At 52.1% G+C, this 141,933-nt stretch overlaps 2 protein-coding genes and 3 long non-coding RNA genes across 5 annotated transcripts; 1 reads left to right on the top strand and 4 right to left on the bottom strand.

Annotated features, from left to right (window-relative positions):
* Positions 1-49,881: 49,881 nt before the first annotated feature.
* On the bottom strand, positions 49,882-63,622 carry LOC144577147 (uncharacterized). Its single transcript, XR_013520455.1, has 3 exons — positions 63,514-63,622; positions 52,154-52,272; positions 49,882-50,015 (listed from the first exon to the last, which is right to left on the bottom strand). It is a non-coding gene; the product is annotated as an uncharacterized LOC144577147 (long non-coding RNA).
* Positions 63,623-64,665: 1,043 nt separating this feature from the next.
* On the bottom strand, positions 64,666-77,003 carry MATN1 (matrilin 1). The gene is made up of 9 exons (XM_035308458.3): positions 76,972-77,003; positions 76,508-76,578; positions 74,452-74,798; positions 71,673-71,895; positions 70,162-70,287; positions 69,266-69,682; positions 68,508-68,660; positions 67,600-67,680; positions 64,666-66,968 (listed from the first exon to the last, which is right to left on the bottom strand). Exons 1-9 carry the CDS (start codon positions 77,001-77,003, stop codon positions 66,919-66,921), a joined length of 1,500 nt encoding a protein of 499 aa, XP_035164349.2. The 3' UTR covers positions 64,666-66,918.
* A 2,052-nt stretch (positions 77,004-79,055) lies between these two features.
* On the top strand, positions 79,056-85,311 carry LOC118155385 (uncharacterized). Its single transcript, XR_004745855.3, has 3 exons — positions 79,056-79,141; positions 80,289-80,393; positions 85,198-85,311. It is a non-coding gene; the product is annotated as an uncharacterized LOC118155385 (long non-coding RNA).
* On the bottom strand, positions 80,162-84,292 carry LOC103794333 (uncharacterized). The gene is made up of 3 exons (XR_621663.5): positions 84,157-84,292; positions 81,550-81,671; positions 80,162-80,451 (listed from the first exon to the last, which is right to left on the bottom strand). It is a non-coding gene; the product is annotated as an uncharacterized LOC103794333 (long non-coding RNA).
* Positions 85,312-87,632: 2,321 nt separating the features above from the next.
* LAPTM5 (lysosomal protein transmembrane 5) lies at positions 87,633-113,025 on the bottom strand. The gene is made up of 8 exons (XM_009000779.5): positions 112,910-113,025; positions 97,550-97,643; positions 96,770-96,846; positions 94,984-95,112; positions 94,140-94,262; positions 92,851-92,946; positions 90,384-90,476; positions 87,633-89,100 (listed from the first exon to the last, which is right to left on the bottom strand). The coding sequence occupies exons 1-8, from the start codon at positions 112,994-112,996 to the stop codon at positions 89,011-89,013; spliced, it is 789 nt and encodes a 262-aa protein (XP_008999027.1). The 5' UTR covers positions 112,997-113,025; the 3' UTR covers positions 87,633-89,010.
* Between the last annotated feature and the right edge of the window lie 28,908 nt (positions 113,026-141,933).

The following is a 141,933-nucleotide window of genomic DNA, read 5'->3' on the forward strand; positions in this document are numbered from 1 at the left end:
TGCCTCCTATCCTCCTCCCTGCCTGCTCACCTACTCCCTGCCTACTGTCCTCCTCCCTGCCTGCTCACCTCCTCCCTGCCTACCTTCTTCCTCCCTGCCTGCTCAACTCCTCCCTGCCTGCCCACTTCCTCCCTGCCTGCCCACCTCCTCCCTACCTACTATCCTCCTCCCTGCCTGCCCCCCTCCTCCAGGCCTACCCACCTCCTCCCTGCCTGACCACCTCTCCTCTGCCTGCTCACCTCCTCCCTGCCTGCTCACCTCTGACTAGTCTACAGAGTGATTGTGCCTTCTTTTACTTTTAGCAGTTATTATGGGACATAGAAGAATTAAGAAAATAAATATTCAGGGAGGCAACAGGATCATGCAATCCATTTTTTCTCTCCAACTCCCGGCCCCCTTCTGGCCTCATCACCTCCATGTGGACCCTTTTGCAGCTTCTTTTCAGCCTCCTGCTCCAGCTCCTGCCCACAGTCCCTTCCTGACCAGAAGCCAGACAGAGCAGTTCACTACAGAAATCTGCTCATGCCTCCCTTGCTTAGACCCTTTAGGAGCTCCCCATTGCTCCCAGAATGGAAGTGAAACTGCTCCCCACAGCTGACAGGAACCTGCAGGTTGCCATGAACCTGCTCCATGAACCTCGCCACAATCCTTCTCCACCTGATGGGGTTCTCATGCTTCTCACATCGCCCCTGAGGCTGTGGACCCAGCTCCATCTGATGCCTCTCACTCTTCCTTTGTCCTGAGTCTGCACTGCAGTCATGTGAAGGCAGCCCAGGGTGTCCCTGCTGATCCTGCACTCATTAGGGACCCACAATGGTTGCACCAAGGGCGTGTCTTCCTAAGAGGGTCCCAGTCCTCCTGATAGACCCCCACTGCTCCCCATCATCAGCAGAGACTCTTCTTCTCTCCCTACCTGGGATTGGCGTTCCCCACCCACCCGCCTCCTGGCAGTTTCTTCTCCTCTGCCCCAGGAGTATCACTTATCGATCACAGATATAGGACTACAGAGTCAGGACTGTGTGTCTATGTGCAGTGACCAGGTGCCAGGGAGCCATTCAAATCCCAGAGATGCTGAGAAGAGAAGGAAACACTCCAACAAATCATGGAGGGGGCAAAGAGGAAACAGAGATGTGTCAGAGAGATTAATCCATTGCTCAGACATGAAAGAAATATGTTCAATTAGATTTTATTGCATTTCATTGAAATGTACATGTCGTACTTAGCTGCCTGAAAGCCTAGGATTACCCAGAGAGAAAGCACAATGAGAAACAAGGGAGAATGGAAATATAGATTAAAATGTTCCTGAAATCCAAATGATTTAGAGAGAAACAAAAACCAGGCCAGAGACAAAGAGGCCACTTGGCACCCATGCCCGAGGCACTGACATTGGCCCCGCAGCCAGATCAGCAGAGTCAGGAAGCCCAAGCTATAGGCTTGGACCTGCCACCAACATGCCCTGCAACTTTGGGCAGATCACTGTCCCCTCTGACTCCCATTCTCCATATGTCCTATGGTGCTTCTCCACAACAGCATTATGGACTTTTGGGGGCTGGATAATTCTTTCTTGTGGAGGACCTCCCAGTGTACTATAGGATGCTCAGCAGAAGCTCTGGCTTCTATCCCAGAGGAGGACCCACCACCACCCCTCCAGCTGTGACAACTGAAAATGTCTCGCCAGATGTCCCCTGAGCAGCAAAATCTCCCTGAATTGACAAACCTGAGCCAGATACCCTCTGAGTTCATGTGGGAGATGGAAGAACAAGAAGAGGTTCACAGTGATCCCCAGCACAGGATAAAGTGAGACCCCAGAGACATATGCTGGGGGCGATGAGCCCATTGATGAATGGAGACCAAAGGGCACCTAATGAGTCATGGCAGCTGTGTTGAGGCAGCTGCAGGTGGGCATAGGTAGATCTTAGCCACTCCTCCCTCCCTTCCAGAACCTTCCATTTGCCCTGGAAGCCCAGCCTTGGGCTCTCTGACCATCTCCACCAAAATCCCTCTCAGGAAAGGCCCTGGAAATCCCCTCTCACTGCAACCTAATTGGCTGAGGTGGGGGAGGGGCAGGCACCTGGTGTCTCAGGGCAGCTTTGTGCATTTGCAGACAGAGGTTCTTGGATCTTGGTGGGAGGGCTTTTAGGGATCCTTCAGGTTCCTGGCCACTAATTACGCCTGCCCTCAAGGCAGGACAACCATGCAGGGTACACCAAGCAGAGAAGCTGGGAAGGGACCACTGCCTAACACCCAGCTACTGTGTGTGCGTGTGTGTCTGTGTGTGTGTGTGTGTGTGTGTGTGTGTGTGTGTGTGTGAGAGAGAGAGAGAGAGACCAGTGGCTCAGTGACAGTCCACAGCAGGTGGCAGCTCAGACACTCTTTAAGCCTTGGCGCCACACCAGTGGTGAAGCTTTCTCAACTGCCAAGAGCAGACAGGATGCTCCAAGCAGAGTCTGAAGAAACAGAGTGAGCCAGGGGCAGCCCTGGGCAGAATCCTGGCCCAAGCCTGGCTGAGCACTCACCGTGCCAGGCCTCAGTGAAACACACCAACATTTTTCCATGCATTCATTCAGCAAATGTACACTGAGCATCTGCTATGTGCCAGGCTCCCATCTAGGCACTCACAACAGCAATGGACAAAACACAAAAGCCTCTTGCAGAGCTTATATTGAAAGTCCTCCATAAATGGTCAATAGTAGCCAACACTGATTGAGCACTCACTGTGTGCGAGGTGGGGGCTGAATACTTTTCCTGGCTCATCTCTGCGTTAGAGATGATGCCCTCGTTTTCAAGGGCAGAAACTGAGGTTTTGGGAGGTTAGTAACTTGCCCCATGTCCCACCCAGTTAGTAAGTTCTGGGGTCAGAATTCAAACCCAGACAGTTCTGACCAGGTCTGTTTTCTGAACACAACACTATCAGTAGTGATAATAGCACCACTACTACTCCGAGTATCACTTTTAAGCTACCCCATCACCAGATCCTACAGCAGCCAAGACACCAGTTGAGTGTCAGGCCAGGTCAGACCTTCCAAGGCTGTGGCAATCATCACTGATGCTCATTGAGCCAGGTCCCCCAACTCCCCCCAATGGGCCCCACATTTTACATACATCAAGCCAGTAAATCTTCACAGAGATCAGAAGGTAGGGACATCATTACCCCCACAGCACAGATGAGAAAGTGAGACGTTAACCCCCACCTGCAGATGTCTGTCCTGCAGACCCTGACTCAGTGACGGATAAATGAAATACACTCTCAAACACAGAACACAGTGTAAGAGTCAGGCTAGGTGGTCAGCAACTGCTTTCAGAAGGCACTTGCAGCTAACTGACCATGACTCCCTGTTCCTCCTCACCTTTATTCAGTATAGATTTAATAAGAGGTCCTAAGTCAACATGCTTGTGGACAATTAACATGGTTAAAAGACTGGTTTTTACAAATGATAAATGGTCTTGGTTCTGGGGCCCAGAACCAACACCATTAATGGGTAATTCCCCTTCAACCTCCCCTGAGAGGACCATCCAGCACAAAGTTTACACGAGCAAACAATTAGAGACACAGGGATGCAAGGTAAACAGACTTAACTGGGGAAGCTTTCATCATCCTAATCTTCACTCTGTGACTTAATGCTCTAATGAAAGAACTGGCTGCCTTCAGCCTGTCTCATTAAAACCTTTCAGCCTTCCAAAAGGTTTGAGACTATAATCTATAATTTCCCAAATATTTCCCTTAATATCCTGCCAGCCACCCCAAGTGAATCCCAACCAGAAAGCTGAGGCCCAGGGAGGCTAAGGACCTAACCCAGGGTCTGCAGCTGGCCAGTATGAGACCCACACTCTTGAGAGCTCAGTGCAGCCTCTCTGGTCTCACCTAAGCCAGACATTCACTGAGACAGAATAGAGCAGGGACTAAGCCCCACACTCCTGGAGGGATCCCATCTGGACTCGGAGTGCCCCATGGGTTCCCCATGCCTGTCTCACCCCAAGTCACTCTCTGCCTCCACCCCAATGGGGGTGTGAGAACTCTGCCCACCCCTGTCCCCTATCTGACCTCAGAGCTCTAACCACAGTGGCTCAACTGTTAGAGCCCCAAGCCCTGCATCTGACAGTCATGGGGAAGAAGGCGAAGGACAAAGATGACTGGGCCTTGAGCATGGATGGACTTTTCATGAAAACTCATCATGCATAGGAGACAGCCTCCCCTCCCCAGCCTGTATGCTCAGGCCTGTAGGCAAAGAGGAGCAACTTCTGAGGATTGTGGGGTCATGAGGTCATGTGGCCCAGGCAGTAGCTCCAATCTCCTCTTCCAGACCACCCAGGAGGGGAAAGGCCCCCCAGAGATGGCATTCCAACTGAATTCCAAAGCCCCAGGCCCAACTCCAGCCTCACCACTGCCAGCTGCACTTACCTGGGCAAGTCATTTTCTGACTCAGAGCCTCAGTGTTCTCTTCTGTAGAATGGGGACCATATCAGATCCTGCCTTGTAGGGTGGATGGGATCAAACAGGTGGGCAAGGAGCTCAGTGCCATGCCCAGCACCCCCAGCAAGTGTTTCCTCTCAGATGTCACTAGAGGCTGGAGATCATGGACCCTCACCTCACCTCCCTGGGCATATGGGGTTTCCAGGAAGACAAGGCATGTGGAGACAGGAGTTGACTCACCCGAGGTCACAGGTGGGTTCAGAGTCAAGCCAGGGCTCCTCCTTCCCGCTCATCCCAGACTCTGATCATCAGCAGTTTCAGAGAAGGGCACAAGGCCTCCTCCCTACCCACCATCACAGGGAAGGGGCTAGAACTCGCATCCTCAGCAAAGGAGGGGAACAGAGTCAGGGAGGCTGGGGCAGAGTAGAGTGGCATTGACACCCAGAGAATGCAGAAGCTCAGCACCTACAAGAATTAGCACAGCCCAGCTCATCCCATTTTAGTCAGAGTCTGCACATCCACTGTCTTAGTGGCTCCTGCCAACAATCAGGTGAAATGGGAACAGCAAACATCTGCCTGCTTTCCAGCTGGGGAAACCAAGTCTCAGCAAGGGAAAGCAACCCATTTACAGTCAAAGAGATAGTCACAGACATGGGATGTGGACTCAGTCCTCAACTTGCCCAGCGACGCCCATGTCCCCGCCCCTCCCGGCTTAGCACGGGCTGAGCCCTCCCGGAGACGCAGCCAGGGTGTCTGTCTCAAACATCACTGAGTTCCCTGGCACTGCTGGAAACCTAAGGGTCTATTTCCTAGGCCGTGTCAAAATGTTTCTGGTGTTGCCCAAAATAGCTGTGCCAGACACTCATGCTGTGCCAACCACGGGAGAAGAAATGGCCCAAACGTGTGACAGAAGCTGGTGTGATGAGCTGCAGCCCCACCACACGGAGGGGGAAGTTCCGAGTGCAGGACAGTCCCAGCCTTCTCCAGATGCCCCCAAGGGGCCATGTGGGCAGTGGGGGTGGGCGCCCACTCACCTCAGGCATCTGGTTTCCCACAGTGCTGGCTGGGAGGCAAATCCCTGGAAGTGGGTGTCAGGCTCAGTGAATGGCCTCTGGGGGCAGCTGGAGCCTCCATGTGCCAGGCACTGGGGATGCAGAGATACCAGATGCTGTCCAGGGAGGGGCATCTATGCCGGGCCCTGATGGTGAGACGTTAGTCCGACCTGGAAGGTGGGGGCTGACCATGGCTCATTGCTGTCACCTGCCACAGGCTGGGCTGTGTTCTAAGTGTTTACTTGTATTAAATCCTCACAGTAGTCCCCGTGAGAGTGAGGCAGACACTACCACTACCCCCAGTTTACAGATGAGGAGACTGAGGCACAGAGAGATTAGGAACTGCTCATCATCCAGTCACTGACCGGGTCAGGTTTCAGAGGGAGGGGGCCTGGCTCCCCAGTCCTCCCAGGCCCTGCTGTGCACGGGCAGAAGGAACAGCAGAGGCAAAGGCTCAGAGGCAAGAGTGGGGACAGGGAAGACTTAGGAGAGGGACACCTGGAGCTCAGTCTCACCTGGAGCAACAGCGTGGGCAGCTGAGGGTGAGTGAGGCTCAGGGAGGGGCTGGCCCTGGGGAGCCTCACCCAAGGTCAGGCATGGCCACCCACACTCACTGCCCCGGGCAGGAGGACAAGGACGAAGCTTGGCCCTCAGGGCACTGGCTAGTGACTCCCGCAGGTCTCACTCCCCCACCAGGGCTGTGTTGTCACCCCTGGGTCCCTGGCACAGGGCAGGGGAAGCCCTTGTCCATTTGTCCTGCATGGGGCATTTGCTTTCTCCTATCTGCACTCAGCCCCAGACAGGCACAATGGGGCTGCAAACATGGGGGACACTGACCTCGATGGCTCTCAGCCCAGCTGAGGACAAAGGTGGGCATCCTGAGTGCTGCACCTGACATCACCAGCTCCCTCATTCCTGACACATGGCAGGGTCATCCCTCCCACCCCCTCTGAAGGCAGATGTGGCCATATAACTGGTTCTGGCTGCTGTGCTGTGAGAGGTGGCGGTGTGTGTCACCTCCAGGAGGGGGAATAAAGGACTAGGGCAGGGTTGATGTCTTCTTCCTTTTGCTGTGTAACCACGGATGCCCTATCCAGGTGAGAGGTGAGAGACTGCAGTAAGCAGAGCCCCGAGCCCCGCCCTGAACCTGCCAGGCAGAGGCAGGGAGGCTGCTCCCGTGCTGAGGGCATGGGGCCGTTGGTCACTGCAGCACAGCCCAGGCCCAGCCAATGCCCTGCACGGAGCCGGATCACCCGAGAAGGGGAGCACCACTGTGAGAAGCAAGGGGGCGGGAGGCTGACTGTCCAGCCCCCAGACCTCCATGGAGGCTGGTCCCTGGGGGACAGGTCCCTCAATACCACCAGTCACAGGAGCCTCAGGGGAGCTCCCAGGCCCCACTTCAGCCTCTGACTCACCCAGACCTGGGGCCAGACAGGTACATTCCATGACAACATGCAGCTGCCCCAGAGAGCCACTGGGCACCTTATCCCTCTGGGTTTCCTCAGCCACTCAACAAGGAACAGAGCTGGGCACTGACCATGTACCAGGGCGTGCTGGGCCCTGGAAACACCAGGGAACAGGACCATAGGCCCCTGCCCGCCTGGAGCTCACGGACTAGCGAGAGCAGCAGTCGATTCCAGTAAACCCCCAAGGAAAGAATTCCAGAAGGTGCCGAGAGAAACCAGAGGAACGCCAAGAAGTTGGGGTGAGGGGAGGCAAGTCTGCGGGGTGGTGGGGGAGAGGTCACATCTAAGCTGATAAGGATCAGAGACCAGCCACGTGGAGGAGAGCAGGAAAAGGCATTGCAGGTGGAGGGAACTGCATGGGCAAAGGCCCTGTGGCAGGAAAGGGCTCGGGTGTCCATGGGAGAGACAGCAGGGAGAGGAGGGAGGGCAAGGGCTGGCCCACACAGGCCTGGGGGTGGCAGTGGGGGGTCTACACTTGATCCTGGAGGGAAGGAGAAGCCACTGAAGGGTCAGGAGGAAAGGAACGTGACCAATCCTCATTCAGAAGAACCTTCTGGGAGCCCAGGGCTAAGCACAGGGCGTGGCATACAGTTGGTGCTCAATGAATGCTTACTGACAATGACACTGCAGGAGGGAAGTGGGGAGACTCCATGTAGAGCAATACTGACTGGTCCTGTGTGATGCACCTGCACTAACTCCCAGCCAGGTAGGGCAGGGGTCCCCTCAAGGACAGTGTAGAGCTGGTGTTTACAGAGCAGCTGCCACCTGCCTGGCCCTGGGCGCAAGCTCCTTACATGACAGCTGAAATGTCCTCAGTGATGACCCCAGGAGGAGGGGGCACAGATGTCCCCAGTGAGGACCAGGAGGAAAGGACACAGATGTCCCCAGTATGAACCAGGGGACACAGATGTCCCCAGTGAGGATGAGGAGGAAAGGCAAAGGTGTCCCCAGTGTGGACCGGGGGAGGGGGTATAGCCATCCCCAGGGAGGACCAGAAGAAATGAGGACCCCAGGAGAAGGGGCATAGATGTCCCCAGGGAGGAGCAGGAGGAAGGAACCCAGAAATCCCTAGAGAGGAATTGATGCTGTTTTCAGAATGAAAATGCCCCAAAGTGAAATGCTCTAACCAGACACTAGTTCATTTGAAACAGATTCTCATTATAAAGTGCATCAAGAAACATTTCAATCTGGAAATCGATGCGAGCTCATGGAAAGAATTACTTGCTGAATAATGAGGAAGGACAAGTCAATAGAACTGAGTAAATGGCAGAGGAGAAACGCCCTCATGCCTTCGCCTGCTCGTAGGCATAGGCTGTAAGAACACCCCACAGACTGGGAGGCTTAAGCAACAGAGATTTATTTCTCCAAGTCCTGGAGGCTCGAAGTCCAAGATTAGGGTGTCAGCCTGGCGGGGGGCTGGTGAAAGCTCCCCTCAGGGTACAGATGGAGGCTTCTCACTGTGTCCTCGCAGGGCGGGGGGCGGAGAGAGAGAGAAAGAGAGAGAGAGAGAGAGCTCCAGTATCTCTTCTTATAGGAGCATGATGGGATCATCAAGGAGGCTCCACCGTCCTGACTTCATCTAACCCTAATCACCTCCCAAAGCTCCCCCACCCCCCCACCGCCCAAATATCATCATGTAAGGGGTTAGGGCTTAAGCATGTGAATGTGGAGGGTGAGGGGACACAAACAGTTAAGTCATCACGACCCACGTACAGGCTCTAAGCCATCCAGTTGACGAAACTATGACATTGAAATATGAGGAAACATGCAGCTTCCCAACGAGAGAGATAGAAGCCAGTTCATGTGATAATGAATGCTACCTAGGAAGCATCAGAACCTGTGGCCTGTCTGGCCATATTTTCTACTCATATACATGACTCCCGAGGGCCCCATCAGTCTCCCCAGGAGAGAACCCTGTGCCTGGACTCGTGGTCTGGCCCTGCTCGGCCTCTAATCAGAAACACAGAACTCAGCATCCCTAACGCACTGTCCCTGAACCTGAGGTGGCCATTCCCTCTTCATCCACAACTTGTGCCCCTAATAATACACAGTCTCATCAGCCCCAAATATATTGCATACCTGAAGGCATCCCCCAGACCACCCAGCCCTCAACCCTGGCTCTGACCTCAGCCTATTTTTCCCAAACCAGACCTTCAGGGCAGCTAGTCCTTGTGCCAATGTTTAATACCAGTGTGGGGCAATGCATTGACATAATCACAGCCTGGATTCTGGAGTCAGGGACCTGGGTTCACCTCCTGGCTTATCTGTGACCCTTGCCAAACTCCTTTACCTGTCTGAGGCTCAGTTTCCTCATCTGTAAAGCAGCGGTCATGATTCCCACCGATGGGACAACAGGGAAGGGAGATGATGTGCAAGAAGGGCGTGTAGGGTGTCTAGCACCCAGGGAATGCTGGGGAAGCATAGCTTACAGTTGCAGTAGCACTAAACAGTCATGGCAACAGCAGGCACCATTGTCAGGTTCACATCCTCAGTCCCATGGAAATGACCACATCTGACACTGGCACTGAGCTTGAAACCTTGCAAAGCCCTCTCATGCCCTTCTTCCTGGGGGATCCTCAGAGTGGCCCAAAGAGGCAGGCAAGAATGTGAGCTCTGGAGCCAGACTCCCTGGGCTCAAAGCCTGTCTCTGCTATTGCTGAGATGCATCAGTTTAGCAAGGTATTTCCCTCTTTGACCCTCTGTTTCCTCAGTTATAAAATATGGGGGGATGATAATAACGCCGACACCATGGGCTTCCTGCAAGGGTTAAGTGATTTGGTATGTATCAAGCACCTACAATATCCCTGCCATATAGTAGTAATGTTTATATCTTTATCATTCCTCCCATTTTACAGATGAGGAAACCAAGGCTCAGAGAAGGAAAGGGTCCTCCTTGAGTCCTTGCAGCTATTGATGTTCCTGGGAGAGGATTCAGAAGCTGGCGCTTTCACCTGCTTTCCATGGTACAGTCCCAGGAGTTGCTTTATCTCCTTCACTTTGGAAGGGGACAGATGGGAGTGGGAACCTGGAGTCCCTCACTCTTGTCCCCACGGGCTCAGGGCAAGGCCAGCATCTGCTGCCCAGGCAGTGCCCAGGAGAAGGGGGTAGCAAAAGCGTCCAAAGACAACTGACCACACGCCCATCATGACACTGAGCACCTGGACTTCCTTTTCTCTGTTGTCACGACAACCACTCTATTCCCACTTCCCAGAGGGGCAAACTGAGGCTCAGGAGGCTGAGGCACGTGTCCGGGATCACACAGATAGCAGCTGTCAGAGTCGGCTCTAACTCGGATCTGTCTTTGTCCAGGCCCACGTCCCACCCGCCAGAGCCAAGTGCTGTGTGGCTTCCGCAACACGCTCATCTCATTGAATCCCGCTGCATCCTTGGAGGGAAATCTCCTCACCGCACCCATTGCACAGGCTAGGAGACTAAGACCAGGCTGGGCTTGGAACTCCCCAAGGCCCCACAGCCAGTGAGTGGAAGAATCCCACAAAATTCAAACCCAGAGCCGTCTGTTCCCGAACCCAGAGCAAAGGTGGTTCCCTCCTCCCTGCCTTGTTCCCAAAGCCCACAGCGGGTTGGATGACCCCACTGTGGGTAGGGAATGACCGCAGGGGACTGGATGACCCCACTGCAGGGACACAGGGGCCAGCTGGGGCCTGCAGGAGGGCAGGTGGAACAGTTCTGATTTCTGGGGTCTCCAGGAACTTCAACAGACTTCAGTCCTCCAAGAGGCCAGGAGGGAAGACATGAGGAGAATCTCATTCTCTGGGTCCTTGTCCCGTGGCCTTTGCAGAGCTGTGTAACTACATCAAAAGTATAAGTTACCTCTTCAAGAGCCTCAGGATAAAACCTCACAAAGAAGGATTCTTCTTAACCTCATTATCTCTCTCTCTCCAGGGCCAGGGTCAAGTCAATAACTTCCTGCCCACTGCCTGATGCAGATCCCAGCAAGGCGTCAAACCCGTGTCAGCTGTAAATCCGTCTTCCTCCCCATGGAAATCAATTGGAAACCCAGTTGCTAAATCCACCTTAAATCCAGCGGTTCACAAATCAAAGGCTTCTTCTGGGCTCGCGCTGGGCTGGACCAGGTGCCCTGGGGATGCCGTCCTTGAGTCTGCATCTCCACAGATTCAGATTCCAACAAGGGTCGGGGAGCAATGGGAACCTGCCAGGACCAGGCCCAGCCTGAACTGCAGGGTGAACCCCAAACCAGGTGAGTGGTTGCTGTCCAGTCTGCCTCGCCCTCACCAGTGAGCTATAGTAAATACTCCCATCACACAGGAAAATTCCAAGAAAATTCCAGGCATGCCTGCAGAAAGAGGAAGGCCTCAGAAGCACAGAGAAACCACCCTGGGCCCAGAACTGAGCTCAGACAGGTCTTGCTCAGACAGAAGCACTTGTTAAACACATGCTCCAGAGAACACCTTGATTCTGAAGCTGCCCAGGAATTTACCTCCAAGCTCATTGCTTTGCAAAGTCAGAGAGCTTAGGCAGAGACTCCTGCAGGTGGGGAGGAAGCAGGAAGTAAAGCTCATTCCCAGGGTCCTCTCCCTGCAGCTTCTGGAGGGTGGCACCAGTGCCAAGCAAGGAAGGCAGAGATCAAGGGCCCTGACTCTGTGTGAAACCCACTCACACGCCTGTCACCTGGGCCTCTATACCAGCAGTGGAATTCTTCCCTGATCCACTAGACTCCCCATCCCTCCCAGTTCCACTCCATCCCCTACAGAGCTCCCTGGTACAATCCACTCCAGCCTCCATGCACAGCACCACCCACTGTTCCCTCTGTCAGAATTCTCTTCCTGCCCATCACTGAGCTCAGGAACAGTGGGAGCCTGTGGCCAGATTTGCCCAAAGTTGGCACCACGACCCCCTGGCAGCAGCTCCATGCATATTGTGAACAAATGAGTAAGTGAATGAACAAGTGAGCAAGTGAGTAATCAAATGGATGCAAAGGTCACTGGCCCTGGGGCGCCCCCAGCCTCTCCTGGGAATAAACTTGGCCCCAAACCACTGTCCTCATAAAGCCAACAACAGACCCTCAAGTGTGCCCAGCACTAGCCTTAACAAGTCAATTTCGCCACCTCTCCTCCTTTGATCCACACAACAATTGTGGTAGGCGCCGCTATTATTCCATCTGGGAGACAGGAACACAAAGGCAGAGGGGTAGTGAGTTGCTTGCTCAATATGCCATGTCAAGATCAGATCTCAACCCAGATCTGCGGACCCACCTCCATGCCCCATCCAAGGTTCCTACTCCCACAGGCCCCTCTACAGGGTAGTACATTGCCCTGTCAACACCATGGGGTTAGCCCCTCCCTCTTCCCCAAACTGAGGCCTTTCCCTCTGAGCCTTAGTCTCTGCTGGGCTTTATCAGTAAAGATTTAGTGTCCAGATTGAGGGAGGTGAAAGTCTTGATCAGATCCAGAGGATGGTGTTTGCTCTGGACTTAAGTGGCACCCAGACTAATGGGACCTTGTACTAAGGATTGATTGTGTGGTAACGGGAGCCACCCCCAAGCCCAGCATAGGACCCACACAGCCTGTGGGGAAACACAGCTGTCAGGCTGGATTTGAAGAGGCAGAAACCCAGCTGCCCTGGCTGATAGCAAAGGGGGTGTTCCCAGCGGGAAGCAGCAGGGCCTCCAGGAAGCAGGAGGCAGAATCAGAGGCCCCAGGGCTGGGCTTCTCACCTCTGCATCGGCTCCCATCGAAGGCTGAAAACCACAGTTGTTGCAAGTCACATCCTCAGCCACCAGAGAGGTACCGACTTTCTCATTGTGGCGTCAGTGACAGGTCAGATGTCCATTGCTGTGGCCAGAGGCACAGGGGCCCTGCCTGGCCTGGCTCTGGGGAGATGCCCATCCTTATGCACTAGGAAATGTGTGGTCATGGAGGCAGCAGGGCCAGGTAAGACCATGGGAGGCTCCACCATCCCTGTGGAAAGGAAGTTGGGGAGGGTGCAGGAAGAGGGAGGGCAACTAGGCAGACAGACATCCCCATTTCACAGGTGAGAAAACTGAGACTCCCAGCTGAAGGAACTTGCAGAGGTACACAGTGAGTAAGCAGCACAACTGGGACCCAGGCCCAGCTCCACCAGGCTCCAGAGTCTATACTCTAAAAACCAGGAGACTCTGCCCATTCTGCAGTCTGAAACCCCAGAGAGGTCAGAGGGGGCTTCCAGGAGACAGGGCCAAACCCGAGAGCCCCCAGGCCCAGGACACCAGGGAAGATGGCACTCTGCCATCGGCTCCCCTCACCGCACTCAGAGGGTCCAGCTGAGTGAGCACGTTCATGCCTTGAAGCCCAAGCCAGTGCCAGTAAATTACTCCCAGTAATGGGGATGTTTGCTGAGGGAATTAAAGAGGCAGTAAACAGTTGCCAGAGTAATTAGACACGAATGGCGGACGTGCCAGGATTCTCAATGCCAGGAAGCCACTTTCACAGTAGCCTCCCCTCCGCAGGATGAGATGAGACCACTGGGTCGTGACTGTCAAGTAGAGCAGCTGAGAGCCAGAGAATCAAAAAGATCGCAAGACACTGCTGGGGAGACAGGATAACCTTGGAAATTACGGCATATAATCCCCTCAGTGTGCAAACAGGGAAACTGAGGCCCAGGAAGGGAGAACAGATCTGCCTGGGGACACCCAGCAGATTAGAGGGAGAGGTGGATCTGGAGCCTTGGAAAGCCAGTTCCTGGCACATTTAGTTCCGCACAGGTCAAGGTCACCTTGGGGAGAAGGGTCACAGCTCTGATAGTAAATGGAGGCACGGGTAACAATGATGACAGCTGAAACTTTTGGCAGATATTGATTCATTCAATGACAATTTAAGTTCCTACTATATTCCAGGTTATGTTCTAGGCTCTGGGAGCAAAGCAAGCAAAAGTCCCTGTCCTCAGGGAGTGAACACTCCAGAAACACAGAACCCAAAGGCAAGTTGGAAACTCAGGAGGCTCACAGGGCCTAAGGCAAAGGGAGGTGCAGGGACAGCAAGGAGGTGGAATTCAGGGGGAAATGCCTTCGTGAGCGCCCTCTCCTGCTTCCACAGGACCTGGGAAAGGGATTGGGATTCCAGGAGGCATCTGGCCCCGCCTGGCTCAGGACCTGCCTCAGGACCTGCCTCCAGGCCTTCCCAGATCAGGTTAGTGGACAAACAGCAGGTGTGGGAAGTACAGGCACAGAGCTGGGTCTAGCAGCCACCCACATCTGCAGTTCCACCCACAAGGACAGGGCCACAGGAAGCCACAACCCACAGATGGAGCAAAGTGAATCACAGCAGATGGTCCTGAGGCAGGGCAGCAGCCTCTACGGGCTTGCAGACAGGTAGTGGTGCAGAATGGACCCCTGGAATCTCATGGACCTGCATTCAAATCCACTTGCTGTGCTACCCTAGGCTAGTTACTGATCTCTCCAAGCCTTGGGTTTCTCATTGGCAAAGAGGTTAGAACGGAAGGTCTTTAAGCTCTGATCATCCATGATCAGAGGTTCAAGCAGCAGACAGTGAGCAAGATTAAAGCTGAGAAGCACAGCAGGTACTGCGTGTTGCACATCAAGCAGGCCAGTGTAAGGAGCACTTCCTGTAAATCCTGTCATTCAACTGTCTGAAAGGCCCCTTGAGCTTGGACCATCCTCTCTGCCTACAGTACCGACTCCTTTTCCCTTCTGTCCCCAGTAAATCCCATCCTTCTGCTTAGAATAAGCAACTGGCCATGGGTCAGAGGGCCCAAATCTAGGCCAGCCTCTGCCACTTTCTCATTGTGTGATCCAAGGCCACCTGCCTCAGTTTCCCCATGTGTATTGAGTGCTCATCTTGGAGATCTGGAAGGACCTTTCCAGCACTCCTTTTCTGCAAGTGGGCTTGAATTGTCAATACCTCCTGTGTGACTTTGGAGGAGTCACATAAAGTCTGTGAGCTGGGCTAACCTGCTCACCCAGAAGCCCTGCACTTGTAGCCAGGGCACCTTTCCCTGCCCACCTGGACTTCCATTCATTGTCTAAGCTTGAACAGAAACTCCAGCTCCACCCCCAAGCTCCTCAAGATGCCAGGGAGATGCAGAAAGCCTCCCTAGCCCGTCCCTAGGGGCAAGAGACAGGGGAACACCTGCACTCCGGAAGTGATGATGAAGTGGAAATTTGCCCAGAATTTTGTCAGCAGGTTGCCAGCAACTATCCCTACTTTAAAAGTGCCCCTGTTTTTGCTAGTAACTCTCTGCTCTGTACATCAGCTTATTGCTTACTAACTGAAAAGACTTAAGGAAAACTGCCTCGTTGTCTAAAACCTGCTGCGTTGTCTAGAGTCCTGAGTTACTTCCTCTGCCCCTTTACCTATAAGAACTACTTTTCTTAGCCGGGATCCAGACTTTTGGGTGCGAACCCTTCTGGGCCCGCTGGCGTAACAAAGTGTGTTCTTCCAATCCCCTGAATGCCTCTAGGGTCTCTTGTCAGGTAAGATTTTCCAGAACATTTGGTTCCCTGACCGGGAAACCCAACCACGCTGGCCCCTTGAGCCACCGGTTTGGGGTCGGAAAGGATGGACAGCTCGCCTGTTTCCCGCTGGGGAACGAGACCAGGGCCCCCCTGTACGCTCCTACAGGGCCTCTCTCCTTGGAAGGGGAACTGCTGCTGCTCAGCGTTGCCGCTTGTGGGGGAGACAGACTGAACTAAAGGGAACTTCAGATAAGGTAAGGTCGAGTTCCGGTCCAGCGAGAACGCGGAAACGCAGAGCGCCGCGAGCTCCCCCTGCGCCCTCCAGGCCCTCCAGCCCCGGGCTGGCAGGTGAGCTGGGGGGCCCCAGGACAGGCCGTGCCCTCTGCCCTTCAGACACCAGAGGCCTCCGCCGTGGCTGCCCTTGGCCTGGCCAGGCTCAGGCCTTGAAGCCGTGGTGAACCTCTCTACCCCACCCCACTTCGGTGACTGATGGCGGCGGCGGCTTCTCCCAGCCAGTACCCCAGCCTGGACCCTGCTGGCCACTGGGTCTCCCGGCCCAAGTGTGCCGGGCCTCAACAGAGCCCCAGCTGAGCTGCCCGGATGCAACGCCTTTGGGTGGCGGCGGGAGGGGCGGACCAGGAAACATGGCGGCCGCTCGAATGCTGCGCAGCAGAGGCCGTTAGGTCATTGAGGGCCTGGGAAGGCGGCCTAAGGACGCAGGCAGGCTCGGCTCCCTCTTTAGGCCACGGAGCCGTGCAGATCCGGCTCCCCAGTGACCACTCTGTCCCCACTGGGCGAGACCTACCTAGTCCTGACGACAACAGGCCTGGGAGGTGAGCGAAGTTCCCAATGGCGACCGGTGGAACGATTAGCGGCCATCTGGCAGACCTTGTTGTCCGAAGAGAGAAACGGTAGAATGACAGGCCACGTTTGGCCTGTTGGAAATGCCCACCACCCTCTGGGAAGATTTACTGGCCATTTATGGAAGGCCTGTGTATATAATATGAAAAAGCTGCTCTCAACTCCACCCCAACCTTTTAATAGAAAACGTTTGTCACCTCTGGCCCTTCTAGATGTAAAGAGGTTGCCGACATATGATAAAGTAGAGTTAGAAAACCTTGCATCTTGTAAGTTCTCATTTGTTTAAAAGAAATCATAGAAAATACATGTCTTCTGGAGATGACTCTTGGAAATGGAGCTGTTAGATGGCTCTGGAAGCGATACGTCCATGTTTGTTCAGTGGGTTAGATGACGCGGAGCTGGCAGACCTGAGAAGGAGGAGAAGAAGCTTCTATGCTAGACTAGTCATATTTAGAAGACATTTTCACATTCTAGCCATTGTTCTGTGTGCATTTTATTCTTCACTACTGTATATATAGTTGACAATGCTAAACTTTTATGAAACGTCTGTTTTTAGATGTTCTGAAGTGCCTGATGTTAAAATTAGAGGGAGTAAAATCACATTTTGTAAATATCTTTTTGTTACAATTTGTAGGAAATTTTTTTTGGCCAAATTACCTGTTGAGTAATACTCACTGCGTGTGCAGTGGTTCAGGGGAGGAGGGAGGAATGGGAGGTGCAGAGAGTTCTATGCCACCCTGCTTACAGCAAAGCAAGATGAATTATTATCTCTGTGCATTTTGTTTTACTTACCTGTGCATATAGTGTACGTAAAGGACAAACGAGCCCTAACTTTAACAACATCTAGTCTTTCTAGATGTTAAAGAGGTTGCCAGTGTATGACAGAAGTAGAGTTAGTAACCTAATGTTTTGTACATTTTGTTTTACAAGTCTAGGAAAGATTATCTTCTGAAAATTTGAGCATTCTTGCCCACTAGGTTGATGGAGATGGGAAGGGTTCTAGGCCAAAATGTTCACATTTGGAAGGCTCTTTCAATTTATAACTGTTGTTACATGTTTGCAGTTTATTCAAGACTGCTGTGTACATAGTGGACAAATTAACTCCTTACTTGAAACATCTAGTCTATCTAGGTGTTTAGAAGTGCCCGATGTATGTTAAATGTAGAGGTAGTAAAATACCACTTTGTAAATATCTTTTTACTAAAATTCATAGGAAATACTTTCGGAAACTGAATTGTGAAGCCACCTTTGTGAGCAGTACAGTACTGTCTATACTCATTCAATGATTTATAGGAGGTGGGAGGGAAGAAATTGCAAACGGTAAGATTCTAGGGTATTTACGCTTGGACATTTCAGACACTGTTTTTCTGTAGGTTTGTGCATTTTCTTTTGCTCTGTATATAGTGTATATAATGGACAATGAGTCCTAATTTTTCAGCATCTAGTCTCTAGATGTGAAAGAGGTTGCCAGCGTATGACAAAGTATTTAGTAAAATCAGTATATTTTGTACCTTTTGTGATAAAATTCATAGGAAAACTTGTCTTTGGTAAACGACTTTTGCATTGAAATTTGTTCAGTCATCTCTAAGCATGACACGTGCCTGTACTTGTCCAATGGATTGAAGGCAGAGAAGAAAGAGAGGAGGGAATGATTCAAGGCCAAAATGGTCACATTTAGAAGATACCTCAAATGATAACCATTGTTATATGTGTGCAATTTTAGTTAACAGTGCTGTGTACATGGTGGACAAGTTATATGAAATATCTAGTCTTTCTGGATATTTGGAAGTGCTTGGTGTATTTAAAAGTACTAGCAGAATAACACTTTTTGTAAATAGCTTTTAAAAAGTGATGGGAAATGCTGTTGGGAAGCGGAATTGTAGAACCACCTGGCAGGTGGGAGGGAAGAAGTTGCAAAAGGTGTTTTGCCATTGTTTATTAGAAAATTTCAGCTTAAAAAAAAGAAAAAGATGGTAAGGTCCTGGGACCCGACCCTAGGCAGCCCCATCTATAGATGGAAGGGGAGCTTGATCACCTCCCAGGGTCTCCATTTAGAGACAGCAGGCAGATCTCCCAGGTTAGGGCAGAAATGTGATAACCTCTGAGAAAGTGTGTGAGTGAATGTGGAATTCAAGGGCTTGCACTTGAATCTCCAGTCTGTGGCTCCACAGTGAAAACTATGGAGTCCGAGTGGGCCCTAACCTGTGGTTCCGTGGCGACCTCATAAGGCTTATGGCAGCATTGAGCCCAGCTCGATCTGAGTCAGGGGCTTATACCGACCTGCCAACACTAAGAGGCACCTGAAGTTCCCACCAGGGACACGGCCAGGTGAGCACCTGAGTGGCCCTTCACAGGACACCCCCCTCTTTGTCTTGCGCCACCGGTCAGAAGGGGACACACATCATGGGGAAAAGTCAGTCTAAGCCCACGGTCCTGGAGTGTATGGTCAAAAACTTCAGGAAGGGCTTTTCTGGAGATTATGGGGTCAGAATGACTCCAGGAAAGTTAAAGACCCTCTGCAGATCAGAGTGGCCGGCGCTTAGCATCGGCTGGCCACCAGAGGGCACCCTGAATCTCTCCGCGGTGCAGGCTGTTTGGAAGTCTGTGACAGGCAACCCCAGCCACCCAGACCGGTTCCCATATATTGCCTCCTGGTTGGAGATAGATAGCCCAGACCCTTCCCCCTTGGGTCAATTCTGTGCTGGCAAGAAGAGACAATGTAAGGTCCTCGTGGCCCAAGCAACTAAGAGACCCAAGCAACCCATTCATCAGGACGACCCTGAGTAGGAGCCACCACTGCCTTACGTCCTTCCAGCACCATCAGCACCCAGCCCACCAGCCTTGCCTGACACACCCCCCGTGTCTGAAGAACCTGTGGAGCCTGAAGCAGTCGGCCTGGAGCCCGAGAGGCCCCAAACTCCTTTGGCTAGACACCTATGGTCATCACACCCAGCCCTGCAGATGCCTTTGCGGGAAGCCAGGGGGCCCCCAACCATTATGGATGATGGATGGGACAGTGGAGCTGGGGAGATCCATCCTTTATTACCTGCCCTTCAGCACTACTGACCTCCTGAATTGGAAGCATACACCCCAGCATACTCGTGGAAGCCCCAGGCCCTAATTGACCTTTTAGAGTCCATCTTCCAAACGTACCAGCCACCTGGGATGATTGTCACCAACTCCTCCTAACACTGTTCAATACAGAGTTGCGCAGATGCATCCTGACTGAAGCCTGAAAGTGGCTTGCAGGATGGGCCCCAGCGGGGACTCTGGACCCAGCCCATTGGACCAAGGAGGCTGTACCTGACATGAAGCCGAACTGGGACTTTAAGACTGAGGTGGGGAGGCCGTCCTCATAGGAATCTGGGAGGAATGAAAGAAGCTGACCAACATGTCAAAACTGCGGAGGTCACTCAAAACCCAGAAGAGACTCCTGGTGACTTTTATGAGAGACTGTGAAGCCTTCAGGATCTACACTCCATTCGACCCTGAGGCACCAGAGAACATGCGGATGTCAATGCCGCCTTTGTCACCCAGTCAGCCCCAGACATCCACCAAAAGCTGCAGAAGTTGGAGGGCTTTGCAGGAATGAACGCTACCCAGCTTCTGGAAATCACCAGCAAAGTCTATACAAACCGAGACCTGCAGGCACAGAGGGAGGTGGACAAATGAATGAAGCAGAAGGCCACACTCCTGGCAGCAGCTCTCAGCCATCCTGATCCAACTCAGCATCCAAGTCCCCCTCACAAAGTGGGGAGATCTGAGCGCCCCTCTGTCTCAGGCCAGATCAATGCACATACTGCAAAGAGGCAGGACACTGAAAAAACGAGTGCCCCAAGTGAACGGTCCCAGGTGGGGCACCCCACTGAGGAAGGGTAGAATACCAGTCAGAACCTAGCCAGGCCCATCTGATCGGCTTGGCCAGGATGGACTCAGACTAGGATGGGACAGGCTCTATGAACCTTGGCCCCCAAGAGCCCATGGTCAGGATGAAGGACAGGGACCACCCAGTGACTTTTATGGTAGACACCAGAGCGGAGTCCTCGGTGGTCACTATTCTAGTTGCCCCGTTTAGCAACCAGAAAGCAACTATTGTGGGAGCAATGGGCAACCAGGTAAAGCCACGGCCATTCTGCCAGGATTGAATATGCCAATTAGGGGTGCACCATGAGTTCCTCTACCTACCAGAATGTCCTGTCCCCCTTTTGGGAAGAGACTTGTTAAGCAAACAGTTTGCTTAACAAGTCTCTTCCCAAACAAGGAGGGTCAGCCAGTCGACTTTGAGTGAGCCAAAGTGGGGCCTGGTCCTTGCAGTCATATTTCCACATGAGGAAGAATGGAAACCGCACACTGCCGAGAGGTCAGAGGAAAACCCACCAGAATTTCTGGATGCCTTCGCTGCAGTCTGAGCAGAGACAAACCCCCCAGGGATGGCTAAGGCCCACGTGCCACTGATAATTGACCTCAAGCCTGGAGCCTTCCCTGTCAGGCAGAGACAGTATCCAATACCCTGAGAGGTCCAGCTGGGAATTCAGGAACACATCTCTCAGCTTAGGAAAGAGGGAATCTTGGTCGAGTGCCAGTCTCCTTGGAACATCCCCCTGTTGCCAGTAAGGAAGCCCGGTGGGGAATATTCCCCAGTCCAGGTCCTGAGAGCAGTTAACGGGGCCACAGTCACCCTCCACCCAGTGGTTCCTAACCCATATACTCTCCTGGGTCAGCTCCCCACCAAGGCTGAGTGGTTTACATGCCTGGACTTAAAGGATGCCTTTTTCTGTCTATGATTGGCACTGAAGAGCCAGCCACTTTTCACCTTTGAATGGGAAGACCCCCAAACATGAAGGAAGACACAACTGACACTCTCTTGCCTCAAGGATTTAAAAACTCTCCCACACTGTTAGGCGAGGCACTTGCCACTGACCTAGCTGCCTTCCCATGAGAAGACCTCAACTGCACACTGGTGCAGTACATAGATGACCTTCTTCTTACCAGCAGGAGGCAGGAGGACTGCTGGGAAGGGACCAAGGTGCTGCTGCAGCTCCTCATAGAGGCAGGAGGCAGGATACGAAGTCTCATGAAGGCGCTGCTACAGCTCCTTACAGAGGCAGGATACAAAGTCTCATGGAAAGAGGCCCAAATCTGCAGACAGCAGGTGAGGTACCTAGGGTTCATCATCACCAAGGGACACTGGTCCTTGGGGCCAGAGAGAAAAAGGGTGCTCTGCTGGATGCCCACTCCCAACACCAAGTGGAAGCTTTAGGAGTTTCTTAAAGTGGCAGGCTTCTGCTGCATATGGATTTCCGGCTTCTTGGACATAGCAAGGCCCCTTTATGGGGCACTAATTGGGCCAGAAAATAGACCCCTCGAGTGGAGCGGTAGCCAAGACATGACTTTCTGGGAAATCAGGGCACTGCTCCAAAGTGTCCCAGCACTAGGACCTCCAGATGTCACCCAGGAATTCAATCTATTTATCCAAGAGAGAAAGAAAACAGCACTTGGGATCCTCACCCAGACCACTGGGCCTTGGCAGAGACCAGTAGCATATCTGTCTAAACAGGTGGATGCAGTGGCGTCGGGATGGCCCCCTTGTCTCCAAGCCTTAGCCACCACAGTCATTCTGATGAAGGAGGTTGACAAGCTAACCTTGGGCCAGACTCTCCATATTAAAGTGCCCAACTTGGTGTCCACCCTTATGAGCAGTGAGGGGCACTGGTGGCTCTCAGATGCCCATTTAACCCACTACCAAGGGCTGCTCTGTGAAAACCCACAGCTCACCATTGAGACCGTGCATGGCCTCAACCTGGCCACATTCCTACCCACGGAGGAGGGGGCCCCAGACCATGACTGTGAGAAGGTGGTAGATGAGGTCTCTGCTAGTCGACCTGACCTCAAGGACTGTCCCCTCCCAAAAGCAAACTTAAACCTGTTCACTGATGGAAGAAGCTATGTCTAAAATGGGGAGAGGTATACAGGGTATGCAGTCACCATCGCCGCTGACGTGGTCGAGGCAGCCCCCTTGCCTAGAGGCTGGTCAGCATGATGGGCGGAATTACATGCCCTCATTCAGGCCCTGTGCCATGCGGAAGGTAAAGTGGCCAATATTTACACCGACTCCAAGTACACCTTTGCAACTGACCACATACGTGGGGCGATATACAAGGAAAGAGGGCTGCTAACAGCAGGAGGAAAAGAAATCAAAAATAAGGAAGAAATTCTCAGACTGCTAGAAGCAGTTTGGAAGCCCAAAGAGGTAGCTGTCATACATTGCAAGGGCCACCAAAGAGAAATTGATCTTATCTCTACAGGAAACCAGCTGGCTAACCGAGAAGCTAAGGCAGCTGCTCTGAAAAAGAGCCTGTGCAGGCCCCCACCCACTTGTTCACAGTCGCCCCTTGGCTCTAAGAGGATGTGGGAAAGCCGGAATACTCCAAGGAAGAAAACCAGTGGGCACAGCAGGAGGGGGCAAAACAGAGTGCTGAGGGATGGTGGCTACTTCCTGACAGCAGACCTGTGGTGCCTAAGAACTTGGCTCACACCGTTATTGCACAGTGTCATGGTCTCACCCACCTAGGTAAAACTGCTCTGGAGACCTTTCTCAACAGGTATTACTCTATTGCAACCCTCCCTAAACTTTATGCTGCAGTAAGCAGTCAGTGCCTTACCTGTGCTAAAAACAACCCCCACAGCAGCTGAGACCTGCCCCAGGAGTGCAAAGGGTGGAGGTCTACCCCTTTGAGGACATAGAGGTGGACTTCACTGAAGTCAAGCCCAGTAAAGGGTACAAATACCTACTAGTCCTTGTATGTACATACTCAGGCTGGGCTGAGGCACTCCCAACCAAGATGGAAAGAGCCCGAGAAGTAGTGAGAGTCCTACTTTGTGAAATTGTTCCCTGATACGGGATTCCACTCACCATATACAGTGACAATGGGCCAGCATTTGTGGCAGAGATCATCCAAACCCTCACCAGCATGCTCAAGATTAAATGGAAACTTCATACAGCCTACAAGCCACAAAGTCCAGGAAAAGTGGAACACACGAATCGAATCCTGAAGGTTACACTGGCAAAGCTCTGTCAGGAGACCCAGGCTTCCTGGGTAGATATGCTTCCCATAGCCCTGTTGTCACGGTGTACACTGGGACCCGCCGGTTACTCACCCTTTGAAATCCTATTCCGGAGGCCCCCCCCACCCCCCGGTTAACAAAGTGAGGGGAGACCTCAGACAGCTGGGGGAAACAAACATGATATCTCAGCTACAGGCACTGGGGAAGGCGCTGTCCCAGGTCAGTCAGTTTGTAATAGAAAGAGCCCCTATCTTCCTAGCCAATCCAGTGAATCCCTTCCAACCTGGTGACTAGGTCTGGGTGAAAGATTGGAGAAACGAACCCCTCCAGCTGGTCTGGACAGGGCCCCATGCTGTAATCCTTGTCACGCCAACTGCTCTCAAAGTTGCAGGAGTTGTTCCCGTGGGTTCACCATTCCAGAGCCAAGAGAGCCCACCCAAATGCATCGCCGGACCTGTGGACAGCGCATCCAGACCCTCCGCAACCTGTGAAAGTCATGCTCCGGCGAGCTGAATCCTGAGAACTTGTCAAGCCCTGCTCTAGTCACACTACCGGAGGCTGACTAGTCAAGCACGGCCGAAGCTTGAGGAATCTTCATCAAATAAGTTAATGTGGACTGAAATCTTAATACTCGGTGCTATTCTGGCAATACTTGCTGTTTTGTTAATGTGCTGTCGCTGCTGCCATCCCCTAGAGAACACTCCTTGTCCCTGCTTAGTGTAGGATGCCACTTTCCACCTTGTCCATAATGACTTGGATACTGTGCTGCCCTTCCAGCAGCCCGGTACCATCGCACCCCCCCACTACCAACCATCCCAGGCTACCTCAACCGAACCATCAGCTTAACCCATACGTTGCTAAACCGAACTAATCTGACCCTAGCCAAAGATTGTTGGTCATGTATCTCTCTCTCTGATGCAGCATTTGCTGCAGTCCCAGTCCCAACAAAAGCCTGGGTCGCCACCAGCATGTCTCATCACCCTAAATATGAAAGCCAGGCTATTTCGGGGCCTCTGACCCCAAAGTAGCCCAGTTTCCAATCTCTGGAACAACAAAAACCACGTTAACAGGACATGTACTCAACCTCCTGCGGTCCTACATGAATAATTTCACAGGCCCATCAAACGGCCAGCCTGTGCATGGGCCCATAACCAGCACAGAGTTGACCTTCCAGGCCCCCATCTGTATCCAGCGCAACCTGCCATCAGGCACACCCTTAGGGCCCCTGCAGCCTCACCAGTGTAACTACACTTTACAACTCCAAATTCCTTATGACTGTGCAAGCTTCCAGGTTGCTCAGGAAGCCCCGTTCAAGAACCATGTTTGCTTTTCTTCATTCCCTAGCATAAGGGCCCTACTAAGCCCAGAGAAACTACTCAACAAAAATTCACACTTTGCAATGGCAGACACAGCCCCTGTGTAGCCATGAACCCATGGACTCTGTACCTCACCTCCCACTCCAACCAAATGTTTCCTTGTGCAAACTTCCATCATTCATCCGAAAGGATTCTGGCTGACACCAGAAGATTCTTCCTCCAGTGGGAGAATAGGACTAAGGGGGCCTCTCAAATCTTCCCAGGTGGCCCCTTTGGCCCCGTTACTGGAGCTGCCCTGGCCAATACCCTAAACGTGTAGGAAAATGAGAATAACAAACTAGTGTCTCTCTTCCGTATGCACCACCAGTTTTGCCTAAATAACCAAGACATGTTTTTCATACGTGGAATCTCAGCCTACTTACGTCTCCCCACTAACTGGACTGGTACCTGTACTCTGGTCTTCCTGTCCCCCAAAATTGACATTGCCCCAGGAGAACAAAGTCTTCCAGTCCCCATAAAGGCTCAAGTCAAACCACAATGGGCCATTCAACTAATACCCTTACTTGTGGGATTGGGAATAACTGTAGCAACGGGGACAGGAATAGCAGGTCTGTCCACCTCCTTGTCTTACTTCCATGCCCTGTCTAAAGACCTCTCAGAGAGTCTGGAGGACATAGCAAGGTCTATCCTTACCCTCCAGTCTCAAATAGACTCTCTTGTGGCAGACACACTCCAGAATCAGCGAGGCTTGGACCTCATTACTGCCGAGAAAGGAGGACTATGCACCTTTCTTGGAGAGGAATGGTTGCTTCTACACCAACCTGTCAGGACTGGTACAAGATACAGCTCGACAGCTAACTGAAAGGGCCTCTGAAAATAGACAACACCTCTCAGACTCATGGACCACGTGGTCCCACCTCTGGAATTGGGCACCATGGCTCCTCCCACTGATGGGACCCCATATTGCTCCTTTTAGCCTTTGGCCCTTGCCTAATTAACATGCTCTGACGCGTCATTGAAGCTACGGTAATTAGGAAAACAAATGCCCAGTTACTAGCCCTCAGTGAGTATGAGCTGCTAAGTGTAAATTGGTGTCTACCAGGGTGTAAAAGGTGATGCTCCCTAATATCCAGAAGAGAGCATCAAAAGGGGGAATGAAGTGGAAATTTTGCCCAGAATTTTGTCATCACGTAGTCAGCAACCATCCCTATTTTAAAACTGCCCCTATTTTTGTTAGTAACTCTTTCTGCTTCTGTACATCAGCTTATTGCTTACTAACTGCAAAGACTTAAGGAAAACTGCCACATCATCTAAAACCTGCTGCGTTGTCTAGAGTCCTGAGTTACTTCCCCTGCCCCTTTACCTATAAAAACTGTACTTTTCTTAGCCAGGGTCCAGACTTTTGGGTGCGAACCCTTCTGGGCCTGCCGGCGTAACAAAGTGTGTTCCTCTCATCCCCTGAGTGCCACTTAGGTTTCTTGTCAGGTAAGATTTTCCAGAATCTAAAAACAGCACTCAGGGCTCACCTGTGGAGGACAAAGAGGAATACATCCAGGACCTGAATTGCCCAGAACTTCAGACCCTGAATACAAACCCCAGGGATGGGGAAGCTGAGCAGCCAGTCCCCCAGCTCAGAGAAGGCAAGGGGAGCAGAGCCCAAGAGAACAGGAGTAGGGAGGCTTAGGGACAATCTTTGAAACATTTAAAAACTAATAGAACATTTATTTTATGATCTTCATCTCCATCTTAAAAACAATGCCCAGGCACCCTCAGACAGCTGGTGGGAGTATAAATTGGTACAATATTTTGGAAAACAATTCTGTAATAGTGATCCAAGTTAAAATGTAAATACCTTTTAACCCAGCAAGCCCATATCCAGAAATTTACGCTACAGAAATATACACTAAATGCCAGGAAATATACATACAAGAATGTTCCTAGGAGCACTATTTGTAAAAACAGGGAGAAACTGAAAACCACCCAATGCCCCTCAGCGGAAGACTTGCTAAGAAACCATGGAGCATCCACACAAAGGAAAGAAATGCAGTTGGTTTTTTTAATGAGGCAGATCTATACATGCTGTCAGAGAGATATTTCCAAGACCAATTAGAAGGGGGAAAAAGAAAATGGAGTAACAATGCATAAAATGTGATCACATTCTTATAAAAAGACGAGACTCCAGGGGTCTGAAAAACAAGCTGCCAGCCCTTGAGTGGTGGGTGTTGGGAGGTCAGAGGACAGGGCGATGTTTATTTTTTTACACTGAGTATTTCTGAAATCTTTGAAAGCTTCTATTAGTCAGAAAAAACGTAACAATAACAGTGTTCATTTTCAAATTAAATTAGCACACTCTGGTAACAAAAAAAAATAGTGTTTTGTATTGTTTTGTTTTTTTAATGTACATTCTCAACACCCAAAGGTGTATTTTTAACATTTGGTTGCATTCCTTTCAGTATTTTAAAATCGGTTTTCGGGCATAGTTATTATTGATCTGTGTGTATAATTTAACATCCTAGGGTTGTTTTTTTTTTAACTTCGTATCATAGTGTTAAGCATTTCCCATCTAGCATTAGTGTAAACAATGTTTTCGTTGCCTGTGGAGTATTCTGGGTGGTCCACAGTTTTAGGTTGTTCCTTTTTTCATTTCTTATTATTATTTTGCTATTTTAAGTAGCCCTGTGATAAACATATTTATGCCTAAATTTGGGGGGAAGATGCAGATGGAATCTTTTAATGAGTTCATGCCTTATTAAAAACATAAAATTTGTATGCAACCAATCTACTGAATGGGTTGAACTTGACCAAGGACAAACTTTATGTCCACCAAAGGATATAAACCCCCCACTACAACCCTGCCTGCCCATGTACCCCACCTAATGCCCACCTTGCCCCTCAAGGACACCCCAGACAGGTCTCGGGGCTTTGCAGATCCTGCAGACACACCAGCAACCCAGAGTTAATCCTGTCCACTTATCGGCATTGACAGGTCCAGTCTGGTCAAGCTACACTGTCCCTGCTCCAGCTACGGCCTGACTGGAGGTAGGAACCCCCATGGGAGGTGGGGCCAAGGTCTGCATCTTCCCTCTTCCTCCCCGCTACCCTCTCTGCTTCTAGAAGGATTCTACAGGACAGGATGTGAAAGCAAGCTGCAAGTTCCAGGATCTGTGTTTGTAGCCACTGTGCTTCATAGAAGGGATGGGGGAGTGGAAGATGAAGGGACCCTTGCTCTCCCACCACTGCTGGACAGAATGACACGGTCCTTCCTTGAACACACCTAACAAGCCCTCCACCTTTTCGAGCAGGCTCCACCCATTCTGCGTGCTTGGCTGCAGACCCAGATGCTTTGGAAGTTCCTCTGGTGAGGTCTAAAAACCTGTCTCAGGCCAGATACTGTGGCTCATGCCTACAATCCAGCACTTTGGGAGGCCGAGGCAGGCAGATCACTTGAGGCCAGGAGTTCAAGAGCAGCCTGCCCAACATGGTGAAACCCCATCTCTACCAAAAATACAAAAATTAGCTGGGCATGGTGGCACACACCTGTAATCCCAGCTACTTGGGAGACTGAGGCGTGAGACTCCCTTGAATCTGGGAGGGGAGGCTGCATTGAGATCACACCACTGAACTCCAGCCTGGGAGACAGGATGAGACCCTGTCTCAAAAAAAAAAAAAAAAAAAGAACCTGTCTCAGATGCTTCTTTCTCTGACCACTGAGATCTTTACCATGAATGCCTTTATTTCTGCAAGGAAAATACCTTTGAAATAGCAACCAATGTTTTCTATTACTTCCCTCAACTATGTTTCAGGCCACGGTTAGGTCACTCGGGCCCTGCTGACTCCAAGCAAGGACTTTCAGCAGAAAGCTGAGTATAAAATGAACTTCCTCTGCCTTTTAAGTAGCAAAAATCTAGGTCCCCAGGGTGTTGACAATAGATGTGAAAGGACACACAAGCATTCCAAGCAGGGCTGTCCACGAGGCAAGAAAAAGATGCCCCTGGTTGGAGGATTGAGGACATGGAGGGCTGGGGAGGCACTCACCAAGAGTTCAGATGCTGCCCCCACTGCGGCCACATGGTCTTCCAAGCCCCGGTCCTCCCTCCCCCAGGTTACTGCTGTGGCCTCCTCTCTGGTCTCCCTGCCTCCATGCTTGTGTCTCTCTAATCTCCTGCTTCCACAGCAGCCAGAACAGCAGACCAAAGTCAGGCCCTCAGGTGATTATTCTCACTCAGTGAAAGCTAAGTGCTTACAGGGGCCTAGGAGGCTTCCCCACACTCTGGTCCCCTTTGCCTCTCATTCTCCCATTCCAGCAGAAACTCTCCACCTTCTCATTGCCCTGCAGTTTCACAATCCTGCACGGGCCTTGAACACACCAGATGTGCTCCTGCTCCAGGCCCTGGGCACCGGCTGTTCCCTCCGCAGGGAATGCCCCTTTCCTAGACTTCTGCATGGCTTCTTGCTTTACCCACTTCCAGCCTTTGTTCAAACATCACCTTCTCAAGGAGGCCTTCCCTGGCCACCATCTTTACAATTACATTTCTATCCCCCTCGAGCCAGCAGTTCTGTCACTGGTAAACAGTTATTTCCCTACTTTGTGTCAGTTGCAAAGAAAGAACACCCAATTGGTTTAAAAGGCAAGCAGGACTGGCTGGGCGTGGTGGCTCATGCCTGTAATCCCAACACTTTGGGAGGCCGAGGTGGGTGGATCACTTGAGGTCAGGAGTTTGAGACCAGCCTGACCAACATGGTAAAACCCTGTTTTTAATCTCTACTGAAAATACAAAATTAGCCAGATGTGGTGGCAGGTACCTGTAATCCCAGCTTCTTGGGAGTCTGAAGCAGAAGAATTGCTTGAACCTGGGAGGTGGAGGTTGCAGTGAACCAAGATCGTACCACCGCACTCCAGCCTGGGCTACAAAAGTGAAACTCCATCTCAAGGGGAAATAAAAAAAGGCAAGCAAGATTCATTCACTGTCCAGAGAAGGAGTGGTAAGCTCTCACTCCCAAGTCACCTTCTCCTCCCCAAGCTGTGGGAAGCTGGGGAACTGTAAGGAATTAGATAATGGGGTAGTGGGGGAGGTTGCAAGTATGTGCAGGTAGTAACTTCAGATTTGCAGGCACAAGTCATAAACACGTCTCTTCCTAGGACACATGTTCAGAAAATGGCGACACTTTTCTTCTGTGGGTGGGGATTTAGTATTATAATGATATGTTGATGATCTAAAGGAGTCACTGGTTCTGGTTTGTTACAGTTTCCAGCAGGCCTTATTGTCCTCTGATAATTGGCGAAGGGTCCTGAAGTTCCCAGGGCATCTGTGGTCCTTGTACGCTAGCATACCTAGGGCTAAAAAGACTAAAAGAAACTGTCAAAGAGATGATATCCAGCTTTCTCAGCCATCAACTGCTCAAGAAAATAATGAGCTCTTCCACGTGTTTGTTCCCTCTGCTCTAACGTTTCTCCAGGATGGCCCTGGTAACAATTCCTGCCTCCTCATCCTGCATCACAATGTTTCGTCACAGTCATCATCTGCCGAGATGCTCTGCAGTTTTACTTTCCATGATATTTATGTTCTGCCAGCTCATCACTAGACTCTACACTGTATAAAAGCAGGGACATTTTGTTTTATTTCCCCCAAGGGAGGCACTCTATCAACACCTGCTGAATACAGAATGGACTCCTAAGCCGGGGGCTTCCTTCCCCACTGCCTCCTGGAGTTGTGCCTGGGAAGAAAACCACATGTTCACCCCAGATGGTGTGTGGGATCTGAGAGCAGAGGGGCCCAGAACAGCGTTCCCTGCTGGAGTCCAGGAAGAAAGGAACGCCGAGGTGTCCAGGGGCTGTGGCTACAGATGGCCGCACAGGGTTTCCTGCACCTGGTGTGGCATAGAAGAGACCCAGTGAGGCTGGCTCGAAGCAGGCCTGCAGGCAGATCAAGCCCAGCTCCCTGCACAACTCCATGACCGAGGGGAGGGCAGGGGATGCTTCTACAAACACCAATGAACAGGCCCTGGAATGAGACACACCCTGGGGAAAGATCCAGATGTGTCAGGATCACAAGAAGAGAAAACAAGCCATATCTCATGGACTTCTAAACTGAGATTTGTACCTGCTACATGGTACCACACACATGAACCACCCCCTCCAGGGCTCAGCCTCAGCCCAGCAGGGCAGGAACAATGCTTTTCACAATGCTTTCTCCAAAAAACAGCAAATAGTGAGGGTTTTAACCAAAGCCGATGCCCTCAAGCACCCTGGTAGTTAATTTTATGTATCAGCTTGGCTGGGCCACAGTGCCAAGATATTTGGTCAAACATTGTTCTGGGTATTTCTGAGGGTACTTTTTAGATGAGATTAACATTTACACAGGTGGACTTCTGGTAAAGCAGATCCCCCTCCATAATATGGGTGGGCCTCATCCCATCAGGTGGAAGTCTGAGTAGAATAATGAATGACTTGCTCCCCTGAGCAAGAAAGAATTCGGCTAGTGGACCGGAATAGCAACTCTTCCCTGAGTGTCCAGCATGGAGGCCTACCCATCAGATTTTGGACTTGCCAAACCTCCACAATTGTGTGAGCCAGTCCTTAAAATAAATCTCTCTCTCTCTCTCTCTCTCTATGTGTATATGTGTGTGTGTGCGTGTGTATATATATACACATACACAGTATCTGTGTACTATGGATACTACAGTATCTCTACTATGTGGATATTTATACAGATATATATACATCGTATCTATATATGTGTGCATGTGTGTGTGTATATACACACGCACACATATATTCCATTTCTCTGGAGAGCCCTGATGAAAACAAGCACTGAGCTCTATTTTATCTCTAATACTATGAACCATTCATGTTTCATTTCATAAGATATTTGTATTTGTCTTAATATAGAAATATGCTCAGTGTCCTCAGCATATCCCTTCCCATTTCCCCAGTTGAGTACAAAGCTGTTAGTAGGAGATGTTCTTGGCAATCACCCCACCAGCCCTGTCACGCTCACCCTCACCAAGGTCTTCCACAGTCTCCTCCTTTGCCTCAGGCCACTCCTCCTCAGTCTTCCTATATTGAGAAACCTAAATCCTAAAGAATAGTCTTCTTTCTCTGCCAAAATTCCTTAGGATTTAGGTTTCTCAATACTTTATCCTTCTGTGTTTAGTCCATTTATGAGGCATTAAGGCCCATCATGATTCAGCCCTGATGTACTTCTCCAGCCTCAATTCTAAGCAATACCTGAGCACATGTCCTTTGCCAAATGTGCTCACACAGTCAATCACAAACCCTTTCTGAGCACCTACTGGAGGAAGGGGTATTTACTTCTAAACAGGAAAAGGAGTATCAGTCATCCTGGTAATGAATGGGGGTGAGGGCAAGGTAGAAAAGTGCAGGAAAGGCTTTTCAGGCTGAAAGAACAGCATGTACAAAGGCTGGGAGGAGGGAATGGGTGTGGAGTAGAAGGAAGTCTTGTGTGGCCACAGCCTAGACTCTGGTCAGTAAGGGATAACAGACAAGGGACAATCCACGCAGGGCCCAGCACAGCAGGCTAAGGAGTTTGGGCTTGATCCTAAGGAAAGTGAGGAACCACTGAAGAGCTTTTAAGAGAGTATCATTTTTAATTTGGGTTTTAGAGGTCAGAGTGAACTGAGTATAGAAAGATACTGAAGTCAGCACTGCATCAGAGGAGACCCTCATATCCAGCCCTCACGACCTCATGAGCCCACTCCCAGTATCTGTCAGGACTCCAGGCTGCAGCAACAGACCCCAGTCCAGCAGCTGAGGCTTTTAGGAGGAGGATGATTGGCCCCAGGGCTGACCAAGAGGCTCTGGCATAAAAAAAAAATCTGCCAGAATCACATCTTAGTGCCCCAGGATTTTCACTCTAACCATCTTTCATCTTTGTGATGCCCCTGGGCATGCCCCATGAGGCCAGGGCAGGTGATCTCAAGGATCTGCTTTGAGCTCCATTACTCCAAAGGCAAAAGGGAGTGTCTCCCATCAACTCCAATGGAAAATCCCGGGGAATGCTTGGATTGGCCCATCCTGAACCAGTTACTGTGGCTTAGGGATGTAGGACTCTAATTGGCCAGGCCTGGGTCACATGCCCAGCCCTGCAATGTAAGTGGGCTAGAGTGGAGCTGAAGAGCTGTTATTGGCATGGAAAGACCATTACCAGATGAAGGAGGAGGCTTGGTAAACAGGGTACAAATTAACAACAGATAATCAGCCAGCAAACACATAAAGAAAAACCAAACAGATGTTCTAGGTATATGCACTCTCTTGTCCTTTTGAACACCATTGTTATCACCTATAATAGGAACTTTCTTGGACCATTCCTCCGAGACACTGTCAGAACCCCCCTTAGGCATCCCCCTGGAATCCTGCACTTACCTTTGTCACAACCCTGGCCAGCTGGTACAAGCGTGTCTCCCTCACTGAACCACAACTCCTGAGGGCAGAGGTCTTTCTGAGCCACCACCCTGGCATAGAGGAGGTGCTGGAAATTGCTGGTAGTTAAACAACTTAATGCACATCCTCCCCCAACTTTTCCTAGGGCTAATTAGTAGAAATGGGCTGAAAAACTACCAAAACTGGAAGTTGGTCTGGATCAGTCAGTCCACCCACCAGTCAGTACAAGAGGGAAGAGGGAGGGAGTCAAATGGAATGTGAGGCCAGCCCAGTAGGTGACCCACAGGGTTGTTCTGACAATTCTTTCCAAAGAGCCACACAGCCAAGAAATCTTACCCAAAGTTGGAGGTGTCACCAAGAGCTGTCCAAGAACATGGACACAGAGAGTAGATCATTAGGCAAAGACCAGATCCTCAGCCATCTTACCTCATGCTGCCTGCAGCAAACAGCCACATGAAACTCACAACCCAGATCTTCCCCAGTATCCTCCTGTCGATGACAGTGACAGCCAATCTGGAGCAGCCACTGCCATTACACTGGCTGCGGCAGTGAGGCACAGCTGGGACTCTACACTCTATGGTACCAGCAGGAGCCAGGGACAAGTAAGAGCCCCACCCCTTCCAAGCTGGTGGGGCAGGAACTCTCCAGATGCAGCCACAGCAGCCCAAGTTGTGGCCACAGGCCCATTGTCTCCTGCTCCATGGAGCAGGCAGGAGCCCCACACCCTCCCCCGCAGATGGCACAGCTGCAACCACCCAAACTGCAGCTGTGGACCCAGGCATCCCTGTACTCTTGGGGGCCCAGGAAGGCAAGCCCCAGGCTTGGAAATGCCTGCTCCCACTGCCTGGCTTCTCCCTACTGTCAGCACCCATTCCAATCTTGGAGCAAAGTCAGCACCGAGCCTGGGCACTGTCACAGCCCAGCTGGCTATGCACATAGTTGGGGCAATGCTGATATGCCAGCCTCTGACACCTTGGCCCCCTCTGGACTTTGGGCACTGACGAGCATAGGAGGGAAGCCAATGTGGCCGGGGGTGGGGGGCAGTGCTGAGGGCAGCTCAGAGCTGGCCTACAGGTGTTCCCTTGGCACCTACAGCCTGGGCACCATGAGCAGCAGCAGGAGGCAGACAGGTTCCTGGACAGAAGGTGACAAGTCCCTGATGAGGCCCCACCTTCAGGTCAGTGAGAGCCTGAAGGCCAGGGACCAGGCTGCCAGCCCCATGGACTGGAGTGGGAACTTGTGCCTTTTCCAGGCCTGCCCAAGGCCACCCATGAACCAATCGGCACATACTTTCCCACCGCTGAGGCCCATAAAAGCCCTGGGCTCAGCCAGAGCTGAGCAGACATTGAGACAACCAGCTGCACAGAGGAGCTACCCACTCCAGGACTTCCTCTCTACTGAGAGCTACAGAGAATGACGAGACAACCTGCCTGCAGAAAGGAGCTGCCCTCTCTAGGGCCTCCTCTGAGCTATTCTGTCAATCAATTTAGCTCCTCTTCACCTTGCTCACCCTCCACTTGTCCATATATCTCATTCCTCTTGGACACAGGACAAGAACTCAGCACCTGCCAAATGGCAGGGCTGAAAGAGCAATAACACAAACAGAGCTGAAATATGGCCCTTGCTCACCATGTTGTGGGTGAAGAGAAGGAGAGAAGAGCTGCAGCCCTTCAGGGAGCACAGACCTGGGAGCTCCCCAAGCCAAGGCTGTGACACTTTGAGGCCCTGCAGTTCCTGGAGTCTCCAAACTTCTGGGCACCACTGGGTTCCCCAGTGGCAGCCATGGAAGCTGATTGCAGTGTACCTGGTCCAGCTGCAGCCTCGCAGAGAGGTACCTGGAGCTCCCTGCCCTGCTGCAGCAGCCAGTGTGCCTGACTGTGCACAGTGGCCAGACCCCACACTCGCTCATTCACACACCCCTCGCTGTTCCATGCCTTGCTCACCCTTGGCAGGCATGGGATCCAGGCTGGTAGCATGAGCCAAGCCCAGCCTGCCAGGCCGAGTAGGCAGAACAAGCCCAGTAGGCCCAAGCAAAACGTGGGTGAAGGAGCACCAGCCACAGAGATTTCCAGCCAGAAAACAACACCTCCAGGATCCTGCAATACTGGACAGGCCAGACAAGACCTGGCCTGGAAAACCCTTCAACTCAGCCATTCCACTTTTGGGAATCAACACTAGAGAAAAACTCCAATGTGCACACAACAAAACATGCCTAGGGATACTTATTGTGGTACTTTTTATAGAGAGGGAAAAAATGAAAGGAAACTAAATATTTAACAATGGGGAAATCATGTTTCAAAAGCTGACATGTCAATGCATGGAACATAATACATGGCCTCATTAAGAAGAATGGGGTAGTTCTTGATCAGGCGCAGTGGCTCATGCCTGTAATCCCAGTACTTCGGGAGACCGAGGCAGGCAGATCCCCTGAGGTCAGGAGTTCGAGACCAGCCTGGCCAACATGGTGAAACCCTGTCTCTACTAAAGTACAAAATTAGCTGGGCATGGTGGCAGGTGCCTGAAATCTCAGCTACTCAGGAGGCTGAGGCAGGAGAATCACTTGAACCCAAGAGGCGGAGGTTGCAGTGAGCCAAGATCACACAACTGCACTCCAGCCTGGGCAACAAGAGCAATGCTCCATCTCGAAAAAAAAAAGAGAGAATAAGAATAAGAATAGGGTAGTTCTATATGTACTGACATGGAAAGATATCTAGGATGTTACAAATGTAAAAAAAAAAAGGCAGATACACAAAAATACATATTGCATTGTATTATGTTTTTAAAACATTCATAATAAAATGCATGCATAAGTATGCATTAAAATGCATAGGAATTGGATCTATAAGAATTATATGCCACCCTGATAACAGTGGTTATTATGGAGAAGGGATTCAAATGTGGAAAAGGGTAGCCCAGGCAACTTTTTCTTTATCTAAATTGTTCAACTATATGACAGAGAGAATATATTCATCTAGCACTTGCATAATCAAAATTAGGATTTGAAAAAAAAGTCAGGGGATTATGTGTATTGCAGCATTGCCAGTAGCAGCAGAAAACTCAAAAACAACCTAAACATCCACTGAGAAGGAACCAGCTAAATAAATGCTGGGGCCTCTGACAAAAGATTATGAGGCAGCCACTGAATAAATGGGACAGATCCAAATAGGAAAATACTCTCAAATGAAAAAGCAAGCTGCAAATGATGCTTAGGGTATGATCTCATGTTTGTGAGGGAAAGACAAGTTATTATATACTTAGGGAAAAACAACAGATGCCAAACCACTGTGGAGGCAGAGGCGCAATGGATGTACCCTTGAAGACAAACACAGCTGGTTCAGTCCCTGCTCTGAAATCAGCTGAGTGGCGTTGGGGGTCACTCTAATATTCTGAGCCTCTTTTACCTGTCCTTTAAAACAAGACAATGGCAGAATCTACCTTGTAGTGTTGACAGGACTGCGGGATCCAGTTAATCCGAAGGGGTCTACCCGTGGGCATGATTCAGCAAGCTCACTGTAATTAATATCTGCAGTATGTCATCTAGGAGGTGGGTTTCAGGCTGGGGGAACAAAACACGTAAAATCCTTACACACTTCTACATTGCTTGAATTTTAACAGTGAGCTTGCATCACTTTTGCATTTTAAAACACTAATAAAAACTAAAAAGAGCACCCGGCCCAGCAGTTGCCTGTGATGAGCCCATTCCCCTGGGTTCTCCACCCCCAGTGCTGTCCTGGCACAAAGCTCCCAGGCCAGCCATCCCCGACTACAACCTGTGAGTGTGTGCACCCGGCCACCGCCATCTCTCACCTCTAGAAAATTGCTTCCAAGACTGTGATTATGGAGAAGTGCAGATAAAATCAGCTGAGCCTTCAGAGTACAATGATACCTCCCTGCTGTGGGCTTGGGACCAGGGGGATAGGCCAGAGGTGGGTGACATGTGTTCTCCTGTCACCTGCCTGCATCCTGAGATTTAACACCATTTTGACATTTCTTCAGCTGAGTGGCAGCTAGGCTCCAGCCACATGAAATCAAGTGGATAAAAGCTGGAGCAAAGGGCATGGAGACCTTGACTCCCTGTCATTCTGCCACTAGCTCTGCCAGAGACAAGCTGGGACACAAAGCTGCTGAAATCAATAAGGAAATGGATCGGTGCTGAAGGGGGAAAGAGAGATTGAGAATCCCATGAAATTGTTCCTTCCTTGAGAGTCTGCTGCTGTCTCTGGTGAAAGGGGAATCAGGCAGGATCCATCCAACTGCACAGAGGAGACCCCAGGCTGCTGGCAGTGGAGTCTGGGGGCTGCAGTCCCATGCACCTACTGAGCACCTACTACGTCCCAGACCAGTGAAGGCCGCAGGGACGCTGCATCAAACAAGATTGGCCCCTGTCCCCATGGCCAATCATCATTATCATCCTAACTAATATCATGCCTTGCTTATCTACTATATGCCCAGCTCTCCAGCTCTGTGATAAGTGGTCCACATGCTTTTCTTTTTCCTAATTCTTAAAATTAACCTCTGAAGTAGCATTTTACAGAAAAGGAAACAGACTCAGAGTTTAGCATGCTGCCCACAATGAAATACTTTCCTTTTCTTTCTTTCTTTCTCTCTCTCTCTTTTTTTTTAGAGACAGGGCCTCTCTTTGTCACCCAGGCTGGAGTGCAGTGGCTCAATCGTAGCTCACTGCAGCCTCGAACTCCTGGGCTCAAGAGATCCTCCCATCTCAGCAACAAAGTAGATGGGGCTACAGGTGCACACTACCACACCCGCTCTCCCCAGGCTCAGCACCGCACCAAGTATACAGTAGATGAACGAACAAGTGCAAGATCCTTTACCTTTTCCCCGACACTCATTTAAGTACGCACCCAGGGCAGGGGCTATTTGGCAAATTGCATAAGATTTAACAATTCTTCTACACAGCACTCACTTGGGACCCTCTCCGTTTCCAGAGCTTCCACCCACTGCACGGCAAGGTGGGGCATCTCTCCTTCTCTGGAACTGCTCTGTGGACCCAGGAATGGATGTTCTAGTCCTAAGTGAATGCTGTGTAGAAGAAATGTTAAACCTTGTACAATTGGCTAAATAGCCCCTGCCCTGAGTACGTACTTGAGTGTTGGGGAAAAGGTAAAGGATCTTGCACTTTTTCATTCATCCACTCCATACTTGGTGCCGTGCTAAGCCTGGGGACCAGCAGGGGACAACCAGACAGGGTCTCTACTGCAGAATGCAAGGGCTTTGGGTGAAAAGCCATTATCTCCAGACAGCCAAGACAAACCCAAGGGGGTCAGTACTATCGCGCAGCCCCTCTCAGCTCCATTAGAGTGGCCAGTCACAGAGACCTTCATCACCGACCTTCCCGAGGGAGATGCGGGGTAAAGGCCACCTCCATCCCTACGAGCACGGACCCTACTGACTCTTTCCTTACAAAGTGAGAACTTCACATTTCTGCTTTAGAAATTTCTAGATCTTCAGTACATATCAAATATCATGTTGAATAATACTCTAAGGTTGGATTGTTGTTTCTGTGGTTTCCCATAGTTTTTTGTTTTTTTTTTTCCAACCACCTGCCCTGACATCGTGTCCACATGACCTAAATTCAATGGAGTAGCTCTTTCACTCCCATCTCCCCTCCATCCACCCACACATGGCTAGCTGCTCAGCTAATCCCCCTGGAGCCTACACAGTAAGCCTCGCACCCCACCCAAGCCACACAGTAAGCCTCACACCCACTGTGCTGGGCCCTGGGCAGCCCAGGGTCCAAGCCCCTCAGCTCTGCAACCTCTGAGAACAAACACCACCAGAGGGACCCACAGCTTCTGACCACCCCCCTCCCTTTCATCTCTCACATTCCTCCTGGAGGACTTGGGCTCTGTCACATCAGGCAAGCCCCTGCCTCAATCTGGGCCTCAGTTTCCCCATCTGTTGAGTGAGCTCCAGACAGGGGAACCACCCAAACACCAACACCTTTCATTACCCACTGTGAAGAGTTCAACTCCCTGACTCACCGTGGTCCCCACACGGGGCAAGACAGTGCATCCTCCATCTGCGTTCCTGGCACAAGGCCTTATACACAGCAGAGCCGCACGGTGCGTGGTTCTGAGCATGAACCTGGAGTCAGACAGGCTGGGCTCAAGTCCTGGCTTTGCTATCCATGTGTTCTGGCGCTTTGCTTCTAACGGTCTCAGATCCCTCATCTGTAACAAGGTGTCAGCACTGTCACCTCCGCCAAGACTGTTGTGGGGATCAAATGCGACAGCAGGTGAGAGGCTCTCGGCACCCGGCCTTCACACACTGGGTGCTCAATTAATGTTAACAGCTATTAATAATATTAATAACTACTTTAATAAAATATAACTTCCTGCTCCCCCCACAGTGGGCGCCTCCCGGGCCCAGCAGCCTCTTGGCTGGGAAGGAGACAGACTGGGGCCCCCTCCTCCGGGACTGACTTTCCAATGGGAACTAGGACGACCGTCGAGGAACCCGACAAATGAATTAAACTAGCACCGACGTGACGAGGAAAGCAGAGAAGGAAAGAGGGGGCTGTCAGGAAAGAGGCTTCTCCAGGAAAGCTCCTTCTGCTCCAGGTGAGAGCGGAGCGAGGCTGCACCGCAGCGACGCCCCCTCCCGGCGCCCGCCCTGCGTCACCCAGAGCCCCAGACACCCACTCGGCCCTGGGCCTCCCGTCGGTGCAAGTCACATCCTGGGGCGCCACCTCAGCTCCCTCTGGACCTGGGACCGCCCAGGGCACCTGCACCTGAGGTGTGGCCACGCCCCCGCCACAGCTGATTGGATCGGGCTGACACCTGACCCCAGGCGGAGCAATCAACTTTGGAGTTGGCCCGAGACCCGGACCGGGCCCAGTCCACTGGCTGCACCTGAACAAGGGAAGGCGCGAGGCGAAGGGCGGGAAGCAGAAGGCTTGCCCTGAGCTGGGACCGAGAGGGAGAAGGGGCGGTCCCCTCCCTCAGGTCCTGCTGCCCTTCCCACCCCACCTCTCCCGGGAGTCAGGTCCCAGCTGTGACTTAAGCCAGCCCCAGTGGGTTTCAGCCCCTCCCAGCAGAGCGCCCCATTCGCTTCCCCTGCTTCCGCATGCAAACCAGTGCCGTCCCCTCCCCAGCTCCTCCGCACCCCTCTGGGCCCCTGCCCTGTCTTCTCTGGGGCGCTGCTGGACCCAAGCTTCCTAGGGTCCGGGCTTCCGGTGTTGCGGTGTTGCGGAAGAATGAGTGAATGAATGACAAAGCCTCGGAGGCGCCCCCAACAATAGAGCCAGGCCGGAGGGGCCGGCACAGCTGGGCTTGGATCCTCCTCTGCTGCTCTGGACCTCCCTGAGCCCCCACCTCCTCACCTGCAGCTGAGCAGGTAGCCACCCAGTCAGTGCCAGCTGCGTGAGTGCTGTGTCTTAGGCTTTGTACAAATTTCTCTTTGGTAAGAGATGGCAGACCTAGGCCATGTTCTTCCTCCCGGAATATCTTGAAATGCACCCACCCCAGGAGCCAGGGGTCCTTCCCAGACCAGGCTGCGGAGGGAGGGGAAGCCCAGCTGGGACCAAGCCACTAACGCCAGTCTTGGTTAGCCATTACTGTGGGCCCCGTTCCTCAGGCGAGCGGAGCTGAAGTCAAGAGCCCCTAGGCCCTGCACCTCCCACCCCCACTGTCAGGAGGAGGCGGAGGTAGAGAGGCAGGGGGAGCTTTCAGCAGGAGGGACCCTCGGAGAGCCTGCCGTGGCTCCTAGACAAGGGTGGAAAGTAGGTGCTGGGGCGGGGGCTGAGAGAGAGGAGCTGTCATGCCTCCTGCCCCCCTCCCTTTCGCAGCTCTCTGCTTCCACTGGAACCTCTCAGGGTACAGCTCTGGGGGAGGAGGGAAAAAAAGGAATGAGAGAGGGGAGGCTGTGGGACTTCCTTGCGGGGGTTGAAGCAGATAGTAGAGAGAGGCGAGCCCGGAATGCAACCGTCTTCTTAGTGCAGAGACAGCACAACCCTTTAATTTAGTGGGGCTTTTTCTAGCAGCTCATCCACTTGAGAAGAGGTTGTTTAACTGCTATTTTTGTAAATCCTGTGTGTCCAAACCTGCCCTTTTCCAGTGCTCAGATTTCAACCCCCACATCGTGTACTACCTCCTCTCTGACTCCCAATTCAAGTTGGAAGAGCTTATTTTCTTTTTTCCCCTCTTTCTTTCTTGGGCAGGTCCACAGGTTGGGTCTGGGGGCCTCCAGGGAAGGGGAGGAGACACTGGGACCCCTCTTCAGCCTCCTTTGCCTGTTTCTCTCATCACCATGTCCTCCAAATGGGAGGTGCCCCAAGGCTGGGTCTTCAGATCTCTTCTTTTCTCTCTAGCCTTATTGCCTAGATGACCCGATCCAGTTTCAAGGTTTAAATAGGGACTGAGCATCGAAAACCCCCAAGTGCGTTTCTCCAGTGTGGAATCCCAGTGCTTATATCCACCTGCCTGCTCCACATCCCCTCTCTGAGGTCTAATGGGCTTCTCAAACTCAACATCCAAAACTTAACTCCAGACTTGCTGCTGTCCCCAGCAGCCCCCAAGCCTGCTTCTCCCACGGCTGCCCCATCTCCATGAATGGACACTCCATCCTTCCAGTCAGTCTAAACCTTGGAGTCCTCCTTGACACCTCACTTGCCACACTCCACATTCAATCTACCAGCAAATCCCGATGGCTTTAACTTCAAAACATAGCCAGAAACTGACCACTTCTCAGCACCATGACTGCCCTGGTCCAGCCACCTGCCTCTCTCACCTGCCCACAGGGATACCTTGCTTTGTTCACGCCCAGCCTCTGCAGACTCTGAACCAACTAGCGGCCAGTCAAGTAACACATCAGCGCATGTCACTGCTCTGCTCCCAAACCACCAGGGTCAGCATCCTCGTCACACTAGGGGTCGACCCAAGGGTCCTTCTCATTGAAGACCACAGGGCTGCACAGTGCCCATCCTCTGTCACCCTCTCTCCTCCATCTGGGTTTCTGAGGGAAGAATCGAGTGAATACAAGGGAAAGAGAATAAGAGAGAAGAAACAGAACAAGCATCTGGTAGACCAGCCTGACCATGTAGATGAGAGCAAGAGAGAAAGAGAGAGAGAGACATAGGGAACTCACTCCCAGCCACCCACTCAACGCCCCCCCCAACCTCTGCAAGATGGGCCCATGGCCTGATCCTGGTCCTCAGGGCCTTGCACATCATGAGTCAGGATCCCAGTGTCCTGAGGACAGTGCCCTTTGCAAATTCATCATGAACACGCATCTCCAGTGAGCAGGGGTGTGGAGGGCAGTGGTGGGATAGACACGCCAGGGAGGCCCAAATGAGGCAGCAGGGGAGGGATCTCAGACACTAGATCACAGCCATGGGAAGACCTCCCTGGTGCTTCCAGAGATCTGGGGGCAGGGGGAAACACTGTGAGTTGAGCAGCCACTATATGCTTCCTGCCAAGCATAGCTCAGTGGGGCGTGAAGAGGATTGAAGGAGTGTGTGGAGGGCTGCTGGTATCTGGTAAGTGCCTGGTGAAAGGTGGCTATTGTTATTATCTTAATAACAGCCTCCTGGGGCCAGCATCCTATTCCTCAAGTCACTGAAGAGGCTCAAAGCGTGAGTCCGGTCTTTCTGATTCCAGAGGCTGGGCTGTTACACTGCCTGCCAGCTCAGCCTCAGCCTCCAGGGCTGGAAACTCCCACTTGTTTATTATTTTTAAAAATCCTGTGTGTCTAAATCTGGCCTTTTCCAGTGCTGAGATTCCAACCCCCCATCATGTACCTGCAGGCAGCTCTGGTTAGGGGAGATCTGGAAATGAGTACCAAGGGCAGAGCAGCTGGGTCCAGCCAGGCTGACAGCCCTTCAGTCTGTGGTGGCCAGGAAGGGGCAGAAAAAGGCCTGAGCAGCAGGACAACCAGAAGCCCCTTAGCCTGATGGGGTAAGGCCCTTCTTTTGGTTTTGGGGGGTTTTCTTGAGACAGAAGCTGAGGCTAGAATGCAGTGGCACGATCTCAGCTCACTGCAACCTCTGCATTCCAGGTTGAAGCCGTTCTCCTGCCTCAGCTTCCCAAGTAGCTGGGATTACAGGCATGAGCCACCATGCCTGGCTGATTTTTGTATTTTTAGGAGAGATGAGGTTACACCATGTCGGCCAAGCTGGTCTCGAACTCCTGACCTCAAATGATCTGATGGGTCAAGGCCCTTCCCAACCTAGTCTTCCCCAAGCCCTGGTTGGCCTCCTCCCCTCAACCACAAGCAGTTCCTGTTTCCACTGTGCACTGAGTTTTTCTCAAGTCCTTTTTCCACCCCATCCACTTGGCAAACCCCTATTGATCCAGCAAAACCCAGATTAGGGGCCTCCTCTTCCAGAAAGCCTCCTTGCTCTCTCCTTGTCCCTGTAGAGTAAATCTTCTCCTCTCTTCTGTTTCTGAGGTTTGCAGCATTTGAGTGGCTCTGGGGTCTCAAGGATCCAGCCCCCTTGGCATGGACACTGACGTCCTCATCCCTGCTGAGCACCACCAGTAGGGAACCTCCAGGCACCTCTAGAGGCTTCCAGAGTAAAGATCAGTGACAGCCAGGGGGAGAACAGCACAGCCTCCACCTAGTGACTGCACCTGGTTGGTTGGTTTGTAAACCCACATGAGACATCCCAGGGACTCCCAGCTGGGGACTTTGCCAGAAATGGCTGTTCCCTCGGGTGCAAGAGGACCATAGGTTTGTGCAGACTAGCTTTCCTAGGACCTGCTGCATTTCCTTGCATTGGCTGGTGAGATTGCTAGCTACAGCAGACTCGCAGCTGGGGGCACGTGTTCCCCTGTGCGCCCCTCCCAAGAGGCCCCTGCAGCCCAGAGGCAGGCTCTAACTCAGAAAGAAAACCTGGCCCATTTTGATCCCTGTCACATTTCTGTCCTGGAGCTACCAGAGCCTGCAATGGGCACACAGCAGCTGGGCCTGGGGCTGCTTGTACAGAAACCCACTGCAGCCCGCCTACCTGGACCTGGACCTGGACCCAGACAACTCAGCGACTCGCTTGATCTTTTCCTCCTGCAAATCACTGTGGTTTTGCTAAAGCCAAGTGGTGTGGAAAGTACAATGTGTGCAGGCATCAGAGACATAAAGACCAACCTCCAATTCTGCAGGTTCTGTTGGTCTCACCCATGATCACCTGCTGTCTCCCACCTCCAGGAGTCACCAAGGACTGTCTGTGTGCAAAGTCCTGGGCTTCAATTTCCAACATAATGAACAGCTGTTTTTCTCTTTTTTTCTCGTTATCTCTTCTTTTCTTTGTTTTTCCCTCCTCTTTCTCTCCTTTTTCCCTTGCTGCCTGTAATCTCTGAGAACAGAGGAACACGATCTCAGAGTGGTGTTGGCCTTTCTCTAATCAGAGCCTAATTCCTTTATCACAGAGCTCAGAGATGGACAGACAAGGAAGATATTGACCATAATTAATATTTCTCTGCCTTGCAGAAAACAGGAATTATTCCAAGGCGTGGATTTCTTTTTAAGGAGTATTAGAATGAGAGACGCTGAAAGGTAAGCATGGATGAGTAAATACCCCAGGAACAGCAAGAATTCAGAGAAAAGGAGGGGTGCCAAGCTGAGAGGTGAGAGGGTAAACCTTGAGACAGGACTGAGGGGACTCCACAACAAGGTCCAGAGTCAAGCTGGACCCCCTACCAGAACGACAGGAGGCTCTGGGCCTCAGAGAAGGGGGACCTGAGGCCCCTCCTAGGTTTATCCTCATTCACTTGAACATTTGTGGGTAACACCCCCTATGGGCACCAAAGAAGGAGAACTATCCAGACCCCAGGCACAATTAGTGCCTGAAGAATATCTTAGTTTATAGTGTTATTACTCGGCTATTTCCTTTATATAATCCTTTATATATAATCATATATTAGTTTATAGAATTAGTGCCTGAAGTATATATATCTAGCTTATATAATCATACTTAATACTTATATCTAGCATATTTAGTTCTATATAATCATATAGGTATTGTAGTCAGAGCTGTGCTGACACATTTAGTGCTGATTTATAGAATCTTTCTATATAACCATATAGTAGTTTGTAGTAGGAGGAATGCCTAGAGCAGTCACAGAACAGAAGCAGTACATGGGAAAACAGCCAGACCAAGGTAAGAACCAAAGACCCAGGCTGTGGCGTCCCTGCCTGAAAGGGCATAAGCTGTATGGCAGGCTTGGAGCAAGAGCCTCTCCTCCTGATAAAGGAGCTGTAGTACCTTGCAGCCAGTTCCTGTGGAAAGTAGGCCTCAGGCCTGAGATCCTGCAAATCACCGAGGGAGAAGAATCCTTCTGGTGTGACCAGTCATGGTGGCTGTACACCCTGTCAGTCTTTTCTCGCTTCTATGCTAACTCAAATCATCCTCCCACAAATATCTTAAGAGAAGAACACAAATCTGTCAGCTCCCACTGCACTGGCTTACAGTATCCTTCTATTAGAAATCCTTTGAAGTCTCCAGCCCCCAGATAAGAAGTGATGCACACAACACTTGTTGCACACAGCCCACCTCCTTACATCAGTGACCTAAAGGGGGTGGACCCCTTTTCTGTACACGACCCTCTACTACTGCGCACAGCCCGACCCCCTACTGCACACGGCTCATCTCTCTGCCCATGTGACATGATGGGGTGGCCCCCTCGCTTGTGACTCACGTAATTATGCATGCCCTATTACCAAGCCTATAGATGATGACCTCACTCACGACCCTGCCCCCTGCTTGTACCTAATAAATACAGATGCTTCTGGGAATTTGGGGCTCTCACCAATCTCCGCTCACAGGTGGTGCGGCCCCCTGAGTCCAGATGCCCTTCACCGGTTCTTCAGTGTCCTGTCTCTTTACTTCTCAGACCCTGCACCTCAGCATGGCATAAGAGACACCCCACGACCGTGTGGGGCCCAATAGCCCTACAAACTTTTGACCCTGCCCACTCCCAATTACATTGCCTTCATTAATATGGCCCTGCCTCACCCAGATAGAGATGAGGGAAGATTCCCATGTGGCCAGAGTGGAGGGTACTTTGGGGGAACAGCAGGAAACGAGGCTGAAGCAGTGGTTGAGGGGAACTCAGGGTTATCAAATGCTGTGCCTAAGAACTGGATATTATGCCAAAGACAGCTGGGAGCCATTGAAGGCTGACAGTTTAGGGGTTGTTCTTTTTGAATTTTGTTCTGCTGTCTTCTATTACGTCATGTTCCTTGCACCAGGAACCATGAGTGGATTTGCCTTTAGAGGCAGGCAGGCCAGGTGAGAAGCCGCATCAGTCATCAATGGAGAGGATGGTGGTCTGGTCCCAACCAACATCTGGGTTGGAGCAAAACAGACAGATTCCATTAGGAGGCAAGAGGTGGAATGAATGAGACTTGGCAACCCAGACACAGAGGAGGAAAGAAAAGAAAATCGGCTCATTCATTAGTGGTCATTGGGCCCCACTATGAGCCCGGCCCTGTGCTGGGCATCTCACCTCTGCTCCTCATCAGAGTGTGCCAGCCACTGAAAATGCTAAGTTTGGGCATCTCCAGTGATGAATCAGGGGCTTAGTGAGGTTGAGAATATGTCCAAAGTCACCCCTACTAAGCAGCAGTGCCCATGTTCAACCTGAAATGATTCAGAGAATGCTTCTGGGACAGAGTCTTATGCCTCAGTGACAGACAATAGGAGTGGGGTGAGGGAGGGAAGAAGAGAGACATGGTCCCTACCCTTCTCCTCGGAAGCTTCTTATCCAAAGACCCCATGCCCACACATATGATTCAACTCATTCCTAACAGCTGACCCCATCTGTAGGAAGAGCACGAGACACAGAGTCCAGAGGCCCAGGGCGGAACCCCACCTCAATGCTTTCCTAGTTGATCACCTTCAATTCATGTTCCTTCACCTCTGGTAGTAGGTACAGTGTCCTCCTGAGTAATGTGAAGATAACAGTATCTTCTTCCCCACACTGCTGTGAGAATGAAAGGAAACCCACTCTTACCAAGCCAACACAGGCTACGGGAGGGTCACTCGAGCCCAGGAGGTCAAGGCTGCAGGGAACTAGGATCGTGCCACTGCTCTCCAGCCTGGACAACAGGCCAAGCGATGTCCCATGCTCAGGCGCCAAGTCATTTCACACAACTCCCTTAGATAATGTTGGATTTTACTAAATTCAAGCCTTCCAACTTGTGGCAAAAAACTGGACTTTGATAAACATTCATTACATGAATTAGTGTGTTAATGAATGGATCTGAATTCTGTCTCTGACTGTCATTAACTGTGTGACCCCCAGCTGGGGGCCTGCCCCCTGGACATCTCTGTTCCCTGCTCCATTCATCTCCATAAAGCATCATCATTCACTCCCTGCGTTCCAAATATAAAACACAGAGAGAGAAACAGATGCAGATTCAGAGAGTCACAAAGCCTGGAGTGCAGAAACACAAAGAAGCAGGGAGGAGCCAGGTGTCTCGAACGGAATGAGGCGCCAGGGCTGGAAAGGCACAGCCACAGCTGATCAGCACACAGCACTGCTAATTAAGCAGGGAACTGTAGAATGTGGTGCTGGAGGAGGTTTTCATTCTTTCTCCTCTGAAGGTGGGTAGAAAGTTGGGAGGTGGGGGATCCTGTAGGAGAATGAAGCCCAGGACCTTCAGAGGTGAAGGTGAGGATGGACAGGAGGAAGGAAGTGCAGAGGGAGGAGGGGAGGCTGAGACCAGCAGAGCTCATGCCTTGCCTGTGCCATCACTGTGCCTGAGCCCTTGCAGGCATCACTCCCCTCCATGACAGTGAAAATGGCCATGTCCATGTCAGGGGACAGCACATGCGTTGATGGGGCAGCACTGGCACAGAGTAGATGCTCAGTAAACCTCAGCACCCACCAGTTCTGCCAAAGCCCACCAAACGCTGTAAGTTGCATCCAACACAGACAGAACCAAGAATCAAAGAAGCTTCTGCATGAATCCTTAATCAGAGCAGGCTCCAGTCCCCAGCCCCACTCATCAGAGGCCCCAGCCAGGCCCAGAGCCCACCTCAGCTCGATTTCTGCCAACATAATGTATGTGTTTTTTGTGAGGGTTATTCCACCCACTACATAGAATAAATCTTTCAAGATGTGTAAATTACAACCTTTCTTGTAATTCCCCCGCCATGTGAAGAGAGATGGTTGTGTTTCAGCAAAGGTCACCGTGCTGGATGGGAACGGAGGTGAGGGCTGGATTAAGGAGCAGATGCCATTCATTAGGGGAAATCACAGCCGTCTCCTTTCAAGGAGCACTGGCTCTGCGAGGGCTGCAAAGCCCAGATGACTGCACTGTCCTCCCCGCCACCTCCAAAATGCACAATTTAGGAGTTCCGAGAGGCACTGCTTCTTACAGCAAGGGTGTGAGGCTTGTTTCCTGAGCACTGCTTCCTTGGGCCCACCGGAGCCCTGCGGGGCAGCAGAATCATTACCCCTACTCGGGAATGGAGACAGGTAGAGGGTCTCACATAGCAAGAAGGGCTGGGCTGGGCTTTGAACCCAGGTGTCTCTGGCTCTAAGGCCCCTTCTCCTTGCCCCCCACTCTCCTGCTCCCTGAGAGCACAGGAGGATTACACCAGGAAAGGTGAGCAGAGAAAATAGCCCAATCCAGGCAGACATTCCCCAGGCTTTGAATTCAACCCACTCCTCTGCTTATTTGCATATATTTGCATGCCGAGGCTCCAGAGGCCTCAAGTATAGGCACTAAAATCGATTAATTAGTGCAGCCAACCAGTGGGCATTTAGCTGCAGGATGCCCTCAGATGTCTGTAACACACAGAATGGATTTTGGACAAGATCTGTCTCACTGCCTCTTGGGTCAGCAGAGCCAGCCCTGAAGTGGGCCCAGCCTCTAGCACTAGCCCCAGCCTCTACCACCAGCCCCTCTTGGTCAGAAGTGAGACTCTCAAGGGAAAAGGATGACTTCATTTTCTGGAATAAAGAGTCTCTGCTATTTTGTGTTCTTACACCATAATACCCCTCAATAAAACCAGGGCCTCTGCTCTCTGTAAACACAGCAGAGACAGAGCCTTCTCCCATCCAGAGCTCCATAGATGCTCAGATAACTCCTGAAAGGAGTGAAAGGACAACCCTGGCAGAGTGAGGGAAGGTGATCTGGCCCAGGTCACACGGACATGACTGAAAGCTAGCAGGTGTCCTCTGATGGGCAGCTCTGGCACCTCCAGGGTCCACCCATTAGTGCCCAGTCCGTGACCTGGGAGGAGGAGGTGGTGAGGCAGAGATCTGGAGCTCCTGGTCCATGAGATGCAAATACTATAACGCCCTAGGTCCTTACAATTCCAGCACCTTTAAGTGACGTTGGAGTGATCACGTGTTTTCTACCAGCCATGTTCAGAGCCCCTTCTGAGGTCTGGTCTGTCTGCCCACAAGCTGGAAAAAGGCTGAACAGTGGGGTTGATCATGCCCAGATGAGTGCATGAATTAATGCATTGATGAGTGCAGGAACAAATGAACTGATGCTGAATGAAGATATTAACAAATGGTGTGAATGGGTAAGAGCATTCACAAATGCACTGAACAAATGACAGTGTGGACTATTGGATGGAAGGAAGCAAGTCTGCCTGAGCGAAAAAGCCTAGATCATACCAGACATAATGCCCATTATATTGCTTTATCAGAGAGGAAACGGGCACAGGGAAATTAGGAACTTGCCCAAGGTCACATAGCTGGTACAAGATTTAGCTGAGATCCCAACCCCAGGGCCCACACTTCCAGCTCTGCCTTGGGCTGGTGCCAGAGCCAAGGCTCACAGAAGACTGAGCCTACCCACCCCACCCCCAACACACCCCCAGATGACATTCCAAACAAACTAATAAAATCTGGCTGGGACCGTCCAAATGGTGCTCAGTTTCATCATCAGGTCATTCCATCTTGGCTGAGATTTTGCTGGAAGCAGATCATGCTTTTTCCGATGACTTTTCCAGTGGTTTCTAGCTTGCTCAACTATAGGGACTGGAGGGGTGCCATGCAGGCTGGGCAGGCTGCAGATGGCTTACTGTAGGCAGGGCACTAAAAGGAGGGAATAAATGTCATTACCGGGGGTGTCATGGCATACACTTTCCATAGCCGCTCAGCCCTCGAAAGTCATTGTTTTGGCCAGGAGAGTTTAATCTCTGCCTTGGTATCTACGTTACTTGTGATACACTTGGCTTTTAGATGGGGGATGGCAACAGGTAAGGCCAGCAAGAGAGGGGTGAAATTCACATGGGACAAATTTAGGCTCAGCATTCACAGCTACATCTGCTCAAAAGTGAGACAGGTTGCACTGACAGGGAATGAGCACCCTGTCCCTAGAAGTGTTTAAGTTATTACAAGACAGTGAAGATAGGTCTTCCCAGCCTACAGGAGGGAGTTGGACTAAGGTTATTTTGTGATTCCAAGATTTCTATTTCAACTCGAAGTTTCTCTGAATGAGTCCGTGTTCAAAGACTTGTAGTGGGATTCCTAAATTCTCAGATGCTGTGGGCCTGTGAGTCCATGAAGGCATCTGTGATCCTGTAAGATTCTGTGTAAAGACAAGATGCTTAGACCCGGCAATTCAAAGATTGTACAAAAAAAGCATCTTTGAGTGTATGAAAGATGTTCTAATTCCAAGATTCTGTACCTCTCAGATGCTATGAATGGTACTGAGATATCCAAACATGCCCTAGCTCTGACAGAAGTGAAGGTTGGAAGATCCAGTATCTTTAGAAGAAGGTGATTTGGCTGTTTATCTCCAGGAACTTCAGCATTAAAGGGGTCCCTGGAAGTTCTTGATTTCATTCTCCTGCCTCTTCCTCACCTGACTCAACCTGGTCTCTCCTAGCAAGAACTCAGAGTCCTCAAGGTTCAAGGAAACAGCCAAGAAGTCCTCACCTCCACCTGAGCCTGGCCCACCTGCCAGCAGAGATGGGCCCTCCGGGGAGGCCTTGGTCCTTGACGCTACTCTACAAACTGCTTTTTGGATTCTCCCAGATCTCCCCCAGACCCTCCCCCATCCTGGAGAAAGAGGGCTAGGACACCTCTTGGCTTCTCTCCTCCATCCTCCCCAGGCCCCAGACCCAGGGCCCTGGGTATGAACCACATCTCTGCTGCCACTGGGATCTTCTCAGTGGGGGTGGCACCTGTGATGGTAATGTCATTCCAGGGACTCCTGCATCCAACTCCACATATTGAGTGGGTTAAATTAGTCTTGAAGCCCAAGGTAACAAAACTTGTTAGAAAAAAAATTCTGTGGTCTCAGCTGAACACGTTCAGGGTTTTTTTCCTCTAGTATTAATTATGAGGATGATAGGGACACAGCCTTTGCACAGTAGAATTTTTCTAGTGTTTTTCACTCAGGATAAACAGCTTCAGGAGCAAGAAACAGCAGCTCCCTGTCATTTTGCGTCTGTTTATTCTTCTGATGGACTCACCCTGCCCCGCTGTGGAGGTCTTCTCCCCTATTTCCCCATTTAATTGGTTGTATTCTCAGTGGGCCCTGAGCAATGGCTGTCCTGCCAGGGTCAGCTTAGGTTTCTCTGGAGAGGAATTTGATTCTGGACAGGAGAGAAATGGGAGAATAGGCAGGGAGGGGCTGGAATTCTGGAAGAGGCCGGATCCACACTGAGTCCCCCAGGTCATCTGAAAACAATCCCCCCCACCCCGCCCATCCCAACCCTAACCTCAGCAGCTGCTGAGCAGGCAGCCTGGGGTCCCAGGGCCTCAGGGACCTCAGCTGTCTTGTTCATTGCTAAATAGCCTGGGACTAACCCAGAGCTCCTATTCTCGCCAATGTAACGCTACTTAAAAAGAAGCCACAACCAGCCCCAAGCTGGAGTCTCTGGCAGCCTAGTGGAAACTGTTTGGGACAGGGTCTCTTCTTAGAGAGCTGGGCTCGATGCCAGATGCAGGCATTGAGTGATACCTTCAGGAAACCAGGTAGAACTGAGCCAGCAACAGCATGACTCACTGTGGGAGGATTGAGGAAGGGACCTCCTGGGGCCTGAGCCACAAACAGATCTTCCAGGACACAGCTGGGTCCAGAGACAGCTAGTTCACAGCCACCAGGGGCTCACTTGGCCACCCAAGAAAAGGCAGCCAGGGGTCCCAGGGGCCCACCCCTAGACTACAGTCACACCCTCCTCCACCACCCAGCAGCCCCCTGAAACACACTCAGCCTCACTCACCCACCCAGCCCAGCAGGCCTGCCACGAGAGTGGAGGCAAGTCCTGGGCTGCGCTTCCAGCTGGAGGAGAGGAACGGGGTGACTGGCAGGTGAATCCTCCACAGCCGTGGATGCAGAGACCTGAGTGTGGAAGGAGAAGGGGAGCCTCTTGGGACCAGGCCAAGGGCACCCACCAATCGGCTACCTACAGCCCTGGGTGCAGAGGCCTGGGTGTGGAAGGGAGGGGGAGCCTCTCGAGACCAGGGCGAGGGCACCCACCAATCTACTACCTACAGCCCTGGGGCCTGGCCCACCAGACCTCTCTCCAAGTCACTTCCCTGGCTGTCTCTGGCCAGACTTGGAAGGAGGGGAGCCCCCCACCCACCCTGAGCCAAGGTGGGACAGGCCTTTGGCTCAAGGCCCAGAGAGCAGCCCACGGCCTCAGTGTGGGGAGACGCTTGTGCAGCCAGGAGCTCAGGGGACAGATGAGAACCTACAGCCTCATCACCCCTCTGGCCTGTTTTCCACTTCCCCACCCTGAGACAAAGTGGCCGCTATAGTAACCGCATAGACACAGTGACACAGGCAGCTCCCAGCACAGCCGAGGGGGCATCTCAGACCCCAGAGCCTGCAGGGTCCCAGGGGGACTCAGAGAAAGAAACTAGGGCCTTGAGGGCCTAAGGGAGGGGTGTCCTGGGAGAGAAGGAAGAGAGGATGGAGAGAGGGAGGGAGGTTGGGTTTTGAGCCCCCACTCCCCACCAGACCCTGTAACAGGCACTCCACACACTCTCTTATGTAACCCTCTCAACAGCCCTAGGAACTTCTGTTAATGTCCCTATTTTTCAGATGAGAAAACTGAGTGCCTGGGGTGACATGGCATGCCCAAGTCTCTAGCTGTTCGGTGGCAAAGCCAGGATTCCCACCCAGGCCTGTCCAGCTCCGAAGGACATGACTTCCCTTATGCCTCAATAAACAAAGACATGAAATAACTAACAGTTACAGGCTCTATCAGGCACAGACAGACTACGGGGCTCGGGGCCATGGGTGCAAATTGCAGGAAGGGCTCTGGACTGAGAGTGGGGAAACTGAGGCTCAAACCAGGGTGTTGCACTTCCTAGATGCATGGCCTTGGTCATCTCTCAGCCTCAACTTCGTATCTGTACGATGAGAGGTATGACCCCATCTGTGGGGTGGTGTGAGGGTTAAAATGTGTGCCTGGCATACAGTGGGCCATCAACAAACGTGAGCGGAGGCAGGATCTGAGGCTGTGCTGGGCTCTGAGCTCTCTGCTGTGACCCCTTCCTCACCTAGGGATTTCCTACTTCCTGACTCCTGGCTGCTTTGTGCATCTAGCCATCTGCCCATCCATCCGTCCATCCCTCCATTTATCCCTTCATCCATCCATCTATCCATCTAGCCTTCCATCCATCCACCCATCCCTTTATCCACTATCCATCCTTTCCTCCATTCACATATCCATCCCTCTATCCATCCATCCTTCCATCTTCCCTCTATCCATCCCTTCATCTATCCATCTATCCATCCATCTATCCTTCCATCCATTCATCCATCCCTCCATCCACCTATACATCCCTCCATCCACATATCCATCCCTCCATCCACATATCCATCCATTCATCTATCCATCCATCCCTCCATCACCTATCCATCCATCCCTCCATCCACCTATTCATCTATCCCTCCTTCCACCTATCCATCCATCCCTTCATCCACATATCCATCCATTCCTCTACCCACATATCTATCCATCCATCCCTCTATCCATCCATTCCTCTATCTATCCATCCATCCATCAGTCCATCCATCTTCTTGTTGATTTCTTCAGCATCAACCTAGAACTACTCAGCCCTGGAAGGGGACACCAGGACCAACAAGACACTGTTGCTGACATCCAAAGGCCCTTTCTGCCTAGCAACAGGCAGAGGGAACAGAGGTCTGAGGAAGTTGGTGGTCCCTCCGTCTGTCACCCACTTTCTTTCCCTTCTGGTGGAGTCCTGGGGAAGGCACAGGGAGGGCACGAACCTGAAGAGGAAGTCAAGAAGGGCTGCAAGAGAGAGTAGCTAAGTTCATCTCCAGCCTCAACAGACAGGAAGGGCATTCCAGGTACAGCACATACAGAGGAATGGAAATGCAGAAGAGCCTGGCTGATCTGAGGAAGAGCAGGCATCTCAGCACGGATGGACCCAGGTGCAGCATGTAGGGAAGTGGGTGGAGACAGCAGGGAGAGGACACAGCCTGAAAGAACCAGGGTCAGGCTGAGAAGCCTTGAGTTCCAGGTCAAGGAGGTTAAACTTGATCCAACAGAAAGTTAGGAGCCACAGAAGGTTCTTGAGCTGGGGCATGACAGGATAAAATTCACATGATTAAGAGCACTCTCTGGCAACAGTGAGCAGTTTCAGGGGAAGAGTTTCAGGGGAAATAGGAGCAAGGGAGTCTGCTGGGAAGCTGGTGCACGGCCCAGCCCAGAACTTTAGGGCGATCTTCTCATGGCAGGTTTCCTGGCACCCTTCCATCTGCACCTACAGGGACACCCGCAGAGTTCAATAGCTCAGGCTCAAGCATCGGGCAAGGGCCTGGCTGGACAATGGCCCAGGATCAGTCCAGCTAGAGCTCAGCCCCTGACCCAACACATGGATGCACGCAACACATCCCCACAGCAGCCCAGGGGATTCCTGGAGTCACTCCTGGGCTGCCGTCAGCCCCAGAGGCCTCATCACGAGGACACATGCTCTCCCTCCCACTTGGCAGGTCCCCAAGGGGACGATTTAGTCTCTCTCCTCCTCCCTAAGTTTCCCTCCCCATCTCCTGTCTTTTTCAGCTGGTGACATGGTTTCCTGGTGCCCAGAGAAAATCCAAGCCTCAAAATAAGAACTTGCTAGATTTCTTGATGACAAATATCTGAACTCCTGGCCCCCACAAGGCCCTTCCTTCATCCTCCTGAAGATGGAGACTGTCCCCTCCTGCTGTCTGGGGCCCCAGCCTGCTCTGACTGGCCCCACCTACCCACTGCCTGAATCTGTCCATGGTGGGGAGGTCATGTTTAATCTCTTTACCTGTCTATACTCATCCCTGTCTCTAAGCCCCTTTCTTCCCTTCAGCACTGAATCATATTCAGGTCTGTCACCCCACAACAACCCCGAACCTGACATCTCCCCCAGCTGTCACCCTCTCACTTTCTCGCTTTTCCTTCACGGCCCGACTTCCTGAGCCCGCCATCCTTCCTGGCTGGTCTCACACACACACTCTGCCCACCTCAGTCCCCATGCTGTCCCCAAGACGCTCCTCTGGTGAGACCGCACTGACCTCCTGGAAGGACCGGGCAGTGGGCTTGGCCCACCCTTGGCCCAGGCTTGACCCTGGGCAACCCTCAGCCTGTGCCTGCTCCTCCTCTTCTCTCCTCTTGGTCCCTGGGACCCTGTCCTCATTTTAATCTTATCCCCCTGGCCACTCCTCAGGCTCCCTTGCTGGTCCTTCTTCCTGTCCCAGAAGTGTAGGGGTCATGAGGCTCTGTTCCAGGCCCTCTCCCCCGATCTTCCTCTCAACTCCTCCCCCTGGGGGCTCATCACTCCCTGCAGCTTCAGTCATCTATATATTTGCCAATCACCCCAAACCTTCACCTGCAGCTCAAGACCTGCCTCACCTGCCCCCAAACACCCATGGGGCATCCACGTATACAGCCACATCTAGCATCTCCCCCAACCCCAAACCTGCTTCTTTCTCTACATGAGGGCTTTAATGAGGGTCCCCCAAGCAGCCAGTCACCCAAGTCAGAAACCTTGTGACTTGGGAAAGGAGCCCCAATCCACTTTCCCATCACTCAACACCGAGGTGAAGACTGAAACCCCCAAATATCTCCAAACTGCCCATTTCTCCCAGCCCTGCAGCCACTATCCTACTCAGAACCCATGGCCTCCTGCCTACATTGCAGCCTCCACCTCAGGACTGACTCCTTCCCTGTCTTGCCCACACCCACATGGTGATCAGAGGGACCTTCAGACCGAAATCTGCTCATATGCCTCCCCACTCATACCCTACATGCAACTGTCACACTTAGGATGTCACCTCCCCCTCCACCCCAACTCCACCCCAATCCAAGCAGCCACATCACTGATCTTCAGGCCCATCTCACCAACCCATATCAGCACCACCCAGGTAAGGCTAAGCCTCCACTTAGACAGACCCCCAACACTCCCTTCATCTGGGGCACCTAAGCCAGCACCAGCAAGACCACGAAGAATTCTCTTCACCCATGAACTCCTCCTGGTCTTGCCAGTACTGGCTCAGATGCCCCTTCCTCCAGGTAGGTTTCCATGATTTTTTCCAGGAGTATCCCCAGTAGCCTGTGCTCCCCTCCACAGCCATCCTTACACCTCATGGTGACATGTGATCAACACCAGTTTCTCTGCTCAACTAAAGCACCATGCTGGCAAAAACTTTGGGTGTCTTGTTCAGCTCCACCATACCTGCACATAGTAGATGCTCAGTTGCCATTTAGTGGGTGGATGGATGGATGGATGGATGGATGGATAGATGATAGATAAATCGATGGAGGGATGATAAATAGAAGGATGAATTAATTGATGGTGGATGATGTATGATGGATGGATGATGGATGGTGGATAGATGGGTGGATGATGAATGATGGATAGATGATGGATGATGGATGGATGAATTGATGGATAGATAATGGATGATAAATGGATATGGATGGGAGGGTGGATAATGGATGGATGAATGTGACCTACCAAACGTGCTATTAATATTGTTGATTTAAATTTACATTTCAGTGCTACATAGCTCTTGTCTTGTGAGTAGACATGTTGGAGAGCCTAAGGGTATCTAAGAAGCTTGTAAATAATGATGATTAGCATGGGTAGGATGAAATTTTGGCTCAATTGTCAGACTACATATCTGAAAATCAGAGCAGGGACAGACCCCCCAGAGACTACACCAAACCTGTCCTCACCAGACCAACAGATCTTTCCCCCATGGAGGACAAAATCTCAGAGAAAAAAAGCCCTGCAGCAATCCAGGGACTTGGCCTGCCTCTCCCTGGTCACCCCCATGAAGTCAGCCTTGTGTTATCAGCCTACAATCAAGGACATGGTGGCTCTAAGAAGCTGTGTCATCACCCAGTGGGTGTCCAAGTGGGTCCCACACCAAGGCCTACCTGGTCCTGGGCTATGAAGTTTGAGGAAGAGGGCCCGGATGGGGACAGCCCTCATGGAGCTCTGCTGGGGATTGGGGTGACAAGCTCTTGGCCCCTTCCCCTCTGAAAGCCATCAGTCACCTCACCCAGAATAAAGCTCCTGAGGATGACAGTGGTACCAGTGCTGATGACAGTCATAACAATCACACCAACCTCCACTGCCCTGGCTGGGCTGACCCTGTGCCAAGCTCCTGCCACCCTCCTCATCTCATCAACCCTCGCCGAAACCTGCAAGCTGCTTACTGCTCACCGCATAGCACAGATGAGGAAACTGAGGCCCACAGAGGTGCAGCAACCTGCCCAAGGCCTCTCAGCCCCAGGCAGAGCCAGACTGGCCCCAGGTGACTGACTCTGGGGCTCAGAGGCCTCATCCGCGCCTCTCACACTTGAGCAGCTTCTCTGACACTTTCATGATTTTTGCTGTCCCCTCCCCCTGCACAATGTTGACTCAATCTTTCCTTTAATCCAACTTGAAATAGGCCCTCTGTTTCAATTTGTCTTACCCTGAGTAATGATATCCATGAAATCAAGGCTTCAATGCACTAATTGCTGGTAGGTTTTTTCCTGATACTATTAAAATACATACATGACGGAAAGTATGAAATATAAAATGTTGGTGCACGCACAACCCATGGTCACCTCGTATTGCAGTGAGTACACCCCACTCCCTGAGCCGCCCCAGCTGCTGTTGGAGAGGCGGCAAGACCAGGGAGGAGGCAGCATCCCGAGTGGACGTGGCCTGGCCTCTCCCAGCCCAGCCCAGCCCAGCCCAACCCAGCCCAGGGCAGGGCTGTTCTTCTCCCTCCTAGGGAGGCCTCACCCACGCCTGCTGCTCCCAGGCTGGGCAAAGGAAACTCTGTGGCAGCTGCAGGGGGCTCAGCTGACCATGGGCCCTATGCAGGAAGGCCCATTGCCGGAGGGATCAAGGGCTGTGCTGGACCCAAGGGCCCCTGAGAATGGACTGCACATTGGGGTGCTCTCCACATGCACTCCCCAATACTCCTAACTCCTGGAAAAAGCCCCCAGCATGGGACAGAATTCTCACTTTGCACCACTCACAGGAGAGTGGCTGAAAGGCACTTGCAGTCCTCAGGCGAAGGAATCCTGCCAGGAACAAAGTCAGGAAACTGCCAGGGAAAATCTGACACCAGGAAGAGAGGAGAATCCTTCTCAGATTGTGGCAACCTGCCCAAGCAGCAGCTGTGCCAGCCATGGCGGGAGGAGGATGGCAGGCAGACGGGCCTCCAGGCAGGAGTGGAGGCTGCCAGGCTGGGAAAGGGGTCTGTTCCAGCCTGTTCTGTAGTTGGGACTTGGCCACACGGCAGCAGGCCCAGAGATGAAGCCAGCAGGGGCAAGACCCCAGCCCATGAACCAGAGGTACTTCAAAAAGCTCCTAGGGCAACAAAGGAAGACCCAGGGGCCATGTGGGTGGACAGGCCTGGGTCCCAGCACCAGGCCCAACCTGCTGCTGCAGGTTCCTCTGTCCTGTCAGCCTCGCTTTCTGCCTCCATGAACCTGGGGTAGGCCCGAAACCAGCCTACTTGTCTGTTAGAACTGAGGCTTTTGGTTTCTTTCGAAGAGACATAGAATTGACCCTCCCAGTCTTAAAACTCGAGAATATGACAATGGTTTTAGTAAAGTTCCTTTCTCAGGAAACCAACCATCAGGACCCCCAGATAGTATCGAGGAGCTGAAACTCACCCGATCACTGCATCCGGACAACGAGATGCCAGATCCCTCACCCATCATCCTGGCCTCAGTGACCGCCTGCTTCCCGTTGACCAATTGCCCTTCCTTACCCTCCCTAATTCTTATTTCCCTGCATGTAGGTACATTTCTTCCCTGCTATAGAAACCCCTGATCTTAGTTGGTTGCAGACGGATTTGAAACCAATCTCTCATCTCCTGGGCTACAGCAACCAATTAAAGCTGCCTTCTCTGATGGTACTCATTGTCTCAGGGATTGACTTTCTGTGCAGCAAATGGCAGGACCGAGACCGCAGGCATTTCAGAAACAGCCCTACCTCCCACGGTAGGTGTGAGGAATAAAACAAGTTAGCCTTTCCTCAGAATAATGCTTGGCTCATCATAAGCACTAACATGTGTTAGCTGTTTATAAATTTATATTTACCAATTACTAGTTATGAAATATAATATACCACAAGTATACTATTAAATAACAACATACATTATGCATGTACATATATCTTAGATGGAGTCTCGCTCTGTCACCCAGGCTGGAGTGCAGTGGTATGGTCTCAGTTCACTGCAACCTCTGCCTCTCAGGTTCAAGTGATTATCCTGCCTATTTCTTTTTTTTCTGAGATAGAGTTTCTCAACTCTCTTGTTGCCCAAGGAGTGCTGGAGTGCAGTGGTACAATCTCGACTCCCTGCAACCTCCACCTCCCGGGCTCAAGTGGTTCTCCTATCTCAGCCTCCCGAGTAGCTGGGATTACAGGTGCCTGCCATGACACCTGGCTAATTTTTGTATTTTTAGTAGAGATGGGGTTTTACCATGTTGGCCAAGCTGGTCTCGATCTCCTGACCTCAGGTGATCCGCCCACCTCAGCTTCCCAAAGTGCTGGGATTACAGGCGTGAGCCACAGCACCCGGCTTTATTTCTTTATTCTATAATATACAAGTATTACACATAAGTATGTACACTTACATAGTCTCTACTGTGTAGATACTATACTATAAATCACCACTTATAAATTATTTACTATTACTACCATAGAAGGGAAAGCAGGGAGAGCAGGTTCATGCTTTCACTCATTCACTCACTATATATCTTTATCAAGCCCCTGGGGAGCAGAGCTTCCTCAACTGAGGAGAGGCTGAGTGTGACTCAGCGAACACCGGCTGGTGGAGTTCCCACAGCTAGTGCTGGAGAGCCAGGCTCAGTCCACGTGGACAACAGAGCTCAGAGATGGGCAGGGACTTGCCGAGGTCACTCAGGGCCTGAGTTTGGAGCCACATGTCACACCCAGGTCTGGGCACAGTCCCCTGGAGACTCCTTAAATCAGGGTGCCTGGGACTCTGCATTTGAAAACCTCCTTGGGACAGCAGTCTGCACTGGGGAAACACAGAGGGAACTCCAGTTGCAGAGAAGAATAGGTGAAGGGAACTTCAACCTCCCCACCGACTCACCAAAATTCAGGCACCCAGCATGGAGCCAGGAGCTCTGCCCAATCCCATGGATGGCCCAGCTTGCTGACCACACAGTGAAAATCAGGCCCCGTGTCCTGTGCTGAATTAGCCCCTCCACCCCTTGAGTGGCCCCACCCCAGCCCAGCTGCTCTCCCATCCCTGGACTGGGTGCTGGCACATGCCCCCTGCCACCCACCCTCATATCACTCTGTAGACACTCCCTGGACTTTCCCCCTGACTCCCCCAACTGCAGACTCCCCACCACCCTCAGCACCCTCACGGGACAGAGCAGCTGCTTGCACCTCACAAAGATGGGGAAGGAGAGAGCCATGTGAGTGGGAAGGGAGACACTTTGACCTGATGTAGGTTTTCCATGGAGGAGGAAAGGCAGCTCTGAATTTGCAGGAGAGGATCCTCCTCCTTGAAGCCCTGGTGTGAACTGTGACCTGAGTCTTGAGCCTGCACACACACCCTGCACTGCTGTCACCACAAAGGTGCAGCTTCGTCTTGGCCAGCGAGGGAGCCCGGTGGTGCTCTGCACTTTACACCGGTCCCCTCAGTTCACAGTCTCACCTCAGTGAGGAGGATCATTCTCCCCAGCTCCCAGGGGAGCAAACTGAGCCCCAGAGCAGCAGTCACGTGGCCATGGCCACAGGACACTCCAGGGATGGAGTCCACCACGCCAGGGCTTTGGATGGCAGAGTCGGTGGTCTCTCCAAGGTGCCTGTGGTGGGCCCCCTTTAGAGACTTTGGTGTCTCTAGTATCCCCCTCTTCCACCAGGCTGCAGCTGTTTTTGGCTTGAAGACACTTAAATTCTGATTTGGGGACAAAGGACTCAGCAGTTTGCCCATAGGAACAAGGGAGGGTAGGGCACAGGAAGATACCTCCTTGGGGTACTCCTGCCTGGCCCCCACTGCACCCCAATGTTCAGATCTGAGCGGCCACCCCCTGCTCCAGCAAAGCCTCTGGACAGGCCCCATCCAGGACATCAGAGTGAGGGATGGGATAGCAAGGGCTGCAGTTGGGGGGATACAACCATCCCCATGAGAGAAGTCACCGGCCCCTCAGGAGCTTTGGGAGGGAGGTTAGGAAGGAGGGGATTAAAGAGATTAAGTGCGACAGGTGCCATAGTGACAGGGACTAGCCCAGCTCTCAGTGACCAAACCCGAACCCCATCCCCCAGCGGGGCCCGGTCACCCCATTCCTGGGCCAATGGTGCCATCCTATGGCCAGATTCCTCCCTAGCAGCCTCAAAGCCAGCCATTCCGCCCCATTCGAATCACATCGTTCCACCGCAGTCATCACTTCACTACGTATCAAAACACCACGCTGTACACCTTCAATGTAGACCAGACAAAATAAAGAAAGAATAAATCTTTTAAAAAATATTTCAATCCATAATTCCAAGGTCCAAGGCAGATGATGTTACCCCACTTCAGGAGCCCACTTCACAGATGGACAAAGGGGCTCAGAAAGCATCAGCCAAGGTGCAGCAAAGGGTGAACGGGGACAGCAGGAACTTCAGAGTCCAACAGCCTCGGCCTCACATCCCAGCTCCTCTGTGGTGTGACTCAGATGAGTCTCTTCCCGTCTCCAAGCTTATGCGCCTTCTGTAAAATGGGGCTGATAACCATACTGACTTCACCTGGTGCTTGTGAACTGTTAAGTAGCACGCAAGCCTTTGCCATCATGATTGTGAAGGAAGGTCCACCTGTCTGACTCCAGGCTCCACCCGACACCGCGCTAGATCAGAATCAAGTCTGAAACCACAGGCCTGCGCCACGTTCACACTGGGCTCCCTGAAGGTGAAGGCCAGGGCACCCACCCCACCCATCCCCCAGTGCAGCCTCATTTTAAGTTCTTCCACACTTCTGTGTCGGCAGCGCCCCACACTTCATTTGCCCCCTCCTTCATAGTCAGGCTCCTGTGAGAAAGTAGGGCCTTGATTGCAAAAACAGACACTCTGCTCATTGCTGGGGCCCTGGGGCCTGAGCCGGTGCTCAAAGCAGGTGCTCAGTAAATCACTGCTGGATGAGTAAAGCAATGAATGATTCACTTTTGGTCCCCCTCACATGCAATTATGCTGTTATTCCTTTTTAACATCATAGCCACTTGTCAGTGCGCAGCTGCATTAGGTCAGCTCAGTGAGCGCTGTGGCTGGCAGCACCTGACTCAGGAGTCTGTGAGATCAGTTTAGTCCCAGCTCTATGGCTGACTAGAAGGGGCACAGTGACATGCTACTGAAACCTTCCATGCCTCAGTGTCCCTACTGTAAAATGGAATTATAAAGAGTAAGCTCTTCATAGGATTACAGTGAGAATTAATCAAATTAAGGTCTAGTCCATGAGAAGTGCCCAAAGTGGTGTCTGGCACACGGCAGGGGTTCCATAAACACTGGCCCCTTATTACTGGTAGCTGCTTTTGGCCTCGACATCTCCAACTCTTTCCAGGGTCTTCCCCCGTTTGTGTCTCGTCCTGGCCCTGGCCCACTAGCCCTTTCCCCATCAAAATCACAGAGCAGGGGGAGCTCACTGCAGAAGACGTAGTTCAGCATCTGAAACCCAACCATCCTCCGTTCAAATCCCATTTGAGCAGCTTCTTGCTGTGCAGTTTGGGACAATTTATCTGACCTCTCAGAACTCGTTACTCCTCAGTGAGCAAGAACAGCGATGTGCAGCCAGCACAATATTTGCCATCAATAAAGGGAGGCTGTTGTTTTATTACCATCATTGCTCAGGTGTTCCAGTCCCATCTGTTGTGTTAAATAGATCGGAAGCCTCTTGAGATTAGGGACATTATCTAGTTGATCACTGTCTCCCTGTCGTCAGCACCTGGCTTGTGCCCTGAACACAGCAGGTTCTCAGGAAGCATTTGGAGAATTTAAAAACCACCCAAGGCTTCTCAATCTGACTTCCATGGCAAAGCCTGGGATTCTCGGAGCACCATGGGGTGAGCAAGACCCAAGTGGAGAGATATCAACACCCCCCTACCCTGGTCCTCACCCTGCTTCACAGCCTAGAAAGTGCCACCCTTTCAGGACCTCCATCCCTGGGAGTTCTATCTTCCACAAGTGACTTTAGCTCTCTGTGCCCATCTCTCCATCTCCACAATGGAAACCTCATATAGTTCTACGTTACTAGAATGCGGCCTCTGTGAGATCACAGTGAGAAGAGGTATGCAGCAGCCAGATCATACAGCACCTAAGGTGTCAGGCTAAGTTTGAATGTATCCAGGAGGCAGTAGGGAGCCAAAGAAGATTCTTGAGCAAAGGTGTGACCTGATCAGCTGGGCACCATAGGATCATCACACTGGTCTCAGTGTGCAGGATGGACTAAAGAACAAGAGCCCAAAGGCAGGAAGGCCAGTTAACCAGTGATGGCCCCAACCTGTGGAGAAAGGAATAGGACCCCCTTTCACCATAGTGAGCCTGAACTTCAGAGAGGCCAGTGTTTTGGAAAGAGCCCTGATTCGGGAGGCAGAGATTTCAAGGTTTAAATCTCAGCCCAGCGGCTTTCTGTCCATGTGACACTTTACATCTGGCCCTGGTGTCCCCGTCTGCGAAACAAGTTTATTAAAATCATCACTGAGAAGTTCGAACTGAAAATTGTGTATATATCACCCGGCACACAGGGATCATCCAAAAACAACAACTCAGCAGGTGACCCAAACTCGATTCTGACCCCAAATACTCCAAGGCTGCCACACCCCCATGAGCAGAGTGGTCTCCTCCCCTTGTCAACATACCTTGATGCAAACCAGGGTTGAGTGGCAGGATACCCCCACCCCCTGGCAGCCTCACAGGCGGCTCTGAAAAGGATACAGGCCCAGCCTCAGGTGTCAGGAAGCCCTGAGCAGCGCCTGTCTTCTCCTGATTGCATTCACAACTGGAACAGATGGGGCATTAGAACTCTCCACCCCCACCCCCATTTTTTCAAAGATCACTGGTCCAGGAGAAAACCACGTAATTAAAAGAGGAGAAATGCAAAACAATCCCCTTAGCAGAATTCACCATCTTCTCTCCTTTGTAAATCCATTAATGAACTGTAATTACAAAGACAAACCCATTATTGAAACCTGGTAACCAATGCACTAAGGGGCCAGGAGACTCCTATTGTAGCCCAAGGCCTGAGGAAAGAAAAGAACAATCCTAATTAGTTTAGTCCTGTTTATTTATACAAAATTCAAAAAAGAACAAAATTATAGGTTACAAAATAACGTGCCATCTGTCAGTAGACCACAGCTGCCCTCGGGAGATGCCAGTTTTCTTTCTTTCTGGGATTCATTTATAACCTTCTGTAAATCAGACCTAGAGCAGAGAGAGACGTGGGAAGACCATGGACAGGACGGATTTCATGAGGACCTGGAGTAGCCATGGGGAGAACACTGATGAGTTAAGGGCAAGAGTTTGGGATGGAAAGACCCCAAGAAGCTGGTCCCTGCCTTTCTCGGAGCCTGGTGACAAGGTCCTGCCAGCTACGCCACCCACCGGGCAGGGAAGAATGAGGTCCTATTCCCAGACAGGGCTTCCACCCCATCTCTCACTCCACTCATCAAGGGCATCTGCTGCTTCTGCCCACCAGCTCCCAGGCCATGGCATCGGCCAACGACCCTCTCCTCCTCCTTGGAGAAACACTGCTGAGCCTTTTCTGTTCACATCAGCTCACCTGCCTCTCCCTCGCCCCACCTGTGTGGGGAGGAGAGTGGTGGAAATCTCAGAAGAAAGGAAGGATGGGTAGAGTAATTACTTCTTGGGTGGCTGTGACAAGGAACGTCCTTGGACAGCAGAAAAACTCCTACCCCAGGGACGGGCACAGAGAAAGGGCTTGGTGAACAGCGCAGGAGGTGGGGTGAGGTCACGGGGGAGAGCGTGGCTATGTCCCGGTTAAATCACTCTGCTGTCGTGCTGTTGTGCTGTTGTGCTGATGTGGCTCTTGGGTACTGTTGGTGTTGTTATTCCGCCTCTTTGAACTGCCTCTGCGGAAGATCTTCCGGTGTGGTCTGAGCTTCTTGTAAAAGCCTTTTAGACATGCTCTCAAGTGTGAAACTAGTAGTAACACTAAAAATGCTCTATTAAACAAGAGTAGGTTCACAATATCACCAAAGCTCCCCTTCTGAGAGGCCAGAGATGGAGATTCCAGAGGGGCACCGGTCCAGAGGGGCCTGGGAGAGGTGGCTGAGATCTCATGGTATGACCTGCAGACTCCAAGTAGGACTGGAGGAAGGGAATATGGGGCCGGGAGTCTTTCCTTTGTGCAGTTTCTGAGGTGGGGCTGCTGCCATCGTGTTGGGGTTTTTGGGTTGGGGGTGAAGCCGCCAATAGACAGGAAACAAACAGAACTCCAACAGGGCATGCTGGGGTGGGAGTGGAGAGGCACCTAGGTCAGCCCAGGCCCAGGCTGGAGCCCTTCCTATCATCTCACTCACACTCTCACCCCATGGGCTCCCAGGTACCAAGAGGAGGCACAAACCCCTGGTACAACCTAAACCCACGCTCTTTTCCTCTAGCTGGGGTGGGGTGACATGATCACACTGCTCAACTCTAAGTCCCTTGTGTGCAGGGACTATGCCTGTCTCATATGCCACCATCCCCCGCACTGCTCTGTAAGTACTGAGTGAATGAATGAATGAATGAGTCCTATCTGGTGTCCTTGCCCTTTTTCCCTGATGCCTTTTTCTTTTGATGTTCTTTGGTCCTAGATTCAAGTCCTGGTCTCTCCAACTGACCCAGTGCTGAGCAAGTCATTTCATCATTCAGACTCTCAGCTTTCCCATTTGTAATGGGGATGATTTGAGCCTTTTCTGGGTAGGGTTACTGGGAAGTGAAATGAATTTGTAACTGAAAAGTCAGGACAAACATCACCTGGTTTTGGTGTGGTCGCTGTCATCACTATCACCATCACTGTTGCCATCCTTCCAACCATCCCCTCCCACAGCATCTTCATCCATCCTTTTCCCTGGTGCCCAAATAACCACACTTGCCTCTAACCCCATTCAGTGTTTAAGTTAAATCACATTTCATTGTCTCTCATCAGAGAATAGAGAAATCAGTAAAGAAATTCACAGCACTCAGAGTCAACAAAGGGTTAACTAAAAAAATGGGAATATATTAAGCTTTGGATTGGAAAATGCAAACGCAGTCCCTCTCACACTCACCCCTGCATTGTCACTCTCACACTCACATTCTGGCTTCCGGACTCATGCCCAGCCTCAGGCACACACGCACATGCACACACAGGTGCTCCCAGATGCAATCACACACTCCCAATAGACACACCCAGACACACCCCTTCCCACTCCCAGGCTGGCCTCCCTCACTAAAATGGCAAAGCTACAGGGGACACGCACAGGACGCTTGGAGCCACACTTGAGGTGAGGAGATGGAGAGGCTGCAGTGGCGACAGGCAACCTTAGACGACTGTGTTCTCCAGGATGGCCAGCCGCTTGCTCACAGCTTCCAGTGGACTCAGAGTTAAGGAGAGGTGCGTGCTGAACAGAGCAGGGCAGGGATGGGTGTGGCCCTGAACTCAGGCCCCTGCTTCCTGTTTCCTTGCAACACCCCACTACAGCGTGCATTCTCCCCTCCGTCAGAACTTACCCATCCACTGTCCTCAGAATGGTGCTTTCCAAAAAACGTAGCCAGTCACTGTGAGCCCTGAGTGCCCAGCCCTGCTCAGTTGCAGGTTTAGCCCTGCTGGGTTCCCCACCGAGTCCTGGCTGAGCCAAGGGAACCACCTGGGGCTCAGCCCCACCTCTGAGTGGGTACTGGGGTCAGGCACATCGTCATGAGCCTGAGAAATGGGGTGTCCACAGGCTCCATGTTCTTCAGAGCGTGTCCAGGACTCTGGTGTGTGTCCAGTCCCTATATCTTGGCTTCTGCCTCAATTTCTCTGTTTACCTTCTACGAGTCTCTGCTTTTGACAGAGTCTGCCCCCAAGTTGGTTTCAGCCTATTCCGCCAGAATGCAGCCCATCAGCAGGAGGCAGGCCAAGAGAAGCCTGCCCAACCAACCACACTTGGGCCATGCCTCCGCCTCCTCCAACACTGGCCTGCACCCCTCCCCGGCCCCAGCCACCTCTGGGAAGGGATATGTTTCCTGGTCAGGGCCTGCAGCAGCCCCTCCACTTTGGCCTGGAATTTCACCAGGGACTCGCAGGCACACGGGTCTTCCTCTGCAGGAGACAGGAAAGTGGGAAAGAGAGAGGAACTGTTGAGTGGTTGCCCGGGGCGGGGACGGGGGGGAGACTATCACTGCCCACAACCAGGACTCAAGAGTCTTGGAAGAGTGAGGGGCTTAGGTGACCTGAGGAGGCAGGGAGACATAGTCCTTGAGACATCACCCTTAGGAGTGATGGAGGGGTGAGCCCTGAACGTCTTTCTAATCCCTTGGAGCCCTGAGAGTGAACTACAAGCTCCTCCCTGTACCTGCTACATGAAGAACACCATTAGGGGCCTTGATGTCACCTCAGTGACTTCACCCCAACCCTTTGGGTTTGAAGTCATTAATCCCATTTTACAAGTGAAGAATCCAAGAAGTGAAACAACTTGCCCATGGCCAACAGTGTCAGAGCAAAGACACAGGCCCAGGCGTGTCTGGCTCTCAAGCCCATTCTCCTTACCACTAGGAACCAGCTGGTGAGGTCACCAGAGAAGAACAGAAAGGCAATAGGGATCAAGTCCTGGCTCTCCCAGCTACTAACAGTTGTCCCACCCCTTTGGCCTTGTTTATCCCATCTGTATAATGGGGATGATGACATTCCTACCAAATAGGATTGGATGATGTCATATCCAGAGAGCACTGAGAACAGTGCCAGCCACGTAATGAGCATTCAGCACGTTTGCTAGTAATAAGAGCTGTACTCGCCAGCCCACCTACTGGTTCTGCCAACTCTTGGTGCCGCCTCAGCCCCTGCTTTTCCCCACCCACATTCCAGGATAGCTCCACCTATACAGTGCCCCACCTGCCCTTTCCATCGATGCCAGCCCTGGCCTCACTCACCCACACAGATCTTCTTCTGCAACTTCTTGCCTATCTGGTTGATGGTCTTGAAGTCAGCCGTGTAGAAGTAGTGCTCTGCCACAGGCTCTGAGGCGATTTCCCTCAGCTCATCCTCCACAGCATTGCCCACTCCCACAGCAAACATCTTAAAGCCTGCCAGGAGGAACAAGACAAGTAAGGCTGGATGTGGGGATGGGCAGCCATGTGGCTGAGCCTCCTGGGGAATGCTTAGGCAGCCAACACCACACACCTCCTGCTGGCAGCTGCTGGAATTGCAAGCACAACGCCTGGAACAAGAACAATGAGGAAACCAACATTTACTGAGGTTCTATTCTGTGTTAGACCCAATACAGACTTCCTGTACGGGAAGCTTTGTACAGCAAGCTTTATTTAACCCTAATAACCATCCATCTGGTGGTTATTTTTTTCCTCATTTAATAGGTGGCAAAACTGAAGCTCAGGCTTATTCCAAAGTAGAGTTGCCCTCCAACAGTTGATGTGTTCTTGGGAATATCCAGCTGGAAAAATTCCAAGCCTCACTTACAAATGAACCATTAAAACAACTCACTTTACCTTTCTGGGGCCTCAATTTTGTCATGGGTATAAGAGAGAACTGGACTAACTAATCCTCCTCATTCAAACTCACCTGGGTTTAGGGCACTAATCAGAGGACACCAAGACAAACTATGGGCTACCCCTGGCCATGTGTGTACCCCTGGCCATGAGTGGTGTCCACGGTCCAGGAAGGCAGCACCTACCGAGGTCCTTGGCCTTCTTGGCAGCATCATTAATGTAGTCCTGGCTCCGGCCATCAGTGAAAACAATGCCCACCTTCTGGGCCCCAGGCCTAGCCCCACTGGACACAGTAAAGGAATTGTCGATGAGGTACTTGAGAGCGGCCCCAGTCATGGTGCCTTTCTCCATGTAGGACATATTCCGCACAGCCGCCTTGATGTCCTTCTTGGTGTGGAAGCGACCCAGGGGGAACTCCTGGCGCACAGAGCTTGAGTACTGCACCAGCCCCACCTGGGCCAGCTTGTCTGACACGTCCAGCGTATCCACGATCTGATTGATGAACTTCTTCACCAGCTCAAAGTTCTCTGGCCGCACACTCTTGGATCCATCGATGAGGAAGACCAAGTCAGTGGCCGAGCTGCCACCACCACCACTGCAGACTGGGGAGGGCAGGAAGGTGAGTGGATGAAGCTGAAGGACACAGTCATCCATCCTGCTCCCTGGGCACCCACCACACACCAAGCTCTATGCTAAGGATCATTCCATTTTGCCCTCAGAACTGTCTCTATAAAGCCAAGGTGACTGGTTCCACTTTACAGTATTGGAAACTGAAACTCCAACAGCTGTGAGATCACACAGCTCAGAAGTGGTGGCACCAGGATTTGATTTTGAGACTATGTGAGTCCTTCCACCACACTAAACCCACCAGCCATTGTGTTGAAAACAGGGACAAAAGTCAGGTGAGAATTCTCAACAGCATCTGTCTCTCACCAGACTCTGAAAGGCAGCTGTCTGCTTTGAAGACAGGTTCAGAGGTAAGGTGCAGGGAGGCTTGAATGGGTTCCCTGGGGAGTTGCTGAAACCTCACCGCCATCCCTCCACACCCCGCCCAGGGCGACCCTGCGTCCACTCCACTGACCATTGCAGGTCTTGCCATCGGTGTTCAGAGTGAAGCCCTCACGGCAGGCACAGGTGTAGGAGCCAGGGGAGCTGATGCACACCTGCTCACAGTCATGGTCCCCCGTGGCACACAGGTCTGACACCACTGCAGGGACAAGGGGTAGCTCAGATCTCACAATCACAGAGCCTTGGGCTCTTCAGACAGTGTGTCCCTCACTGACTGTGGATACCAGGCCCCCCTCCAGACTCAGGAAAACTAAGGCCTCCAACGTACTGGGGCCCAGGCCCCCGACTCTCAGCCCAGGTCTGGGGTCACTGCACCAGGGCCTATATCCCTGAAGAAGATCATAACGCTGATGATAAAAATTACAAGTCCCACTAAAAAGGTAAAGGCCAAGGGTCAGGGACTTTAGTCTGTTTAATTCACTCCTGTATCAAGACACCCAAGTGCCTAGAACAGCATACAATGAACACAGCACATGTCCGTTACATACCAATGATCCTCGCAATAACGTGCTCAGAGCCCGTGGCAGAGCACTAACGTGCATGTTCTTCTTAGACCCATTTTATAAATGGGTAAAGTCCCTGCCCTGGCCCGATCCTATGCTACTGGACACCCCACCCCTGCTGGTCACATCCCAAAGATCCCCACACACACCTCCCCTCCTAGACGGGCTCTGAACCTTCTGCCAGTACCCAGGCCCCTCCGACTCTCCCGCATCACAGAAAACTCTGACACCCAAAACTCCCGACACAGAAATACATATAGGTTTTCTGGGAGCTCTCTTACCTGGGCTCCAGGCCCTCCTTAGTCCCTGCCAGGATTCCGCCACATAAAAGGGGTCTTAACATTGCCTTTCCCCAACTCCCTTAACCTGGGGCTGGAGACCCTCCTCTGTATCAAGCTCCGCCCCAGCTACGGCCACACCCCCGGTTCCGGCACCACCTCAGTCTCAACCAGGTTCGACCCCAAACCACCTAGACCCAGCCCCCAGCCCTGGCCCCGCCCTGATGTTGCCATGTAACGCAGTCCCCGCCGTTTTATAGGCTACCGCCCCGGCTAGGCCCCCCACTCTGATGAGGCCCCGCCCCAACGCTGTCTTTCTCTGTCTTAACCTCAGCCCTGGCCCCGCCTCTGGCCTTGGCCCGCCTTAGCGGGGACTCTTAGTTTCCGCCCCTGCCATGGCTACGTTCCAGCTCAGCCCTGGCCCCGCCCTGTCGCTCTCTCCGTCTTCGCCCCTGACCTGGCCCCACCCGTGCCCCGCCCCGGCGCTAACTCTCTCCGTCTCCGCCTCGGCCCGCCCCTGCTCCGCCCCAGTGCCGACTCTCTCCGCCTCCGTCTCCGCCTCTTCCCCGCCCCTGCTCCGCCCGGGCGCCGACTCTCTCTGTCTCCGCCCCGCCCCTGCCCCTCCCTGACACTGGCTCTCTCTGTCTCCGCCTCCGCCTAGGCCCCGCCCCTGCCCTGGCCCCACCCCGCCGCTCTCGCTGTCTCCGCCCCTGCCCTGGCTCCGTCCCCGCCTGCCAGCGCACCGCAGAAGGCCTCCTGGAACTTCCTGGACAGCTTCTCGATGACGTTGTAGCTCTCCACGTAGTCGACGTGCTCCTCCTGCGGCTCGCTGGCGATCTGCTGCAGCGTGGCCTTGTCCACGCGGCCCACGCCGATAGCGAACAGCTCGACGCCGCTGGCCCGAGCCCGCGCAGACACGTCCCGCACGCTGTCCTGGGGCCTCCCGTCCGTCACCACGATGACCACCTGCGACACGCGGGGCGGTGTGACGCCGGGCCTCTGGGAAGCCCACCGGACTGTCCAGGAGAGGAGGCTATGGCCAGGGGGCAGAGGGACTGCCGGGGTCGCACAGCCAGGCGGCGCCCCGGGGAACAGGACCTGGATAGCCATAATGGAGACCCGTTTCCTTTGAGAAACGTGGCCAAGGGGCTTCCCTTCTGCGTCGCCTCTCTCGGGCAGGCAGTTCCGAGATGCCCGGATGTGATGCCCTGTCGCCAAACTGGGCCCTCTGAGGTCAGGGCCATGCCTTCCCCTCTGACTGAGGCCGCTGAGGGCAGGTTCCTTAGACTGATGGCTGTGGGCGCCGTGCGGCGCCCCTCGTGCCCCGGAGAGGCCAGGCCGAGAGTCCCCTGGCTGCACTTGGTGCAGTTCTGCGGGCCCCACGTGGTGCAGTTCTGCGCTTTGACCACCAGATGGCAGCAGAGGCTAAGGGATGGGGCAGCCGCCTCCCGTTGCGCTGTCCTTGTGCCTCTAAGCTCCAGAACCTTGCACCCGCGACCAGTCGGAGCACCACTCCCACTGGATGCCCAAGGGACCAACCCAAGGAAGATACACCCTTTTCCTCCACTCCCCAGGATGATGCATGCCCCTTCAGAGAGGGAAAGAATCTGCCTGCTCTCCTCCCACTAGACTCCTCTTGTCTGTACCCTGGAAAGAGAGGGGCGGGGTACTCCGACGCTGAGACCCAGCTTCGTGATCCCCTGCCTGCACCCGCCCTGAAGCTAGGATGCTCCCAGCTCGGCCCAGTCTTGGTTAGGCACGTAGCCCCTTTTGCTGCTTCTCTGCTTCTGACTTGGGTCTGCTTCTGATTCCTGGGTCCCATCCTTAGCCCCAGGCCCTGACTCTGTGCCCTGGTAACATGCAGTTGAGACAGCCCGTGGTTAGAAATGCAGCTCCACAAGTTAGAGGTCACCTTCCTGAGCCTCAGTCTCTTCATCTGTAAAAAGGGGCTGCAGTGAAGTTGAATGAGACGACTCTCGGTTAGAAGCCAGAAAAGGCAACTATTATTTTTACCATCATTACCCTGGGCTCCCTGGGGAGTGATCTTGCACCATCTCTTCCCCTCCAGGGGCCTGGGTTCCTGGTACTGGAAACCTAGCTGTGACTATTCGCTGCCACATCCCAGGGCCTTTCCAAGCCCCTGCTCTCCGCCTGCAACCCAGCTTTCAGATTTCCCCCTTTGTGGGTCCCCCACATGCAAACTCCAGGCTGAACACCTGGAGTGGTGCCAGCCCTCAGCCCCTCTGTCACCTGCTGGAGGAGCTCTCTCCTCACTCACCCACCCCAGGCCACAGGTCTGAACTGGGGTGAACCGGTTAACTCTGGAGAATGTGCCCGCTGCAGTCATCCCCCCATTTTCTTCACCCTCTCCCCATTAGGATTGCCTCAGGCCAGCACACCCTCTTTACCACCTCAACCATCAGCTTCATCTACAGCACCCCATGCTGAAACTTGTGGTTGGCCCCAAGACTGACAGGCTGCCTGATGCATCGTTTCTTTGAGAGGTGGTAATGGCTGGGATTATATGCCGCTGTCTCTGTGGGAAATATATTTTCCCACTTAATGGCTGAGCAAGTTGCTTAAGCTCCTTATGCATCAGTTTCCCCATCTGTAAAATGGGGATACCACCTCCAAGCAAGATTGTGTTCATTTATCCACTGCGTGCTACAGAGTGTGGTATGGAGGTGGGATAAGAAAGAGAACCTCCCTGGGCTGGGGTCCTGGGCAGGGAAGTGGTGACTCAGGCCAACAAGGGCTATGGTGGGGAAGTGCTGGAGCCTGTGGGGTGCGACTGGAAAAGAGGGCACTGGCTCAACTTCAGGTTCTGTGCTGAGCCCTGGAAATGACAGTGAGGGCACAAGCCCTGTGAAGTGCTCAGCCCTCTCCCTAGAGTCCTCGCTGCCAGTGCAGGTGGTGGCACAGCGCTTCCATTTCTGAGCCCCTGCCCTCAGAGGATTCTGAAATTAAAAATTAGCGAATGCCAATGCCATGATGGGGCTTATTCACTGCCAGGCACCGTTCTGAGTGCCTTATGCTTATGAATTCGGCCCTCATAGCAGCACTTGGAGAAGGTGTTATCATTACTCCCATGTTACAGGTCAGGAAACTGAGGGCCAGTGAGATGATGTCACCTGCTCAGGGTGGCAGAGGTATGGTGGAGCAGGGCGTGAACCCAGACAGGCTGGTGGCAGTGTCCACACCTTCATTCCTCCCATAAGTATCTGGCCTGTCTGTGATGTCTTCCAGAGCCTGACTGGTCGGGGAGCCAAAGTCAACTAAACTGAAATGATTGTGAGCTTCTGGGATGGAAAGGCTGGGTAAAGGTGGCTTCAAATCGCAGCTCTGCCACTTGCAGCTGGTGACCTCTGTCTAATGACTGCCCTCTCTGACCCTCAGTTTCCCCAGCTACAAAATGGCTGCCTCATGTGGCATCATGGGAGTTCACGTGTATGCAGGCAAAGCTTGTAACTCTTAGCGGGAGCCTTCAAGCAGCAGCATCCTGGCAGGGCGGCGGGTACATACCTTGCTGATGTCGGGGGACCTGGAACGACCGCCCTCTGCATCGCTGAAGGCTTTGGTGATGGCGAACTGGATGGCCAGGCCGGTCATGGTGCCTGTGGACAGCGGCTGGATGCGGCGCACGGCCTGCAGCAGCGCGGCCTTGGAGACGTGTGCCCGCAGCGGGAACTCCTGCTTCACGGTGCTGGCATAGTTGACCACGCCCACCCGGGTGGCATTGGGCCCCACGTCCAGCGACTCGATGACCTGGGACAGGAATACTTTCACCTTCTCAAATTCTATAGGCCGCACGCTGCGAGAGCTGTCGACAACGAACACCAGGTCTGTGGGCCGCGTCCGGCAGAGATGACCTGGAGCAGGGCAGGAGGGAGAGGGCAGAGAACAGGGGCACAGGTCAGAGGCTGGGCCTGAAGACACTCTAGGCCGAGGAGCAGAACGCAGCTTCTTAGGTCCAGGTGCGAGGCCTCGGGCCCAGTAGGCTGCGGACATCAGCTAGGCTGGCTGGGCCCTTTTGCCAACGTGCAGACACTCAGCAAGCATCTTGCCAAAGCCCCGGCTCAGAAACACAGAGGGCCAAGTCCTGACCTCGGACCATTCACTTCACTTCTCTGAGCCTCAGTTTCCTCATCTGTACAGTGAGCTGGCAATCCGTCCTTACAGGATGCTCTGAGGAGCCAGCAGAGGGCTAGGCACGCAGTGAGTGTTCCAGGAGTGGCAGAGGACCCTGCAGCCTTGAAAACATGCTTAGGTTTCAGCCCAGACTTGCTGCCAGAAACAAGGGCACCTATTTCTCCTGGCTGGGCAGGAGGGCACCGAGGAAGGGCCCTGCAGGCATGGGCACAGCCGTGAGAGCCAAGGTAGTGCCTGTCAACATGGCCTTTTTCATGTGAGCATCAAAGTGAATCACCAAAGTGGAACCAGTTTCCTCAGCCTGGCAGCGCCTGCTGGCGGGTTGCCGAAGACAGGGACAGGGAGCAGGAAATCCTGGTGGCCACCTCGGCAGCCTGATCAGGTGCACCCCCAAGACACGCCCCCGAGGAGAAGTGTCCCTCAGAGACCCAAGAAGGCAGTGCCATGTGCTGGGAGGTATGCAGGGTAGAAGTGAGTTCAGGCCTGGGGTCAGATCCTAGCTCAGCCACTCTGCGGGGTCCTGAGCAGATCACTGCACCTTTATGAGCTTCCATGATCTCACATGTCCAGTGGAGTGAATAAAGCTACTGCATGACAGTCACTGGCCTGGGCCTGCAGTCAGGAGGGGCTCATTGCAAAAACCCTTCCCTCCCATCACATGGCAAGTTTGTACTGAGCAGAGCTGATCCGAAAGAGGAAAGGGCAGGGCCATCCCAACCCCCAAGTTGCGGACTCTCACATGCACTAGACTGGGACTCTGGGCGTCAGAGTTCCTTAGGAGACCTTAGAAACCACCCTGCAGCTGGTTCCCTGCTCTCTATTAGCTAAGGCTACAAATGGGGAAACTGAGACCCAAAGAAGGGAAGGCAATTGGCCACACCACACAGCAGTAGATCAGGAGCCTAGAGGCTCTGGGGCTATCTCACTCTGTGGTCTTAGGCCCTCTCTGGCCTCAGTTTCCCCATCTGTACAGGAAGAATGAGCATTCCAGGACTCAGTGCCCAAACCTGAAACTCTGGAGGGTGATGCTGCCCCGCGGGAACCCAGGGCTGGAAGGACCCGCAAAGGGGGAATGAGTTCTTGGCATCCCAGGTCTGCTGTCATCAAAGAGCCATGGGCTCTGCCCTGGGCTTGGTGCAACTCCAGAGGCCAGCCAGCTCTCTGAATATCTTCTGCTCCCCAGAGACCTGGAAGACCACGGTCCCTGCCACGTGCATGGTCCCTGAGGGCTGAGGAGCACCCCTGTCCCGACCCTTATCAGCACCACCGGCCCTGTCTGCTTTGGCATCAGCCTGCTGCCCACACTGCCTCCCTGCCCCCCTCCCCATCCTGGATCCCATTTGCTCCCTGCCATCTTAGTACCCAGCCCACAGTGCTGATGGTCAGGGCGCACTCGCTCAGTGTCCCCATCTCACACCTGCCCCCTCACCTCTGGACTGGAGGGCGAGACCCGGGCTGCAAGGAGCCTGGAGCAGTAGCAGCAGGCCACAGAGCACGATCCTGGGACCAGAGAGGCCCCTCATGGTTCTGGCAGCAAGGGCAGCAGCCGGCACAGTGGTGGGGGCCAGTGGGGTCCAGTCTTATCAACCCCACTGCCCGCCCAGCCTCTGGGTCAGGTGGCCCCCAACTGATGACTGACGTGGGGGCAGCCCGCCCTGGCCCCCAGCCCCCCAGGGGCGGGGCTCCGGCTGAATGGAGGTGTGTGTGCCCTGAGAGGGCGGGAGCGCCTGGCCCGGGCTCCAGAGGCCCCTCCGACCACAAGGCCTCCTTTGCCTGTAGAAGCAACCAGAGCCGCAGCTGGAATTTGGGAAATCTCAGGTGGGTGGAGGGGGTGGCTCCTCCAGGGGCTGGAGCCAGCGCTGCCTTGAAGCTCCACCCCAAGCCCAGGCATACCTGAGTCCAACGGCCCAGCCCCGCACCGTCATCCCACACCCAAATCCTTCCCCAACCCACAACCCCAAGTTTCTCATGAAATGCACTGCCTCTGCCCCGGCTTCACTGTGCCCTTCTCACCACACACACCCTGCTCCCCAGCTACCCCCGGATTCTCCCCAAAGGCCTCCAGGCCATCGCACCTGCAGGGCCACCTGCCCAGAGTCCTTACCCCTCGCTAACTCTCTGCCTTGCAGAATCTTTCAAGGTCATAATGAGGGCTAACATGTACCGTCACTCAGTACGGGCAGGGCAATGGAAACCACAGTTAAGAGCACAGAATTTCTGGAGCCACGTCACCTGAGTTTGCTATATCCGCAAACTACCTGTGTGACTATGGGCAAGTGACTTCACCTCTCATGTCTCAGATTCCTCATCTGGAAACTAGGCATGGTAACCGCACATACTTCCTGGGGTTCAGTCAAGGAGCAGAGGAGTTAGATGAGGTTTCTCAGTTAATCCCCATGACCACTTTGTAAAGCAGCTACTGTTATTATCTCCATTTCCCAGAGGAACTAAAGAACAGAGAGCTGAAGGAAGTTGTCTGAAGTCACACAGCTAAGAAGCGCTATTGCCAGTACAGAGCTCCAGGCCTGTGCTCTCAGCCACGCTGCTGTCTTGGTGTAGCATGATGGAGGTGCCTCCTCCATGCGCACCTCCTCCCCATGTGCATCCCTGCTTGGCCCACCTCACCTGTGAACCAGTGGATTCATCTCTGCATCAGGTCCAGTGCAGAGAAGGCCAAGATAAACCTTGTAAATAAAGAGGCATAACCAGGAACGACCCCTTTCATTCCATTAGGATCCAGTAGTTCATGAGATAGAGCAGAAAGAGCATGGGCTTGGCTACCTGAGAGATCCAGGTTCAAAGCCACTTCTGCTCCTAACTGGCTGTGTGACCTGGAGCTGGTGACTTAACCTCTCTGAGCCTCAGCTTGCTATGGTGCAGTGGGAATGGTAGCTCTTGGTCTGCCTGCCTCACTGGGACCATGTGAGGGGCAATAGGAGGATGGAGGGGGAGATGGGTTGAAGGATTGTCATTGCTCCAGGGGAAGAATTCTAAGACTTTGGACCTATGCACTTCACTCGTGTAAATTCTACCTCAGTCAAAGGAAATGTACAGACAAAAAGCGATTGCCAGGTGCAGCAGACCCAACTCACGGCTACCACACTCTCCAGCACTAATGACAACGATCCGTTCCACCCTTGACATGGCTCAGTTACTCACACTACCACTCTGTCTCCTTTGCTTTCCCAATAAACCTGTGAGGTCAGCAGATCTGAGTCTGTTGGCCCATTTGTCAGATGGAGAAACTGAGGCCCAGAGAGGTTCACTGACTTACCCGAAGCCACCCAGCCAGTGTAGGGGCAGAGCCAAGCTGAAGCTCAGGCCTTGTTCCCCTCTGCACCAGTGTCAGAGAAGGAAGGGGTTAAGAGCATTTCCTTCTGGCTTTTTCCTTTTACATTTCATGTGTGCCTAATTCACAGCCCTCCCCAATTCCAAAAACCACTTGAAGCTGCTGATTCCTTTTTCCCCTACAACTCTGAAGTCTAATTCTCCTCCAGAGATGCTGCACGGTGGATGCAGCAATGGCGGTGCCTCTCCCTTCCAAAAATGGTGTCATAAAGGTGTGACCTGTCTCCCCATCTCCCCCAGAGGATGTGTGCTCCCTCCGAGCAAGGGGCTTCCCTGTCTCAGTCACTGAATCCCAGGACCCAGTGTGGTGCCTGGCCCAGGATATCTGGGAGCGAATGAAGGAATAAATGAAAAGAGCTAACTACAAACTGGTTCCACTTCCCTGAAAACCACCCAGGGTCACACGAGGACCATCGATGGTGACCAGCGGTGAGAGAGACAATACTGTCCTCATGCCATGATGGTGGTAAACGAGGAGAACGTGAGCTGGGGTCTCCTGGCCAACTGTACCCCCCGCCCCCCACCGCCCTGATGGCCAGGGCTGTGTCCGGGGCTCAGGGCACAAGGCTCCATTAGCTGGACAGCAGCTGGCCCGTGAAACAGCCCTTTCAGCTCCACCTCTGAATGGCAGTTCTGTGGGCTCCTCGGAGGAACACAGGCGCCTTCTCTGTGTCGCTTCTCCACTCATTAGCAGAGCTGCAGAAATACACTACAGGTAAGTTTTCAGGAACAGAAATGGGTCCCCCAACCACCAAAAAAAAAAAAAGGGCAGCTTTGGCGTTCTGTAGCAGGGCAAGACCCGGGGGCGGTGGCAGAGAGGAGACTTGGAGGCTCAGCGTATGCATTAAGGAAAGAAAATCAATATTTGTGTTTTTAAAATGTGAAACATTTTTCCCCAGGACTCAAAATTGAGAACAGTGTGTCTGGTATGAGCCAAAAGAAAAAAAATGGACGGGACTTCTCCGAGGTTGCTCGCAAGCCGAACAGGCAACTGTGAAGGGCTTTGCTGTTCCCTCGCCCTGTTTTCTCACCCCTCGGGCTTCCAGAAACTTAAAGCCATTAGTGTTTAATGTGAGAGAGAGTTTGTGATCCACGGAGAGGCCTCCGGGTGGTGTGGTTCAGTGGAAAGCACACAGGACTCCCTCTCTAGTGCTCCCAGGAGCACCTCTTTCCCTAAAGAGCAAACCTGGTTATCTCGCAATAACCAGTGATTTATATAGTTAGTTACCTGTAGCTAACGTGGATGCAGCATCAGCCTGGACAGCCGCCCCTTCATTCTTCACCCACCACCATCACAGTTTGGCTGTATCCACACACGCCTTTAGTAGTATTTAGTTAATCTTTTTGTTTAAGTCATCCCAAACCACTTCTTAAAAATTTCTCTGGGGCTGGGCGCGGTGGCTCACACCTGTAATCCCAGCACTTTGGGAGGCTGAGGTGGGCAGATCACAAGGTCAGGAGATCGAGACCTGCCTGGCCAAGATGGTGAAACCCTGTCTCAACTAAAATACCAAAAAAAAAAATTAGCCAGGTGTGGTGGCGCGCACCTGTAGTCCCAGCTACTCCAGAGGCTGAAGCAGGGGAATCACTTGAACCCAGGAGGTAGAGGTTGCAGTGAGCCAAGATCATACCACTGCACTCCAGCCTGGCAACAGAGCAAGATTACATCTCAAAAAAAAAAATAAAACCAAAAATTTCTCTGCCTTCTAAGAAATAATAGCCATGAAATCACTGGTTTGATGTACTGTTTATTTATTTATTCCAATAGACATTCATTCCATATAAAATTCAAATAAATTCAAAACTAATTAAATTTAGCTTTTTCATACACAAATCACCGAAATTTTCTTGTTTTCTGCCAGTGGCATGCACACCAGACTTTGAGGAATCCTGTGAAGTGAAACGGCTTTAGAATCAAAGAGAGCTGGGCTTCAGTCCCTGTCACAGGCCGGCGGTGGTGACTTCCGGTAAGTCCCTCCCTCTTCTGCCTGTCTGTTTCATGTCTGTAGCACTGGAACTCTAATGCTAATGACACAGGGAAGTTGTGAGGAAGAGATGCAGTGAATGCTACATCGATGTTTACTTGGTTTCTTGCTCTAGTTTTTTTCTTTTTTTTTTTTTTTTTTGTTTAAAATGGGATCTCATTCTGTCACCCAGGCTGGAGTGCAGGGGCACTATCACAGCTCACTGCAGCCTTGACCCCCTGGCTTCTGGTGATCTTCCCACCTCAGCCTCCTGAGTAGCTGGGTCCACAGGTGTTCACCACCTCACCCAGCCAATTTTTTATATTTTTGGTAGAGACAGGGTTTTACCATGTTGCCCAGGCTAGTCTTGAACTCCTAAGCTCAAGTGATCCGCCCACCTCGACCTCCCAAAGTGCTGGGATTACAGGTGTGAGCCACCACAACTGGCCAGTGCTTACTGTTTTTACACCTGCTTGCATCAGTCAGGCTAGGATAGGCTACATTGCAATAACAAACACGCCCCCACATCACCATGGCTTAATACAGGGTTTGCTTCTCTTTCATGGCACCATCCAGTACCAGGCAGGTGACCCCACATAGGCCCTCTCCAAAGCAGCCTCCACCATTTCCAAGTCCTTGTCTCTGGCCACTTGGACAAGAGAGAGACAGCAAGCATCTCTCTTAACTGCCTCAGACAAGGAGTACACATCACCTGACTCTACCTGGATGCCCAGGGGCAGGATATGGGCATTGAGTTACTGTGACAGTTTCTGTCACGCTGTCACCATTCCCTGGGACAGAGGGAGGGGGAGCCTTTGTTAGCCCTGTATCACCTCTAGATGGAAATTCAGACTTAGCTGGCGTTTAAAGTTCTTCACAGTCAGCTTCCTTTCCCCTGCCAGGCCATTGTCACTCTTTCCCTTTCTCTCCCTCTCCTTGCCTCCCGCCATCTCCCTCTTTTCTCTAGCACAGAATGAGTCACTCCTCCTCAGTCCTCAGAGCCTCCCACATAGACTCCAGCCCCCCCACTAACACCCTATCAGAGTTTGCAGTCAATACATGGTGGCCCATTTTATTTGTGGGAAAATGTCAAACCTTGAAGCTCAGGCTCTGAAGGAAACTCAAAGGTCATGTACACCTGGCCACCCACGCTACTCACCTGCTTGTTAAAAATACAAGTTGCATCCCTGCCACAGGCCTACTTGGGGCCAGAGGGTCAGCCCTCACCCCAGGAGTGGCTGTGAGAGCTTCCCATGAGGAATGCGCTTTCGGTCAATCACACTGGAAGAAGAAATGAGCATTTGGAGGAGTGAGCCCAGTTTAGCACTGGGAACTCTAGCTGGCCCAGTTAAGACCCTGACCCATGGCCCTTCAGCCCACCATGGGTTCAGCTCACCCACAGCTGCAGCAGGCAGTTCCCAGGGACTCGGGCAGTGGGCCAGGCAGCCCGGGGTTTGATCATCCCCAGGGATAACATGCAGCCTGCAGGGATCAGAAGACCCCAACATCCCCATCCCCCACCAGACAGTTCTGAGACATGCTCCTCGCTGCTCCTCAGAAGGTCCCCAGCAGGAGTGAGCCCAGTTGCCCACAGAGGTGACCTGCTTATTAATGCACATTTTCTTGGCTTTTATCCTGTCCCCACCTCACTCCCCCTCACTGTATTTCCTGGGATTGCCTCCCAAATAAGCTACCTGTGCCCAAGTCCTTTTCTCAGGATACCTGGCCACATCCCCAGACCTTGGCCCTGCTGTTTCCCAGATTGGCATGTCCCCACAGTACGGGGAGCCGAGGAAGCGGCAGGTGAGTGTCCTGTTCTACCATCTGGACCACTGAGATGGCATCAAAATTGTTTCCCAGGAGGATGCTGTTTATGCATTTAGAGCTGCGGATCCCTCATGCCAGCAGCTCTCCACTGTGCCCACGGACCATCGGAGCACTTTTGGTGGCTAATTAGAGAGGCTTCCCCCTGGAGACCCAGGAGACAGGCTGGAATGTGAGCATGGGTTCCCTGAGAGCCTATCCAAGCAGGCAGTGGGCAAGGCCTGTGGCTGTGGATACACACAGGGGCTGCCTCTTACGCCCTCCACAGAGGCTTTGCTGCCACCCAAAGACCCAAGGAGAACCCCAGGTGGGTCCCGCTCCTGACTTCCTTTAACCTAGAACTGCTTTTCTTCACCCTTAAATGGTTTCACTGCAAATTGGAGACGTCGCCAGAGTACCAGATGGGGCATGAATCTCTGGCCTTCCCAAAAGTCAGACAGAGACCCAGTAACGTGGGGTGGCCCCAGGCACAGGGCAGGTTCCTCATCCACAAAGTGGCCATCCTTATCCTCCCACCCAGGAGCGTGCAGTGCAGCTGGACTGCTCCTCCTGCCCAGTCCCCGTTCAGGCCACAGTCCCTGTGATCCAAGGTGCCACATGTGGTTCATGAAACCTCCCATGTGCTGTCTTGGCCTCAGGCTCTACACACGGTCAGTCAAGCTGACATTCAGGGTGAGGAGGCATGTGCTTTCATCTGTGGATCTGTCCGGGGTGGCCACGGCATAGCAGCACGTCCTGCTGATGGGTTCACCTCTGAGAACCTGGGTAACACCCGCCTAAACCTGACATCCCACCCACATGTTGGCAAATAGCACTCACAACTCAACCTCCCTCCCTCCCTCCTCGCTCTCCTGAACTCCAGACCTATAGACCCAGCTGCCTCCTAAGCACCTCTCGTTGTATGTCCCCTAAGATAGCATGAGTCCAGCACCACCAAAACTCGGTGCATCCTTTTCCATCCCCTGTTCCATGTCCTCTGCTCAGAGCTGGGCACCACCATCCTGGGGCCTGCAACGGCTGCAATCTCCCTGCTGCCCCCGAGGCCTGCCCCTTATTTCCGAGCCCTCCCAAGAGGGCTCAGAGCCTGGCAGAGGGATTAAATGAGGGCCTTGTGAGGTGGAAAGACCCAGAGGAAGGGCGAGGTTACCCAGAAAGGTCCAGAGAGACAAGCTCAGGTCCAGTCGGGTAGACTGAAGTCCAAGCCCAGCTCTGCCCCTTGGCTGACGCGTGACTTTGGGCAGATGCAGTCCCCTCCCTGAACCTCAGGAATGATCCCCACCCAGCACCTGTCTCGTAAGGCCACAGGGAGATCCGTGGAGCCAGCACACTGAAGGGCCTGCTCAATTGCAGGGACCCTTCCTGCTACCATCACAGCCCCCGAAAAACCTGAGGCTGCCCTGCTTAGCACCCCAGGTTTAATTTTACCAGCTCTTTTTTCCCTCCAAGAGACAGCCAGTTCAGGCTGCCCTCACCTGCCCAGGCCCCCTCCATCCTGGGGCCGGCTCCCTTCCAAGCATGAAGCTCAAACAGACACTCTCAGTGGGTCCAAACCATCACAGCCCTGTCAAAGGACCCCTGTGTGAGCCTGAAACAGGGCATTGATCAGCCTCAGTGAGGGCTGCCCAGGCGATCGTTGGCTCGCTTGGCTTGGCTGGCCATGCGACTTCCCCAAACCCAGCTATTTCCTGTCCCTCGGGTGGCCCCCTCCCAGCTGCCTGGCCACAGGACACAATCCCACTACAGAGCTCCGCCTGTTCCTCGGCTCCAGGCCAGAGGTGGAAGTCGGCGAAGGCGGGAAGCATGGGAGAGTCATGCTGGCCAGTTCAGGGCCTCCTGGTCCTTGTGACACACGTAGCCACAGCCCTTCGGTCTCCTTGTGATAGGATGCAAAGCTGGGCCAATTTCTCTCCTCCCATGACCTCTGCTCCCAATCCACACTTACTGGGGCTTCTCAGCAGGTCCTCTTCCTGTGGGTCTTTGCAAGAAGCAACAGCTCACACAGACTGGGGCCCCAGCCCCTCTAACAGCCTCCACCTGGAGTAGAAAAGAAAGGCTCTTGGTCTCATCTCCGATCACTGTGTGGCCTCAGGAAAATCACTTGCTGTCTCTGGGTCTCTGCCTCAAGTGTGAACAGGAGCTCCCTTTCCATTTCTGTGAGTCATGCTGCACCGATTGCTTGTGGGTCTGATAACAAGCAGGTAACATCCATGAAGAAATCTGCCATTTCCAAGAAAAGCTGACACCACCAGACGGTTGACAATGCTGCTCAAACTCATTCCTGTCCCTGCCTCCCCACAGGACGATTTCCCCAAGCCCTTTTAGGGGACCCTGCATTTGGGCCCTTCCTTCCTCATAACTCCTTGGCCCAAAATCCTTCAAAGATGCCTGTCTCAGGATTAGTCCATGTTCCTTGGCATGACATTCAAGGCACTATGAGGTCTCTCTTGGTACTGGTGAAAGATCCCAGTTCAAAGCGCCTTGGTCTCTTTATTAACTTTACTCTCAGGAAAGCCCTGAACCGCTTAGCCATACCAGGGGAAAAAAGATAAGGGATGGAGAAAGAGAAAGAGACATTATTAAAGAATTGGAGTCCTGGATCCTGCCATACCTGAAGCCCCAAATCCCTGGATTTTTTATTTATATGAGAGCCAAAAAACACCATGAACCCCCTTTTTGTTTTTCATAATAAAGTTGGCTCATAAGGCTTCTGCTAATTGCAACCATGTCCTTCCTGTAAATTCCCTTCTTGGCTGAACTTAGCCAGGTGAGCTTGCAGCCAAACAGCCCTACTGTGTGCAAACACTCTTCCTGACCCAGGCCCCAACAGCTGGCTGTCCTCCTCTCCCTGCCCCCAACACTCGAAGCCACACCTAGCGGCTTGACCCAGCTCCTGTTCCCCGTGCCACAGAGTCCTTGCACGTCCTTCTGCCTAGGCCTAGAGCACCCTTCCCACTCTGCTTCCTGCTGCCTTCTCATCCTTCAGACCACTTGGTGACACCCTCCAAGAGGCCTTCTCTGGAACTCAAGCCATGTCTGAGGTCCCCCAGGCCTTCTCTGTCACGGCAGCCCTTTTGCAGATCTGTCCCTCCTACCCCAGACTGGGGGAACTGGAGATGAGTCTGACCTGCTGAGGTCACCCCAGCATCCAGAGCAGAATCTGGGCCTGGGGAGTGGAGCACATGCCCGATTTGGGAGACATCAGGGTGCTTCATCAAGGGCTGTGATTCATGATCAGAAATGGCATCCGGTCATGACCACCCCGCACTCAGTATGGCCCATGGGAGGAGTTTCTGGACTGAACAACCAGGTATGTGGGTGTGGGTGTGGGTGTGAGTGTTCATGTGAGTGTGGGGGGTGGGTGTGGGGGATGGGGGTGTGTGCATAGGTGTGTTTGTAGGTGTAGGGGGCTGGGAGTGTGAGTGCATGTGTAGATGTGAGTGCTTGTCGATTTGAGTGTGTGGGTGTGGGTGTTGGTGTGTATGTGCGTGTGTGGGTGTGGGGAGTATATGGGTGTGGGGTGTGAGGGGGTAGGGGATGGGGGTATGTGGGTGTGGGTGTTGATGTGTGTGTGGGTATGTACGGGTGTTGATGTGTATGTGCTTGTGTATGTGGATGTGTGTGTGGGTGTGGGGGATGTGGGGGGATGCAAATATGTATGGATGTGTGCATATGGGGGTGTTGGTGTGTATATGGGTGTGTGGGGGTAGATCTTGTGTATGTGGATGTGTGTTTGGGTGTGGGGGGTGTGGGGGTGAGGATATGTATATGGGTATGTGGGTATGAGGGTGTATGTGGGTATGAGGGTGTAGGTGTGTGGATGCGTGAGGGGTGGGGGAAGTAGGGGTGTGAGTGCAGGGGTGTGTATGTGGGTGTAGATGTGAGGGTGTGGACTGGGGTGAGAGGGTGGGTGCAGGTGAGTGTGTAGGGGCTGTGGGTGTGTATGTTGGTGGGTGTGGGTGTTGGGGGTGTGAGTGTGGGGGGTACAGGTGAGTGTGTAGAGGGTGTAGAGGGTGTGCATGTTGGTGGGTGTGGGTGTTGGGGTGTGTGGGGATATATGAGTGTAGTGTGTGGGTGTTGGGGTGTGGGTGTTGGGGTGTGAGTGTGGGGGTATGTGGGTGGGTGTGGGTGTTGGGGTGTGAGTGTGGGGGTATGTGGGTGGGTGTGGGTGTTGGGGTGTGGGTGTGGGGTATGTGGGTGGGTGTGGGTGTTGGGGTGTGGGTGTGGGGGTATGTGGGTGGGTGTGGGTTTTGGGGTGTGAGTGTGGGGATGGTATATGGGTGTAGTGAGTGGGTGTTGGTGTGAGTGTTGGGGTATGTGGGTGGGTGTGGGTGTTGGGGTGTGGGTGTGGGTGTTGGGGTGTGGGTGTTGGGGTGTGGGAGTGGGGGTATGTGGGTGGGTGTGGGTGTTGGGGTGTGGGTGTGGGGGTATGTGGGTGGGTGTGGGTTCTGGGGTGTGAGTGTGGGGATGGTATATGGGTGTAGTGAGTGGGTGTTGGTGTGAGTGTTGGGGTATGTGGGTGGGTGTGGGTGTTGGGGTGTGGGTGTGGGTGTTGGGGTGTGGGTGTTGGGGTGTGGGAGTGGGGGTATGTGGGTGGGTGTGGGTTTTGGGGTGTGAGTGTGGGGATGGTATATGGGTGTAGTGAGTGGGTGTTGGTGTGAGTGTTGGAGTATGTGGGTGGGTGTGGGTGTTAGGGTGTGGGTGTGGGTGTTGGGGTGTGGGTGTTGGGGTGTGGGAGTGGGGGTATGTGGGTGGGTGTGGGTGTTGGGGTGTGGGTGTGCGGGTATGTGGGTGGGTGTGGGTTTTGGGGTGTGAGTGTGGGGATGGTATATGGGTGTAGTGAGTGGGTGTTGGTGTGAGTGTTGGGGTATGTGGGTGGGTGTGGGTGTTGGGGTGTGGGTGTGGGTGTTGGGGTGTGGGTGTGGGGGTATGTGGGTGGGTGTGGGTTTTGGGGTGTGAGTGTGGGGATGGTATATGGGTGTAGTGAGTGGGTGTTGGTGTGAGTGTTGGGGTATGTGCATGGGTGTGGGTGTTGAGGTGTGAGTATGGGGGTATGTGGGTGGGTGTGGGTGTTGGGGTGTGAGTATGGGGGTATGTGGGTGGGTGTGGGTTTTGGGGTGTGAGTGTAGGGGTATGTGGGTAGGTGTGGGTGTTGGGGTGTGAATGTGGGGGTATGTGGGTGAGTGTGGGTGTTGGGATGTGGGGATGGTATATGGATGTAGTGTGTGGGTGTTGGGGTGAATGTGGGGATGGTATGTGGGTATGGGGGTGTTGTGTGTGTTGGTGGGTGTGGGTGTTGGGGGCGTGAGTATGGGGATAGTATGTGGATGTAGGGTGTGGGTGAGTCCTGGGAGTGGTGGAGGTAGAAGGCATGTCTCCACCCTCCCTACACTGTATTTCCAGAAGCACATGAGCCAGAGAGAAGTTTGTTGCTGCTTTATTGAAACTTCCTCCCTGTCGCACACAAAGCAATTACACAAGGGGGTGTTGCTGGGGAGCTCTTGCAGAGCCTTCTCCCTCTGTGCCCCGCCCACCACCCACAGACTCCAGAGACCCTGTCTCCATGGTCTCCACCTCGGGTCAGCTCCCCCCAGCGCACAGGGAAGCAGGCACAGGAGGGCCACTGGGGCCAAACCTCCCCAGCTGCCACCACCGCCGTGACCCAAGTGGCAGGGTCTGTGCCCACAAGGGGGTCACCTGCTTTGATTGAACTAACCTGTGGGTTTAGTTCAGTGAACGGATGTGCCTGGTTTCAGGGCTGAATTTCTGCTTGACCACAGCCTTGGGCAGAACTGACTCACCTATGACTGAATCCAGTGAATGGACGGCCAGTGATGGCCTGGCCTGGGAATGGACTGGCAGCTCCTTAGTGAAATGACTGCGACTGAGCTGACCCCTTTCATGGAATCCACTGCTCTGCAGCCACACTGCCACAGAGTGACTGAGTAGGAGAGCAGGGGACTGTTAATGACACCTCTTCAGCAGAAGAATTGTGCATTTGAAGGAACTGCTTTATGATTGAAACAACTGTTATTTCCTGGAGCTAACCTTGAATGACAGGTTGTCAACTGTTTAAATGAATTTCATTTGAATTAACGATTATACAGCCACTCAGAGGTCCTGCAGTGGCCAGAGGTGTCAGCCAGTTGATGGGCTCATTTGAATTAAATGGTTTGGAGGCTAACTTGATTTTTAAAATTGCATTTTATCACTATTCTATGTATTCTATCTATCACTATTCCAAACGACTCATGCTTGGCTAATTGATTATCATTTAAGCAAGCTACTTGAAGAAATTGATTACATATATACTTATGTATGGGGGCGGCTAACTGACGATTACTTGATTAAATTGCTATTGAACTGACAACTATTTATAAATCAATGCAATAGACTGTTGTTTGACCAAATTGTTTTACTGAACTGACGAGTAGGTTTTTGATTTGTCAGTGGCTTTCCTGGACTGATCAAGTTGGTAGTTACTTAACAAACTCACCAACTTTAGAGTGACCAATCATCTAAACAAGTGTCAGAGCTGATGGAAATAAACCAAGCATTGTTGGGCTGAATTTTTGGGAGACCAGAGGAGTGATTCAGCCTATAGCGTTGACCCAATTGTGAGCAGCCCATAGGCCCTGCAGGAGGAGCAGGCCAGCAAGGGAGACACGAGCAGATTGTCCTGGAGTCAGCCAGGGAGTGGCGGGAGGGTCCACCCAAGCCACAGGGGCCACCAAAGCAAAGAAGCGGATTATGAGGCAGCTCCGCCCCTCCCAGCACTGGGGCTGGGGCCTGGCGAGGGTCACACCTCTGAGTATGGGGGTGGTGCTGGGCCCCCCTCTGGAGCCTTCGATGGCAAAGACAGGGCTTCCTCATAGGATGGCAGGACCACCTGGGAGAGACAGAGAGATGAGGGCTGAGTATGGTCAAGAACAACCCGCAATTCCAACCTAGGATCGTGGGACCCAAACTCCCACCTCTGGCAAAATGATGATGATGATGATGATGATGGTGATAATGACTGACAGGTCTTGGATACCTGCTATGTGCTACACATTGCCTGCATGAGATAGGCACACTTCCCAGTAGTGGACACACTTGCCTGTTCAGCATGAAGACCCCCTTATTTTGAAAGCAGTGCACCATTTTCCTTGGGAAGACATTTACAGTCCATATACCTTCAGAAGAACTGGCCCCGTCCCACAGATCCAGTAGGGTGGCCAGACTTGGCCACTCAAATTAGGATTCTATCCCCCTGGCTATAGTCTTTGGTTTCAGCACAGGCATATGGCCCAAGCTGGTCCAGTCAGACATACTCCTGGGACATTCTCTTTCCACTGGGATTACTGAGAGGATGGGATGTTAGCCTAGGGGTTTTGGCAGCCATTTTGCCACCACGAGGGACGGGCTTCCTGAAAATGAAGCCAACATCAAGGAAAGTAGAATCAAGAGATAGAGAGGATGAGATCATGTCCTGATGTCAGGACTCGGCCAGGCCCAAGCCAGTCCTACGTTTGACTGCTAAGTTCTGTGAGCTAGTAAGTTCCTTCTGTTACTTAAGTCAGATTGAGTTGGGTTTCTGCCACTTGCAACCAAAAGTGTCTTAACTAATCCAACCTCCACCTTACAGGTGACAAAAGTAAGTTACCAGAAATTTAAACCATCACTTTCCAATAAGCAGTTTCCAAGCGCACCCCATCCTCTCTTCTTGGAAAGCTCCTTCTTCTTTCCCAGCTATCTCATATCCATTGACCCTCCAAGACCAATCAACTGTCACCTCCTCCAGGAAGCCTTCCCTGATGCCCAAGAAGAAGCCAGGTCCCTGTGCTTATTGTCCCTGTGCTTCGCACCAAGTTGTAATTGTATCTATGTGTCTGAATTCACCCTGGACTATATACTTCTCTGAGGTAGAGGTGGCATCTTAGTTTTCTCTGCACCCCTTGGAATAGATATGAGACTAGCCAAGAGTGAGAAGCAGTAAATACTGAATAAATGAATGAGTGAGTGAGTGAGTGAGTGAATGAATAGAATCTTAGACTATCAGAACTGAAAGAGGTCACATTTCTTCTGATCCAACCCTCATCTTACAAATAGAGAAACCGAGGCCCACAGAGGGAAAGAGGTGTGACCCAAATGGCACAGGGAGTGAGTGGCAGGGCTGGGATCAACACTCACCTTCCGGAGCATCTTGGAGTTGCTCCTCTCCTCAGCCGAGTTCAGGAACTTGATGAATCTGTAGCACCGCCACACGCACTTGAACATGTAGACCTGGAAGAAGGTGCAGGTCAGGCTGTGCTTTACTGAGCATCCTTCTGACTCTCCATCAGGCCTGGGACAATGCCAGCCAGCAGCCACCACTCTCTCCAGAAGCCAGCATCCAGCCATTCCTGCTCAGACCTCTCCTTCTGGTTAGGGTTCTTCGCCAGTCAGTCCAGAATAGTCCAGGTACTGCTTCTTTCATTGCCCCATAGACATCACAGAGCAAGGGCATTTGGGGGGCTTCTTGCCCACCCTCCAATTTTCCCAGCAATAGTCCCACAGCTCCTGCTTCACTGCCCACAGTAACTGGGAGCTCACTACCTCCCGAGACAGCCCTGCCCATCTTGAAACAGAGCTGGCAGTGGGACACGTTCTCTTCAAAACTGCTTCTGATATGTTGTTTTCTAAAGCAGATTACAAAAAAGCCCATGCAGTATTGGTCCATGTTTATAAAGGATGAATAATTAGCATATATCCATCAGCTGATGCAAGTTGATGTAAGAACTGGGCAGAAGATTTCAGGATGGGGCATAAAATCCCAAGGGGTGAGCACAAGAAACAACAGAAAACCCCCAAATCCCCCCTGAGTAGGAGAAGAGGGTCCTGTACTGGAAGGTCTTGTCTGATGGAGTCCCTGATGAGTGCATAGGTGCGGCAGGAAGACATAGGGAGCTACCGAATGACAAAGAATGAGGTATGAAGGCCAGCAAGGCAGAATGAGGGTCAAAGAGGGAATCCCCTCATTCTGGAGGACAAAAAAACAGAAGTGGAGCTGGACACTGTGGCTCACACCTGTAATCCCAGCACTTTGGGAGGCCAAGGCAGACAGATCACCTGAGATCGGGAGTTCAAGACCAGCCTGACCACCATGGAGAAACTCTGTCTCTACTAAAAATATTTTAAAAATTAGCCAGGCTTGGTGGCACATGCCTGTAATCCCAGCTACTTGGGAGGCTGAGGCAAGAAAATCACTTGAACCCAGGAGGCGGAGGTTGCAGTGAGCCGAGATCGTGCCATTGCACTCCAGCCTGGGCAACAAGAGCAAAACTCTGTCTCAAAAAAAGAAAAAAGAAGGGAAGCTGGGGTATGGAGCCGTGTGGTGGGACCTGGGGAGTGGTCCTTCCCCCAGGAAGCCTCAAGGGCATTCTCACTGCATACTCACTAGCACATTTGTAGCAAAGCTAGGTCAGTTCTTGGAGATGTTAAAAGGGGAAATTTTCTATTTCCAGGTGGCATCAGGTGACAGCAGAGACTGCTCAGGGCCTCAAATGGAAGCAGCAGCTGGGGTCTGCAGATGCCAACCCACCAGCACAGAAAGGCTGGGAGGACATGCACCCGACTGTCAGCAGTGACAGTCTCTGAGTAGGGTATAGATAGTGGAGTGATTGCCTTCTCTCTACTTATCTGTAGTTTTTTGGATTTTGGTTTTTGTTTTAGAGAGAGATTCTCACTCTGTCATCCAGGCTGGAGTGCAGTGGCACAATTATGGCCCACTGCAGCCTCAACCTCCCAGGCTCAAGTGATCCTCTCGCCTCAGCCTCCCTAGTAGCTGGGACTATAGGCACGCACCACCACATCCAACTAATTTTTTTTTTATGTTTCATAGTGACAGAATCTTGCTATGTTGCCCAGGTTGGTTTTGAACCCCTAGCCTCAAGCAATCGAGAATTCCCCATGAAGGTTCTTCAGGTATTAAGAAACAGCAATCATGTCCCCCTTGAGTCATCTATTTTCCACACTGAATAGCACTCTGGTCTTTGCTGGGTTTCGGGGGTTGCGGAGTTTGACTTCCTGAGATGGCAGCATTTTCTTGTCTCTTCACTTCGCTGGTTGCTACGAACACGCACAGTGCTTCACCATCACCCAGACTTGAGACCTGAAACTGGACCCTATCCTCGGGGCTTGACCACCCCAGAGAAGAATAAGACCATTCCCCTCCCTCCTTCTCATCGCAAACCTCTGTTCACATGATCTCAGGTATGTTTTGATGCCTGAATCACATACAACTGTAACACAGGCAAAGCAAGACTCATTGTGCCCCTGAGGCCCAGAGAGAAGTGACTTGCTGAAGACTAGCCACACAGCTAGTGACAGTGGGGCAGGGATTCAAGTCCAGGTCAGTCCACATCTAATTCCAGACAGCTGAAATTAGACACCTGAATACAGGTGGCCTTCACATGTTCACATTCCCTGAATGGGCCGTCCCAGAGGATCCCAAGTCAAGTCAGAGGAGCTGGCATGAGAAAGCAAGAGAAAGGAGCTAAAAGCAGGGAAGGAGGCACGGGGGACACATGTCCCTGCTTCTAACAGCTAGGCACAGGCAGGCCTGGGCCCAGCACAACCTCACCACCCCTCCCAGAGCCACAGGGCAGGGGTCACACACCTTGAAGATGAGGACAGTGATGAAGGCGATGGAAAAGATGATCATCATCTTGATGAACTGGTCGTGAGGCATACCCTCCTGGCTGGGGAGGTAATTCTGCAACAGATTGGGAGCCACATCAACATCTCTGTCCCTAAGGAATTCTAACAGCACCCACACATCCAGGAATAACAACTCCGCCCTCCACACACACAGGAGTGCAGTGTGGCACAGCCGTCACCTTGGTGGGCCGCCGCAACAGCCTTAGGAAGTAGGTGCTACCCTCAGCCCCATCCCACTGATGGGCCAACCAAGAAAAGCAAAGGGGTTACTGCCTCCCAGCTCTGCTTCCCAGGTGGGTACATCTGCCCATCCCCAGCTGGCGGGTGTCAGCTGCCCATGGGCCACACGTATGCCCTTCTCTAGAAGGTCATCTTGGCTGATCAGGGCCACCTAATCCACTAATACCTGGGAGGTGACATCCCCTCCCCTAGGGGCAGCTCGAAACCAATGACTGATGCCGGTCATTTGCAAATACTTCCACACATTCTTTGAGACTCCTCCTCCCTTCTAAACGTAATGTTTATTTCCTCTCCCCTTGAGTGTGGACTGGACTTAGTGATTCAATTTTAACTAACAGAATGTGGTAGACATGATGTAAAAGACACTGCCTTTCCTCCTTGTTTCTCTCTCAGATCACTCCCTGGGGGAAGCCGGCAGCCATGTCAGGAGGGCACTCAAGCAGCACTACTACAGGTCCATATGCTGAGGAATTAGGAAAAGGATGCATGCCCTGTGAGTGAGCCATCGGGAGTGCATCCTTTAGATCTAATCAAGCCTTTAGTTGTCCACCACCCCCGGTGACATCTTGGGTGCAACCCCACCAGATCCCCTGAGTCAGAAGAGCCCAGCTAAGCCACTCCCAAACTCCTGATCCTCAGAAACTGTGTGAAATGATACATGCTTATTGCTTTCACACATGGTGTTTAGGGATAATTCATTAGACAGCAATTAAACTTGATATTACTTCTGTGTTGCAATTCACATGCCAAGCCCTCTCTGGGATCATGCAGGCTGCTCTTACAGCCACGTCTTTGCTTGGCTTCCTCTTTTTCTCAAACCTGCCTTCCTCACTCCTTACCAGCTTCTTCCTGAGAGGGCTCTCTCAATAAATCACCAGCACAAGAATCCCCTCACAATGCTCCACCTCCAGGGAACCCAGCCCAAACCACCAAGGCACAGAGAGGTGAAATAGCTTGTTAGAGGCCATGCAGCCAGCAAATGAGCATGGACCCCTGTCCCAGCCTCACCATGTGGTTCATGGACTTGAAGTTGAGATAGGTGGGCACTTCCATGTAGGAGCTGCAGAGGGTCAGGATGCTCAGGCAGAAGTCCAGCAGCTGCAGTGTCATCAGGGGGACCTTGGAGGGCCCCTGTGGAGGACAAATATGAGGAGGAAGAATAAGGAGCAGCAATTAAAGTCCCAGTTACTTGAGAGACCGTCTCAGCTACAGACCTCATCGACTCTCGTCCCCTGTGCACAGACGCAGACACACAGATGTTCACACCAAGGGCCAGTGGCAGAGCCAGGACTAGAACCAGGGTCTCTAGACTCCCAGGCCAGGGCCCTTCCACGATGTAGTCCCTCAGTCTCTTCAAGGACATTTGGGGGAAATGTGAAAAGCAGCTTTGGGGGACCACGTCCTTGACTGGCAGCAGCACTCACAGCACCCACAGTGGGCACTCATCACTGGCATGAACCATCCTCTCCTCCTCTCTTCAACTTGGTTCCAAAGAAGAAATAACACTGGGGACGGGGTGGAGTGGGCGGAAAGCACACGTGCCCTTTCCCCAGGCGTCAATTCACTCCTAGGGCACTGACGGAGTGCTGACCACGGACTGCACCCCCGATGCACGTGTTCCTCATTCAACCCTCACAAGGCATGTGGATGAGATGTGGTTGCAGGTACATTCCACAGAGGAAGAAACTTGGGGCAGTGTGGAGGGGCTCAGAGACAGGGTCAGACACCAGCTAGGAAGATGGTTCCTACCCTCCCCCCGCCTGAGCCCAGGGCCCGTGTCTGGCCCCCTCCCACCTCCCACGCCAGGCCTGGGCTCTGCTGGCCAGGTGGGAGGCAGGGGCTGAGTACTCACAGAGCGGCTTCGGGAGGCCAACTTGAGGTAGGCGGGCAGCTCGATGTAGGAGCCCAGCAGGGTGAGCAGGCACAGGAGGTAGTCCATGATTTGCAGGGACAGGAAGGGCAGCAGGTACTTCTCCCGGTTCTGGAAGGTAAGCCCAGCGCTGGCAGGTATCCCTGCGTGCACCAACACTCCCCCACCCAGCCCAACAGCCCCAGGCAGCCTTTCCCACCCTCTCCCAAATCTTCCCTGCCCTCCTCAGTGGAGGTCACCTTCCTCTGAGTGACAGAGTCTCTGGGGACAGGGAGTGGATAAGACCCAGGCCCTAAATGAGAAGAGTCTGGGTGTCCCAGGAGACATAAGGGAACCATCCCCCTCTGTTGGGGCTCCATAGCAGGATTTGAGTCAATTTGCTCACAAGAACCCAGCAAGGAAGGGCTTTGTGCACTTTTACAAAGGAGAAGGGATCAGAGAGGACTTGCTGAAGGTGGGGACACCAGGGCTAGATCAGGGAAGGAGACTAGGATGGAGCAGGAGGGAAGGGCGGGGAACTGGAGGCGGAAGGACCAGCTGAGTGGAGGCCCAGAGGCAGCAGACAGCTCCCCTGCCTCTGCACACAGTCAAACCTTCCTCCATGGGCCACTCCCAGGAGGACAAAGCCATGATAAGAGGCCCTGCCAGGATGAGGCTGAAGTCCCTCTCCTTCAACTGAAAGCAAGTGACCACCATGACCAGTATTCACTCCTGTGTACCCACAGCTGGGGACAAAAACACACAAACCGCAGTTTCCTGGTGTCTCATGTGGTCATCTGAAATCACTCAGGAGGCAGCCAGAACAACCCCGGCTGATCTCAGAGTCTTCAGGGACCACCTGCTCCATTTCTCTAGCTGAACCATCTGAGTATCTGCACAAGCACCCACAGCCACCCTGCACAATGCAAATGGCCATCCCAGGGATCGTGGGTTCCGAGAGAGTAGGTGTTAGCAAGGGGAGTGGGCAGTGGCATTTTAGGCAGAGTAGACGCATTCCAAACCAGCACCAAATCACCTCCCCACTCCTCCAGCCCTGCAAGTGCCAGGCCCCTGTCTGCACAGGAAGGACCGTCTTTCTGGTTCCTACTCCCATGGCTATGTGGTGAGGCCCTGGCTTCCTGACCTTCTGGGGGGCCAAGGGACAGTGGCTTCCTCTTCTGCAGGTTTGAGCTGCAGCTTGTCTCAACTCTCCCACCAGATTTGCCTCGGGCCCAGGAGCCCCTCGTCGTCACACTAGACTGTCCCTGACTCTCCGAGGGCCCATCTTCCCCAATCAGATCATGAGCTTTCTGGGGGCCTTCCAGGGCGTGGGTCCCCCTCGGGGTGCTGGCGCCTGTCACTGCACCGATGGAGCTGCAGGCATCCTACTTTTTCTCTGCTTCGGCTCCTCTCACCCATTACAAAATCCAGTGCTCTCTCCCCTCCCTCACCCCCAAAACAACACTTCCTCTTTCACTCTCAAAATCCCGGCTTCCATGTGCCATTTAAAAGGATGTGGGTTGTCAGCTAGTTCTCATCAAAGCATCAGTGACCTGCATAACTCACCATGGGTGGCCCGTGGAGGCTCATGTTACCAGGAAACGGAGGCCACCAGCCCAGGGAATCTCAGCGAGAAACATGGCTCTCCAAAAGGTAACTGTGACAATCTCCAGCATGCAGGTGAGACCTCCTAACATACCCACCTCCCACCCTCTCAGCACCCAGCATTGCCCCAACAGGTGTGAATAACAGGAGGGAACAGGGGGTAGTGGGGCTCCTGAGCCCTCACCTTGACCACGCCGATCAGCAGGCTCAGGCTGATGATGAAGAGCATGGCAATGAGCAGGAAGCTGGAGATCAGGTCGGCTGAAAGGCAAGGACAGCAGTGAGGGGCTCGGGGTGCCCCAGGGACCCAGGCAGGCTCCCAGGACCACACTTGGGGAACAACTGGTGTGAGGACATGAGGATGCACAGGAAAACCCGGGTCTGCCCTAACGCAGTCCTCAGTCTGGAGTGGGTCCAAAGACAAAAGCAGAACATCGCAGGTAGCACAGGAGGAAGTGACAGAGGGGGCTAGGCTGGAGGTGCAGGCTGGGGTCCACTTCAGCCAGGGCAAGGCTGAGAAAGGCAATCCTGTGGAATGCCTGGGAGTGATAAGGAGTCGGCCTGAGACAGGGATAGGGTGGGTGAAGTCAGTGTGGCTGGAGCAAGGTGTGGGGGGAAGAATCGCAAGGAGATGCTGTCAGAGGGGTGGGCAGGGGCTACATCCCACGGTGAGGAGTTTCCATTTTATTCTAGTGTCATGAGCAGCCCCCGACAGCTTTAAGCAGAACAAGGAGGCTGTCTACCAGCTGGTGGGGGATTGCAAAGCGCCATTCCATAGGCTCTCACCACCTGCAGAAGAGGGTGGGGTCAGGTGAAACATCCCCATTTGCAGATGAAACTTGCCAGTGGTCATTCATCGCCCATGGAGAGGTAGCAGGGCCTCCAACCCCAGCCTGGCTATCCCTGGCCAGGGCTCTCCCTGTCCTCCTCCCACCGCCACCCCACCGGTGTTCCCTGCACTTACCAATCCTGAGGTAGCCCATCTGGGAGGGCTTGCAGGACGCCTTGCCATGGGCCACCTCCACCGAGTGCTCGATGAACAACAAGACGCTCATGATCTGGGGGCAGAGCAAAGCGTCAGTCAGCTGGGCTTGCACCATGTCCCCCACCGGCCGCTCCCACCTTAGTGGTGTACAGCAGGGAAACCAGTAGTGGGGATCCCGGAGCAGATGGCATGCCGTTTCAGTAGGGCATCCCAGACAAAAGAGTGGCCTTTATACACACAAGCCCATGCTCAGAATCCTGGGTCTGCCTCTCTCCAGCTGTGTGACCCTGGCCAAGCTTCCTGACTTGTGTGTGCCTCGGTTTTCCCATCTGCAAGATGGGGATAATGCTAGTAAGCTCCCTTCAGAGGCTACTGTGGGGAGTAAATGAGACCGTCCCAGGAGAGCCCTTAGGCCCCGTTCTCAGTAAGAGTGGTAACTATTACTATTGAAGGTCAGAATTAAAGAGGTGGAGTGGGCCAGGCGCGGTGGCTCACGCCTGTGATCACAGCACTTTGAGAGGCTGAGGCAGGTGGATCACAAGGTCAGGAGTTCGAGACCAGCCTGGCCAACATGGTGAAACCCCGTCTCTACTAAAAATATAAAAATTAGCCGGCACAATGGTGAGCACCTGTAATCCCAGCTACTCGGGAACTGAGACAGAAGAATCACTTGAACCTGGGAGGCAGAAGTTGCAGTGAGCTGAGATCGTGCCACTGCACTCCAGCCTGGGCAACAGAGCAAGACTCTGTCTCCAAAAAAAAAGAAACACACAGGGCAAGCCTGTGTGTCTCTTTGTTCACTGCCCTAGATGTTGTATTTGTGGAATGAATGAATGAATGAACAAATGAACCCCACACCCTCAGAGGACCCTTGCTAAGAATCATGGGGAAGAGGCGAATCTGATAGGCCTGAGTGTTAGGTGGCCCTAGAAACAACTTAAGCCCAGCCACAAAGCTGCGGTTTGAAAGCACCTTGGAGGACAACTTGTCCATGCCTCCCATCAACCAGTGCAGGAATGCTGTGCCATGCAGCCCCTACTTAAATGCTTCCGGCCATGGGGAACACACACCTTATGTGTGTTCATGTCCTTGCAGCAAGCCCTCCACCCTTCCCCTACGACAAACACACAGTTCTCCAGGTAACCTCTGCCCACATAAAGAACAAGAAAACTGTCCCCTCCCGTCTAGTGGGTGCCCTATCTCTATTAATATAGCCCTAAGTTTACATTGGCTTTCTAGGCAGCCCTGCACTGGTAACTTATGCTCAGCTGACAGGCAACCAGCCACCACCATCTGTTTCCCCCTTGCTGACTGTGTGGTTTTTTGTTTTCGGTTTTTTTTTTTTTTTTTTTAGCTCAGACACAGGTCTCAACTTGTCTTCCTGCCACATTACATCCTGTTTAGGGGTGTGGAAAACGACTGAGCAGAAAAGTGATGAAGAGCTGGGCTCCAGAGTCAGATCAAGAGGGATTTGAATCCAGGTCACTATGTGACCTAGGGGCAAGTCGCTTAACCTCTCTGAGTTTTCTCATCTGGAAAACTGCAATCTCTGAATTTGGTGAAGATTAAATTGCATTATATTTGCAAAGCACTGAGCTCAGGGACTGGCAGGGGTGCTCAGCAAACAGAACCTGCTTCTGGCTGGCGCAAGCTTATGTGCTTGGGCAGTAGTGCCAGGAGCAGGGTGCATGCTCTAACTGCCCCCTCTACCTGCTGGATATTGAGCTGGAAAGGCTTTGTCTCACCAGGAAAGTAGAGACCACCCAGAGCAGAAGGCAGGTGCGGCAAGGGCTGTGGCTGACACTCACAGGAAACAGCCCTGAGAGGGAAAGACTCCTTCCTCTGCCCCTAAAAGCCAAGCCGCAGCCCCTGTCCTCTCAGTTTCACCTTGAATGAGAGAAAGAGAAAGGGAGGCAGATGACAGCTCCACCCAGCACAGAATGGGGTGTCCCATGAAGTGGTGAGCTCCCTGTTCCTTTGAGTATGTAAGCAGATCACAGGGGAGTTGCTGCAGGGCTTAGAAAAGGACCATGAGCATCTATCAGCTGTGATATGAGAAGACTTTTGAAGTCCCAAGATTCCAGGATTATCTGAGGTCTAGAACGAAGCTTAGAATCAGACCATCTCAACCTCTGCTTGCTAGGAGCCTACATCTGCTTGTTTTATAAGCTCCCTTTGCTTGTTTTATGAACTCAGAGAGGTTAAGTGGCTCGCCCAAGGACACACGGCAAGTTGGAGACAGAACCCAAGTCTCCAAGTGCTGTTCGGGTGCCTTCCCATTCCCCTAACCCCCAAAATGCCTCAAAACCCTGCTAGCCTGAACTCTGGAGGACTTAGATGTTTTGATCATGCACCTATGTCAGTAAAACCTTTTGAACACATGCCTCTATTTTTCTTTATTTCTAAATGACATGCATGTGCTAGTGTCCTAGTTTATCATGAACATCATAAAACATCTACTAAAAAGTTTCCAGAAATTGAAAAATTATATGATTGAAAAATTTAAAAATTCTAATATTGTCATCCTGAGGCCCTGAGGTCACCTGACACTTTACCCGGCTTTAGAGACCTCTGCTCATCCCCAAGTACCCCAAAACTCCCCTGTTCTCCTCCAAGCCTCCCTCACTGCCCTGCGGCCCCTCCAAACACCCCAGGAGAAGAAGGGGACACTTGTAGGGCTGAACTCCATGCTGGGTGATCGTCCCACTACCCAGCAAAGGGACTATTCTTAATACTTTCACTCTCATTTCACAGACGAAGAAAGTGCAGCTCCGAGAGGCCCAGGCCTTACCCAAGGCCTCCTGGTCAGCTGGTCACGCGTAGGGCTAGGGTTCAAATCTTGGCCAATTCCCTCTGCTACCCAGCATCTCCTGGCCAACCAGCTCTGCCTGAGGCCTGACCCTTCCCTTCCGTGCCTCAGTGGAGGTAGAGAGGCACCCCCATCTCCTCTCCCTCTGCACTCCCCTCTCCCTCCCCTCAGCCTGAGTACCTGGCACCAGAGGTATTTCTACTTTTGTGAAAACCACCTGCACTTAAAACCCAGGCTCACCCTTACCCCATTTCACCTTCTCAACAACCCTGCGGAGGGGGATGGGGGAAGACTTTGTCCCCACTGCTGTATGAGAGCCACAAGGCTCACAGAGGGCAGGGGCCGGCCCAGGTCACAGAGCCAGGCAGGCTCAAAGCCTTACTCAGACTCTCTGTGGGATCCCAACCTTTCATGAAGGTGCCAGTCTCTGACCCAGGAGAGAGGGAGGAAGCTCAGCTCTGGGCACGCACGTGGCTCTCTAGGACATGGGACGGAGAGGAACTCTCATATATTTGGCACCTACTGTGTGCTCAGACCTGTATACACATAGGCTTGCACCGCAATCTCCCAAAATTTTACAAAAGAGACATTTTCCCGTTTTATAGATGAGGAAATGGAGGCTGAGAGGGAACTCATGTGTCCTGTGTCACATGGTCCAGCTTGGATGTGAACCCTGTTGCCTCTCTCCTGGGGTCCAGGGCTCCCCACAAGGCTGGGCCAGCTGCCCTGGGGCTCCAGGATCTCTCTGGCCATCTGCCCACCCTTCCCTGGCAGCCAAGCCCCAGCCCCAGCCACTCAGAGCTCAGGAGACAACAGCTGGTGCGCAGGAGGCCTCTTCCACTGCTTGAGTGATATGCGGCCCTGGCCAGACTCTGGCTTCTCCCTGGCCTCAGTTTCCACCTCTGCTCAATGAGAACAGTAACCCTCATTTTCCCCTGGGGCCATGCAGGAGGGTCAAGGGGGGGTAGAGCTCCTACACACTGTAGGATATCTCACCCAGGCCACCCATGGTCCCCCACCCCAGCCACCTCAGGGCTCGCACCCTGCCCCTCAGAAGGCCCTCTCTGCCCCACCCACGTCCCTAACCAACAGTTGTCGCTAGTTCCTGGAAAGTGCCTGGCTGACCTACAGAGTGTGCCGAGACCTGGAGACACCCAGAGAGTCGGCATTTCCAGGTCCCCAGCCCCTGCCTTCCCCTCATGCCCGTTTCCACGTGGACACAGCATTGTCTTCTCCCTAAGCTCTGAGAGCCCAGCTGGGCCGTGACCTCGGGACCCCAGCCATCCCACAACAGTCACAGGCCTTCTGTCCTCTCACAATGCCCAGGCAGACGGCATGAGCTCACCCACCTGTTCCCCCATTACAGCGTTTTCTCACCCACTGTTTCTTCATTCTAGGCCTGCGAGATCATGAAGATAAGAGCTGAGTGCTGGAGTCAGACGGCCCAGGGCCCCCAGCGAGCCAGCCACTAACCTCTCTGAGCCTCGCTCCTAGTCTGAGGAATGGGGATAATCACTGGCCTGCCTCACAGGATTGCTGAGGTCTATAACATTGTGCTGTGCACAGAGCCGGGCACACAACAGGCACGCCATAAGCAAGCACAGTTTGGTGGTGGTTGCTACCTGTGGGCAATAACCACTCTCTGAGCACCTGCCACCTCCAGACTCTGTCTAGACAAGCCACTGACCCTGGCGTGCAGTCTCCAGGGAATCTGATGCTCGAATGGTGTGGTCAGAGCCACAACAGAGAACACGCAGGGGCTGGGGTCCTTGATGAGGGAGAGAGCATCGCTGTCTAAAAAACCTTAGGGAGAGTTTCACCAACAGGAAACCCATGAGCGTGGCTTTGAAGGATAAGTAGGAGTTTTCCAACACAGAAGAGAACGCATTCCAAAAGAGGGGACATCATGCGCAAAGGCCACAGACCTGGCGGTGCAGGTGTGTCTCAGTCTCTCCAGGGAAACTCAGAAGGCATGGGGGTGTCTCTTCCCTGAGAGAGGGGATGTTACCAGTGGAAAAGTATGACCCAGAGAGAGGCAGGGACCAGCCCAAGGTCGCACAGCAAAACTGCCGCAGCAAACTCAGCTCTGTCCTCCTGCCTCCAAGCAGGGTTCAGGCTGCAGTCCCAGCCATGCTCCGCCACCTTCCCACCCCCACTCTGCTTCCCCGCTTCCCACCTCTTCCTTCTGCCCCTCCTTGGCTTCAGTTCTCATTCCCATCTGCACCCAGCCCTTCTTTCTTAATGACAAACACAGCCTCCCCAAGCTGGCCAGTGGGGAAGTGGCCAGGGGGCGGGAGGAGTTGTTTCTTTTCCTGGCACCAAGCAACAGCTCGAGCTAAAAGAATGGGGCCAGGGGCTGTAGGAGAGAAACCAGGGAAGGTGGGGCAGTACTGAACATGGAGGGCAACAAGGACGGCGATGTCGGAGAGGACAGCGGGAAAACAGCGAAGCAGGTGCTGCCTGTGGGGCCTGGCCATGGTGACCGCGTGAGGCGGGGAGTGGCTGCTGGGCTGTTGCTGGAGTTGGCGTGGAAATGCCAGTGATGATCAGAGATGCTGTTGTTGACACTGATGACAGCGATGGGGGTGATGGCAGTGGGGACATCGGGATAGGATGGTGATAAGGAAGATGAGGTGGATGGTGGTGATGACACCAGAACTCCCGATTCTGGGATTCAAAGACCAGTCCCTTCTGCAGGAGAGCAGGCTCACTCTCTCCCAGTCTCTGAGACCCAGGACTCACTGTCTCAGAAGCAGACAGGCAGAGCCCCAGCCTCTGAGATTTTCATGGGGGTGAAGGTTACAGAGGAAGGCCCAGCCATCAGTGAGCATCGTGCCAGCGGGAGTGTGGACACTTTCCTGTCCATTCACTTCATTGGCTCCTCCTACCAAATGCGCAAGCCCAGGGCAGAGGTTGCACAGGAGTGAGGTCTGAGCTTGTCTTCAACCTTTCGCAACAGACAATGCGGTTTGCCAAATGGGTCCCAAGCGCCACAGCCCTCCCTTGCCCCTCCCCCTCACAGCTGCTCCACCCTGATCTGGGTCCTGTGGCCTCATTACTCCACCATCATCACTATTAGAACAGCCCCTCCCTGAAGCTCAGTCCCCTCAGCCTCACCTGCCCACCCTGTTTTCCCTGGGTTCTCTGGGAGGAGAATGTCAGAGGGAGTCAGATGTGTCACCATCAACAGGAAGTTTCCCTCCTCCACCTTGTGCTGCTGGTCATCACTTATGGCGCAGCTTAGTGGGAACCAGCCCCCCAAGAGCACTATCTCCCCACCCACCTCTCTGGCAAGCCCAGATGCCACCGACGCCCCCATTCCCAGGGTCACGCACCCAGCAGCAGCCCAGCCCGGCTGCCCCCAGCTCCCCAGAGCCTGGCTTCTCTCTCTCTTCATTCTTCAGCAGTCTTCGTCCTCCCTCCCACCTCTGCCTCATCCCCTCCTCCCTCCACCAGGCTCTGGGGCTCCCAGACTTCAGTGAGAACCCCGACGCAGCTGCTGATCCCCTCTGGGATCCTGAGCTGGCCACATTACTTCATCTGTAACATTTCCTCATCTGTAGAAGGGGGAGAAGACTCCATCCACCTCCTGGAGTGGGTGTGAGAAGTAAATCACCAAAGATCATGATTCAGAAAGATGAACTGAGCAGCAGAGGTGCCTGTGTGTGGACACCCAGCACAAAGCCTGGTGGCCACAGCTGCCTGATTTGTAATAGCCCCAAGCTGGGATCAACCCAAATGTTCTTTTGCAGGAAAACAGGCAAATGCATTGTGGTAGATTCATACAATGGAGTACACACAGCAATGGAAAAAACGAGTTAGCTACCCGCAACCACAAGGACGAAGCTCTCAAACGTAACACTGGGAGAAAGAAGCCCTCCCAAAGGAACACATGCAGAATTTCATTTCTACATTCTATCTGAACACAGACGCATGTGTTCTAGAACGACATATATGGGCAGAAATTAGTGCAGGTGGGGCAGCAGTGAGGAGGGGGCGCTGGGTCCCTGGGTGCCGGTCCTGTCGGTCACATGGGTGTGTTCACTTTGTAGGAGCTCACCAGATGTGCACTTACGATAACTGCGCTTTTCTATAGGTAAATTATATATCAGGAAAAGGTTTGCAAAAATAAAACAAAATAGAGATTGGCTGGCATCTACTGTGCCAGGCTCCACGGGATCCTGAAGATGAATCAGGCTGGGTCAAGACCCAAATGAGCACCCAGGCCAGAAGGCACGACTCACAGAGACCAAGCAAACTCTGGCTCTGGGTCAACACCAGTAGAGAGCTCAGGGTCCAACAGTGGGAGTCAAGGAGGGCTTCTCAGAGGAGGTAAATCTTGAAGATTCCCCCCAAAGAGCAATGGGAAGAGTGTTGCAGGCAGAGGAAAGGGCATGAGCAGAGGCCAGTGTGTGTGAGACACATTCAGGAAACTGCAAGCCATTCCTCTTAGTGAACAGTGATTTGGGGTCACCATGTGCCCTACACGCAGCTGGCCTCAGTAGATGGCAGCAGGTCCTGGGAGAACACAAGGATCCCCTGGTTTGGCAGGGGTGGGGACTCTGGGATGGAGAGAAAGGGGGAAGAGCATGCAGGAGACGTGACGGCTCATGTGAAAGCCTAGAGAGCCAAGACTCAGATGGCTCAGATGGCGCTGGAGGAGGCTGTCACCTGCAGCACCGGCTGTGACTGAGTGCTAGCGTCTAACTTTGCCACAAAGGCAAACAGTGCCAGTGAATCCTAGCAGCAGAGAGATTCTGGCTGGCGGGTAGCTTACCAAATCTCCCTTTAGGAGCAGCCAGTGCGGGGGCTCAGAATTGGCCTCCAGGTGCAACCCAAGGCCTTGTCACCCTCCACTTTCTAGATATCTGGGGAAGCACCCTTGACTCCCCAAACGATTCCCCAGAACTATCACTTCCAACTTCAGAGTAAAGACCCACAACAGTGACAATAAATATTGACACTATTAGTACTGTGCATTTATCAGATGCCAGGTCCTTTTCTGAACATAGAGAGTCGGCCCTCTGTATCGCGGGTTCTGCATTTGAATATTTCAATTCAAAATCCAAGGATGGGGAACCTGCAGATGGGGAGTGCCGACCAACCCTACACTCTCATGTCATCCTTGTGCCAGTGTCATGAGACAGGTTCTAACATCAGTCCCACATTTTTCTGATATTGCAGGTAAAATTGAAATCAGAGCTCTGTGCTTCTCAGAACAAGGCTCTGGGATGGCAGAACAGACCCCTACCCATCCTGTGGCTGCCAGGAAGCCTGCCCTCCCTGCCTCTGCCTGAAGCAGACACCTGCGCTCTGGTTCTTTATCTAACACAGGCTGCAGAGTCGCTTGCCCTCCTGAGCCTTGGTTTCCTCATCTGTAAAATGGAGGCCTCAGAGGCAGCTGCCATTTGTCAGTTGCCACAAATGGGGGTTACTGAATCCCACTTGACAGGGGAGGAAACTGAGGCTGGGGGAGGGGTGCCTTGTCCCGAGCAACCCCTACACAGGGCAGAGGCACTGCAGCTCCTGGCTCTGCTTCCTGCCTCATGAGGGGGTGCTTTGCCTCACTTCCCCTGGGAGGGTGGGGTCCCCTGGGAGACCAACACTCGCCTCACAGTGAGCTCAGAGCAAAGTCCTGGTTCCAGCCACTGCTCTAGGCTCAAAATAAAAGCCACACTTCCTGGGGGCCTCGGGGCCAGGGCGGCAACAGAGAAGTCCTGGCCAGGCTAGGCCAGGCCCAGCAGCCACTCTCAGTGAGACAGGCCATTGGGCCTCCTGCTTTTAGAAGCTGGGTTCACACCCCTGAGGTGAGAACAGCTCAGTTCTGACGCTAAGGAGGGTCTACAACTCCCACCCTGCCCCCGCCAGCCTCCTCACCCCTCCGTGAAGGAAGCAGAGTTGCGGTGACAGAGAACATGGCCTCTCTGTCCAGCCCAGGGTTCTAACAGATTCTCACCCAGGGTTTTCTGCACCTGGCAGTTGGGGCCTTTTTTCCAACCCCAAACAGATGAACTTTCAACAGGGAAGAGGGGCCAGGCATGATGCCTGATGCCTATAATTCCAACACTTTGGGAGGCCGAGCCTGGTGGATCACTTGAGGTCAAGAGTTCAAGACCAGCCTGGCCAATGTGGTGAAACCCTGTCTCTCCTAACGATACAAAAAAGCCAGGAGTGGTGGCGTGCACTGTAATTTCAGCTACTTGGGAGGCTGAGGCATGAGAATCACTTGAACCTGGGAGGCAGAGGTTGCAGTGAACCGAGATCATGCCACTACACACCAGCCTGGGTGTCAGAGCGAGACTCACTCTCAAAAAAAAAGGCAGGGGGCCTGTGTTCTTCCACAGCCCACTTCAAGCACTTATCTGCGAGCCCCCGACCCGGCTTCTCTGGGGCCTCCTCCAAATGATCACTTTTGAGACGGGCACCACTGGCCCTGTTTCCAGATGAAGAAAGCAAGGATCAGATCACAAAGGGCCTGCCTGCTCAAGTCACATCACTGCTGAGTAATGGAGATGGGCCTGTGTTCTTTTCAATCGCAAATCACTGAGAAAGGAGCCCCATTAGTTCTAAGGAGGACAAATCAGGAGAGCTTCCTGGAGAAGGAAACTTCCTGTGAACTGGACCATAAAGAAGAAATGAATGGTGGGGCTGGATGAGGGCAGGGGCTCCCAGACAGACACACCACCCAGCCATGGGCCAGGGAAGAAGCTCATCTGCCCACTTTCTGGATGATCATTCCACACACCTGTGTGCCAGCATCAGGGCCTGAAGCAAGCTCCTGCCCCACCTCCCCATGTGTCTGGGAGCAAGTCAGGATCCCTGCTGGACCTGTTTTCTCATCTGTAAAATGAGCAGATGGGCCAAGCAGAGATCCAGCTTCTTAGCTATGAAGCTTATAAAAGCAAAGGACTTGGGCGGGTCTCACCCCTGGGGACCACTCCACCCTCTTCCCCAACACACCTCGTGGGCCACCCCTCCTAACTCAGCTTGGCAAACCTCCTAGGTATCTGAAGCACCACAGGTCCTTCCCCTTCAAACCTGTGTTCATTCTACTCCTCCTGCCCGTGTGGCCTCTTTCTTTCCCAGCGTGGCCTCTTTCCCCAAGCAAAGCCCTCCAAGAAGCTGTTTTCGAATCCCAACCTCCAGCCCCACATCTGTGCCTTCATCATAGCCAGCAGTGTCATCCATTGTCCTTGTCACAGTTTTTCCTTGGCAAACTGGCCCCTCAAGGACAGATGCCTTGAATGAGTCAGGGCTGTATCCTGGCCTGGGGCTGAGCACAGAAAGACATGGGGGTACATATCTCTATCATGTCAGGCAATAGAGACCCCTTCTTCAAATACTATGGTTTAAATGCCTTACTTTTTTCTTTTTTTAGACAGAGTCTCACTCTGTCAGGCTGGAGTGCAGGGGCACAATCTCGGCCTACTGCAACCTCTGCCTCCCAGGTTCAAGAGATTCTTCTGTCTCAGCCTCCTGAGTAGCTGGGATTACAGGCTCCCGCCCTCACGCCTAGCGAATTTTTTGTATTTTTAGTAAAGATGGGGTTTTGTCATGTTAGCCAAGCTGGTCTTGAACTCCTGACCTCAAGTGATCCACCTGCCTCAACCTCCCAAAGTGCTGGGATTGTAGATGTGAGCCACCGTGCCCAGCCTTACTTTTTTTTTTTCCAATTTAAAAGTAGCATATTTGAGCAACGAAGTAAAGTAGCATTGGATTATAACCAAAAGCATACAATACAGATCCCTGCGTCCCTGTGATATAAATAAATCATTTATTTATATAATAAACTGGGAGAACAGACAAATCTCCTTGAGAAATTCTAAGTAATTTATGTGGCTACACTGCCGGGAAGGAGGTGGGCAGAACTCCCCATTCATCAAACCTGGGCTGCATGGAGCAGCACAGTGACTTCCTCCTGAAACATACAGCATAGAAAGGAGGGAAAAACAGTAACGTTACCAGGGAGCAACCTCAGCCGGGGCTCAGCGTCACTAGCAGCAGTGGTGAGTCAAGTTGGCAGAACCTTTCTTAGTACGATGTTCTGAGACTGGCGTGTCACCTCTGTGGTCTTCCTCCCAAAAGCATGCTCCCATGAGAAAACCGCCCCAACTGAGGAGCATTTGACAAAATGCCTGATACCTACTCCTCGAACTGTCAAGATTATCAAAAATAAGACAAATCTGAGAAACTCTCATACGGAGGGGGACCTAAGGAAGCATGAAGACTAAATGCAACGCGGCACCTTGGATGCAGTCTTGGAACAGAAAAAGAATGTAGGAGGCAAGCTGGGGAAATAGGGGTAAAGCGTGGACTTTAGTTCGTAACAGCCCATGAATATTCATTGGCCCATTGCGACACACATACCGCACTAACATTGAGATATTAGCAATAGAGGAACCAGGCACCGGGACGCAAGAACTATCTATACTGTGTTTGCGGTGTTTTCGTAAATCTAAAACCGTTCTGAGTATGTGCTCATTGTACCGAATATGGAAAATACAAAAAACTAAAAGAAACAGAGATTTCGCCATCCTAGAACCCAGATGCAGCCACATTTCCTCCTGGCCTGGTTCTGACGTATCCTGTTTCTACACTGTTGAAATCATAGCAGGTGTTAAGTTTTTTAACCCAGACAATGCATTTCTAACGGTGGAATTCCAGGCACCCTGGGGAAGAGGGGTCAGGGAGGGAGAGATCGCTGGGCAAAAGGGTCTTCTGGGGGTGCCCACTTTCTGCCATTGACTTAGGACATGCTTCAGGTCGACAAAAAGCCAGGATCCAGGAGACCAATTAAAGAAATTTCTCTAGGCTGGACTCTGTGGCTCATGCCTATAATCCCAACGCATTGGGAGGCCAAGGCAGGAGGATCACTTGAGGCCAAAAGTTTGAGGCCAACCTGGGCAGCATAGTGAGACCCCGTCTCTACAAACAATATATTAAAAATTAGCTGGGCATGGTGGCATGCGCCTGTGATCTTAGCTACTCAGGAAGCTGAGTGGGGAGGACCCCTTGAACCCAGGAGTTCAAGGCTGCAGTGAGCTGTGATGGCACCACTGCATTCCAGCCTGAATGACAGAGCAAGACCCCATCTCTTAAAAACAAAACAAAACAAAAACAGCAAAAGATGGGCAAGAAACTGAACTTTGGAAAAAAGAATAAATTTTTTAAAAACAAACAAAGTTTGTGGGCTTCCCAAAGTATGCAACTTTGGATGACCCAGAGAACCCTCTGCACAAACCCAGTGACATCCTGAGGGAGGCCCCCAAGCCCAAAGCCACAGATCAGGCTTCCTTCATTGGACAGAAAAGCGTCCTCCTATAATAACGCCCCCATGACTCAATAGAGCATGACACTGTCTCAGGATGGCAAGGGCCCAATTTAACCCTCCCCAGAGGTGTCAAATCCACAAATAGCTCATAATGTGCAGAGTCGTCACCCAAGGCTGGGTCCAGATGACAGCCAGCATGGGCTATTGACACATCTGGACCACGGCTTCTCTTTTTCCATCCAGATGCTCTAAGTCCTGTCAGCACACCTGTTACCAACTGCTAGGCTATGGGAAAACCCCCAGGTCCTGCCCTTTCTGGGAAGGAGAGAGGACTCTTTTGGGGGCGGAGCAGGAAGGTAGCCCCCAACTGGAGTCAACCGAGGACCACAGCCTGGAGATAACCTGGGCTGAGCACACAGCCTGCAGGACACCCCTCGTTCTTATGCCTTCTCCTGCTCTAGAACATCTCATCACTCACGGGCCTTGGCTCTCAACTGGGAGAGTCTGGGCCCCATAACTAGAGACATTTCTGGTTATCACAACTGGCAGGGTGGGGAGAGGAACAGCGCTGCTCGTATCTAGTGGGTAGAGACCAAAGATACTGCTGAACTTCCTCTGGCGCATTATTCAGTTCCCCACGGCAAAGAATTATGCAGCCCAAAATATCAATGGCACACTACAGGGAAGGTCCAAATTCTTAGCCTGTCACATAAAACCTTTATCGCTTCCTCCCCAAACTCCAGGTTGGTCTCTTTTATGTCCCTGTACAAGCCAAAAACATATACCGTTGCTCACCTGTTTCTCCTCCCCTTCCATCCTGCCCACAGCCAAACTCTCCCTCCTGCACCACCTCCAAGAAGTCTTCCCTGATTGCTTGGGCCCGTACATTCTTCAGCTCTGTGAGCAGGGACTGTATCTCACAACACTATTTACAGGTGAGGACATCAGATGGCATGATCAACAAGAAAACCTAACAACCCCGCAGTGCAGAGTTTGCAGGGCAGCCTCTGGGCCCACACAGCCTGCAAATGGATTCAACTTGGCCAACACAGAGATTTTTTTTCTACCAGGCATCAATCGCTAGCATTGAAACATCATAAGATGTGACACAAAGGCCTGCTCCTAGCCGGGCACAGTGGCTCACCCCTGTAATCCCAGCACTTTGGGAGGCCGAGACAGGCGGATCATCTGAGGTCGGGAGTTCCAGACCAGCCTGTCCAACATGGAGAAACCCATCTCTACTAAAAATACAAAACTAGCCGGGCGTGGTGGTGCACACCTGTAATCCCAGCTACTCAGAAGGCTGAAGCAGGAGAATCGCTTGAACCTGGGAGATGGAGGTTGCGGTGAGCTGAGATCGTGCCATCACACTTCAGCCTGGGCAACAAGAGCAAAACTCCGTCTCAAAAATAATAATAATAATAATAAGCCTACTCCTTATTCTTAAACATCAGAAGAGTGGCCACCAGGACCCACAATCCTTCATGGCAACAATCAGCAAAAACAGAGAACAGCCACAGAGTGGGCCAAGCAAGGGCTTCCAAGGTCACTGCAGGCCCATCTGCCCCCTGCTGTCACTCACATGTCCTGCCCAGACCCTGGGGGCGTCAGAGTTGGAGACCTCTGAGCCAGTCAACATCACCTTATCCCTGACTTTATAAAAGGGAAATTGAGGCCCAGAGAGAGGTTTGTCCAAGGCCACACAGCCAGTTAGTGGCAGAGCTGGGGTGAGGACCCAGGGACTTGCTACATGTGAGATGTCCCTGCATGCCACACTGTCCTCCCAAGAATGCTGCATAGTCTCAGAGCTTAAAGTACTCAAAGACAGGGTACAGGCACACCCAAAGAGTGATTTGCTTCTCTCAGCTCTTGCCTTAGCAGGAGCTGGACAGGACAACCTTTGAGTTGCTCCTGTCAAAACTAGAGACCTTGAATCTGACAGCTTGACTCCAAGAATGCTGACAGCAGGTGCCATGTCTGATGCACAAGGAATAATAAAGTACTCATCTGTGAGTCAGGCACAGTTCTGCATGTTTTGTGTATATCAGCTCCCTGAGCCTCACAACATACCCTATCAGATGGGTATGATTATTCACATCCCCATTTTTATTTTAATGAGAAAACTGAGGCTCAGAGAGGTTAAGTAAATCACCCAAGGCTGCACAGCTGGGAAGCAGGGAAGCCAGGATTTACATGCAGGAGTCCAGATCCAGAGGCCGTGTGCTAACCATTGAACAGCATCACCCCCTTGAAGGCCGGGCTCTTGCCACTGCTCTGCCTGTGACAGGAAGCAGAGGCAGGCAGGTCAAAGTTTACAGCCGCCACTGCAGCATGTGGATCTAGGCGCATTTTGAAGAAGCCCTTCCAGACTCATGAGAAAACTATTAACTGCAAGCCCTGAGTCACCCTGGGAGGAAGTTATCTGAGTCTGGGGGAGATGGGTTGGCCAGGAGTTTGGGGGTGGGGTGGGTCTAGCAGGATAGAACAAGGACCCTGACCCTCAGCCACGCCAGGCAGAGGGGGAGCCTTGGCCCCGGGACGCTGTGACTTGCCCACAGCCACACTGTGGGTACCAGGAAAGGAGGAGCCAGTGACAGCTGCAACTTCAAGTTGCCCAATGAGAGCTGGGCTGGGCGAGTTACCCTGATTATCAGCACCGGTCTCCAGTTCTCTCTGGTGGGCGGAAGGCCGCGGTTTGACTAAGCTGGAAGCTAAGAGGACTTGGCCCCTGCCTCCCCACTGGAAGCGCAAAGGGGAGCTGCCCACCTCTCGTCCCCCAGAGTGGCCCAGGGTCTGACCAGGACCCAAGGGAAGAATCAGGGCTGTGTCTGCGGCCGACCTCACATCGTGGTCAGTCACAGCCCACGTTCCTCCCAAGATCCCCGGCTTCCAAAGCGCTTTCACATCTGCTATTGGCCTTGCACACAAATAACCTTCCAGCTGCTACTGTCCCCCATCTCACAAAGGCAGAAACGGAGCCGGCCTCCGAGCGAATGTCAGTTACATTTGCCTGAAAAGGGGACTCCTGCTCCCCCACTGCTCACTCCTACGGCGTCTCCCCATGGTCCCCCAGCTGTTTGACAGAGGAGGAAACTGAGGCCCAGAGCAGGATAGGAATTTGCCCAGGGTCTCCCAGAGAGGTGGGGAGCAGGAGTTCTCTCATTTGCGGGGCTCCATAGATGAGGGATCACCACAGACACACATACTCACACAAGCACACACACACACACACACGCATACCCAGGGCCCACACACTCACCACATGGTAGATGGCCAGGGCAGTGGTGGCGATTCGGACATTGAAGCAGCAGCAGGTCTGGCGGACGGCAGACAGGCGGGGGGCCATGATGCTGTTGTCCCCTCCTCTGAGGCTCTGAGGGGGAAAGAGCCCGGGGCCTGGAGCAGGACAGAAAAGGGGAAGCTGCTGGCTGCCCTCCTCACTTCCTTCCTGCCCTTTAGACAGGCAGGGACAAGGTTGTCATAGCTGGGGCGGGGCAGCTGGGGAGGGGGAGCGGGGGCAGGACGGCACCCTGCCTCAGAGCACCCTACCACCTTCTGCCATTCCCAGGAGGGGCCTCTGGGGAGGACGGGCCCTAACGCCATCATCAGGCCCTACTCTGCACCAGGGAGGGGGTTCCACCCTTTCACACGTCCTGCTTACTAGAAGGACACTGCCAACTTTGGAGGTCAGGACTGTTACCAAGCCCATTTCCAGATGAGGGAACAGCTGTCCAGAGAGGTCAAGGCACTTGCCCAAAATCACACAGTAGTTAGCACTGGTGTCAGGGTCCAAACCCAGATCTGTCTGGCTGCAAAAGCAGCTGTTGTCTAGGAAGCACTTCCTGCCTCTTCTAGCCATGCTCCTGGATTCACTCCTTTCATCCTTACCTCAATCCTTTGAGAAAGGTATATTATGATCCCCACTTTACAGATGAAGAAACTGAGGCACAGAGGGGGAGTGATTCGTGCAAGGTCACACAGCTAGCCAATGAAGGTGCAAGGATTTTAACTGAATCCGATTGGTGCTAGAAGCCACCCTGGAGCTGATGTTCTCTCCCATTTTCCCACCCTGAGCCACGAGCAGCACTTCTTCCTAAGCTATGAAGAGGCGTGCAGGGCTCCAGACTAGGACAGAGGAATAACCACTAAACAAACCCATCAACTGCGTGCCAGACCCTGCACTAGGCTTCTCTTCCAGCTGGGTTAATAACTCTTCACAGCAATCTGTGAGACCCAAACCTCACTCTGAGGGCCTCAAGACCCCCTCCCATACTAACACAAAATCAGGGATTGCTTTTCCCCTTGATCTCGGGAAAAGTTGGAATTAATGAGCCACAACCATTAAGCAAGCTACCCTGGGATCTCTACTCCTTCCTCAGATGATAAATTATCCGTATTGCAATTAAGAAGGGGAATAGGAAGTACATGCAGCATTTCTGGAAGAAGTCCTGCTTTTTCCCACAGCTGAGCCCCTTTGCAATGCCAAGTGGAGAGCACACAGGAACTGCCATGAAGCCCCGCCCTCCCAGAAGATCATGGAATTAGGATTGGACACTGCTGCAAGCCCATCATTTCTGCCCCAGGAGAGGTTATAAAAAGTCCCTAAGCTCCTCCCACTTGGCAGGAGTTGCTCTGTTAAAACCACAAAGCTTGTGGACTTGATCAAACCATTCTCCATGGGCCAATGAGACCAAGGGGACTCTGCAAGCTTGGGGCTCCTCGGAGGCCTGGCCTATCCCTTCCTGACTTCATTTTCAAGCCTGTTTCTGTTCCTTTATAAGCCTTGCTGAGGCCTGACATCATAGAAGGGCGACACAGTGCAGTGGTTAAGAACTTTGGCTCCACAGGCCCATAGCCTGGGATCTTCTGCCTGGGTAGGCAGAGCAACAAAATAAGTCCTCCTTTGTCTGAGAGTAGCAAGGTCAGAAGAACTGGAGAGATTGGGAAAGCAGGGGCCAGACCATAACCTTAGGGCCTATGCTGGGGAGTCTGCATTTCAATGTGCACTGAAGCCACTTGATGATTTCACACCATAATAAATGATAGCCATTCATAAGATTGTGATTTGGTGAAACCAGGACAGGTGCAGAGCCAACTGCCAAAGAGAGGGATAAAACACACTGGTGGCATGTGGAATGACTGTATGTGGCCTATGCTTGAACATTTCTCATTTTTATGGTGTTAAATTCATTTTAATGTGCATTATAAAAATATACATAACTAGCCCATGAATTCCATGATTTTCCATTTATAGGAGTAATATAAAGTCTCATTTTAAAAGAGATGGAATTTAAATAAAAAAGGCAGTAAGTCGACTTAACACATTAAGAAAGCCACAGCCTAGCCATAAAAAAAGGATGAGTTCGTGTCCTTTGTAGGGACATGGATGAACCTGGAAACCATCATTCTCAGCAAACTGACACAAGAACAGAAAATCAAACACCACATGTTCTCATTCATATGCGGGTGTTGAACAATGCGAACACGTGGACACAGGGAGGGGAGCATCACACACTGGGGTCTGTCAGGGGGAAATAGGGGACAGCGGGGGGTGGGGAGTTGGGGAGAGAGACCATGGAGAGAAATGCTAGATACAGGTGAAGAGGAGGAAGGCAGCAAATCACACTGCCATGTGTGTACCTATGCAACAATTTTGCATGTCCTTCACATGAACCCCAAAACCTAAAATGTAATTTTAAAATAAAAATTAAAAAAATAAAACTTGTTAAAAAAAAAAGAAAGCCACAACCAAAACGATTAAAAAAAAAAAGAAAAAAGAAAGCCACAGCCTAGGAGGGCACAGACGTGGCAGACAGCCCTGGAGGTGGAATGGGTGGCATCAGCTTGGGAATCCTGGGGCGTGGGGAATCCCAACTCCTCACTTAGTAGCTGTGTGATCTCAGACAAAGCACTTGATCTCTCTGAGCTGTTGTTTCCACCTCTGCAAAATGGCTGGGGGGAGTGTTGGGAGGAACAGAAGCTGGCCTGGCAGGGCTATGGTAAGTGTGAAATGAGGTCACTTGAACGCATCTGTTTGTTGTCTCCCTCCCAGCCCCTCCCTGCTCCCCGATCTCACCCATACTCAGGCTGCCAGGAAGAGGCAGAGCTGGGATTGAAACACTGATCTTTCTGATTCTGAGTCCTGGACTGATCACAAGTGGCATCCCCTCAGGCACTGTCTCCCTGGCAGAAACAGGAGTTCTGATGGAGTCATTTGTCCCTCACCAGGTCACCCTCCAGCACATGCTGGTCCCTTGGCAGAGGCCTCAGTCACGCCCTGTGGAATACAAGCCTGAATCACTTTATTTTCATTCCCACCAAACCCCCTATGGAGAGGATGGCTGTCATCCCAAAGGTCAGACCCTTTGGCCAAAGCCACTGTGATAGGCAGAATAATCCTCCTCATGCCCCCAAAATTATCTCCCCTAATCCCTGGAACCTGAGCATACATACATGTCCTTACACGGCAAAGGAACCTCACAGGTGCCATGAAATTCATGATCTTGAGATGGGGAGATTATCCTGGATTATCTGGAGGCCCTGAGGTCATCAAATGGGCCCCCATAAGTGAAGAAAGATCAAAGTCAGAGAGAGACTGGAAGATGCCACACTCCTGGCTCTGCAGATGGAGGAAGGAGCCAACGAGTGCGGGCGGCATCCAGAAACTGGAGAAGGCACGGGAATGGCTTCTCCTCCAGAGAAAAGGAATCACTTTGACTTTAGCTCAGTGAAAGCCATTTCTGACTTCTGGCCTCCAGAACCATAAGATGATAAATGTGTGTTGCTGTAGTCACTATGTTTCTGGTCTTTTATTACAGCAGCCACGGGGTACAGTTGCTCAGTGGAGACCACAGCAGAGCCTGGGCCCCCTGTCGCTGGAGCCCAACACACTCCACTGAGACCACAGTCCCCATCTGCACAAATGCAGCCCTTGCTTCCTTGCTGTGTGACCCTGGCCAAGTCGTGGATGTCCCTGAGCCTCAGTTTCCCCCAGCACAAGGTGGGGATCGTTATAATGCCCATTTCCTTGTCTGTGCGTGCAGGTGGTAACACCACCTAAGCTCACTATTTATACTCTGCTCTTTTCCATTACAAACGATCCGTTTTGAGCTTCTTCAGATTGCTTTTCATACTCTCTTTGCTGAGTGGCAGAACTCTTGAAAACTTCAGACCCTCTGAACTCATCAAGATAAGGACAAAGAAAATGTTCCATGCTTCCGCAGCCACAGCAGGGCAGATACAAATGTACTTACAAAACTGCCCTTGTCAATGTCATTTCTGGCAAGGAAGTCTTCTAAGACCCTCTTGATGGTTCCCAGATCCTACAGAGTCATCTTTAATCCTGCAAAAGTCTGTAATTCTGGCTGGTTATCCTGCTTAATAATTTGTTGCCATGGTATATTAATATTTAAACAGACAACTCTGTTTCCTCAAAGGCAGAATTACTTGTAAGCTTTCTTTGTTAAGTCAAAAGTACATCAATGGAACTTCCCTCTTCACCCACATGCCTGGAGGTAAAAATAAAACCCACGACTCTGCCAGCTTTCAGATTTAAACAAAGAGTTTGGGAGTCTTGTGTCCTTTCCATTAACCTAGATGAAGTACTTAGGAGGAGCTGGGTCATGATAAGGACTGCACAGTGGGAGGTATTTTGATCAGGATTATCACTACGATTCTTCCTGTCCCTTAACCCTTTCTCAGCTGAGCCTCCCCAGCCCTAGCCAGCAGAGAGGCACTGATCAGTTCCCGTAGACCCGAGGGGGCAGTGGTCTGCTGCAAGACATACAGCTGGTCCGGAGCAGAGCCAGGACACAGGTCCTCTTTGGGGACAGCTGCATGGGAGGCATGTGAGTGGTGGTAGCCAAGGTAGCTCCAGGGATCTCTTCTCCCAAGGGGCTTCTGGGTGTCCCCTGCAGCTTGCCCAGGCTGACGGTCAGTTTCCTGCCAGATCACTGGCCTGTGACTCCCTCCTGGCTGTGATCCCCCATCTCACTTCTACCTTGGAGGTTTGGGGCTAGAACCCCAAGGCCAAAGGCCTGAAAAAGGTAAGAAGTGGCCCAGCATTCTCTCCTGTCTCCTGCCCTGAACCCAGCACTGTCACCAGGGCCAGGGCCTGCACACAAAACCCACAGGGTCCCTCCCCTACTCCCCTGCCTCTGAAAGGGATCTAGGCCTTGAGGTCAGCCTGGAGGCTCAGCCTGGCAAGGTCAGCCTGGCAAGGACAGCCCATAGACCTGGGGCCTGGGGACTACCAGACCTTCCAATGACCAGCTGCTCAGTCCAGTGGGCAGGCAGGGGACCATGACTGTCTGCCAGATACTCCAAGGAAGCCTTCCTCAGCCAGGCAATCCAGAGGTCCCTGGCTGCACCCAGGGGCACCATGACACTATATCCTAATCTATTGCTGCCACAGGCTCTGCAGGCAGGAGGCTCCAGGGAGATGGGACCTGCAGGCAGAAGGGGCACTGGCTGCAAAACCTGCATACCTGAGCCAGCACCCTCCAGCTGAATGTCAGCTCTGGGCACACCCCAGGATGGAACATTTCAGATTGCAGGTGCAGCCAGTGCTGTCCATGGGAAGATGGGAAAGCCAGCTACCTCCTGGCTCCAGTCTCCACACAGCCTCTGCCTCACTCCAAGCTGTAAGTGGGGATTGTCATAGCTCATCCATAGTCGTGAGGACTAGGTAATTCCCTCCTAAGCAGCAGCCTCTGCCAGAGCCCCCTCCTCCCTGCTGCTGGAAAAACCTCAGAGACCCAGGCACCTTAAGAAGTTGGTGGCTAGAGAGAGATCCAAGATGGCCATCTAGCAGCAGCTCAGGGTTGCAGCTCCCAGTGAAGGCGCAGGGAGTGAGTGGACACCAGACTTCCAGATGAATTTTTGTTGCCTACGGACCAGGAGATTCCCAGCAGAGGAGCCCCACGGGTCGCCAGCATGACTCTTTTGGCCAGCGCGGCTGTTTTGCCAGCGTCCCAGCACGGCAGTTCTCAGTGTGGAGTATGCGGGACTGGGTGCCCTTTTAGTTGGCATTTGGAGCTCCAAGAAGGCAGAGTCACCCATTCAGCTGATTGAGAGGGGGACTGAAGCCAGGAGCCAGACCGGGAGATTCCCAGGCAGAAAAGCACCAAGAATCTCAGCGCCACGGTTTCAGCCAGCGTGGTCACCACATGGGAAATTGCATAGATCCTGGCGCCTTTTCAGCAGGCGGCTGGGGCACCTAGGAGAGAATCGACCGTTCAATTAGGAAAAGAAAAAAGGGGACTCCGAGGTGGGGAGCCAGGTGATCGGGCTCGGCTGGTCCCACCCCTGCAAAAAAACAGCAATTGGAAACGCTGATGGTTGAGAGTTTCACAGCAAGCACAGCTGAACCCAGGAAGGTCCAGCTCTGTGGGGGAGGGGCGTCTGCTGAAGCAAAACAAAGAAACAGAAATAACATCATCACCAACAAACTGGACATCCACTCAGAGACCCAGTCTGAAAGTCAGCAATTACAAAGATAACAGGTGGATAAATCCACAAAGATGGGAAGAAACCAGCGCAAAAAGGCTGAGAACATCCGAAATCAGAATGCCTCTCCTCCTTCAGGGGATTGCAGCTCCTCATCAGCAAGGAAACAAGGTCTGATGGAGAATGAGTGTGATGAATTGTCAGAATCAGGCTTTAGAAGGTGGATAATAAGAAACTTCTGTGAGCTAAAAGAACATGGGCTAACCCAATGCAAAGAAACTAAGAACCTTGAAAAAAGGTTTGACAAAATGCTAATGAAAATAGACAACTTACAGAGGCATATAAGTGAATTGATGGAGCTGAAAAACACAACACGAGAACTGTGCAAAGTATGCACAAGTTTTAACAGTCAAATTGATCAAGCAGAAGTAAGGATATCAGAGGTCAAAGACCAACTCAATGAAATAAAACGAGAAGACAAGATTAGAGAAAAAAGGATAAAAAAGAATGAGCAAAGTCTCCAAGAAATATGGGACTATGTGAAACGACCTAATCTACATTTGATAGATGTACCTGAATATGATGAAGAGAATGAATCCAAGCTGGAAAATATTCTTCAGGATATTGTCCAGGAAAACTTTCCCAACCTAGCAAGGCAGGACAATGTTCAACTCCAGGTAATACAGAGAACACCACAAAGATATTCCTCCAGAAGAGCAACCCCAAGGCACATAATCGTCAGGTTCCCCAGGGTTGAAATGAAGGAGAAAATGCTAAGGGCAGCCAGAGAGAAAGGTTAGGTTACCCACAAAGGGAAGCCTATCAGACTCACAGCAGATCTCTAAGCAGAAACCCTACAAACCAGAAGAGAGTGGGAGCCAATATTCAACATCCTTAAAGAAAAGATCTTTCAACCCAGAACTTCATATCTGGCCAAACTAAGCTTCATAAGTGAAGGAAAGATAAAATATTTTGTGAACAAGCAAGCACTCAGAGATTTCATCACCACCAGGCCTGCTTTACAAGAGCTTCTGAAAGAAGCACTACACACAGAAAGGAACAACCAGTATCAGCCTTTCCAAAAATATATCAAAAGGTAAAGAGCATCAACATAATGAAGAATCTACATCAACTAATAGGCAAAACAGCCAGCTAGCATCAAATGGCAGTATTAAACTCACATATATTATTATTAATCCTAAATTTAAATCGACTAAATCCCCCAATCAAAAGACATAGACAGGCAAATTGGATAAAAAGCCAAAACCCATTGGTATGCTGCATCCAGACCCATCTCACATACAAGGACACAAAGAGATTCAAAACAAAGGGATGGAGGAAGATTTACCAACCAAACGGAAAGCAAAAATAAATAAATAAACAAAAAGCAGGAGTTGCAATTCTGGCCTCTGATAAAATGCTTTAAAGCAACAAAGATCAAAAGAGGCAAAGAAGGACATTACATAATGGTAAAAGGATCAATACAACAAGAAGAGCTAATGATCCTAAATATATATGCACCCAATACAGGAGCACCCAGATACATAAGACAAGTTCTTAATGACTTAGAAAGAGACTTAGACTCCCACATAATAATGTGGGAGACTTTAACATCACATTGTCAATATTAGACAATCAATGAGACAGAAAATTAACGAGGATATCCAGGACTTGAACTCAGACCCAGAACAAGTAAACTTAACAAACATTTATAGAACTCTCCACCCCAATACATAAAACACACATTCTTATCAGTACCACGTCACACCTACTGTAAAAGTGACTACATAACTGGAAGTAAATCACTCCTCAGCAATTGCATAGCATTTCACAGGTTTAAATGAAATATTGGTTGACTGCTTGTTTGTTATTTTCCTCCCTTATTTCTTCCTGTCTCCATTGTTAAGCACAATTATTGGCATAAAAGAGGTTTTCAATACCCATTTTTAGACTGCATTCTAGCCTGGGCAATAAAGCAACACTCCCGTTCTCTCTCCCTCTTTCTCTTCCTCTTTCTTTCTCTTTCATTCCTTTTTTTCTTTCCTTCTCTCTTTCTTTCTTTTTCTTTTTTCTAAAAAAAATTTAATAAAAATAAAATGTTAATTTTATCTGGAAACATTTCTCACAGACATACGCAGAACAATGTTAAACCAACTATCGGGATACCACATGGCCCGGCCAAGTTGACATGTATCTACTCCTAATAGCTCTAGTATGTGTATGTAAAATAGTTCTAGTATGTATAAATTAACCATTACGACGTACTAGAACTCTTATGCTAATGTATAATAGTTATATAGAATAGTTCTAGGAAAAAAAAAAAAGAAGTTGGTGGCTAGAATAGCACATCTGCCATTAAAGTAAGCGTTATCTCTCCTTAGGGCATTCCCCCAGCTAGGGGATTTTTATTTTAAAAATAAAACAACCACCACCAAACAACAGTGATAGGCCCCACTGAGGACCGAGTCTGGGGCCAGGCTCTAGATGGTTAAAAAAAAAAAAGAAAAAAGAAGCAAGGTAGAGAACTACTACATATGGTTCAGCCCATGTACTACTTAGTCGCTTCTAGGAAAGCTACAACTTTGCTGATTTGAAAGGGACAGACTTAGTAAGCACATGTCTTCTACCCATTGTCCAAACTCCCTTCTACCTTCTGGAAATGCAGGTGCAATGCCTGGAGGCACAGCAGCCATTTAGGGAGCATGAGGACAAAAACCATACCCTAAGGTGGAGAGGAGAGAGAGGAAGAGCCAGGATCCCAGATGGCATCAGGAAGCCTCTGCACTACTCCTGAACCTCCTGTCTCTGGACATCTTACAATGTGAAAATAAAAAAGGCCTACCCAAGCCTTCTGACTTCATCCCTGCAACAAGAGCCTTGTTTAGGTTCTCAGGAAGAGCAGTGAACAAGATAGACAAGGTCCCTGGTCTCATGGAGGGAACATTCTAGTGGGGGAGGCAGTGAACAAGGACACACGTAAACAACAGCATCTCAGCAAGTGACAGCTCTCCATCACGTCCCCCTGCTACCTTCCCAGCCTGGCTTCTGGTCTTGATTGGAGTACAAAGTTGCTGTTGCTGTGGGGCTTCAGGATAGCCATTTCCTGACTCTAACCTCTGTTTTTCTGTTTGTAATATTAAGGAGGGGTCCAAAGCCACGCTGTCTGAGGTCTGGTCCCCCTCAGCCAGGCCCCAGCACCAGGCAGGTTACTCCAAGCAGCTGCACCAAGGCTGGACCCCCTCCAATGTCACTGCCCTTGAATTCCTGGTAAACAGCTGGGCGGCCCTGGTCAGTCAGCCAGGCCTCCTGACTGCACCCCTCTCAGGGACACCCATAAATCTTCAGCCGGCTGCAGGCTGAAGACCCAATTGTGACTCAAGTTTCTCCTGCCAGTGCTGGACACAGGGCAGCCTGAAGGGCCAGGCCATAAGGGGGCCATCTCTGCTGTTCTGGGGCCACCATCCCTACTCTGGGGACCCCAGCTGTGGCTAGCCCCTGCCCAGATCAGCCACTGAGTCTCAGCAGCCCTGCATGGCATGCACACATGCATGCATGCACATGTGTGCACGTGTACACACACACACACACACACACACACACACCCCTGCACCCATCATGCACACCATACATCTCAAACTGACCCCTCTGGATGTTGGCCCCTACAGCCTCCCCATTGCCCAGCCGGAGACCGCAACAGAGCCTCCTCTCTCTCCTCAACCTCACTTCCACCTTCTCCCAGCCGCCAAGCCCTGTGGATTCCGCTTCCCTCTCACCTCCCAAATCTTTCTGCCTTCCTCCACCCCGACTGCCCAGTCCAACCCCTTGCCCCACCCCACACCTGAGACTTCGCTGTGGCAAAAGGCGAGGAGCAGAAGGAGAAGCCTGACCTGGACCAACCAGGCTGCAGGGGCTGCTGCCTGGGCCAGCCACACTGCTCCACCCAGCAGGGAAGCAGTTTCTTTGGCCCAGGGGTTTGGAGGGCTGGGATCTATCAGACCTGGGGCTCCGGGCCTCTGTCCTCCAACAAGTGGCCAAAGAGCAGGAGGTCTAGGCCACCAGCAAATTCAGAATATAGATACATATATAAGTGTTTTCTTTGTTCTGAGTCAGGGTCCTGCGCTACAGTCCCAGCTCACTGTAGCCTCAGCTTCCCAGGCTTAAGCAATCCTTCCTCTTCAGCCTCCCAAGTAGCTGAAACCACAGGCATGCACCACCATGCCCAACTAATATTTTTATCTTTTGTAGAAATGGGGTCTCACCATGCCTGGCTACTTTCTTTATATTGTAGAAATGGGAGTCTCACTTTGTCGACCAGGCTGGTCTCGAACTCCTGGGCTAAGAGATTCTCCCACCTCAGCCTCCCGAGGTTCTGGGATTACAGGCATGAGCCACCATACCTAGCTATATATATGTACCTGAACAATTAAAACCTTTTGACAAATGAGACCAGCTAGGCCATGCGTACAACTGACAGGTCTCACTGCCCACAGAGCAGCTCTGCGGAGGTACCTGGAGCCGCCACCTGTGCTTGTGAGGATGCCCCCACTGGGATGCATGTGTGGAGACCCTGTGGCCCTGCACACACTGGCCTCATCATCAGGGAACTTGGGTCTGCTCTGGCCTCCTCCAGGGAGACAGTGTGAATACACCAATCTGCCAGGCAACTGCGTCAGTCTCTTACACAAGCAGCATCAAGTATGTCTCAAGTGCCTGCTATGTGCCAGGCCCTGTGCTAGGCCCTTACAGCAGTGACCAAGACAGCCCTGCTGCAGAGGCTGCCATCCTCCGGATCCCTTGTGCCTCGCTCCAGAAGTCCTCCAACCACACTCCCTCCCCAGTCCAGGCTGCCTTGGGGCTGTGTGAGGCTGGGGCCGCAGGTGGCAGCCCCAAGGACTCCAGATGGGGAGGGCAGAGGCCAGTAATAGTCACAACGTGAGTGACAGCATCACAAGAGAAGCCGGTAACAATGCCATCTCTTAGTCAAAAGCAAGATCGAGATGACACCAGTGGGCTAAAAATATCAAGCCCCTCTCTACGGAGGTATCGGGTGTAGGGGAAGTCCACAGACCCTGAGGGGACAAATCTGGCTCACATCCCGGCTGTGCCCCTGGCAGGCTGTGTGACCAACAGCCAATCTCACCACCCTCAGCAGCTCCACTTTTCTCAACTGTAAAATGGAGGTGACGATAAGTCAGCCCCTCTTGCAGAATTACTTTGAAGATTAAGATAACCGTGAGGAAGTTGGACTGGACAGGTGGTCCCCAACCTGTCATCTTCCCCTTTGCCAACCATACTTCCGAAAGGCTCATTCGGAACAAGCCCTGCCTGGCTCAAGAACTTTCAGTGGCTCCCTATGGCCAGCAGAGTCATAGCCAGACAACTGAGCCTTGGAATATTCCCACTAATCAGGTGCTGGCACTCTGTCTGAAGCTCTCCAGAGAAGCCAAGGCCTTCTCTGAAGCACAGCCCACATGCAGCACCTCTCCCGGGTCCCACGGAGCAGGGCAGCCAAGAGGGCCAAGGCCCCTGCTAGTGCACTCTCCACCACCCAAGGATGCCTTGGCCAAGAAAGCTTAGGGGTACAAGGCCTGAAGGTATAAAGGCCTCACCAGCCTCAGCCCCACCCTACTCCCCCAAATACTGGAGGGAAGCGTGGGGGCGTTTGCGGTTGGAGAAGCATGCCATTTCCCATGGTGCTATCTGATGCTGACATTTTCCACTCCACCTCGGCTGCTTTGCTAAGCAATGTGGTTGTGTCTCCTGTCTGGGAGGGGGGGCAGTGGAGAGGGAACCTGCCCCAGAGGGGGTTCCCAGGACTGGCAGAGGGTCACGGTGATGCCTGGGAAAGCTGAAGGGCAGCATGACAAAGCACGAATGTAACCCTGTGAATGAGGCACTGCGTTGCCCCATTTTACAGCCTAAGAAACTGAGGATTGCTGGGAGTATTTAGACATTGGGCTCAGGCATGAAATGCCGTATACTTCCCACCACACCACGCGACCTCCTGATGCTGCACAGGACTGAACTGAAATCGGAATTCTGAGATATGTGAAATGAAAACAGATCTTCTCCATCTCCCGTTCCTCTCCACCAACCCCTCAGGGATGCGTGAGATGTTCGCATCCTCCCTCCTCCCTGTGGGTAAAGTCATACCCCTGCTGTCTTTTGAAAATTTATTTTTTAGTAGATAGCAAATGCACATGACACAAACTTGAAAATATACAAAAGGATATACAATGAAAAATAAGTACTCATCCAGCCCCTCCCAGTTACCCTGTTATTCTTACCTGGGACAGACACTATTACCTATTTTAGGGTGTTTCTTTCCAGATTTCTATGCATATGAAAATACATTCAAATACATACCAGCATCACAAAGAGTAGCATACCTCTGAACCAGGTGTTCTTCACTTAATGTGTTCTGAGATTGTTCCATTTAATTTTTATTTTTGACGCAGGAAGGGAGGTTCACTCTCGTTGCCCAGACTGGAGTGCAATAGCACAATCTCAGCACACTGCAACCTCCGCCTTCTGGAGTCAAGTGATTCTCCTGCCTCAGCCTCCCAAGTAGCTAGGATTACAGGCGCCTGCGACCACATTCGGCTAATTTTTGTTTTTTGTTTTTGGGTTTGGTTTTTTGTTTTTTTGTTTTTTGGTTTTTGGTTTTTGGGTTTTTTTTGAGACGAAGTCTTGCTCTGTCACCCAGGCTGGAGTGCAGTGGTGCAATCTCGGCTCATACAACCTCCACCTCCCGGGTTCAAGGGATTCTCCTGCCTCATCCTCCCAAGTAGTTAGGATTCTAGGCACTTGGCACCACACCCGGCTAATTTTTATTATTTTTAGTAGAGACAGGGTTTCACCATGTTGGTCAGCCTGGTCTTGAACTCCTAACCTCAGGTGATCCACCAGCCTCGGCCTCCCAAAGTACTGGGATTATAGGCATTAGCCAACTCGTCTAGCCTGTTCGATTTAACTACACGAAGAGTGTGTCCCGTCTGTATTTCGGCTGCACACTATTCCTTTGTGTGACTCTCTCATTATTAAATAGATTTTCATCCACAGACATTAGATTGTTTCCAGCCCTGTGCAATTACACGAGCTATAGCAATAAACACTGTTGTATGTGTATCATTTTCACATGTGTGAGTATAATACACGTGGAAGTAAGATTCCTAAACACGGAATTACTAGGTTAAAGGGTACGAGCACTCCAGCATTTTTCAATATCGGCAAATTGCCCTTCACAGGAGTTATACCAGTTCACACCCCTGGCAGCAAGGTGAAAGATTGCCCGCTTCCCATAGCCTCACCAACACAATGAGGTATCAGACTTCTTAATCTTCGCCAATATGATAGATAAAAAATGGTTTTCTTTGCAGTTCAGTTCTTTTTTACATATTTCATAATCAGACACTTTCTTTTTCACATATTTCCTTTTTTAGAAACTGCCCAGATCCTTTGCCCACTTTTTTTCTGGTTGTTGGTCTAGTTCCTATTGACTTGCAGGTGTTCTTTAGATGTTAAGGAGATTCATCTTTTGCCTGTGATGTAAGTCACAAGAATCCCTGGATTTGCTTATGGGAGTTTTCACCATCTTTAAAAGGAACTTGAATTTGTTCATAATTTACTTTAGAGTTTCTGATAAAGTGTCTGAGGTGTTTTTTTGTTTTGTTTTGTTTTTTGAGACAGAGTTTTGCTCTTGTTGCCCAGGCTGGAGTGCAATGGCTCCATCGTGACTCACCACTACCTCCGTCTCCTGAGTTCAAGCAGTTCTCCTACCTCAGCCACCCCATTAGCTAGGATTACAGGCATGCACCACCACACCTGGCTAATTTTTTATTTTTAGTAGAGACCGGGCTTCTCCATGTTGGTCAGGCTGGTCTCAAACTCCCAACCTCAGGTGATCCACCCACCTAGGCTGGATTACGGGCATGAGCCACCATGGCCAGCCAAAGTGTCTGATTATGAAAACTTTCCTCCATGGTTTTTGCTAATACTTTCATGCTGCTGCTTTTATTTTATTTTATTTTATTTTATTTTATTTTATTTTATTTATTTTTGAGATGGAGTCTTGCTCTGTCACCAGGCTGGAGTGCACTGGCACAATCTTGGCTCACTGCAACCTCCGCCTCCCAGGTTCAAGCGATTCCCCTGCCTCAGCCTCCCAAGTAGCTGAGACTACAGGCACACGCCACCACACCCGGCTACTTTTTTGCATTTTAATAGAGATGGGTTTTCACCATGTTAGCCAGGATGGTCTCGATCTCCTGACCTCATGATCCACCTGCCTTGGTCTCCCAAAGTGCTGGGATTACAGGCGTGAGCCACCGCACCCGGCCGCTGCTGCTTTGACAGCCTCCCTCCTCTGAGTTGCCTGTGTGTCCAGCTTGCACCATGTTTCGGGTCCTGACATGCTGTCTCTTCATCCCATTTGTGTGGAACAGATGTTCAAGCAGTAGGGGCGGGCCTGGGCACAGAGGTGAGTATCATCGGTTTGTCCACTGAGTGGCACAGGCCACTGTCCAGGGCTGCTGGAAGGGAAGGGCTGTGAATCACAAGGCCAGGTATCGTGCGGGGAAGAGCACCAAGCTGGAAGTCAGCTGTTTTACTTGCTTCGTGTATAGACTTACTCTCTGTGCCTCAGTTTACTCCTTTGTAAAATAAGAGAGCCTTCCTTCGTGAACTTTAAAATGAGAAGAATGTACTAGCTTCAAACGAAGGCCCCTTCTTGCTCCTCCCTCTCTCTCCCATTATGGAGCTACGGATTCTTTGGGAGTTCAGCCTGGGCACTGGCCAACAGGAAAGGCTTCCAGGTGGAGACAGGCCCTGACATACTGAGACCAGCGTTTCTGATCCAGTCTGGGAGCCAAAGTTGCAAGGAGGAATGTGTGTTGAGCAACAGCTCTGGACCTCACTCTCTTTTCTTTTTTTATTTTAGACAGAGTTTTGCTCTTGTTGCCAGGCTGGAGTACAATGGCGTGATCTCGGCTCACCACAACCTCTGCTTCCCGGGTTCAATCGATTCTCCTGCCTCAGTCTCCTGAGTAGCTGGAACTACGGACATGTGCCACCACACCCAGCTCATTTTTTGTATTTTTAGTAGAAATGGGGTTTCACCATGTTGGCCAGACTGGACTTGAACTCCTGACCTCAGGTGATCCACCTTCCTCGGCCTCCCAAAGTTCTGGGATTACAGGTGTGAGCCACCGAGCTCAGCCTGGACCTCACTCTCTTAACTTACCTTGTTCAGTCCTCACAACAACACAATCCAGTGACCCAGCATGGCCAGATGACCCTCCGTTTTACAGATGAGAAAACCAACGCTCTGAGACATTGAGCCATTTGCCCAAGATCCTAGAGACCAGATCCTAAGTGGCAGACTGGAACTCAAATGCTGGTCTGGGATGAGCAGAAGCAACTTCGCAGCTTCCTCAAGGGTTGGAGAAGGCTGGGGAGGTTGGAGAGGGCTGGGAAGGTTGGGTCGGGGTGTGGACAGCAGTCAGTGGTCAGTGACTTTTCCCTGTGGCAGGAAGGAGAGGTGGGGGAAGCAGCTGGATTTGGGAGATAGGAGGCTGAGGCAGCAGGGCCCACAGACAATGCAGGAGGTAGGCAGGGGAGGGTGTGCACACCCCGGCAGTTGGCGTGTAGATGAAATTGCAGACAGCCTGGCAGAAGGGCGGCACCAGGGACCATGTCACTCCCAGGCCTGACCGCTCCCTGCTTCTCAAGGCCACGTCTTACCGCCAGGCCTCACAGCAGCCATCAGGGTGCTTTCCTGGGCCTGGATGCTACAGCCCCAGTCAGGCCTCCCTCTTCTCCAGGCTCAGGTGCAGTGGGCAGTGTGACACGGTGTGAGAGCTGGGCTCTGTCCTGCTCTGTCTCAGGCCGGCTACACTTGAAAGCACTCAGCCAGCCTGCAGACACGGGGCTTGCCGGGACCAACACAGTCCCACCATCTTGTCGTTGTTTTACTTTGAATGTCTTCATGCCAGGCACACACTTTCCAGCTCTCCACAGTCCCCGCCTCTCCATATTGTCCCACAGCTGGTCACACCCCACATTTACCTTCTCTACATGGCCCCTGAAGAATTTCTATTTTGAGGACCTAAACTAGTCTAGCAGATGCACTGGAAGTCAGAGTTTGTAATTTTCAGGGAGATCTTTGAGATCAAAGGGCCCAGAATGAAGCAGTAACATCCCCAGAGCCCCACTGCAGAGCTGGACAGAAACGGGACTAGAACGCCTGACTCCCAGTCCGGTGCTGGCTGACCTGCCTTCTGCTGCTTCCCAGAAGCCACAGGGAGAAAAGCAGAAACACTTGATGAAAAAGAAGGGAGAATACACAGTTTGGGAGGCTGAGGCAAGAGGATCACTTGAGACTAGGGGTTCAAAACCAGCCTGGGCAACTTAGCAATACCCCATCCCTACAAAAACAACAAATTAGCTTAGCCAGTATGGTAGGATGCGGCTGCAGGCCATCTACGCTGGAGGCTGAGGCAAGAGAATCCCTTGAGCCCAAGAGATCAAGCTTACAGTAAGCTATAATTGCACCACTGCACACCAGCCTGGGCGACAGAGCAAGATCATCTCCAGAAAAAAAGAATGTAGAAAAGAGTGTGGTTCTGAGCACTGTGACCCAAGGCAAGTCCCTGCTCTGCCACCTGTTGGCCTCAGTTTCCCCATCCACACAGAAGGAGGCTGGTCCGACGATGTGAGTGCTTCTGTGAGTGCCTGAGTCCACTCCTCCCTTCCAGAGGCCAAGGGGGACAAAGCACACGTTCCTCAGGCCTGTTTCACACCAGCTAATATTGACCCAGTGCTGTTTCTCTTGGCCCCGCACAGGGGCTATGTTTGCTCTGGCAAGACCCCAGCCTCACCTGCGCCCCTCTGGGCTTCAGCTGTGCTGCTGGCCCAGGCGGGAGAGGCCAGGTCAGGGGCGTGCCCCTCATAGGCTAAGGGGAGAGGCAGAAACCACAAGAGGCCCAGGACACCATCCAAGGCCCCCCTTAAAGCTTCTAGTGTATTTAGAAAAAAAAAAAACCTGCCCAACCTCAGTTTTAAAATTTCTGGTCTTTTTTTAATATTGTATTTCATAAATACACTTTTTTAACACACAGCTAAAAAAGTGTATGCATGCATACACACACATACAATATGATAACTGGATGCTCAGCCTCATTTGGTAATCCGGTAAAAAGTTTAAAATCATCCCCTCCGTTGGAGAAACGGCTGATTCCAGGGTCAGACCAGGGAAAGAACAAGATGAGCCCAAAACACCTTTTGTGCCAGAAAGTAAGGAAGAACTCAAGGAATGACAGGGACATCACTGGGAACAAGGAGCCAGCATGGAGTTCCCTCTGGGTTCTTCTGAGCATCAAAATAAACACCGACAGTAACACATCATCACCCACTGAAAAAAAAAAAAAAAACGGAACCGTGAGTTCAGGCTGATGTGAATAAATGAATGCGTGACCAAAGTTTGGTGTGGAGGAGTGGGTTACTCATGGGGTCTCAAAGTCCCGACCCAGCAAAATCCTTTTCTACGATGAAGAGAAAAGAGTCACTCTGCAGTGGAGAAGCCGACCAAGGGATCCCAGTGGATTTCGTCGGTACCAGGGCAAATCAGAACCATGAGCCACCTGCAGGGATGCAGGAGGAGAAGCAGCGTCTGTCTGTCAGCAGCACTCTGAGGATGCCCCGCCTGACATAGCCAAGAGGAGACAAACCCAACAGCAGGAACGTTCTCCACAACCGGCCTGGAATCTCCAACAATGTCAAGGGCACATGACCGAGACTCGACAAGGAGCTGTTCCAGGCTAAAGAGACAGATGACTCAATGGCTAGGACATTCCTGGAACAACAGAGGGACCTGGGATACCGTGTGAGGATCACTTTGGGATTTCCACATGGCATCTGTGTGTGTGTGTGTGTGTGTGTAGGAGAATGTCCTCGTTAGTAAGAAATAGACACAAGTATTCAGCAGGGGTAGAGCGCTATGACAGTAACTTAGTCTCAACCACCAGGAGAGAAGTAGCTTTTCCTAGTACTGGCAATGGCCTTGTATGTTTGAGATCGTTAAAAAACCAGAAAGATTTTATTACCACCAGGCCTGCTTTACAAGAACTTCTAAAAGAAGCACTATACACAGAAAGGAACAACCAGTATGACCCTTTCTAAAAATACACCAAAAAGTAAAGAGCATTAACATAAAGAAGAATTTTTATCAACAAAAGGACAAAATAGCCAGTTAATATCAAACGGCAGCAACCCTAAATTTAAATCGACCAAATCTCCCAATCAAAAGATACAGACAAAATCTAACGGTATATCCAAAGATATACATAGACTCAAAATAAAGGGTTGGAAAAAAAAACGTACCAACCAAATGGAGAGCAAAAATAAATAAATAAAAAGCAGGAGTTGCAATTTTCACATTTGACAAAATAGATTTCAAAGCTACAAGGATAAAAGGATTAATGTAATAATAAGAGATCTTAACACCCAGATACATAAGACCCATAATGAGATTTAGATTCAACGAGACAGAAAATTGATAACGATATCCGGGACTGGAACTAAGATCCAGAACCAATAAACTCAATAGAGCTCTCCATTTTAAACACACAAAATATACATTATCCACAAAATCTAACGATATATCTAAAGATATACAAAGACTCAAAACAAGGGGATGGAAAAAAACTCACCAACCAAATGGAGAGCAAAAATAAATAAATAAAAAGCAGGAGTTGCAATTCTCACACTTAATAAAATAGATTTCAAAGCTACAAGGATGCAAGGGTAAAAGGATTAATGTAACAATAAGAGATCTTAACACCCAGATACATAAGACACATAATGAGATTTAGATTCAACGAGACAACAAATTGATAACGATATCCAGGACTTGAACTCAGAGCCAGAACAAATAAACACAATAGAGGTCTCCATTTTAAACACATAAAATATGCATTAACCACTTTAAACACTCAAAATATTGATCGGCCATTATTGAAACCCATTTTAGGAATGAAGTAATATTCCTTTTTCCCTCTTTTTCTTTTTTTCTCCCTTCTTTTTCTCTAAAAAAAAAAAAAAATCAGAAAGAAGATGGAGCCTTCAGAAATCTCAGGTTCAGAGCCAAGATGCTCTGATAGAAGGCAGGAAGAAGGAGCCTGCCTTGAAACATATCCTTCTCTTTTTTTCTTCCCTTTGGAGACAGGGTGTCACCCTGTCACCCAGGCTGGAATGCAGTGGTGCAATCACAGCTCACTGCAACCTTGACTTCCTGGGCTCAAGCAATCCTCCTGCCTCAGCCTCCTGAGTAGCTGGGACCACAGGCATGAACCACCACACCCAGCTAATAATTGTATTTTTTGTAGAGATGGGAGTCTCACTTTGTTGTCTAGGCTGGTCTCAAACTCCTGGGCTCAAGTGATCCTCCACCTCAGCCTCCCAAAGTGCTGGGACTACAGGCATGAACCACCATGCCCAGTTAATTATTTTATTTTTTGTAGAGGTGGGGTCTCACTATGTTGCCCAGGCTGGTCTCTAACTCCTGGCCTCCAGTAATCCTCCTGCCTCAGCCTCCCAAAGTGCTGGGATTAGAGGCATGAGCCACTGCATCTGGCCTGTCCTTCTCCTTTCAAAGCACCCCAGCAAAGGAAATGACAGGGGACAAGCCCTCCCTGAGCCACACTGAGGCAGGGCCGCCAAGCCCTAGTAGCTCCCTGCTCTGATGTTTCTCTTCCCCCTCCCCTAGGCTCTCTGAGGCTGCAGCACCAGGCAAAGGTGGCAGTGCTGAGTTCAGTCCTCGCTCTGCCCCGACTCACAGCATCCACTTGGGTAAGCTTCTTTCCTGCTCTGGGCCGCCGTCCTCGACCTGTTCAAAGGGACATCATGATGTTTTCACTAGTTGCTTTCTACTGAGCTGGAAGCCAAGGACTCAGGTTCGGTTTGGCTGAGTCTGCCTCTGGCCTGCTGGGCTACCAAAAACAGGTCACTTAACCTCTCTGTTTGCTGTTCCATGGGAGGGACACCCCTGCCCCATGCCCTGAGCAGGCCTGGACTTGAGGATGCTTCACTCACTAGAGGATTGGAAAAGACCCAGGCGGGCTCCAAGGGGGCAGTGAGACCTTCTCCGGCCCTCCCAGGCGAGTCGGGACCCCAGCCTCTGGGGAGGACCTTGGAGAGAGAAGGTCATGAGCTGGGCATGAGCCTCTGGCTGGGGGGCAATGCAGTGGGAAAGAGGGGGCGGGACCCCCAGGCCCCCAGACACTCAACCAGAGCCAACCTTGAGTGCACTGAAGCACTTCTCAGTGGAAAAATCACAGGGCAGCTTTGCCCGTGCTGGGCTGTGTACCCACGGTAGGCTGGCAGGGTCATGGTCTTCTCCTGGTCTCCGGCTGCACCTCATGCCCTGTCACATGCAGGGAGGCCTCCCAGAGGGGTGACTTTGGGATTGCTATGTTTATCTTTATTTTTATTTTTCTTCAGTTCAGGATGCCCCTGCCTGGCCCAGAAACCACACTGCCATTAATAGGTCAGGACATTTTACCATCCTGTGCCCACTCCACCCAGCCCGGGGCAGGGGATGGGGGGGCAAATGCCGGATTCTGGCCACTGAACAGCCACAGAGCCCAGCAGGGGTAAACGAGGCTGGGTGGGGTTTCCAGTCCCACTCGGTGGGGCTCATTTATTTGGACGAGGGAGAGAGCACTGACCAGAGTGCCTCAAAATAACTCACATGGCCCAGGCCGGGAGCTAGTCCCTCCATGGAAAATTTAAATGAATTCTTCACAGCTACAAGGCCCAAGTCCCCAGACAGCCCACCCAGAATCACCAGATCACTGTGGCTCTGATGATTCCAGAAGCCCAAGAATGTTCTGGAAGCCCAAGAAAGGAAGCTATCGTCGGTCTCAGGGCTTCCTCACACAGCCAGAGGTCATGATACATTCAGAGAAGGATGATCCAGTCGCCAACTGTTCAGCTCCTCAGGACGCTGGCGCCGGAAGGGTCCCTGCTGGCCAGGCTGGCTGGTCCTCGTGGACATCGGGCTCTGGACGAAGGGCTGGCCCGGCTTTCATTCAGCCCTTGGGAGGCTCTTCTGGGAGCATCCTCCCCTCCTTATCTGGAGATGCTGAAGCTCACAGTCAGCTCGTCCTTCGAGGACACAGACAGGTGGCAGCCAGTGCTGACCACCAAGGCATCCCACCCCCGTGCCAGTGCCTGAGTCACAGTGACCAGTGAGGCTGCAGATGCGTGGCAAGGAGAGCAACTGGGGAGGGGTGAGGGAAGCTGAAGTGGGGAGGGAGGGAGGGAGTCTGAGGGAAGGGGTGGGAATGGACCCCGAGGAGCATGAGGCCAGCAACGAAGTGTTAAAGAAATGCACTCTCGGCCCAACACATTGGTTCACGTCTGTAATCCCGGCACTTTGGGAGGCCAAGGCAGGTGGATCACCTGAGGTCAGGAGTTCGAGACCAGCCTGGCCAACATAGTCAAGTCCCATCTCTACTAAAATACACAAAAATAGCTGGGTGTAGTGGTGCATGTCTGTCGTCCCAGCTACTCAGGAGGCTGAGGCACGAGAGTCACTTGAACCTAGGAGGTAGAGGTAGCAGTGAGCCAAGATGGTGCCACTCCCACTCCAGCATGACAGTGAGATGGGATGGGATGGGAAGGGAGGGGAGGGGGGGGAGGGAAGGGAAGCATTCTCACTGGGGCCAAAGGGCAGCCAACAGGGTTGGACAGAAGAGACCAGACTTGACCTAGGAAAGGGGGGTCAAGACCTACAAACAGCACGGGCAAAGGTAAGAGGTGGGAATGAGGACACCCTACACAGCGCCTCAGACCACGGAGAACGCAATGCCCAGCATCTCATCTCACAGCAAAAAGGCCACCCCTGGCTGCTCGGTGGGAAAGAAGAGGCTGAGCCGGGGCTGGAGCCCTCGCCCCTGGTCCTCAACCCCATGCCCTTTCCACGACCCGAGGCTGCCCACCGAGAGTCCTGGAGGAGCCCGGAGCAGGCCCAGGGACTCCCGCTGCCCCGCTGCGTTCTGCCCTTGGTCATATCGTGTGGGTGGGGGCCTCTGATGGGAAGAAGCTGCGCCTTGGGAATTTCTTTTCCCCAAACTCCTCAGGGAGGAAAGAGCCTGGGGTCTTTGAAGGAACTTGGGCTTCGGAGTCAGAAGCATGGAGTCAGACTCCGGACCACATGGCGGTTTGCTAAAGGTGGTGACCAACTCTGCTCTTGCCTGCCACCTGCCAGCATCTCATTTCATGCTCCAAACATCCCGTGAGGACGTAGTGCATCATTCCCACTTTACTGATGAGGGGACTGACGTGCAGAGCTTAAGACGTTTGTCCAAGGTCACACATGAGCCTCTGGTTGGGGGACAATGCAGTGGGAAAGAGGTGGGGATGGGACCTCTCTGAAGCTATTCCATGGCTGATCCAGGAGCCCAGGAGGCCTGACCCTACGGTTGTCACCAAATGCATCCATTTCCACTCTATCTTGAGCAAGGCACTGACCCACTCCCAGGCCTCTGTTTCCTCACAGCCACAGCAACTACTACCTTGGGGAGTTGGAGAGGAGTCGATGAATTAATGGCTGAGTGTGTGCTTCGTGGCAGCCACCTTGCCTTTTTTCAGCCAGGCAGCACACTGACCCCAAAGCCCCCATCCCCTTCGTCTTTCTCAGGGGCCCTGGCACCCAGGACAAGATCCCAGCCCTTCAGGCCTAGCAGAGCGAGGGACCAAGAGAACTGAGGCCACTCTGGGGCCCTGGAAAGGGCAGGGGGCCGGGCAGCTATGGGAACACAGGTCCACTTCATCCTCCTGCTGAGCAGGCTGGATCCTCCCTGTCCCCCAGGGCCCATTGGGGACTTGGGGTTTTCACGCATTTTATTAGCATAAATTAGCAGCTGTCAGCAGGAGGGAGGAATGCAGCATTCCAAGAGCCCAGTCTTGTTTTTGGAAACCTTATCGAGTTCTTCTGAGGGCTTGCCTTGTTCACTGGCCACTGGATGGCCGACTGGTGTTTGTGTACCCAAGCAGAGGCCCACCCCCACCCCTGGTGAGCCCCCGGCCCCCAGCCTCCGTTCCAAGGATAACACAGAGGGAAAGAGCCTGGTGCGGGTGGCAGCGGGATGAGTGGGGATCCGGCCAGACTCCCCACTCTCCTCCCACTTCACACCTCTCACCCGAGCTCCCTCCACACTGAGACAGCCGTCTGTGCAGGCTGGTGGGACTGAAGGGCCCAATGGCCCCCTCCAGTTTTCCCAGCTAGGGAGCAGTGGCCATCAGAGCTTCCTATGCTGGGGCTGTGTCCACAGAGAACTTTCAACCGGATGGCACAATCCCAGTTCCTTGGGGATAAAGCTGGTCTGCCCTGATTTTCCAAGGAAAGTGAAGAACATCTATTCCACAAGCCCCACTGTGTGCCAAGCCCAGGAAGGGGTGACCTCTTTGTCATCCAAGAATCCCACAGGTGCTGGAGGGAACAGGGTTTGTCTGCCAGACAGCCCTTCCCTTCTGCTTCTGATAATGCCACAGCCTTCCTCTAGGTGAACTAGAGCCTGTGCTTTGGAACCAGAATGGGTTCAAAACCTACCACTCACCAGCTGTGTTTCTCTCTGCCTCAGTTGCCTCCCTGTAGAATGGGACCCTGGTTGTGAGAATTGAATGAATTTGTGCATTCAACATGCTGAGAACAGCACTGGCACATGGTAGGTGAGGCGTTAGCTATGACTGATTGCCCTGACCCCACTCCAAGTGGTTCTGGCGAGGCTGCTCATCAGGACCCTGCTCCCAACCACAGGGGCAGACATGTAACTAGATCAGCCAGTTGGGATGCCTCATCTCCAATTGGCCACAGTGATTGGTCCAAGAATAGATAAGGCCAGCCAATCAGACTCTTTCCCCGGGATTTTGTATTTGGCTGTTAGTGGAGAAGCTCTCTCTTTCTCTAGAGTGAAAAACTGGAAAGATGTAAGCCCAATGCTCCCTGTGGCCCTGCCCTCCTTTCTTCACTCACCACATCGAGGAAGCATGCTGGCAGGAGGAGAAAGTGAGGATACGAACCCAGAGACGAGCAGAGCCCAGAGAGGTGGAGAGGCAGACTGAGAACCAAGAATAAATGACTGATAGAGGATAACCCTGCTATGTCCACTGAAGCTAGCTGCACCCGGGTCTTCTCTTTGACCCAAGACATTTCCTTTCACTGTTAAAATCCAGAATCATCCAAGGTTTATTATCTCTATTGTACGTATGAGAAAACTGAGGCTCAGGGAGGTGGAGTGATCGGCCCTTGGGGGCAGAGTTAGTAGGTGGTGGAGCCAAAGGCAGGCCACCTGGCCGCAGAGTCCAAGGAGAGAGGGGGGCAGGCAGCTCTGCACCTCCTCGTCTCCCGGCCCTGCCCAGACTGCACATTAGCCTTTGTTTGAATGGCCACCTGGAGGAGAAGGAGAAGCTGGGTTTGAACTCCCGCTCTGTCATTTTCTGGCTATGTGAGCTATCAGCAACTCATTTCCCTTCTCTGAGCCCGGTTTCCTCATCTGTAACATGGGGATACTATTCCTTATTTCGCTATGCTGGCATAAATTAAAATGTTCTATTGGAAGCACCCAGCACATAATTAGCACCCGGTAAATGTTCATTTTTCCATTCCCCAAAACAGCAGCATCATCTCCAGGAAGCCAAAATGCCTGGCTTGCAGGGCTCCCGATGGATCCTCAAAGCAGCAGCGGGAGCCTCCACTTCAGAGATGGGAGACAGGCTCAGAGTGGTTCAGCAATATACCCAAGGCCACACGGCTTGTTGATGGGACTTCTCCAACTTCTCTCAGGTCGCCTGAGTCCCTGCCGCGTGGTTGTCTGCAGTCAGGGGCTGGGAAGTGGGTTGGGGTGAGGAGGGCAAAATGGGGATACGGTAAGCTGTTTGGACTGAGGGAGCCTGAGCCCGCTGCTCTGTTCTCCCCACCCTCAAGCCCAGGCTAGACTCCAAGTCCTGGGTTAAGGACGCCCCCTGCTGACCACGTAGGGAACTCCATCCCGGGCACCTGATAAATCCCAGAGAAGGCACCATCGCATGGGCAGGGCAGGAGCTTAGAGCTCAGACTCCCTGCTACTTAGGGCAGCGACTGCACCTCTCTGAACCTCGGTTTTCTCATCTGCCAAATGAGGATAATAATAAAATGATAAATGAAATAATGCTGCAAAGTGTCTGGCACAACGCCCAGATACCACTCCACCTCCAACAGGATGGCATTTTTTTGAGGCAGGATCTCACTCTGTTGCTCAGGCTGGAGTGCAGTGACATGATCACAGATCACCGCAGCCTCCACTTCCTGGGCTCAAGTGTCCTCCCACCTCAGTGTCCCCAGTAGCTGGGACTACAGGCGTTCGCCACCACACCCAGTTAACCTTTGTTTGCTTGTTGTTTGTCTGTTTGTTTTTGTAGAGACGGGGTCTCACTATGCTACCCAGGCTGTTCTCAAACTCCTGAGCTTAAGTGATCCTCTTGCCTCAGCCTCCCAGATTGCTGGGATTATGAGCATGAGCCACTGCACCTGGCCATCTGTTATTTTTTTCTAAGACAGAAAATAACAAGTGTTAGTGAGAAAGTGGAGAAATTGGAACCCTTGTACATTGCTGGGAGGACTGTAAAATGGTAGAGCCACCGTGGGAGTACAATATGGCAGTCCTTCAAAATTAAACACAGAGTTATCATATGACCCAGGAATTCTACTTCCGTGTATGTACCCAAGAGAACTGAAACAGGAACTTGAACAGATATTTGTTCAGCCCAATGTTCATAGCAGCATTATTCATGATAGTCAAAAGGTGGAAGCAACCCCCGCATCCATCCATGGATGAACAGATACACAAAATGTGATAAAGGCACCCGATGGTATATTATTCGGCCTTACAAATGAAGGAAATTCTGACACACGCTACAACGTGGGTGAACCTGGAGGACAGTATGCTGAGTGGGATAAGCCAGACTCCAAAGGACAGATATCATATAATCCGACCTGTATGAGATACCTCCAGTAGTCAAATTCACAGGGACAGAAGGTAGAATGTTGGTTGCTGGAGGCAGAGAGGAGGAAAAAAAATGAGTCATTGTTTGATGGGTACAGGGTTTGAGTTTGGGAAGATGACAAAGTTCTGGAGATGGACCGGTGAGGGTGGCACAACAATGTGAGAGTACCGAATGTCACCAAATTGTACACTCAAAACGGTTATGATAGATTTTTACATTATGTGTATATGCTGCACTTTCAACATCTGTCCCCTGCAAAACTCATGTTGAAGTTTTAACCTCCAATGCGGCAGTACTGAGAGGTGGTCTTCTTTTTTATTTATTTATTTTTTTCTTTTGAGATGGAGTCTTGCTCTGTCACCCAGGCTGGAGTGGAGTGGAGTGCAGTGGCACAATCTCAGCTCAGTGTAATTTCCACCTCCCGGATTCAAGCTCAGGGAGGTGGAGATTACACTGAGCCGAGGTTTTCTCCTGCCTCAGCCTCCCAAGTAGCTGGGATCACAGGCATGTGCCACCTGGCTAATTTTTGTATTTTTAGCAGAAGCAGGGTTTCACCATGTTGGTCAGGCTGGTCTGGAACGCCTGACCTCAGGTGATCCACCCACCTTGGCCTCCCAAAGTGTTGGGATTATGGGTATAAACCACCATGCCCAGTCTGAGAGGTGGTCCTTTAAGAAGTGATAGGGTTATGAAAGGTTTGCCCTCATGAATGGTTTAATGGATTCATGAATTAATGGGTTAATGGTTAAAACTGATTATCATGGGAAGGGACTGGCAGCTTTATAAGAAGAGGAAGAGAGAGCCCAGCCAGCACCTCAGCCCCCTTGCCATGTGATGTCCTATGCGGCCTCTGGACTCTGCAGAGTGTCCCCAGCAGCAAGGGGGCCCTTACCAGATGTGGCACCTCAACCTTGGACGTCACAGCTTCCAGAGCCATAAAAAATAAATTCCCTGTCTTTGTAAATTACCCAGTTTTAGGTACTGTTACAAGCGAAAGAGTTGGACAACTACGTTACCACAATTTCTAAAATAAGGACAAATAAAAGCGCATTTGACCTAAGACCTAAAGGATGAACATTCCTCCCAAGAAGAAGGTATTCTGGGCAGAGGGAACAGTGTGAGTCTAGCCTGGCAGGCCAGAGGCCCTGGGTGTCCCAGGAAGGGGCAGGCGCTGAGGCCAGAGAGGTTGGGAGCGGCCCAGCCACGAGGCTGCCTGAGACTCAGTCTCCCCACCCACAATGTGGGGATGCTGCCGCTCACTTCACAGAGACAAGGTACCACATCAGCTCAGCAGACGGGGTCTGCAAAACAGGAGGAAAAACTCCCAGCCAGGGCCTTAGTTTCTCTGAGGTACAGATGTTGGTGGTAGGTTTACATTTGGGGGCCATAAAGCTTCCCAGAACTAAAGCAACCCCACCCCCACCCATCCCTCAAAATGGAAAGAGAATTGCTTTCCCTACAGCCCGGGCGGGCCACCCCCGACGCAGCCCAACAGAGAACTTGGCCACCAGGGCCCGGATGGAGCAATGTTCCTGAGTAGCCACCAGAGGGCGCACCGTACCCGCCAACCCAGCGTGTCTCCCGCTCTGGACCAAGGACGGGCAGGAAGGGTGACTATCCTGGGACACGTTCCTGGGCCAGGGGCTCCAAGGTTATGTTGAAAGCTGTCCTCGTGCCATGAAAGACATCCTGAGCCATGGATTCGCCGCCACGGAGATGTCCGAGTTGAAAGGGGTTTAGGATGGGGACCCTTTTGCCGAGCTGAGGCCCGGAGAGCAGAAGCCAGCTGTCTAGCGTTGCTCCACAGGAAAGGGCAGAGCAGGGACTGGAACCCCAGAGACCCACATCCCTCTGCACTCGGCACCTGCTCCTGCTCTCCAGGCCCCGGACAGCTCGGCCCAGATGGAGACGAGGGGCCAAGGCAAAATGCAACCGTGGGAGGGGGCTCCAGCATCCCTGCCATCCCCAGCTCTCCCAAGATGCTGAGCCACAGAGAAACTGAGACACGGAGAGACAAAGAGGCAGAGGCTGTCTACCTCCCTCCTGAGCAGGTCAGGGCCCCAGGTGGGTCCCAGGGAGCCCCTCTCCTCCCCTCAGAGCCACGTTTGGGGACAGCCGCTGTGACCAGCCAAGCAGGCCAGGTCACTGTGCCTGAAGGCTCAAAGCCCAGCAAGACTGCAGTTTGAAGGACATCGGGGTCAGCCCACAATGGGCCCCTGGAAGGTGGTCTATGTGATGGGTCCCCAGGGCCTCCCCTGGAGGAAATGGGAACCTGAGCAGGTGTCTGGGGGCTCCCCGGCTGCCGCAGGGCCTCCCTCCCCTCCACCACCTCCCTCTTCAAATCGCAGCTGGAAAAGGCACCTCCCACCTTGGGTACAAGAACCTTCACAGGGGCCTTGACCTTCTAAGACTCTACCCCATGAAAATCAGGAGAAGCAGATGGAGATGTCCCCTGAAGCACTTTGGTGCATAATGTCATTTAATCCTCAGACTGACCCCACGGCAGATAATACGATTAGTTCATCCCATTTTGCAGCTGAGAACCCTGAAGCCAGGACAAAGAAGGCAAGTTGCTTGGCAGCTCACTCCAGAAATGCCGAGTGCCAGGCAGCATCCATGGCTCAGCCTCTGCAGTCCCTGAGCGCTCCGTCTCCCTCAGGCAGGTAGGGTGAGGGCCCGTGTTAAAGATGAGGAAAACGAGGCACAGAGAACAAACTGTCCTGTTGCTCAACCTCTTCTGGCTTCTTGTCACCTTCCAGGTGGGTGGCAAAGGCATGTTAAGGAAGTCCCTCA

Source organism: Callithrix jacchus, chromosome 7, assembly GCF_049354715.1.
Source record: "Callithrix jacchus isolate 240 chromosome 7, calJac240_pri, whole genome shotgun sequence".
Classification (NCBI taxonomy): domain Eukaryota; kingdom Metazoa; phylum Chordata; class Mammalia; order Primates; family Cebidae; genus Callithrix; species Callithrix jacchus.

What these genes read in the sequence shown, in the direction of transcription:
- MATN1 (XM_035308458.3), bottom strand. Translation starts at nt 77,003, where the DNA reads ATGACGGTGCGGGGCTGGGCCGTTGGACTCAG. An exon ending in CAAGAAGGCCAAGGACCTCG is followed by an intron (nt 68,661 to 69,265) that starts GTAGGTGCTGCC and finishes TCCTCCTGGCAG; the next exon opens with GCTTTAAGATGTTTGCTGTG. An exon ending in GCAGGCCCTGACCAGGAAAC is followed by an intron (nt 66,969 to 67,599) that starts ATATCCCTTCCC and finishes CTCTGAGTCCAC; the next exon opens with TGGAAGCTGTGAGCAAGCGG.
- LAPTM5 (XM_009000779.5), bottom strand. Translation starts at nt 112,996, where the DNA reads ATGGCCCCCCGCCTGTCTGCCGTCCGCCAGACCTGCTGCTGCTTCAAT. An exon ending in GATGGGCTACCTCAGGATTG is followed by an intron (nt 96,847 to 97,549) that starts GTAAGTGCAGGG and finishes CTTGCCTTTCAG; the next exon opens with CCGACCTGATCTCCAGCTTC. An exon ending in TGGCCTCCCGAAGCCGCTCT is followed by an intron (nt 94,263 to 94,983) that starts GTGAGTACTCAG and finishes TGTCCTCCACAG; the next exon opens with GGGCCCTCCAAGGTCCCCCT.